General features: G+C 37.1%; 1 protein-coding gene across 1 annotated transcript; it reads right to left on the reverse strand.

Annotated features, from left to right (window-relative positions):
• Positions 1-39,099: 39,099 nt before the first annotated feature.
• On the reverse strand, positions 39,100-104,760 carry MCHR2 (melanin concentrating hormone receptor 2). The gene is made up of 6 exons (XM_050786254.1): positions 104,341-104,760; positions 68,111-68,318; positions 59,375-59,584; positions 54,920-55,114; positions 46,346-46,465; positions 39,100-39,583 (listed from the first exon to the last, which is right to left on the reverse strand). The coding sequence occupies exons 2-6, from the start codon at positions 68,290-68,292 to the stop codon at positions 39,268-39,270; spliced, it is 1,023 nt and encodes a 340-aa protein (XP_050642211.1). The 5' UTR covers positions 68,293-68,318; positions 104,341-104,760; the 3' UTR covers positions 39,100-39,267.
• Positions 104,761-144,179: the final 39,419 nt, after the last annotated feature.

The raw sequence follows: 144,179 nt of genomic DNA on the forward strand, positions 1-144,179 counted from the left end.
CCATCACACAAAAAAGGCAATTCTCAAAACAGTGGCATGTTTGGTATTCCCTTTTTCTTCTCCCTCTCTCTCCTTCTGTCTCTCTTCTTTCTTTCTACCAACAAAAATTTCTTTAGATAAGTGCTTCTAGGTGAGGCTACAAAGATGAATACATTGACACGGACACATGCTACTATAATGTGAGCCATGAAGTAATGACTGCTTTGAGAAGGTTACTATAATGTGCTTCTAGGATTCTCAGTATGCAAGGATTGTTCTAAAACTTTGGGGGTGGTGGTATCCTCTCATAGAGGGGACAACAGGCTGCTACTGGTGAGGGCCAGGCAGCTGGGGATGCTCAGCGCAACTATGATGTTATGAACTCCTTATCATGCACCAAAGGAGGCAGGATGCCGGAACATTCCTTAATCTCTCAGACCCTTATTTTCTTCATCTCTCAGCAAGTTACAGTTTTTCTTTCTAACAATTATCACAGCTGTACACTAAATTGTGTGATTGCATATGCTATTATTTGCCTTATGTATCTAGCTCCTAGCATAGAGTCTTACATGGAGTATGGGGTCAGTAAATATTAGCTGAGAGTATGAATATGTGAACAATGGAAAATTACTAACCTCAAAGTGTTTTCATGATAATTAAGAATAAATATTTTTTGATAAATGCATATGTGAATATAAAATGCCTAGGGTGCTTCCTGGCTCAGAGGAGGCACTTGATAAATAAGTGGTTATGAGTTTCAGGTTAAATCATGCATGAATTATTTAAGAAAAAATATATAAATTAACACTTTTAAAACTTCTGATTACTTTTTGTCTAATGTCATTGGTGGCATGTCAATGTCATAGAAGCCAAAGTTTTACCATGTGTTACTATTAGAGCAGGGTTTATCTTAAAAAAAATACGGAGACTTTTTAGGGATATTGGGTCTTTGACAGGTGCAGAAGTTATCTGGATTAAAAATAGAAATGCTTCTTTTATGAAGACATAGATTGACATCAAATATTCCATAAATGAATCACTTTACCTCTCTAGTTAAAAATTTACAGCAATGAAAGCTCACATTCCTGTTGTACAGCTTAGTACAAAACTAGAAAATACATGCTTTAATGTAACTTTGGAGCATCAACCTCTATTTACTAAATCTCATGCACTTTGATTAAAAAATCTACTTGTAGACAGAACCATCAATAAAAAGAAAATCGAAGCATTCTCTAACTGACCTAGCAATAGTTCAGTAATGATGACTGCCTGGAAAATTCTGTAGAGGACTGTCAACTGAGAACGTTCATCTGTCAGTAGCTGGGGAAAAAGCCCTTCAATCCAAAAGCAGAGTCAGGGCCACTATAGCATAGTGGACGGCAAGATGGAGGGTGGTTGGCCAGTGTGCTTGGGGGGGGGGGTGGTGGTGGTGGCTGATGATGGAGGGGTGCGCTCAGCCACTGAGTCTTCTCAGTGCGCTCAGCCACTGAGTCTTCTCAATGCTAACTTAAGGGGAAGAAGAGTAGGTTTGGTTTGGAAGGACGTAGATCCAAACATACAACCTCAAAATAGCCACCTTCATTTTCACTCACCTTCTCATGACTGTTATTATCACATATTTTTCAACGCTGGGCCAGGACGGGGACTGACTTATGTCTACATCATTTGATCTTTCATTTACTTTCTAGTTCTCTCTTTCAGCTGGCTCCTTTGTTGTGGCTTCTTTTTCCTCTTTTCTACAAAGGATTCCCAAGTGGTCTTATCTCTGGTGATTCTTCTTTTTCTGCATTCCCCACTTTTTTTGGGGAAAGTATGATTTAGCCTGAAGGATCAGGGCTGGGAGGGGTGACTGGAACCCAGAAGGAGAGAGGGGTGTGCATGGAGGCCTTCTGCAAGGGATGTGGCCAGCGTGAGACAATCTCACAGGAAGGGAACCTGGGGAATAAAGAGTGATCTCACTGTACCTCCCTGCCTCCAATCACCTGCTGGTAGAACCCAAAGGGAAGTCCAAGTCCATATTTGTTCAGATCAGTCTTCTGGAGTGGATAGCAGAGTGGAAAAGGTTGGAGAGTAGATCTGAAGAGGCAAACAAGGTATTTGGCAAAACTCCCATATCTGTAGTTCTATCCCTAACTTCTTTCTGGGGCTGGAAATCTAAGGTATCCAAAATATTTTCCATGGAAACTAACCCTGTTTACCATCATTTTGTTTCTGCTGATGGAGTCTTAATTTCCACAGTTCCTGAGGTTCATAACACCAAAGCCTTCTTTGAGGTCAACTCGTCACTTCCACTGACAGTGAAGTTGAGGGAACAAGATGTACTACTTTACCTGCTTTTATATCTTCCACAGCAACAAGTAATGTTTGCAGATAGTGAGCATCTAAGATATATTTGTGGAATTTTCTTGACTTCACTTGCTCAGGGCGTATTGCTAAGTAGAATAACTTTAACCTTGGAGATGTTTATTTTTCACTTGATTGTTGAAAGGTTGCAAAACTGGGCAGCTGCAGCCAAAGGTAACAGCCCTGAAAAAACATCAGAGGGTAGGACAGACAGTGCCTGCTCAATCAGGATGGAAAGGGGAGAAGACAGAGGGAGCTTGCCTGATGTACTCACTAAGTGGCTGTTGAGTGAAGGTTTCCGTCGGCCAGTTATGGAGGAGGGAGACTATTTGTTCTTTTAAAATGATTGCTTATGCATTTGCGTTAGCTTTTATTAATTATTTTAAGTATCTTTAACACCAGAGATATCTCACACTAGTTGCCCTAGGGCAGTTAAAAAGCATTTTTTAAATTGATAAAAGTTATATACATTTATGCTGTACAGCTTGATGTTTTGATATACACTGTATACACTGTGGGATAGCTAAACCAAGCTAATTAACATATGCATTACCTCACTGCTATAGTTTAGATGTTTGACCCCTGCAAATTGCATGTTGAAATGTGATCCCCAACATTGGAGGTGGGGCCTAATGTGAGGTGTTTGGGTAATGGGGGCAGATCCCTTGTGAATATCTTGGTGCCATCCTTGCAATAATGAGTGAGTTCTCCCTCTATGAGCTCCTGTGAGAGCTGGTTGTTAAATGGGGCCTGGCATCTCCCCACCCTTCCTGTTTCTTGTCTCACCATGTGATCTCTGCAAACACTGGCTCCTTTTCACCTTTCCCTGCGAGTGGCAACCTGAAGCCCTCACCAGAAACAGAGGCTGACACCATGCTTTCCTGTTCAGTCTGCACAACTGTAAATCAAAAACCTTTTCTTTATAAATTACCCAGCCTCAGGTATTCGTTTGTAGCAGCACAAATGGATTAAGACACTCACATACTTATCAACTTTTTTTGTGTGGTTAAGAACACTTAAAATACTCTTAGCAATTTTCAAGTATACAATATATTGTTATTAACTGTAGTCACAATGGTGTATAATAGATCTCTTGAACTTACTTCTCTATTCTAACTAAAATTATGTGTCTTGGACTAACATCTCCCTAAACCCCACATTCCTGTTGAGCCTCTGGCAACCACTATTTTACTTTCTGTTTCTATGAGTTTGGCTTTTTAAGATTCCACATATAAGTGAGATTATGTAGTATTTGTCTTTCTGTGCCTGGCATATTTCAGTGAACATAATATCCTTCAGGTTCATCCATGTTGTTACAAATGATAGGAGTCCCTTCTTTTTTAAGGCTAAATAGAATTCCATTTTTTTTATATATATATATAAAATATATAAAATATATATAATATATATTTTTCTATTTATTTATTTATTTATTGAGACAGGGTCCCACTCTGTCACCCAGGCTGGAGTGCAGTGGCAAGATCTTGGCTCACTACAACCTCCCGGGTTCAAGCGATTCTCTTTCCTCAGCCTCCAGAATAGCTGGGGGTACAGACGTGCACTGCCATGGCCAGCTAAGTTTTGTATTTTTAGTAGAGATGGGGTTTCGCCATGTTAGCCAGGCTGGTCTCAAACTCCTGGCCTCAAGCGATCCTCTTGTTTTGGCCTCCCAAAGATTACAGGCATGAGCCACCGTGCTTGGCCTGTGTGATTATTATTAACCTTAAAAATGTTGACACCGAACCTAATGGATTTGGGGAATATATTGGGCTGTGTTATCAAAGCAAAGTCCTAACAATCTGTTTCTGAATCAGCGTGAACTTGACAGAAGGGGTAGGTGGGGTGGGGGAACCATCACTATTGCTGATTCTCAACCTTGGCTACACATGATAATCACTCAAGGAGCTTTGAGAAATAGTGACGCCTGGGTCTACTCCTAGGGACCTTGAATTAGCTAGTCCTGAGATAGAACCTGATATTAGTGAATAAATACAGGTCCATTGTGTCCACATCCCTACCCAGGAGACTAGCTGCTGAAGGGACGGAGAAGCCTTTTGTTTAACACTTGGGATTTTTCCTTCCTTCTGTTTTCTCTTAGGACAGTAAAAATGCAACAGTCGATTTCTCTTAAGGCAATTACACAAGAAATTTATGGTAATATGCCAAAGTTGAAGTCAAGGTGACTGCTTGGCTTATCATAGATATGATTGTGAACATGATGGCTCACAACTAAATGTGTTATAAAAATGAGTAACATCATTAGGAAATGGCGTGTGAAGGACTGACTTATAATACAGATGTCCTGGATAAGGTATAGTCACTGCTTTCCATTGTTTATCATCAAGGTGGAAAGTGTGAAATCCAAAGCTCACAGATAGAAGCAGACAGCGTACGATAGTATATAAATCACTGTAAAGATGCAGAGTAAAGATAATACCCTATGTATAAAACTAATGATTCACCATCATGCATAGTCAATTCTTATCCTAGATAGATTTTTATGAAAACAAATATTTAATTCTTCAAAATGGCACTAGGTCTCAGAAGGAAAAGCCACATTCACCCTTGGACATAGGCGAGACCCTTAGGGGGCCTGACACCTTGGGACTGCATTGTTGCCCACATGAACAATTCAAAATAAAATATATTTTAAAATATGATGCAAAATTTATATACATGCTGAAATCAAAATGACTTCTTTCTAGGTTTTCTGAGCATAAAACTCTAGATAAAATTCATGGTTTTATTTTATTTTAGAGATAGGGTCTTGCTCTGTCACCCAGGCTGGAGTGCAGAGGCATGTCACGGCTCACTGCATCCTTGACCTCCTGGGCTCAAGCAATCCTCTCACCTCAGCCTTTCATGCAGTTAAGATTACAGGCATGTGCCATCATGCCCAGCTAATTTTTAACTTTTTTTTTTTGTAGAAAAGGAGTTTTGTCGTGTTTCCCAGGCTGGTCTTGAACTCCTGAGCTCAAGCAATCCACTTGCCTTGCCTCCCAAAGTGCTGGGATTACAGGTGTGAGCAACTCTTGCAGCCACGATTTTACTTTATTAGTGGCCCTTCTTTGTTGATGTGCTCAGTTTGGAACTAATCTGCCTACAGCGTAGCCTACACTGGGCCCACTTTCATGGTCCCCAAGGAGGACGGCATATCATTTCTAACCACCATGCTTGAGTTCCTGGAGAGCTGGGATTGTGTCTTGTTCATTTTTGAATGTCCCATAGTGCCTATTAAAAATATTTATTGATTGAATTATGTACATAGCACCATTGAGTCTGAGAGTCTGAGTAATTTGCTTCTGAGTTTCAACTAAAACTCTCCATCTTTCAACATACAAAAAGTGCCTTCCAGTAAATTTTTTGGAACCAGTTTTATTGTCACCATGTTTTATTGTTTTGCAGTGCTGATATTCTAGGGATGAGGCCTTAGTCTTAATGATACAACTGTGATTCATTGTTTACTACAGATTAGTTTCTTTTAGTAAACGATGGGTCAATGTTGATTGATGGGGAGAGGGGAGGAAGTGGGGTGCACCAGAGGAGAATATATTCATCAAGATAAATAAACATCAATTTGTGCAGCCTCTCAAAACATGTTTTCTGAAAAGGACCTTTCTGGCATTGCTCCTCTATTTGCTTTCTGCTTCTGTATTTTAATTTACTGAAAATTTTGCTAGCCCAAACCTGCTTCCACCCACTGGAAAAACATCGCCTTTGTAATGAAGAAAATTTATTGCCAACCGTGCCCTTGGAATTTCATGCATGCTGTTCATTTTGATGCCTGGCATTAAAATTAGCTTTTAGCTTTTATTTGAATTTGTACTATTGTACATATGTAATTTTCTTTAAAACAATTACAGTTTTGTTTTCCGAGAAAGCGACTGGTAGAAGAAAAGCTGCTTTGCAAATATTTGGTAGAATCCAGCCTTTGTAAATAACTTACCTGAGTAAAAATGCCTGTTATTAGTCCTGCTTTCTCATATGTTTAAATAACATTTGCATCCTATACTTATCTGTATCCCTGCAACCTACAGTTGAAGAGCAGTAGTTCCCAAATGCCAGACTGTAACAGTGTTTTCACTGGCTCTCAATCAAATTTGGCAAATAAAGACAACGTTGATTTTTTTAATAAGGCTATCTATTTTTCAGTTTAAAGAAAAAGTACCTGTCATTCTGTGATTTTTGTTAGATATCCTTTCTTTCTTTCTTTTGTTTATTTGGTTTGCTTTGTAGGGACAGGATCTTGTTCTGTTGCCCAGTCTGGAGTGCAGTGTCATGATCATGGTTGACTACGGTCTTGAATTCCTGGTTTAAGCAATACCCTTGCCTCAGCCTTACAAGTAGCTGGACTACAGGTTGGTGCCACCAGGCCTGGCTATTTAAAAAAAATTTTTTTTATAGAGACAGAGTGCCACTCTGTTGACCAGGCTGGTCTTGAACTCCTGGTCCCAGGTAATCCTCCTGTGTCGGCCTCCCAAAGTGCTCCCAAAGTGGAATTACAGGTGTGAGCCACTGCTCCCAGTCTAAGTGCGCTTTCTTTCATAATGTGATAGAAATAGGACAATGGTAGCTGGTTTTAAAAATGTTCTTGACAAAGTAAAAACATTGGGAAATGTTTCATTGTTTGTTTTATAAGCTACAGAAACTACTGTTATAAGAATGGCAAAGACTATTCCTGATTCAAAATCAGCAGTTACAAAAACAAAAACAAAAACTGATTATCCTCCAAAAGAAGTGGTTTGACCAACCAAATTGGGGGCAACTCGGTCCTTTCTACAGACTGGAAATACTTTCCAAAGACTAAGAATTAGATTCTTGTAAGCTAGAGGCAACAGATAACATCTTTTGGACATAAGCCATTGCCTAGGCTGATGGTAACCTCAGACCTAGCTGGGAACACACTCATGATTAACTGATGCTAGGGCAACAGAAAAATGGGCTCATATGTGCAACACAAGATCCCCTACTGGGGAAAGGTAAGAACTTTCTAGGGGAAAACCCAAGTTATTGGTGATGGAGTAATATCCTACAAGACAAACCACAGCTTTATAAGCTGAGTCCAGTTTCACATTGGCCCAGGATCTGGGCTAGATAAAGTCCTTCCATATGACACTTCTGTGGGTGGCCCACTGGCCTCAGCAGTAAACAGAGTATCCATGGAGGGCAGTCTCCTGCATCTGATCACTTTCCACTCAATAGAATTCCTCCTGGGAGATGGTAGGTGGGAGGATGAGTAGGAGAAGTGTGGAAACATTTTGATCAGTAAGAAATTTCTCAAGCTTTTAACACTGCTTTTTGAAGAGGACTCTATTAGCATTGTTCATCTATTCATTTTCTTTGTTTAATTTCATGACTAAATCTTAGCAAAAAGCCTGCTCCTACACAAAGGACAGGCATCTTTTCAAGCCCATGCCAAGATGGTCACTGTCATCAGGCATTCACTGTGAAGGAGCCTGCCAGTTATCACCTGGTTGGTGCTATGCTGGGATGGGACGGGCAGGGAACAGGAGGATATTTGTGGTTTCTTGTGGTTCCTTCCATCCCTTTTCAAATGTCCTCTCTTGTGGACCTACTGATGAAGTATCAGTTGTTCTACTGGCCTATGGTTGTCTAGGAAGATTTATATTATATTATATTATACTATTATATTATATTATATTATATTATAATATAATTTCACTTCCTTTCTGGCATTTTCTAAGTCAATTACTCTTTTATGATACAAATGGATATATTGATATACCATACATTTCTCTCTGTCTTCAGCTTTCTCATTTGCTTGTGCCAATCCCTTGTAAAATAAAATCCATCTGACTATGTCAAGAGAACAAAATCATGGCCATGAAGGCCTAGTGCTACTTTTTGAATGGACCTGACTTGAACTTTTCCGTGCTGATAGGAAAAATCTGCCCCGCTTCCGCCCCTCCGTCACAACAGTAAACAGAGGGTAGCCTTGTCTCAAAAAAAAAAAAAAAAAAAAAAAAAAAAGTGTCAGATAAATTTAAGAGGTATATTTCAGCCTGATCCATATTGAGATTAAGGGCTGCTTTCTTTTAAACAAAGGTATGTTTAGTATTTCTACAGTAGGATTCAATACAATAGAACTAAAAGTATGTGTGAGTTTAGCCCAAAGCTAAAGAGAAAGATACTATTCTCAAGCCAAATTACATACAGTATGTAGATGTACCTGTGTCTTGAAGGTGGTAGAAATATACTACTGGTCTGATTTCTTATAAAATATGCTGGGTCTTGTGTCCACATAGTAACAGGAGATAGGAGGAGGATTTGCTGTTAGCTTCAGGATGCCAACATAAGTTAGCCAAAGCATGTGACTGCCATCCAAATAATGAAGAGGCATTCTTTGAACATACCACACCACACCACACACACACACACACACACACACACACACACACACACAAAAAAAAAAATAAAAAATAAAAAATAAAAAATAAAAAATAAAAAACAGAGGGTAGCCATTTGAACTCCATTGCACTTGCTTCTCGTCGCCACAAGGAGCTTCCAGTACAGTGACATCTCTTTCCAGGCCTCTCCAGCTCCCTCACTTGCTCCTTATCTGATTGGTGAGTTTAGATGGAAGCAAAGGAAATTGCTCCATTCAAACTTCCCAAACTCCCTCTCAAAACTGCTGGCCTGCATAGCAGGTGTATTTGGGTCTGTCCTCAGTATATGGAAAGATTACTGGGTGAACTTTGCCCTTAAAGGGGTGTCCTCTGATTTCCAGTTCAACCTGTCATGGAGCAAGTAAGAATATTTCTGAAGTTGGTGTCAGGATGCCAATGGAGATCACTGATTTAAATCCATGTTCTCTAATCCGCTTTACCAAAAGTAAAGCTGACCTTTTGATCTCCATCTGTCTCTTGGTTCTTATTTCTCAATCAGTTCGAAACTTGACAATGGGGTGTTATTTAATCGAGCCCTTAAATTCCAATATATAACCCCCACAAGCAACTTAACTTGTGACAGGTGAATAAATCATAGTTATTCACATGGTTCAATTTTCATGTCATCCATCTTGGAAACCTCATTTAAAAACTTTTGGACATACAACCTTGCCTCTAACCAACCTACTGGGGCCCTGGGTGTGCTTTCTCCATGGGCATTTCTACATGACCTAGATTGGTATAAATTGTTGTTGACACTTTTAAGCTGAAGGCTTAGAGCTGTCATTAGGGGACCTTGTCTCAGGGCCCAACTGATCCTGGCAAATGTACTCATAAAAGACCCTGGGTCTGTGGCTACAGGTGACCCAGCAGCTCTCTTCCTCCGTGAAATATTCAGAATGTATGACCTCCCACATGAAGTAACATTGTAATTCAGATGGCTACAGGAGTCTGTTTCTGTAGAGTCCTCTCCAATATCTCTGATTTAAAATGCACTTGACCTTTGCTTGCCATCATAACTTCAGCAGCCAAGCCAGAAGACCCTAAATGTGAGTAGCTTTGTGAGACCACACAAAATTCTGCCTGTATCCCCAAATCCCATTTGATTGATGTAAGGATTGTTAATCTTTGCAATTTTTTCCCTTATCATCATTTTCCTATTTCTACCTACAGCCTCCTAGCAGAACTCCATACTAGTTCCAACTCCAGGCTATCCTTCACCAGGCAGTCTGTCTAATAACCTATCTTTAATGGACGTGTTATGTTAGAATGTGTTCAGAAATCTAATGTTGGCTTTAACAAACAGGAATTTGTGTCATATGATAGAAAGTTTGGAGGTAGTTGGCCGTGCCCATTGTCCACCTCTTTTTGCCTTGCTTTGTGCTCTGGGGAGTTGATCTCTAAGGAGTGTGTTACCTGTGCTCTCTAACTCCTGGACTTTGGATTGGGTTGGCCAGTAGATGGGTTGGCCAGCTTTGGATTGGGTTGGCCAACAGCAGGGAGGACAGAGAAGTTGGGATATTTCTTTCTCTGGCTTCCTCTATGTTGAGCCCAGTTGGATTGTGGCTGGAATCTTTTACCTAAAACAGTTCCTATGGGGAATCCCTTCTCTATTTTCTCCTGGTTCAGGTCTCTTGTATTAATATCTTCCTCTCCTTCCCTTCCAAGCTTGAAGTTGTAATGACTCCTCATTACTGATGGTTCCTGAGGTTTCATTATTCCTTATTGGTTCTCCTCGGTTTGCCCACACTTTGTAAAGAGAGGCCCTTTATGAACCTCTGTTTAGTCACTCTTTGAGTGTTCCACCTGTTTCCTGCTGGTACTCTGATTGATGTGGCATCTGGTGGCATTGATTCAATAGAGCAAAGCTATTATATCTGTGACATTTCTGTGATTCTCTTGGCCTTTCCTTGGTGGTTGCAATATAGATGCTACTGTACCTGTCGGTGTTATAGGCAGAAAGAAGGGGATGGGGGTACCAGCTGACTCCTATTACATTTAGCAGAAAAACAAAAGTCTTTTCTTCAGCCCTACGGAATCCTAGTGTGAGGGGCCACTCAGTGCCACACAGGGTGATAAGAAAAAGGGGAATAAACATTTACTGAGCACCTGCTATGGATCAGGCAATGTATTAGGTGCTTTACACACCTCACTGCCTCCAGTTGAAACAGGTACAGAGAGGTAAAGGGACTACCTTGAGGTTATTCAGCTCGAAACTGGCAGGTGGGGAATTTCAACATTGCTGTTCTTTCAGCAGCATTCAAATATTTATTCAAATGAGATCTTATGTGGAATAAAAATGAAAAAAGATGAAAGCTAAGTCCCTCTAGTTAAGCCAGGGAGGGTACCTGAAGATGTTGAAAAGAATGCCCTGCCCTTACCCCATCCCATGGGGTGGCCCTAAGACTCTTCTGCAGAAATCCAGGGTTTCTTGGAAGAGAGTTTGAAAACCCACACTTTCTACTCTGCTAGAAGCACACACAGAGCTCCCCAATAAAAAACCATTTGAACAAAGCAAATATTGGAAAAACCTTATTGACTCATCCAGTCCTTGACTCCATACTTCTTTTCTTTCAAGTCTATCTTTACTTTTAATATGAATATTTATTTTTATTAATGCAATACACGCACATTGTTTTAAAAAATCAAATAGTACTAAAATGCTTCTGGTAAAAAATATGCACCAAAAATCTGCTCCCTGAAGTAACCACTTTCTACAGTTTTAGCTTCATCTTGTGGCATTTATCTCCACATTTCTAAATATAATGTTTTTGTTGCTATTTCCTATTTCTTTTTTGATTATTGTCTACTGACTTTTTTTTTTTTTTTTGAAATGGAGTCTCACTCTGTCACCAGGCTGGAGTGCAGTGGCACAATCTCAGCTCACTGCAACCTCCGCCTCCCGGGTTCAAGTGATTCTCTTGCCTCAGCCTCCAGAGCAGTTGGGACTACAGGCGCCTGCCACCATGCCTGGCTAACTTTTTGTATTTTTAGTAGAGACGGGGTTTCACCGTGTTGGCCAGGATGGTCTCGATCTCTTGACCTCGTGATCCACCTGCCTTGGCCTCCCAAAGTGCTGGGATTACAGGTGTGAGCCACCGCACCCAGCTGTACTGACTTTTTATTGTGGCAGATTAAGTGTTTAGTTCTTTCATAATCCCCCTTTTTCCTGCTCCACCTATTTAAGGTAATTACAATTTTTATCAAAATCAGCTTTTACTTTATTATATTGAGTCAAACAATTCAGTATAATTATATTACTTTCCTCATACAACTTCTCCTCCCCACACTTCAAGTTTGTATTTGCATCATGTCTCCATTTCCTGAGTTTTCCTTATATGTATTGATTATTTCCTCTAAACATTCCAGTTTACTTGTAGCTGTTTTTCTATTCATTGTGTTTGTTATTTGTTTCTTTTTAAAAAAAATCTTCTTCCTTTTTGCTTTTATGTAGGCATTTTATGATTCAATTTTCTCTTCTCTCAGCATATCAATTATATTTCTTTAAATTTTTTTTTAGTGGTTGCCCTGGAGTTTGCAACATACATTTATAAGTAATCTAGATCCACTTTCAAATGACACTACACCACTTTGTGGGTGGTATATGCCCAGTTCCTCCCTCTTATTCCTTATAGTATTGCTGGCATTTATTTCATTTATTCAAATGCTATATCACCCAATACATTGTTATTATTATTACCTTGAACAAACAGTTATCTATAGATCAGGTAAAAATAGGAAAAATAAAGATTTTATTTTACTTTTTTTTCCTTCTCTGACACCATTCCTTTCTTTATGTAGAGCCATATTTCTAATCTATGTCACTTCCTCCTCTCCGAAGAAGTTTGCTGATTTTTTTCCCAAGACAAGTCTACTGGTAACAAATCGCCACAGTTGTATTTGTCTGAGAAAATCTGTTACTTCTTCACTTTTGAAGGATAATTTCACTGGATACAGAATTTAAGACTGGTGGCTTTTTACTTTTAACACTTTAAGTATTTCATTATACTTACTTTTGGTTTTTGTGGTTTCTAATGAGGAGCACAATGTAGTTTTTATCCTTGTTCTTCCATAGATAATGTTTTTTTCCCCCCTCTGGCTTCTGTCAAGGTTTTGTTGACTTTAGTTTTCTGCAGTTTGAATACAATACCTAGGCATAGATATTTTTCAGGGGTTGGAAATTTATTCTGCTTGGTGTTTTATAAGTTTTTGGAATTTGTGATTTGGTTTCTGTGATCAATTTTAGAAAATTCTCAGCTGTTATAACTTCGAATAATTCTTCAGCTCCTTTCTGCTTGTTTCTTTTTCTGGTATCCCATTATGCATAGGTTATACCTTTTGTAATGGTCCCAGAGTTCTTGAATATTATCTTTCATTTTTTCATTCTTTTTTCTCTTTGAATTTCAGTGTAGAAAGTTTCTATTAACATAGCTTCAGGCTCACTAATTCTTTTCTTGGCTGTGTCCAGTCTCCTGATGAGCGCATCAAAGGCATTCTTAATTTTTGTTACAGTTTTTTTTATTTCTAGCATTTTCTTTTGATCCTTTCTTAAAGGTTTCATCTCTCTGCTTATATTACCCATCTGTTCTTGCATATTGTCTATGTCTTCCATCAGAGACCATAGTATATTAATTTTAGTTATTTTAAATTCCTGGACTGATAATTCTAAATCCCTGCCCTATATCAGTCTGGTTTTGATGCTGTGCTGTCTTTTCAGATCCTGTTCCTCCTTGCATTTTACTATGACTTGTAAATTTTTGTTGAAGATTAGACATGATACTAGGAGTTGAGGTAGATCGGCCTTTAGTGTGAGAGTTTATGTTTATCTGGCTAGGAGTTAGGCTGTGTTTATTGTTTGCTGTAGCTATGTATAATAGAGGCTTCAGTTTCCTCTAGAGTCCTCTTTTGTCTTCAGGTTTTCCTAGATACTCCTTCTTAAGTAAAGTCTGAGCCTTGCAGTTCTTTCTGCCATAATCCGCTATTATATAAAGAGCCTGACTGATGTGATGGTAAGATGTGGGGAGAAGGAAAAACATTCTATATTTCTATAATTAGGTCTCAGGTTTTAGTGGACCTGTGCCCCTAGGCTTTGATCTTCATAAGTGCTTGTCACATTCCCCTGTCCCCCTTAGATGAGACAGAAAGGCTATATGGGATTTTTCTCTCCTCTTTCCATGATAAGCTAGTGGGGCTCCTTAGAGGTAATATTCATGTAAGTGTGGGCCCCCTCAGGAAAAACCCACCCCAAGAATTTTAAACTCTCATGCTAGCCCACACTCAACGCTTAGCAATTTTTTGGTTTTACTTTTCAAGTGTTCAAATGATTACAGATTCCAGTAGCTTCTGATTCAGGTAAACTGATCTGTATTCTTCTATTCACCTGTCTCTTCAGTTTTCAGGGTGGTAGTTTGCCAATTCTCTGACAGGTATAAGAAAGATGATTGATTTTCAGTCTGTTCAGGTTTTTTTCTTATTGTGAGGACAAGGATGATGACTTTCATGTTTCTTATATGTTGACATGAACATGGGCAGCCCGGTATATCTGTAAAATAGTGCTGCCTTGCAGTACTATTTTCGGTGTGTTCAGATATATCACGTAATCTACCAATTATGATTTTTTTTTTTTTCTGGAGACCTCCTTCCTGGAATTTCATACTCTCTGGACTGGAATGATTGCTCTCAGGCCTACTGCAAAATTGTAGTTCAGGGACTGCCTTCACTACCATTGTGAGAATTTTATTTGCCTGTCTTGAGCATAGGATTTTCTACTTTCTGGCTCTACTCTCTCATTTTAGGTGGAGTAAACTTTTCAGAATCTCCTTGGAAACGGGGTCATAGGAGATACATTTTTTTTTGGTCATTAACTATTGTAAATATGTTTTTTATTTTATTTTATTCTTCTGTCATACTGGATTGGTGATTAGGTACAGAATTATAGATTGGAAAATTTTTTTTCTTAGCATTTTCAAGACATTGCAGTATATTAATAAATAATTTTGCAAATTCTAATGCTAACATGATCCATGTTGCTTTTTATTATTTGCCCATTTGGAATCTACTAAGGTTTTTCTTCATTTCTGGTGATGTGAAAATTCAAGATGATGTGCTTCGGTGTAGATTTCTTAAAAATTATTCTACTGGGCACTTGGAGGTCCCTTCAGTCTGGAAATTCACATGCTTCAGTACTGAGAAATGTATTGTGTACATGTTTGAACATTTTCTTCTTTTTTCTTTTCTTTTTCCTGAAACTGTTATTTGTCAGATATTGAAACTTGTGAATTGATCCTCTGACACTTATTTTTCTTTCCATTTTTAAATTTTTTTAAGATTATTTTTTGGAGATTTCTTTGCTTAATTGTTCAACCCTGCTTTTACATTTTTAACTTGGGTATTAAATTCTAGCCTGGATACTGTTGTTTTAATTTCTAAGAATTCTTTCTTATTTGCTGATGTGTTTTTATTTTAATAGACTATTCTTCTTATTTTAAGTGATGCAATATTTTCACTTCTTCCTGAGGATATTATTTGTGATTTTTAAAAAGTTTTCTTCTTTTTTCTGTATCGTCATTATTTCTTTTTATTGTTTTCTTTTTTCCCATTTATTCATGTTGGTGTCTGTTTTCCATGTTGGAAGACTTTCTCAGACATCTTGTACTCTGGCACTAAACAGCTAAAGTGAATCTCATGTGCATGGGTTGAGTTATTAAATAGCATTCATCAAAGGATAATTATGGGATAATTGTTTTTTAGGAGAAAACAGTAAATGTTAGAGTTTGTAATCATTTCTTTGAGGTTGTATGACAGAGATTGTAAATGCTTACCCAATACTCATGTGCTTATCTAAATTTTCTATCCCCTTTTAGTTAGAGTGAGGCCATATGACTTGATTCTGGCCAATGAGATGTGGGTCAATTTGTGCACATTTTGCACAATCCTCAAACTCCCTCTTTTCCTCCTGTAACGTTATCCGATTCTACATGTTCTAGATGTTTAGCTATGCTATAGAGAAACACAGTCTGACCTGTTTCAGACTGATGAGAGTAAGAAATACACTTTTTAAAGGATTCATTAGTTGTTACATCAAGGCCTATTCTTTCTGATCAATACAGGCCAGTTTCTCTGGAAAATAACCTTCTAGTTCTCTGCTTGGGGAGAATATGCCAGATTGTCAGCGTTTGACAGCAAGAGTGGGGAAGAATAGATGGAAATCTTCTCTTGGCCATAAAAGTGGCGAAGCAAATTTAGGGGTGTGTAATTACTCAGCATAAAAACTTTCATCACTTCCTTTTTCAGTCTTGTGTCTTGCCCCTGCAGTACCAATTCCTACCTGGTCTTTCCTATGTCTTGCTGGGTTTGCTTCCCTTTGTCCTCTTTCTCTGTAGACACTTAGGGTTCAAGCTTTTTTGCATCAGTTACCACTTTTCTGTCTGTTTTCCATTTTTTATGTTTTAAAAAATATTGTTCACTTGCTATTCTCCTCTTTTAACTCTTCGTCCTTGTGTATGTACACACTTAAAAAAAATTCCTTCACTGAATTTTAATGGGGCTTCAGAAGAAAGAGGGCATAAAATGTGTGGTCAATTAGCCATGATTATCTGGATGTCTTCCCTTTACTTCAATACTTAGATTACTATTTTGGGGTTCGGGTGGAACTTCTTGCTCCAGATGTCATATTTCTGCTGTTCTCTTAAGTGGCTTCTTAAGGGCACATCTGTCATTAACCCTCCTGGTCCAGATCTTGGACAAATCCTGATGCCCAAATATTCATTTCTTTAACCAAGCACATGTGTCTGTGTGGGAGGCTGTCCTCTGAGGGTGATGGCTTAGCCAATGATCCCTTTATCACTTCATATCTGCCTATTGGTCCAACTACCTACTCAAATTGCCTCCTCCTCCCTGCTCCACCTCTCCTCGCACATGTTATACCTAAATCTGACCAGATTTTACTCTGCAAAACTTCCATGCATGTGCTATTCCCTCTGCCTACTATGTCCTGCCCCATTTTGTTTACCTGGTGAGCTTTTACTTAGCCATCAAGACTTAAGCCAAGAGATACAACTTCTTCTTAGTCTTTGTGGATAGCTTTCCTGCTCTTACCCTCAGGCAGAGGTAAAAGTTATCTTCTGTGCCCCAAATCATCTTTCATTTATCTTCAATATATAGCACTTACTTTGTTTTACTTTATAAATTGCTCTGTTTCAACTTTGAGGGCAGTGACTTATTTGTCTTTGGGTCCTAGTGCTTGAAACTGTCTTTGCCACAGAATAAGCACCTGATACATGTTTGTCGAAAGTACTCAGGACACGTTTCCTCCATTCTCCTGCTACTTGTGGGTAGATGGAAGTCTGAAACACCCACAACTCAGGGCTATTTACGCTTTTCTTGGGGAGTTCTGGGAAGGGAGAAATTACGACCTTCAGCAGAAGCCATTTACTCTCAGCTGACACCTTGTCCCTAATAACTAAAATCTTTCATGCTGCGTGTAAGCCTATTTCCTCTGATTCAGCAAATTCTCTCCTAAATATATTAGATTTAAACTGGGCGCAGTGGCTCACACCTGTAATTCCAGCATTTTGGGAAATTGAGGTGGGTGGATCACCTGAGGTTAGGAGTTTGAGACCAGCCTGGCCAATATGATGAAATTCTGTTCCTACTAAAAGTAAAAAATTAGCCAGCCTGTGGTGATGCACACCTGTAATCCCAGTTACTCAGGAGGCTGAGGTGGGAGAATAGCTTGAACCCAGGGGACAGAGCTTGCAGTGAGCCGAGATGGTGCCACTGCACTCCAATCTGAGCCACAAAGGGAGACCCTGTCTCAAAAGAAATTATACATACATATATATATATATATAATTGTTCAACCCCAGTAAGTTCCTCCTAGATCACAGTTTCCTTCTTGTTTTTTTGCCATTCTTTTCTAGATCCTATAAAATAGCATTGTTAAAGTGAAGAAAAATACAAGTAAGTGAACCTGATTCTCTAGCTCTTTTAGAGAAATAGCCATGTGTAACACTGGGTCAATCCTCCGAGCTTTATGCTGGGTAAAAGGATTACTCCGTCTTTCCGCTAGAGTAGAGAGTAATGAATGGCACTTTTTCCCGAGTAAGTGCTCCAGTTGAGCGCACAGTGGACATTGTCTTAGCAGGATGCTAACAGCTTCAGTGTACCTGCTATGTTATTGCTTTGCTTTCAGAGAGTGATGCCTAATAGGTCAAATCAGAGGGCCTTAATCTTGTAGATCGAAAACTCAGTTTGCTCCAGCCCTGAGTCATGGTGAAATTGGAGTTCCACGCCTGTTGGCCTACCATTCATGTATCCCAAAGGCTCATATAGTCTGTCAGAGAATACTTTAGTGAGGGCCACCATGTTAAGCAACAACAATGACAACAACAACAACAACAACAACACTACAACTGCCCAGAAAACAAAGGACAAGAAGGAAAAAGAGAAGAGCAAAAACTGTGCAAACAAACCTTTCTGAATGCTGGATGGATTTCAAGAAAAGAGAAGATTTTACTTTTTTTCTGTTTATTTTTAGGGAATTAAATTTATGTGCAAAAGGGAAAGCATGAAATGTAGGTAGTTACTAAAATAAAGCTCAAAAACTCAGATGCATTCAGATGACAGTCATATGACTTAAAAGGGGCAAGGTCTCAAAGAATGGCACTTGCAAGGAGTCGGTTCTGGGGAGACGGGTGTGTCTGTTTCTCACCTAGATGGATTCAAACTTTGAAAAACACCTACCAGCATCGGGAAGTTTGGAGTTTCCTAATTAAGATGATGCTATCAAATCAGGCATGCGATCATAAGCATTACCTGGAGTGTGGTTACAAGCAAGAATCCCAGGGATTTCCTATGAACTTCTAAACAAGAATCTTCAGGGAAAGGTCCTGGGAATTGAGCTATCTAGTATTTATTTATCTATTAGCTAGATGACACTTATGATTAGGAACTTTTGGGACACACCTAAATAAAATGTATGGTCTAGTGCTTTCCAACCAAGTGCAGAGCTATCTGACTGGGGAAGGGTGGAGGCCAAACAGTGGGCTCCCTTGGGATGAGTGTCATGAGATGATAGTGAGGGCAGAGAGAACATCCTGAGTGAGGAGATGTGGATGCTGTGAATGGCTTCAATGCAACTGAGGAAAGTGATTAGGGCTATGTTGAGGTCTTGCGTGTAAGACAGTGGATTTACTAAGATTTCCACAATCACAGGGATTGATTTGAGGTATTTGGAACTTGGTGAGTGGAACTGTCTTTAAAGTGCATTTTGTTCCTACAGGAAACATAAGCTTGAAATGTGAAAATGGAGTTTCTGCTGATAGGCCTACTGCTTTTTGAGTGCCTCGGTTGTCAAGGTATATTTGACATTTTTCTGGATCAAAAGATTCCAGAAATTGTCTAATTTTTATTTTTTCATTTGTAAAGGTCATTGGCAATAGATTACTTGATCTGCCAACTTTTGAAGACAAAATAAAATTCCATCATGAAAAATTGATGGTTTCTCTGTGCCTTATTGAAATGTCATATAGGTGTTAAGACAAAGATTAAAAATGCCCCTACTACAACTTGGCATATTAAAGGTAGAATAATTGTCAGGCTGTAGTTACATGCCACTATGCTGCAGGAAAATAAAATACGCTCATGATAAATGGAAAGAAGAATCAAACAAATATAGTATGGCAAAGAAATACATTGAAGATCCCTTTTCAAATAGATTAAATAGGCATAGTACATAAACACAGATATTGGCCAACCAAGCTTGAAAATTTACTATTTACGTATGCTGTTTAGTGGTTTAGGATAATACTCACTTATTTTCTCATAATATCTTTAGGCCTGCGCATGGCATAACTGGATTTTTTGCTTACAAGGCTGAAACCAAGGTATCAACTAGGGGGCATTCTCATCTGAAGCCTAGGTCCTCTTCCAAACACAATCAGTTTGTTGGCAGAATTTGGCTCCTTGTGGTTGTAAAATTGAAGTCCTCAGCTGTAGAGGCTGTCCCTTTCAATAGGCAGTTCATAGGATTAGATATTTGCTCCTTGAAGGCCAACAAGAGAGCATTGTATTGTTTGAAGCATCTAATTCAGGAACGCTCTGCATGTCCCTCTTTTTAAAAAATACATTTTACTGTATATACTTGAGGTACAAAACATGATGTTATGGGAGACATATAGACAGTTAAAAGGTTACTAGAGTGAAGCAAGTTAACATATCCATTATCTTACATAGTTACCAATTTTTTGTTTCTGTAGCAAGAGAAACTAAAATCTACTCATTTAGCATGAATTTCATATAAGTTCAATTTTATTACCTATAGTCCTCATGTTGTACAGTAGATCTCTAGACTTGTTCATCCTACGTATCTGCTAGTTGTATCCTCTGACCTACATCTCCATGTTTCCTTGCCCCTCCTTTTCCCACCAATACCCCACTCCCCTGCCCCGGTAACCACTGTTTGTTTTCTGTATCTTTATATTTGAATTTTTTAAAGGTTCACGTGAAAGTGAGGTCATGCTATATATATATATATATATGTGTGTGTGTGTGTGTGTGTGTGTGTGTGTATATATATATATATATTTTTCCTATGGGCCTGGACTCCAAGAGCTCAAGTCAGGTCCACTTGAAACTTGGTCCAGTTGAGCTCTTTAAAAGGGTCCTGGCCCATAGAAAAAAAAAAGAGCTTGTGAAAACATAAAATTATAAGCCTCATATATTTTACCTCAGCCTTGTCTAGAAAACATATTAGGGCAGAGACTACTAACTTTAATGACTGCAAATGAAGAAAGTTGGACAAATGGTGACTGTCGACACAAGTGCTTTGGGAGAACAAGCACGCAGCTAGCCATCACTTACTGTTAGGTGAGAACAACGTTAGTGAATACTTGCATAATTGTTACTACAAAGTTTAATTAACATTTATTTGTATTCCATCACTGTAAAGTTATCCCATTACTATAAAGTTTGCTAATTAGAGCAAAGAGCTTTGCTATAGCAGTGAAAGATTCTTTTTTGTTTAATAGTTCTGCAAATTGTTGACATATAACCTCTAGACTAGAATGTTTGCTATAAGAAACTACATTTACTAGAACACTGTTATATAAAATTACGTTCACTTAAGGTTGTAAGCTACATTTAGTTTTACTTATCAACTTTGGTATGTGTTAATTTACTATGGCATTACTAGCTTTGGTAAACTTAATCTGTATAAAAGCTCTGTGAAAATTTTCTTAAAAATAGGCAGATAGCTGAAGGCATATTTCCTCATTGAAAATGATTCACAAGTAAAGTACAAAAGTGTCTTGCACACTGATTTTAGGCAACAACTCAGAATTTGTTGTCAAGGTGAAATAGATTTTAAAGACCTAAGAAGGGTGAATGAATAGAGTGCATGATTAACTGACGGTCGCAGGACATGCTCTGAGATAGCTTCTTGCATGTGGTGACTCCTGTGCCCAGGACCCCCACTTATGTGCCTGAGGCAGAATGAACTGACTATTCAGTTCTTGTCCTCAGTGCCTAACTCATTGTTATGGGACTTCAGATAAATCTTTTAATATCTTGAAAGGATATCTCAGGTCTGGTGAAGTTCTAAAACACCATTCTTTGATCTCTATTTTCATGGGACCAGTAGAATATATTTGCGGGATAGCTGGGGTTTGAGATTAGCCACTGCCATGAAACAGTGGAACTAACTGGCACTTCCAGAGCATGAGATCACGATTCTGTTACTGATTACTTTCAAATATGTTTGACAGTTCAGAGAAAGGCAGTAATTGCTTCTCAAGACACTTAGCATAGTCTCTGATTTCTCAGGCAGCAATGCTGTTAGTTGCTAGTTATTTTAAACCAAGATGGACAAAAATATGTCTTTGGAAAATATTGCCATTTTATCAAACTTAAAATTTTTTTTGGCATTATATTTACCAAACCAAAACTTTCATGCCAAACTCCAAAAACATTTAGACTTGGTTTCAATAGTTTCAGGGTCCACATATGTCTCAGAGATAATTTAATACCATATTTCATTTAATGTTCACTTGCACGTTCTGCCTTTGCTGCACTTCCAAGTTAGCGATCTGAATTGATTCAGCTGAATTAATCTTCAAACACTCTTGCTTCCTTCTGCCAGCTGGTCCCTTTGTAAGTTCTTTAGAGGATATTGGACTGGTAAAAATAAAGGTCTTACTTTGTTAAGTGGTTATCCTATCATAAAAAGATAAAAATAGACACTAGTCGATTTTCAGACCAATCAATTGAATCCCCTTGGGTATCAGTGGGCAATATGAGCCATTTAATAGCTATTGGAGAGTTGTAAAACTAAGAAATAATTTGTTTGGGTAAAGTTTATCTCCTTGTAAAAGTGATTGTTTCTTATAGTATTTAAGAGGCTGGTTATATAATCAGGGAAATATTTTTAGATGTGTTTGTAAAGCTGAAGTTTTGCTCTGCTGGCAAAAGAATCCACCCAGGTCGTCATGAGCAGAAGATGCTCAGCAATAAGCATTCAGTGTAGGCACTCTTCTTTTCTCTTTTGGTGAGAACTACCATGATACGTCATGTGAAACAAACGCTTAAGATCTAATTGTGTTCTAAGTGGCCCCTTTGAAGTGACTCAAGTTACCTCCTTTTTAGAGGAAAAAAGCTCAGCATTAAGAATAATTCATTAACTTGCCTCCAACAAGTTTTTCTAATCATAGCAATACACATATAATAAAATAGGGATACTTTTGTATTCAGATGTCAAACCTTTCTTGGAGAAAAGGTTGGAAAACAGTATAATGAGGGCAGGGGAAAGGAAAGTATCTCTGATACTATAAATCTCATAGGAATCTATAATTTTGAACTAAACATTTAGCTCATAAATTAATAAAATACAAGGAACAAAATGGCAGAAGATGAGCAGTGATAATAAGTACTTTCTGTATTTGTTAGGGTCCAATATGGAAAATAGAAACCACTTCAGGTATCTCAAGCAGAGAGGAATTAATGCAGGGAACTGGCTGAATACTTGTTGGAAGGATGGAGGAACAACTCAGAAAAGGGCATGTTACTCAGGGATGAGCGGTCACCTCTGCTACTACCACTGCAGCCACTGCTGTTAGAGTCATGCTGCTGAACTCCTGCTTCTGCTGCTGCCAGAGGTACCACTAGGAGGTAAGAGAAGGTGAGGTATTTTAGCTGATTTGCCAAAGACTCTAGGTGAGATACATGCAGAGAGGGTTGGAAGAGTAATCTCAAGATGGACTGGAGGACAATGGCTCTGTATTTGCTGCAGACTAGGATTATGGAAGGAGGTACAGTCAGTAACAACTGAGACATTTTTACAGAAAATTGTTGAATTAAGGATGTTGTAGCCCACCTCAAGAGTTTGGGAAATTAATTCATTTTGAAAATATAATCAGAATATATTCCAGTTCACCAGCATAGGGTGGTTGTATTTCCTTTAGATACAAAATGCAAGCCCCCTCACATGTCTGAAGTCTACTGTTTTCTTTGAGTCTCTCATCGCATAATGCAAAGCTTAATTTTCTGGTCTATGAATTAGTTTTTGTTTTTCATCTGCTACAACCGTTTAGGAGAGAAGAAAGCACAACATATCCTAGACACTGACCTCGGTGACCCTGATCTGTCCTCTCTGCTTGTTTTTTTCTGCCTCCAGTATCTTTTTCTATGAAAATATCTCCTTCCTGCGCTATTCCATTCTCTTTTATAGCCAATATATTGGTACGGAAGCCTGGGGTGGACACCACATATCCCTGCTCACACTATGGTGGATCCGGACCAAATACATTGACAACAGAAAAAAATGCTACTAATTTGAATACTAGCTTTCTTGTTTTTTGAAGGTGGTTGAGAGGTGGCTTTATGTAGAACGAAGGAATCAGCCATTTAAACTGGGTTGACTAATCAGTTAAATCAAATAACTACTTCTTTTTCTCTTCACCACATTAACCAAGTGTTTGACAGAACAGAGTGGTTAATTAAATAAAACACACATTTCAGCACTTAACTTTATCCTACACATTTGTTACTTAAAAAGTATTTTTAAATTGTAATCAGTGAATTACTGAAAATCTGTTTGCAAACTATTGCTTTGAAGAGCTTAATATTTGTCTAGAGAGTCACCTAAGACTTAGAAACTGGCTCAAAACGCAGGTCGTTAGCACCCACATTTTCTTTATTTTCTTCATTTATCTATCAGCTTTTATCAACTCTTTAAAGTTCAATCATATCTTTTACCAGTATTTGGTCCTTCCTGTGTCTTCCTCCGGCTCCTATCCAGCTCCAAAGTTCTATTGGGTGATTGCAGTGCCTATCTATGAACTTCTAGATCTGTTCGGCATCACTTTGGTGGTGAGGGAATGAGACTTTTGGTCAACCATTATGGAAAATAGGAGCTATCACATTCTCATGTGCCTAATTAAGAGGCCTTTCCTTTGTGCAGTCTCTGGGGTTGACTGTGGCCTTGAGGGTCTATTACAATTGAGGAAATCTTAGAAAAGAGCCAAATATGTTTAATTCTGTTCCCTAAGCATACCTTCATGCCATCAAATGCTCATAGCACTTTTTTTCTCCCACTAAGTCTCTTAAGAATTTTGAGTACCTACACATACTGAAGGAAAATTTCAACTGTATTTGGACCAAGACGCAAAATGCAGTTTATTGTACTTTCATCTCACAGTCATTCCATGAAGTTTTTAATTTACCATGTGGCTCCAAAACCAAATGCATGGCACTGATGCATTGGGATTTATTGGTGAGACAGTGTAATATAAGCAAAGAGGATAGTCAGGAAAAGGGGGTATGCAGCGCTTGGCAGAAGCTATTTACTAAAGGTGAATAGGCACATGGTAGGGTCAATAGTGGGCTTGGCTAATATCAGAGGTTCAATTAGGCAAGTAAGCCATGGTGATCAAGAAGTTTGGATTCCCAGATGTGGTTCAGGCAAGCGTTTGGCACCTTGTGTCTGAGCCAAAGAGGCAGGAGGCAAAAGGAGTATGGTGATGGGAAATATGTGTATGTGCTTGGTGTGTGTGAGAGTTTTACATAAATAATTCATAATGCAGATAGTGTATTCCTAGATGACTGAGACTTAGGAGTAGAGAGAAGAAAGTTGAAAAGGCATGTTACATGGAGGGTGTTTTATGCTTTCTGAGTCTGTGCTTTGACCTGGTCTAAGTTGTTTTCATCAGAAATAAATCACTACTGACATTTCATTTTTAGTCACAACTCTAAACTCTTATTCTACGTTCTTGAAAAATCCTTGGTTTGGCAAATAAAAATTGGCAGCTACTATCTGTAGAAATCCATTCTCTTGAGGTAAAGTTGACAGAATCATTTAATACAAGCCCAATTCTCCCACACAGGAGAGTTGTGAAGATTAATGAAGCCATTTAAAAACATTCTTTGACAGCATATTGTAGAAAAGCCTTTTTAGAAAAATATTATTATATCTAGATTTTGGTGATAGGGACGTAATCTTTTCCTAAATAAATTAGAATCTGGCTGTCTATCTATTCATCTCTCTCTCTCTCTAATCTCTCTTCCCCAGAGGGATATCTTTCACATGTATTTGATTTTTAACCTGGAGTAAGAAATATATTTTATATCACATACTAGTGTGTGCATGTATGCACACCACACCTGGGAACGTATATTGTATACACAGCTCTGCTCTGTTCTATTGATTAAGGGGGGAAAAGGAGGTAAAACAACTGGTTGAGCCACTAAATTGGTTTCATGGCTTTCTGGTTGCAACTTGTAGCTTAAAAAACACTACTAGTACATATCCTAAGTAAGCAGATAAGCATTTAGAAATATCTATGCCAAAACCCTGTGTCGAAATTATTCAAAGCAGGAACTCAAAGCGCAGGAATCAGGTAATTGTTTAACTAGGCCAGAGTCGTTTTCTTCAGGGACCTGGCGGGGGCGGTAAAAGCCTTTAACAAGCTGCTTCTGAGTTCGCCCTAATTGAGCACTGACTCCCCCATGAGGTTTCTGATTGAATTTTTTTCTGTTTATTGCTGTGAGCAATACAGAAATTAATAGGCTAATTCCCATACCTGGTCCGTATGGTATCTTTTGACAAATAATAACATTATTATTTAAATGAGTGTTTAAAGAGACTAAAGTTATTTTACATGAGTTTTTGCAGTTACATGCATATTTATGCTAGACGATAACTACACACTTAGTTCTAGTCTTTCTTCCATTGTTCTACAGAAATCTAGATGACAGTCTGTTTTCTGTCACCATCCAGCATTGGGAATCCCCAGAGGCCACTCAGACATTTGTTTGTGTTGGCATTGGGACATTTCCTCAAGTCAAAATGGAGAATATTTCTGCCCATTTGCTTTCACTTTTTCAAAATGACTGGCCAGTTTTGTTGAAATAGCCTGACCTTATACTTTAATAATCACCTATACAGAAATTAACTACTGTCCCTGTTTCCTCAACTTAGGAGTTCTAAAAATCAGTATAGGCCAGGCATGGTGGCTCACGCCTATAGTCCCAGCACTTTGGGAGGCTGAGGTGGGTGGATCACTTGAGACCAGGAGTTCAAGACTAGTATGGCTAACATGGCAACCCCCCGTCTCTACTAAAAATACAAAAGTTAGCCGGGTGTGGTGGCACACGCCTGTAGTCCCAGCTACTTGGGAGGCTGAGGCATGAGAATCACTGGAATCTGGGAGGTAGAGGTTGTAGTGAGCTGAGATCATGCCACTGCACTTTGGCCTGGGTGACAAACTGAGACCCTGTTTCAAAAAACAAAATAAAATAAAATAAAATCCGTATAGCTCATACTGCACGATATGATTTTTATAACTTAAATTCTGGTTTCATTTTTTAAGAGCACTCGGTATTCAAAATCTCACACTGTTTCATAAACCTTTCAGCACAAATCTGTACAGGGCAGTGACATGCTGTTTTGATTATGTCTCAGCTCATTTATTTAAAAGGCCTGAAAGGTTGTTTCAGCAGATTTCCTGCAGGTGTGTCTGATTACCTGTGCTCCACTGATTCAGTAAGATAAATGGAAAACTTAGATCTTCATGAAATAGGGGCTTAAGGGAGAAATTCTGCAATGAATTGTCTTAAGAAGGAAAGGGTTCCCCATCTCTAGATGTATTTAATCATAGGCTTGCTTACTACTTGTTTGAGACACTTTGGGAAGGACAGTAATGTAGAATTAGATAGCTTGTGAGGTCTCAGCCAACTGAGAAATTCTATGAGATTAAATTATGTGAAAAGGTTGTCATATTTAGCTTTCAGATCTATTGAATTTTCAGTGACAGGCACATGGACTGGCACCCAATATTCTAAGTTATCATTTGCAAAGTCTGGGTTCAGTATGGTAGCAACTTCAGAAAAACTTGTGCTGAATTTGTTCTTCAGTTTAAAAACTTCAGTCACTATTCTTTAGCCGTTTTCTTCTTCCTTTTTCTGGGGTGTCAAGCTCTACATCTGCAGAAAAATTAACAACGTTTAAATATTAGGGAATCCAGATAACATCAGGCATGAACATTCTTTGAAGAATCTCTAATGGTTCTTAATCATTTTGGAATCACAGATGCTTTTGGACCCTGCCCAGAACAGTGCACACTGAATTTTACAGGCTTAGAGGATTCACCCCAAATTAAGAATCCTTGTAACGAGCAATAGAAACAATTCCTGAAAGTATCAAAGACCCCAAACCATAAAATTACTAGAATAAAATATTGAGGAAATGCTTTAGGACACTGGTCTGGGCAAATACTCTTTAAAATAAGAACTCAAAAGCACAGGCAACCTAAGCAAAAATAGAAAAATGGAATTTTGTCAGACCAAAAAACTGCTGCACAGCAAAGGAAACAATCAACAAAGTGAAGAGACAACCCGCAGAATGGGGGAGAAAATATGTGCAAACTACTTGAGGGGATGATAGATACCCCATTCTTCATGATGTGCTTATTTCACATTGCATGCCTGTATGAAAACATCTCATGTAACCTATATATATATATACACACACACACACACACACACATATATACACACACACATACACACACACCCCCCTACTATGTACACACAAAAATAAATAAAATAAAATAAAAGTCTAGCAAAAAAAAATTTACAAACTATTCACTTGACAAGGGATTAATAATCAGAATATATAAGGAGTTCAAACAACTCAAAAAAAGATCTGATTAAAAAATGGACAAAAGATCTGAATAGATATTTCTTGAAATAAGATAAACAAATGGCCAAAAGGCATATTTAAAAAACCCCAACATCACGAGTCATCAGAGAAATGCAAGCCAAAAGTACAGTGAGATATCATCTCGTCCCATCTCATCCCAGTTTAAATGGCTTTAATAAAAGAGACAGGCAATAATGAATGCTGGAAAAGATGTAGAGAAAGGTGAAACCTCACACATTGTGGTGAGAATATAAATTGGTACAGCCACTATGGAGAACAGTAGGTAGGTTCCTTAAAAAACTAAAAATAGAACTACCATATGATCCAGCAATTCACTATTGCATATATATCCAAAAGAAAGGAAATTAATGTATCAAAGAGATACCTGCACTCCCAAGTTTATTGCAGCACTATTCACAATAACCAAAATGTGGAGTCAACCCTAGTGGCCATCAATGGATGAAAGGGTAAAGAAAATACGGCATTTATACACAACGGAATGTTTTTCAGCCATAATAAATGAAATCCTGTCATTTGCTGCAACATGGATAAAACTAGAGGTCATGTTAAGTGAAATAAGCCAACCAGAGAAACAAAAATATAATATGTTCTCTCTTATATATGATGTAATGAAATGTTATTATTATCTCTGGTTTCTGAATTAGGGATGATTTTTCTTTCTTTCCTTTTTTTGAGTTGTCTTTTTAAAAAATTGACACATAGCAACTGTACATGTAAATGGGGTACATAGTGATCTTTTGGTACATATAATAGTGATCATCAGGGTAATTGGCATATCCATTATCTTAAACGCCTGTCATTTCTTTGTGTTGGAAACATTCAACACACTCCTTCTAGCTGTTGGAAACTATGTAATATACTATTGTTAACTATAGTCATCTTACAGTGATGTAGAACACTAGAACTTATTTCTCTTATCTAGATGTAGTTTTGTATCTTTTAACAAATATCTCCCTATCTCTCCCTTCCCCATGCCCTGTTCAACTTCTATATCCTTTGTTCTACTTTTTGCTTCTGTGAGATCAATTTCTTTTAGTTTCCACATATGCGTGAGAACATGCAGTGTTTAATTTTCTGTTGCTGGATTATTTCACCTAACATAATGTCCTCCAGTTTCATCCTTGTTGCTGAAAATGACAGTATTTCACTCTTTTTAATGGCTGAATAGTATTCCATTGCGTATATATGCCACATTTTCTTTATCCATTCTTCTTCTGCTGGACATGTAGGTTGATTGCACATGTTGGCTACTAAGCATAGTGCTGCAATAAACGTAAGAGTGCAGATGTCTCTTTGATATACTGATTTCTTTAGCTGTGGCCCAGTAGTGGGATTGCTGGATCATATGTAGTTCTATTTTTAGTTTTTGTGGAACCTGCAAACTGTTCTCCACAGTGGCTCTATTACTTGTTTTCCAAATTCTCTATAGTGAGCATATTCTTATACGTTTTATAAGTTCAGAGATAAAAAATAAATGTTATCTTTAAAACCCACATCTGGACTACAAGAATATATTTAAATTGTTTTTCAAATGATGCTGTTATATTATAATAATTATATGAAAGCAAGATAGAAAGTATTCATGTAGAGAAGACACCTGGTATTATAGAACCAGCTGTCTTTAGAATCTGTAGTTATTTAGCTTGATAACATTTACAGGAATTTGATTCATTGAAAAAGAAGACAGAACTGAGCATTTTCCACTTGATACCTAATCTAATTTTACAATTTTGAAAAGGTTATTCTTTGAACTTTCAGACATTCTTAAAATGTGCTAGGCATTTTTGAAGTTCAGAAATTGGTTTACAGAGGTGCAGGCTTTAAGTTAAGTGCTTGTATTATTTATTAAATACCTTTTTCATAGATTCACAGTAAGGCATTTGAAGCCATATTAAATCTTTTTATCTCATTTATTTATATTTTTTCATATGAAATCTTAAGGAATGCAAATTGGTCGTCTTTTAGAAAATCCTAAACTCAAATAAAGGCAAAATGTCTGCAAGGATTTTAATACATAAGTGATATGTCAGTGCTTTATCACTACATTTAGAATAAAGAAATAAAAAGAGGAGGTTTAAAGAAATTTGTAAGGTACCTGAATGATAAACGTGCTTTCTCAGTTTATTTGACACATCTTTCTACTTGTTAACATCTAGATAGATATCTTTCCACATCCATGTGTAACTATGAACATGCATATAAATATAAATATAAATATAAATATATGCACAACACATGCACGCAAACACTCCTCAATATTCCTGAGAGTATTCTTTCTCTGTCTTCCTTTCTCATTAATTCATTCCTTTGTTTATTTCATTACCTGTTTCCTGAATACTTATTATGTAACAGATACTGAGGTACCACAGATACTAAGATGAGTCAGATGCATCCTGGATTTGAGAAGCTTACAATGTAATGGATAAGATAATTATGCAAGTAATATCACTGATTATACTACAATAGAGGGAGTTATAAAGTATGTAAGCACTAACAAGAGGATGGCTAACTTGGCTTGCTTTTGGGGTAGGAATGGAAGGAAATAATATTTAAATTTGGTGTAATGAGTAGAGGTTTGTTAGGTGAAGGGGAAAAAGCCCCCTAGATTTGTGAATGTATACCCCACGTGTATGACTGACCAATCTACAGGGTGAGTAGAGGTGAATGGTCACCGTGGCTCAACTGTGAAAGGCTTTGTACATCAGACTACATTGAAGCCTCAATTCCATTGACCTGGAGCATGACTGTGATCAAGCCCCTAAGTGTGCTTTGTCTCAAGGCCAAGGATCATCTTGTTCTTCTTCTGTTCCAATTATCACAGAGTGCTCCTTGTAGATATATAATCAGTACCCCACTGTGCAGAAGGCAACCCTCCATTCTTGCTGAAAAAGTGCTTTAAGTAAGTCCATTTTTCTCTTCAGGTGTACCTTTTTCAGAATCAAATAGTAAACAGTACTCACAGTGCTTTCAGGAGACCTTCTCATTTGCAATGATCTGGGAATCCCAAACTCTGTTAAAAAGCAGCAAATACCTACTCAGGCTGGCAACTGGGTCAAAATGTTAATTACTCTCCAACAGCCACATTTTTTTTTCTCTCTTCATTTGCTCTTTCACCTCTTCAGAGACTGTAATCGAGTTTGAATTTTCCTTATTGCTGAGACTACTGTGGTGTTAAAAATAAGTTAGCCCTTTGCCTGTCTCCTGGGCACTTATGATGTCAGACGTCGTTGGTTTCTCTCCTTTTTCAAGTTAATTACATTCAGTGTGAGTTTGAATTTTCAAATCCATCTGTTTTCCCCATCTCTGTAGGCAGTTTATTTATATCTACCCTTTTAAATAGAAAAGGAATAGAACAACAGCTTCCTCATACTTCAAGCATTTTCTGTTCGATGCTATAGCTATTTCTTTTTTTTTTTTTTTTTTTGAGACGGAGTCTCGCTTTGTCGCCCAGGCTGGAGTGCAGTGGCCGGATCTCAGCTCACTGCAAGCTCCGCCTCCCGGGTTTACGCCATTCTCCTGCCTCAGCCTCCCGAGTAGCTGGGACTACAGGCGCCCACCACGTCGCCCGGCTAGTTTTTTGTATTTTTAGTAGAGACGGGGTTTCACCATATTAGCCAGGATGGTCTCGATCTCCTGACCTCGTGATCCGCCCGTCTCGGCCTCCCAAAGTGCTGGGATTACAGGCTTGAGCCACCGCGCCCGGCCAGCTATTTCTTTTAGAATAAAATTGCTGGAAGTGAATTTGTTTCACAGCTGCTAAGTACTGATGAAAAACTGCCCAGTGCAGCTTGGGTTACTCTTTGTTGTCCTCTCCTGTAGGCACCTATTATAATGTATAGACTTGTGTGTTAGCACTTTTAATGCTAACTGGACTATAAACTCCGTAAGGGCAGGAAAATGTTTTTTCGCCAAGCTGTATCTGAAACATATTTTATATTCATGCTATAGATATTTATGGAGCAGCTAGCATATTCAAATGGAATAAATGAATGAGTGAATGAATCAAGATTCATAATAACTGCATGCTTTAGAGGCTCACGATTTTTTTAATCACAGGGACTATTTTACTAATTTTTACTTACATGGATGCTATTTTGGTAACCTATACTATAATGCAAATCACCCCAAAACTTATGGCTTACAAAACAAGAACAATTTATTATTTCTTACTGTCTTGTGGATTGGTGGATGACTCATTTTTTGGTTACATCTGAGTCACTCTCATGGCTGTGAATGCTGGAGAGTCAGCGGGTCCAGAGGGTATCACCCACATGTCTGACAGTTGGTGCTGGCTACCATCTCGGGTACCTTGGTTCTCCTTCATGTGGCCTCTCAACCTCCAGTAGGCTCTGGCTTCATTATGTAATGTTTCAAGCAGGTTCAAGAGGGCAAAAGTAGAAGGTTCAAGGCCTTTGAGGCCTACCTAGGCTTTGGAATTTACATGGTATCACTACTGCCATATTCTATTGGTAAAAGGAAGTTTCAAGGCAGTCTAGATTGAAAATAGACTACTTCTCAGTGGGAGAAATTGCAAAATACTGTGACTGTTTTTCAATTAAGTGCTTTTAAGTGATGATGTTGATAATCATGATAATGAAGATGATGAGGGTAAGGATAAGGACACTAAACGTGTTGAGTATTTGCACTATCTAAGCAGTGTTTAAAGTACCTTAAGCATCCATGTCTCATAACAACAGTTTGAAATGGGTGATGTTATCATCTTCAATTTGCAGATAAGGAACTGAGAGTTAGAGTAGTTATTGAACTTGCTCAAGGTCTTGCAGGCACTAAGTAGCAACTTAGGGATGCAAACCTAGGTCTACTGACTTTATAACCTGTGGTTTTTCTCTCTTCTCCCATTTCTCCATATTCTTTATGCAATAATTAATCCCTGGTGTCTGTATTATACTTTTCCATGTCAACATCAATCTTGATTTTAAGGAATGATACAACTCTAAAGGATTAATAATGAGATTATAAAACTAGAAAAATTATTGTATGACTGGGTTGCTAATAAACAATATGGTTGAATGAGCATGTAGATATGTACACACTGTTAATTTCTACTGGTAGCCTGGTGTTGATAATTGCCAAAAAAGTATGTTACATTCTTTTTCTTTTTAAGATTGATCTAGAAACAGATGGGCAGAAACTCCATTTAATGAATACAGATTGCAGCTGGTCCTTCTCCTGGGTTCTTATGTTAATCAGTTTTCCCATTGGCTAGAAATCTCAAAATCATTTCGTCATCTTCTCTCTTCCTCATTCCACATAACCAAATTTATTTTTGAAGGTTTCTCCTATGTCTTTCCTCCCTTGCATTTCTATTGGACACAACTTTTTTCAGCTTAAAGTGTGTTCTATGGAACAGCAGTATCAGCATCACTTGGGAGCTTGTTAAAAATGCATAATCTCAGATTGCACCAAATCAGAATCTGCATTTTAACAATATCTCCAAGTGACATGCATCCATTGTGAAGGTTGAGAAGCATAGTGGATAAGAGCATCAGCCTGGGGTTGCTAGCCGAGTAACCTTAGGCCGGTTACTTAACCTTCCCAAGCCCTGGATTCTTCATGTATAAGATGTGGACAATATGGTATGTAGCTTTGAGGGCTGTGTGAGGATTATATGAGATTATGCACAATGCCTGGTACACTGTATGCACTCAGCAAACGGTAGGTATATGTACACACCTTTATTGTCATTGTGCTGGTTGAGACATTTCCTGGACCATTGTGATAACTTACTATGATTTTCAGCCTCAGGCTCTTCCTGTTCTTTTCATCACACACTCTAGTGCTAGCTATTTCTAAGAGCACAGATTTGATTGTGATCCTGCCCTCCTCAAAAAGTTTCAAGGCATCTCACTGCATTTATAAACCAACTTCTTGGCATGGAATCCACAGCCCCCTACATTCTGAGTACAGCCTGAGAAAGAAAGATATGGTGGAAACTAGGGAAGGCCTAAGAGTCAGGAGCTTCAAAATGTTGCTCTTGTTCTGGCAACAAAAAGTTTAGTGATTTTGAGTTATTACTTTACCCTCTTTGGGCTCCAGTTTCCAAATCTATAAATTAAGTAGTTTAGTCAACAGTTTTTTAAAAAAATATTTTCTTCTGTGCAGGATGTGCAGGTTTGTTACATAGGTAAATGTCTGCCATGGTGGTTTGCTGCACAGATCAACCCATCACCTAGGTATTAAGCCCAGCATCCATTAGCTATTCTTCCTGATGCCCTCACTTCCCTCAACCCGCTGACAGGCCTCAGTATGTTTTGTTCTTCCCAATGTGTCCATGTGTTCTTATTGTTCAGCTCCCACTTATAAGTGAGAACATGCAGTGTTTGGTTTTCTGTTCCTGCATTAGTTTGCTGAGGATAACAGTTTCTAGCTCCATCCATGTCCCTGCAAAGGATGGGATCTCATTATTTTTCATGGCTGCATAGTATTCCATGGTGTATATGTACCACATTTTCTTTATCCAGTCTATCATTGATGGGCATTTGGGTTGATTCCATGTCTCTGCTATTGTGAACAGTGCTGCAATGGACATACGCATGCATGTATCTTTATAATAGAATGATTTATATTCCTTTGGGTATATACCCAGTAATAGGATTGCTGGGTCAAATGGTATTTCTGCTTCTAGGTCTTTGAGGTATCACCACACTGTCTTCCACAATGGTTGAACTAATTTACCTTCCCACCAACAGTGTAAAAGTATTCCTTTTTCTCTGCAACCTCACTAGCATCTGTTGTTTCTTGACTTTTTAATATTTGCCATTCTGACTGGCATGAGATGGTATCTCATTATGGTTTTGATTTGCATTTCTTTAATGATCAGTTGAAATTTTTTTCATATGTTTGGCTTGCCTGAATGTCTTCTTTTGAGAAGTGTCTGTTCATGTCCTTTGCAAGGGTCTTACATCTAGTAATTGACCAGGGTGGAACTTAAACCAAGTCTACTGACACTAGGAATTCCAAAGCCCAGTCAACACAACATTGAAAATTGAGGAGAGGAAACTCATTCCTTATTTCTTATTCCTGGAAATAATTTTGTCAATTGCTTGGGAATAGACTTACATATTATATTTTAGATAGCTGTTATTAAAAAGTGTCTAGTATATTTGCCTTGAATGTGTTTCAGAGAAATAGCAAATGTATTCAGTTTTATAAATTAGGAAGAACAACACATTTAGTAAGCTACAGGAACCACCTGTAGTCTCAGTAAAAATCATACAGTGTTTTAGAAATGCTTTTTTCCCCTGCTTTTGATTAAAGGGCTACTTTATACTTTCAAATAGGTTTCTGACAGAAGAGAATACCCTTGAAGTAGCATCCCAGAATTACACTCCCAGTGATGGTGTGATGGGCCAGAGGTAGCTATTTATCCTCAAGAAGCTCAAAGCTCTATTTTCATAATGCAATGTTAAGTTTTACTGTCGTTAAGGTAACAAGTTCTTGTGGTTTTGCTGCTATTGCAATACATTTAATTCAAAATTATTCCCATTTTCTCAATTCTTACATGAAAAAGGTAAACTTTTTTTGTGAGATATTTAATCAATTTTGACCTTTTTATATGATTCACTTTTGTCTTTAAATTCAGACATTAGTAGCAATGAAATCACTTAATGAAGAATCCTTTCATAAACTGATGAGATGAGTACATTTAGTCTTAGAAGAAAATGTCAACACAGTTTTTTTCCTTAATTCTATGATGTGCGTTCCATGTGTGTTTCTGAGGGTATATCTATTAATGTGAATGTTGTGTTTTTACTCCCCAAAGCAGTCATTAAATTAATGGTATATTTTATGAATTGTATTTTAGAATCAAGAAACCACTGTAGATTGTTCTCTGGGACACCTAAGTGGGTACAGTTGATCTACAGGAATCATAGGAGACACTGGATTTTCAGTTCTTGAGATGAGGTAATGTCTTAGGCATTAAAAAAAATTATTCTCAGTGGAGCTCAGCACAGTGCCTTGGAGATAGAGTATTCTGTAAATATGTGTTAAATGATGAATTTACAAACACAAGAAATCAAGATACCAATTAAGTATAGTCTTTTGAGTGGACTATAGCTACATCTAAACTAATTGCTAAAATGGCAAATGGAAAAATCTGATGCTACCCCTGCTACGGTGATGTCATAAAGGAATTGTAACTGTACGGAGTGTAGCGCTGTTCCTAACTTTAGGTGAGATAGGAGGCGTTTTGTAGAATGAACTAAATTATTGGTGTAGAGAGCTGTCAACAAAAAATTGGGGGCAATAAGAAAATCTTGTTAATTTCTCTATTTTGCTTTGGGCTGATTCCATAGAGCTCTGTGAAGAGAATGGATAATTAATGTCTGCCATTCTGACAAGTAATCCAAGTAAATTCTGAATCAGATATTTCTTCAAAATTTGACAACTTTTAGAGCATAATTATAATAATTATACAATCTTGATTTACTCAGTAAACTTTTAAGTATTTGTTATAGCTATTATCAACTGTATCAGTGTTCCACAGGGACTATGGTTTGGTAGAAAGGACTCAGGGCTGGTTTGTAGCTGCTTTTTAGGTGTAGGTCTCTAGACACACAATGAACTGTGTTAAAAATAATTTGGTTTAATTGTGGCTCATTTTTCTCACCTTTAACACTTGATAGTCTCTAAAGTATCTTTCAGATTCAAGGTTCCATGAGCCTGTGACATTATAACCCACAAAAGCAGTAATTTCTGGGACATAATACAAGAGTCTAGGTTTCTGACAATTTGGTATGATAACGAGTGCCTTCAAACTACTGGCCATATTTAAGATACATTTTACTAATTCTGAAACATTTGGTCTTTGTTCAGGAGAAACTATTTCCATTAAGAGAATATAAAATCCCTTATAGAAAATCTTAAAAGTAGAAGCTACAAGCCAGAGGTAAATTAATATACAAGCAATTCTTACTCATTCATTTTTATTAATTGATGATCAAAGTTTAAACGAGGCACCTACAATTGAATAAGAATAGAATAAGGATACAATTATTATTTGACTGAGTGACAAATACCCAACTATCACTATTAACTTCATTTGAAAGTAAACCTGTATACATATCATGGCCAAACATATAAAACACATAAAGAGTCTCTATCAAACCACCTCTGTAAATCTGCATATAAATATGCTTATGCATAGAAAGGCTATATAAAGGGACAAAGATAAATTTATTAGTCACCCTTTTTATTTTCTACTTTGATTAAACTAAAGCTCCTTATGACTCTTAGTAAATATAATTTAAAATAATTCACTGACCAATTGTTTGAGGACTATTGGGAATGCTACTAGAAAAAGGTCTGTGGTTTAAAACTGAGTCTTTAAAATCATAATATTTTTCTGTATTAAAAAAGACAATGAAAGTAAACAATTGCTCTTCAATTATCACATAATAAGATATTTCTGACCCATTGTGCTGGGTTTTCAGAAGTCAGTATTATTCACTGAGTCTGAGCTGTTGCACCTTAGAAAAGTGAGAATGAAGACCCCTGAAATTGTGGCCATGACACAGCTTCTCATTGACGTTTTACAGGAGCATCCAGCTGCGTATGTAGGTCTCTAGACCTCAGCTATGGAAATAAAATGTTTCAGATGTGTAGTTCTCATGTTGTTTACGGAGCCATTCATCCAGATATGCATTTAGATACTATCCAGTTCTGAAATTGTGCCTAAAAATTCTAGAGTAAAATAAATAGGGTTAAAAATCACGTCTGGGTTGATTCAAATACAAGTTTATCCAAACACAATTGAGATATAAAAATGGAGATCAGATATAAAAATGGTTAAGTCTTTTTCTAAAAAGGGCTGATTGAAAATTGGTTTCAGATGTTTATGGAGTAAACAAATTTAATGTATTTAGATGAAGAAGGTGGGTTTACAGACTTTATCCACAAACAAAATAACGATATTTGTCTTAGTGTAGAACCCAGGCATTAAATGCATTGTTTGCTTGCCTAACTATATGTAAGTCTAAAGAGGAAAATATAGATATAATGAATACCTATGAAAATTTAAGGGCTAATTACTTTTTGTACCTTAGAACAAACATGTATACTGTAACCTAAAGGGAATGTTTCTTGGTTTTTGTTTGTTTGTTTGTTTTTTGAGATGAAGTCTCACTCTGTTGCCCAAGCTGGAGTGCAGTGGCGTGATCTTGGCTCACTGTAACCTCCACCTCCTGGATTCAAGCGATTCTCCTGCCTCAGCCTCCTGAGTAGCTGGGACTACAGGCACGCACCACCATGCTCGGTTAATTTTTTTGTATTTTTAGTAGATACAGGATCTCACTATGTTGGCCAGACTGGTCTTGAACTCCCGACCTTGTGATCCACCCGCCTCCACCTCCCGAAGTGCTAGGATTACAGGCATGAGCCACTGAGCCCAGCCAGGAATGTTTCTTAATGAAGCTTAAAGTCCAGAAGTAAGGTATTATTATTAAAGTGTAGATACCAGTTTCTACAGTTTGCAGGTGTGAGAACAAAGGTAATCCAAAAGGATGCTTAAACATCAACTCGTTTCTATCAGACTTTAGTTCTCCCCTTGCAGGGCTATAGGAGAAAGCAAAAGAAACTCCAAGTTACTGAGTTCTCCAGTATAATAAGTAAAGGTTGCCAAGGTGGTGCAGTAGAAAAGAAACAGGCAGAGCTGAACATTATTAGCCTGGCTCTTAGATAGCTGTTGCAGCATTAGGCCTAGCATATCTCCTTCCTGAGCCTTAGTAAACAAAGGTAATAATACTTATTTCATAGGTTTGTTACATGTAATCTTACACATTGCATGTGTGCAATAAATGGTAACTGTTATCTGAAAGGTAGGGCTTAGTTGTTGAAGGTATTAGATTGGACCATATAAAACCAACATATTTGTAGATTAAAAATAGCCAAATTTCAGACTTCACTGTGAGGTGATACCCTCCTAGGAACCTTGAGGAAACTGTTACAGTGAGGCCACAGTGTGGAGGGCAAGGTCAGGTTCCTCGGTGAGTTTTGAGTCAATGGTCATGGATGGCCATTTGCATTAGTGACTAGTTTATAACATGCTGGAATAATATATGCCATCATGAAGCTTGGGTATCTTAGACTATCCCATTCCCTACCCACAATATAGATTAATATTTTACATCTTGCTAAAGTTAGCATATTAAACTCATTGCATTTGCATGGTTACACTTCTGTTCCATGCTGCTAAGAGTCACAAGTACACAAGAAAAATGGGCATAAACATATCGGTACACCTGCCCTTTCTAATAATACCAGTAAGATAATCATGTCTAGACTCATGGTGATCCATGTACTTTCCTAAAAGTGTGATTTCAGAGTGTTTCCCATATTTTTGATTTCCTTGTCAGTCACTCTCCTTTGGATTTGAGGCAGACGTTTCTGGAAATTTCCACTCAGCAGGATGTAGAGAAAAGGGTTAATGCTGCTGCTGGCATAGCTGAGACAGATGGAGAGGTAATAACCCACATAGAAGGCCAGTGTGGGCTGTTCCATCTGTAAGTTCACCAGTTGTATCACATGATAAGGGGCAGCACTTAGGATAAAGACTGCCACCAGCACCAGCACCATCTTTGTCAACTTCATCACTCTCTGTTTTGGTACGCTGGGATTGCAACTGCAAAGGAAACATTCAGATAGACAGGGTATAAACAACCATAGAAATCATGGGGCAATGTGTTCCTAGAATCTTTTGGACAGTTCATAATGGCTTTGCAGTGAAATATGAACCTCATTATTATATTCCTACTTAGTGCATTATGATATATTCTTTTTTATTATTGTTGAAAACTTTCCAAAGTTTCCAAAGCTGGAACAATTTTTTGTTGTTATTTTTTTTTAATTTTTTTGTGGGTACATAGTAGGTGTATATATTTATGGAGTAAATCAGATGTTTTGATACAAGCATGCAATGTGTAATAATCACATCATGGAGAATCGGGTATCCATCCCTTCAAGCAATTATACTTTGTATTACAAACAATCCAATTACACTGTTTTAGTTATTTTTAAATGTGTAATTATTATTGACTATAGTCATCTTGTTGTGCTATTAAATGCTAGGCCTTATTCATTCTTTTGAACTATTTTTAAATACCCATTAACCTTCCTCACCTCACCCTCAGGCCCCTACTATCCTTTCAAGCCTCTGGTAACCATCTTTCTATGCTCTATGTACATGAGTACAATTGTTTTTATTTTTAGATCTCACAAATGTGTGAGAACATGTGATGCTTGTCTTTCTGGCCTGGTTTATTTCACATAACATAATGACTTTCAGTTCCATCCATGTTCTTGCAAATGACAGTATCTCTTTCTTTTTTATGGCTGAATAGCACTCCATTGTGTATACATACCACATTATCTTTATCTATTGATCTGTTGATGGACACTTAGGTTGATTCTAAATCTTGGTAATTTATATAGCCAAGCTTTTCAACTTGATGTGATCCCATTTGTCCATTTTTGCTTTGGTTGCCTGTGCCTGCGGAGTAAGAAATTTTTGCCCAGACCAATGTCCTGGAGATTTTCTCCAATATTTTCTGATAGTGGTTTCGTAGTTTGAGGTCTTAGATTTAAGTCTTTAATCCATTTTGATTTTTGTGTATAATGAGAAATAGGGCTCTAGTTTCATTCTTCTGCATATGGATATCCAATTTTACCAACACCATTTATTGAAGAGGCTGTCTTTTTCCCAGTGTATATTCTTGGAACCTTTGTTAAAAATGAGTTCATCGTAGGTGTGTGAATTTGTTTCTGGGTTTTCTATTCTGTTTCACTGGTCTACGTCTCTGTTTTTATGTCAGTACCAGGCTGTTTTGCTTACCATAGCTTTGTAGTATTATTCGAAGTAAGGTAGTGTGATTCCTCTAGTTTTATTCTTTATGCTTAGGATATATTTGGTCTGGGTCTTTTGTGGTTTCATATAAATTTTAAAATTGTTTTTTCTATTTCTGTGAAGAACATCATTGGTATTTTGATAGAGATTGCTTTGAATCTGTAGATTGCTTTGGGTAGTATGAACATTTCAACAGTACTGATTTTCCAAACACTGAATGTGGAATATCTTTCCATTTTTTGGTGTCCTCTTCAATTTCTTTCACCAATGTTTTATAGTTTTCATTACAGAGATCTTTCACTTCTTTGTTAAGTTTTTAGGTACCTAATTTTATTTGTGGCTATTATAAATGGGATTACATTTTTATTTCTTTTTCAGATTGTTGACTATTGGCATAAAGAAATGTTACTGATTTTTGTATGTTGATTTTGTATCCTGAAACTTTACTGAATTTGTTTATCAGTTCTAATCTTTTTTTTGTTTGTTTTTTGTGGAGTCTTTACAGTTTTCCAAATATAAAATCATGTCATCTGTAAACAAGGATAATTTGGTTTACTCCTTTCCAATTTGGATGTCCTTTATTTCTTTCTCTTGTCTGATTGCTTTAGCTAGGACCTCAGTACTATGTTGAGTAACAGTGGTGAAAGTAAGCATCTTTGTCATATTCCAAATCTTAGAGGAAAGTCTTACAGTTTTTTCCTCATTTAGTATGATACTAGCTGGGGGTCTGTCATATATGGCTTTTATTATGTTGAGGTATGTTCCTTCTATACCTAGTTTTTTGAAGGTTTTTATCATAAAGAGATGTTGAATTTTATCACATACATTTTCAGCATTTGATATTTCAATTTGATATATTGAATTTAAATGATCATATGATTTTTATCCTTCATTCTGTTGATATGATGTATTACATTGATTGATTTACATATGTTGAATCATCCTGGCACCCCTGGGATAAATTCCTCTTGGTCATGATGAATGAGATTTCTAATATACTGCTGAATTTGGTTTGCTAATATTTTGTTGTGAATTTTTGCATGAATATTTATCAGAGAGATTTGCCTGTAGTTTTCTTTTTTGTTGTGTCTGTCTGATTTTGGTATCACAGTAATACTGGTGTTGTAGAATGAGTTTGGAATTATTCCATGCTCTTCCATATTTCAGGATAATTTGAGTAGAATTTGTATCAGTTCTTTAAATGTTTGGTAGGATTCAGTGAAGCCATTGGGTCCTGGGTTTTTGTTTCTTGGGAGACTTTTTATTATGGCTTTGATCTCATTACTTGTCAGTGATCTGTTCAGATTTTGGATTTCTTCCTGGTTCAATCTTGGTAGGTTATATATGTATAGGAATTTGTCCATTTCTTCTGGATTTTCCAATTTAATGGCATATAGTTGCTCATGGTAGCCTCTAATTATCCTTTGAATTTCTGCAGTATCAGTTGTAATGTCTACTTTTCCATTTCTGAATTTATTTATTTAGACTTTCTCTCTTTTTTCTCAGTTAGTCAGACTATAAGGTTTGTCAATTTTGTTTAACTTTCAAAAAAAACCAGATTTTCGTTTCATTGATCTCTTGTATTGTTTTCTTCATTTTAATTTCATTCATTTTTGCTGTGATCTTTATTGTTTCTTTCCTTCTACCAATTTTGGGTTTGGTTTGCTCTTCCTTTTCTAGTTCTTTAAGGTACATTATTAGACTGTTTGACATTTTTCATCTTTTTTGATGTAGGCACTTAGAGCTATAAAATTCCCATTTAGTACTGCTTTGCTGTATCCCATAGGTTTTGGTATGTTGTGTTTCCATTATCATTTGTTTCAAGAAATTTTTCAACTGTCTTAATTTCTTCATTTACCCACTGGTCATTCAGGAGCATATTTTGTAATTTCCATGTGTTTTTATAGTTTCCAAAATTCCTCTTGTTATTGATTTACAGTTTTATTCCACTGTGGTCAGAGAAGATGTCTGGTATTATTTCAATTATTCGAATTTTTAAAGACTTGTTTTGTGACCTAACATATGCTTTATCCTTGAGAATGATCCACATGCTAAGGAAAATAATGTATATTCTGCTGTCATTGGATGAAATGTTCTGTAAATATATATTAGATCCATTTGGTCTACAGTGCACATTAAGTCCAATGTTTGTTGATTTTCTGGCTGGAAGATTTGTTCAATGCTGAAAGTAGGTTATTGAAGTCTCCAGCTACTATTATATTGGGGCCTATCTCTCTCTTTAATTCTAATAATATTCGCTTTATATATCTGGATGCTCCAGTGTTGGGTGCATATATATTTTAAATTATTATATCCTCTTGCTAAATTGACCCCTTTTTATCATTATATGGTGATCTTGTCTCTTGTTAAAGTTTTTGGATTGAAATCTATTTTGTCTGATAAGACTACTCCTGCTTTTTTTGGTTTCCATTGGTATGGTATATCTTTTTCCATTCCTTTTTTTTTCAGTCTATGTCTGTCTTTATAGTTGAAGTGTGTTTCTTGAAGGCAATAGATCAACAGGTCTTGTTTTTTCACTCAGTCAGCCAGTCTTTGTCTTTTGATTAAAGAGTTTAGTCCATTTACATTCAATGTTGTTATTGATGAGTAAGGACTTACTCCTGCCATTTAAAAATTTGTTTTCTGGTTGTTTTGTGGTGTTCCCTTCCTTTTTTCTTTCCTTCCTGTCTTCCTTTAGTGAAGATGATTTTCTTGGTAATACGATTTAGTTTCTTGCTTTTTATTTTTTGTTTATCCACTGTATGTTTTCTGAGTTGAGGTTGCCATAAATCTTACAAACACTATCTTATAAGCCATTATTTTAACCTGATAACAACTTAACACTGCATAAACAAGCAAAAAGAAAACTAGTAAAAATTCTACACCTTAACTTTGTCTCCCCAATTTTTAACTTTTTATTGTTTAAATTTATATCTTATTGCATTATCTATGTCTTAAAAAGTTGTTGTAGTTATTATTTTTGATTGGTTCATTGTTTAGTCTTTCAACTTACGGCAAGAGTGGTTTACATATCACAGTTACATTGTTATAATATTCTATGTTTTTCTTGGTACTTACTATTACCAGTGAGTTTTGTACCTTCAAGTGATTACTTATTGCTCATTAATGTCCTTTTCTTTCTGATTGGAGTACTCCCTTTAGAATTTATTGTAAAATAGGTCTCGTGTTCATGAAATTCCTCAGCTTTAGTTCATCTGGGAAAGTCTTTATTTCTCCTTCATGTTTGAAGGGTATTTTTGCTGGATATGCTACTCTAGGGTATACTTTTTTTTCCTTCAGTGTTTAAATACGTTATGCCACTCTCTCCTGGCATGTAAGGTCCAAAGTTGGAACATTTTGAAAGACCAAATAAATAACAAAGTATTAAATTATGACTCAATGTATGAAATAACTATATCAGTCTATAGTAATACAAATAATATTGAATAAAATGAGGAGAGAAGAGCCAGACCTTCTTTACAGAATAATTCCAAATAATATGGGGATTCTTATATAGATACTCCCCTTTCAGAAGATGGAGCTTAATTCCCACCTTCCTGCTTCCCCCTTGAAGGTAGGCTATGTTTAGTAACTCATTTCCAAAGAATAGAATAGTGAAAGGGATAAACAGTTTCATGGTGGAGAAACTTAGCAAACACCACCTTAACCAGGTAATCAAGGCTAGAATCAACAGTGATGTAATGTAGCCATCATGTGACCCCTGATATGCTGTGATGAGAAGAGTTGATTTTTTAAAATAAAAACATGTAAGTACAGTTGAGTAATGATACAATATCAGACAAACCCAGATTGGGAACATTCTACAGGATACCTGGCCAGTGCTCAAGACTACGAAGGTCATGAAAAATAAGGAAAGAGTGAGAAATTCACAAATCAGAGGATACTGGGAAGACGTGATAACTAAATGCAATGTGCTATTCTGGATTGAATCTGGAATAGATTTAGGACTTTAATGGAAAAACTAGTGAAGTCCAATAAAGAATGGAATTTAGTTAACAGTAATGTACAGAAATTTTCTTTGTTTTGACAAATGTCTTAGGTAATGTAAGATGTTAATTATGGGAAAACTGAGTGAGGGGTAGTTGGGAAACCTCTATACTATCTCTGTATTATCTATACTATATTTTTACTATCAACTTTTTAAGAAATACAAATTATTTTAAAATAAAACATATTTTAAAACTCATACATTTAATCATGTTATGTCATATTTAGGCATTTAATGAAAATTTCCCTGGGACATGAGGGTAACAGATGAACAAAACTTGGAAATAATTTTAAAAGCATGGGAGCTAAAAATCATTTGATTCTCCTGCAGTTTATCAGAGTAGGCCCTATCATTCCTCCAATTTCTTGCATTTTGACGTGTATGAGATTTGTTTCATAAGATCCTCTTTAGCATTTCTGAGAAAAATGTCAGGAGCAAAATGATCTGATTTGGAGAACTGTTTTAAAAAGGCTCAAGCATTCTCTCCAGCTGTTGGTATCTTTAATATTCCATATGATTTCACTTTAACCTTCTCACCAACTCAGCTCCCTGGGATACATTTATAAGCTATGTTTTTTTTCTGTAACTGTGGCTACTTCCTTTTTCTTCCCAAATGGACCATACTTTACAAGTGTAAGACTTTCAAAGAATTCCAAGTAACTAGGTGGTAAAAAAAAAAGTTGTGAGCCAACAGTCTACTTACAAACCTTTGGTTCAAGGGTTTGCCACAATTTTTGAGGAATGGTGGTTAAATTGTTCACATTTTTTTAAACAAAAAATTTGTAAAATTTGTAAATTTGTAGTGTGCAGGGAAACCCAGCAAACTTGCCTTTCCAAGAGAAACACAAAAATATATTTACAATATAATGTTTAATGAATGTAAGTGTGTTTTTACCCAACAGGTTATATAATTACTGACTTATTTATTTGAACAAGTAGATTGTGGAATACACAATTGCAAGGTGAAAATAATTTAGATTTATTTATGCAGTTTTAGAGACAAGTATCTTCACAGGTTCTTCTCAAGTTTATTGACTTTAGGTTAAGTCTTTGGTTTTATTTGCTCCTAAATAATCTTTTAATATTAACAAAACCCATCTTTTAAAATTCAAATATTAATGAGACTTTTCTCCTCTAAATTAAAAAATTGAAACACAAAAATTAAAAGGTTGCACATAACATTTAAGATATTTACATACGCATGCAACTCTGCAAAATGTGCAATGAAAACAGTTAAATAACTGTTAATAACAAAAATAAAATTATTCTTTAAATAGAATCTTGAGTTCTGTATGCATTTTAATGAAACCATTACATCAGTGATTTTTAACATTTGTCACTGAGAGATTCTTAAGCAGTTCATTTAGTACATGCCTTATTTTCCGAAAGTTCTTTCTATAGACATATATCAATGTCGACATGTTTAAGTGTGGTATGTTTCAAGTCACTGTTGCCTAAGTTTCTATTGTAGATGTCTTAGACTATATAAACTGTTCTTTTAACAAATAAAGCAAAATATGGCAAACACTTACCATCTGGCATCCTTATTCTGTTGATACATCTCCCAAGTATAGCATAAAATTAAAATATAGCACACCAAAATCAAGGGTAGAGGGAAAAAGAAAGTTGTTATTGTCAAATAAAGTGTATACCTGTAAAATGAGAGAGAGGGGAGAGAGAAGAGAGAGAACAACACCATTACATTAATTGGATTAGGAATTGGCTTTTGCAGTTTCCGAGGCATGACTCTTTCATTTTTCAGGGTCCAGGATAAAAGTCCTTGTGGATCTCTGGTTGCTTTATTGTAGAGAAGCCCTGATCTTCATTGTTCACCAATAACAATGCTTGTCTTTTCTCTAGCCAAACCCAGCTGTACTGAGTGCAGTATAGGTGAGGCTACCTATCACCAATCTTCAGTGTTTAACAATGACAGGCAACAGTACGTAACGTTTATTATATAGTAGGCACTGTTCTAAGCATTTTTTATATCTTTATCCACTGAATCTGTGAAACCCCATGAGTATGATGCCATTAGTGCCCTTACATTGTAGAAGAAGAAACTGAGGCACAGAGGGGTTAAGTGGCTTGCCCAAGACTACCCAAGCAGTAACTGAAAGAGGTAAAATTTGAACCCAGGATAGCCAATGCTGGTGGGAGAAGTAATGAATAAACAATCTTATCTATGTTTCTTTTAAACAATTTTCGCTGATGCATAATAGATGTACATTGTTTCAGGGTATATGTGATAGTTTAATACATTCATATAATTTGTAAAAATCAAATCAGAGTACTCGGGATTTATCTATCATCTTAACTATTTGACTTTTTAAAAATGCTAGAAACATTAAAATTATTCTCTTCTAGCTATTTTGAAATGTACAATAGGATATTTTAAACTATAGTCATCCTACTGATTCATCAAACACTAGGTCTTAATTCTTCTAGTAAAGTGTATCTTTGTATCCACTTAATCAACTTCTCTTCCTTACCCACATCCTCTACCTTTCCTGGGATAACCACCAATCTACTATCTTTATGAGATTCACTGTTTTAGCTCCCACATATAAGTGAGAACATGTGATATTTGTCTTTCTGTACTTGGCTCGTTTCACTTAACATAATAGCCTTCAGTTCTATTCATGCTGCTAAAAATGACAGGATTTCATTGTTTTTTATGGATGAACGCTATTCTATTGTGTATATATACCACATTTTCTTTATCCATTCACCTATTGATAGGCATTTAGATTACTTACATATTTTGGTTATTATGAACAGTACAGCAATAAACATGGTAGTACAGATATATCTTTGATATATTAATATAGTTTCTTTTGGATATAAACCCAGAACTGGAATTGTTGGATCATATGGTAGCTCTACTTTTAGTTTTTCAAGGAGCCTTTATAGTGGCTCTAATAATATATATTCCCATCAACAATGTACGAATGTTCCCCTTTGTTCACATCCTTGTCAGCATCCGTTATTGCCTGCCTTTTTGGTAAAAGCCACTTTAATTGGGGTGAGATGATACCTCCTTGTGGTTTTGATTTGCATTTCTCTGATGATTAGTGATAGCACTTTTTGTTTACCCATTGGCCATTTGTATGTCTTATTTTGAGAAATATCTGTTTGGATTTGTGCCCATTTTTTACATTGGATTATTTGGGGTTTTTTGCTATTGATTTGTTTGAGCTCCTTATATATTCTGGCTATTAATCGCTTGTCAGATGCATGGTTTGCAAATATTTTCTTCCATTCTATGGGTTGTCTCTTCACTTTGTTGTTTTCTTTGCTGTGCAGGCTTTTTAGTTTGAGGTAATCCTATTTGCCCACTTTTGCTTAGGTTACCTGTGCTTTTGAGGTCTTACACAAAAAGTCTTTGCCCAGACCAATGTCCTGGAGCATTTCCTATGTTTTCTTCTTATAGTTTTCATAGGTTCAAGTCTTAGATTTAAGTATTTAATTCATTTTGATTTGATTTTTGTGTATGGTGAGAGGTAGGGGTCTATTTTCATTCTTCTGCATATAGTGTTCCAGTTTTCCCAGCACCATTTATTGAAGAGACTGTCCTTTCTCCATTGTATATTCTTGGCTCTTTTGTTGAAGATGAGTTGGCTATAAATGTGTGGATTTGTATCTGGGTACTCCACTCTGTTCCATTGGTCAATGTGTCTTTTTATGCCAGTACCAGGCTGCTTTAGTTACTATAGCTTTCTAGTAAATTTTGAAGTCAGGTAGCATGATGCCTCTAGCTTTGTTCTTTTACCTCAGGATTGCTTTAGCTATTCAGGGTCTTTTGCGGTTCCACATAAATTTTAGAATTTTTTTTCTGTTTCTGTGAAAACTGTTATTGGTATTTTGAGAGAGATTGCATTGAATCCTGTACATTGCTTTGGCTAGTAGTGTCATTTTAACAATATTAATTTTTCCAATTAATGAGCAGGGAATATCCTTTTTTTGCATCCTATTTCTTTCATCAGGTATCTAGGTATGTGCGTATTTTTTTTTTATCAGGGTTTTATAGCTTTCCTTGTATAGATATATTACTTCTTTTGTTGAATTGAATACTAGGTATTTTATATTCTTGGTAGCTATTTTGAAGGCAATTGCATTTTTGATTTCTTTGTCAGATTGTTCATTACTGCATATATAAATGCTATTGATTTTTATACATCCATTTTGTATCCTGCAACTTTACTGAATTCATTTATCAGCTCTAATAGTTTTTTGGTGGAGTCTTTAGGTTTTTCTAAACATAATATCATGCCATCTGTGAACAAGGCTATTTGACTTTTTCCTTTCCAATTTGAATGCCCTTCATTTCTTTCTCTTGCCTAATTGCTCTGGCTAGGATTTCTGATATTATGTTGAATAAAAGTGGTGAAGGTGGGTATCCTTGTCTTGTTCCAGATCTTAGAGAAAAGGCCTTCAATTCTTCCCCATTCAGTGCAAAATTAGCTGTAGGTATGTCATGTATGCCTTTTGTTATTTTGAGGTATATTCCTTTTATAACCAGTTTGATGAGGGTTTTATCAGAAAGGGATGCTGAATTTTATTGAATGATTTTTTGGCATTTATTGAAATAGTCATATGGTTTTTGTTCTTGGTGCTGTAAATGTGATGTATCAACTTTATTGATTTGCGTATGTTGAACCATCCTCACATTCCTTGGATGAGTCCTACTTGCTCATGATATATGATCTTTTTAAAGTGTTGTTGTATTCTGTTTGCTAATATTTTATTGAGGATTTTTGCATCTATGTTCATCAGTAATATTGGTCTGTAGTTTTCTTTTTGTGTGTGTCTCTGGTTGGTTTTGGTATCAGGGTAATGCTGGCTTTGTAGAATGAGTTTGGAAGTATTCCTTCCTCTTCATTTTTTTTTTTTGAAGTTTGAAGAGAATTGATATTAATTATTTAAATGTTTGGTAGAATTCAGCAGTGAAGCCATCAGGTCCTGGACTTTTCCTTGGTGAAAGACTCTTTTTCAGCATCAGTCTCCTTATTCGCTGTTGGTTTGTTGAGGTTGTTTATTTCTTCATAGTTCAATCTTGGCAGGCTGTATGTGTCCAGGAATTTATTTATTTCCTCTATATTTCCCAGTTTGTTGGCATTTAGTGATGCATTACAGTTTCTAATGACTCTTTGTATTTCTGAGGTTTCAGTTGTTATGTTTCCATTTTTGTTTCTGGTTTTGTTTATTTGGATCTTCTCTCTGTTTTTCTCAGTCTAGCTAAAGGTTTGTTGGTTTTGCATATCTTTTTGAAAAGCCAACTTTTCATTTCGTTGATCATCTGTAGTTTTTTAAGTCTAATTTTATTTATTTCTGCTCTAATCTTCATTACCTCTTTCCTGCTACTAATTTTGGGTTTGGTTTGTTCTTGCCTTTCTAATTCTTTGAGGTACGTTCGTGGGTTGTTTATTTTTAAAGTCTTTCTACTTTTTTGATATCGGCATTTATTGCTATAAAATTCCTTGTTAGTATTGCTTCTGCTATATCCCATAGATTTTGGTATGCTGTAGTTCAACTTTCATTTGTTTCAAAAATGTTTAAATTTCCTTCTTGATATCTTCATTGACTGATAATTCAGGAGCATGTTGTTTAATTTACATATATTCGTGTAGTTTCCAAGGTTTCTCTTGTTATTGAGTTCTAGTTTTAGTTCACTGTGGTCAAAGACACTTGCTATAACTTCTACTTTTTTGAATTTGATCAGGTGTGTCTTGTGGCCTGATAGGATTATTCTGGGGAATGTTCTATATGCTGTTGAAAAGAATTTGCATTCTGCAACAGTTGGGTGAAATGTTCTGTAAATGTCAGGCCTATTAGGTCTAGCGTGTAGTTTAACTCTGCCGTTTCTTTGTTGATTTTCTGTCTGGATGATCTGTCAATTACAGAGATTGGTGTGTTAAAGTCTCTTACTATTATTGCATTGCAGCCCCTCCCTCCCCTCAGATCTATTAGTGTTTGCTCTATATATTTGGGAGCCCCAATGTTGGGTGCAGAGATACTTAAAATTGTTATATCCTTTTGCTGAATTGACCCCTTTATCATTATATAGTGACCTTCTTTGTCTTCTTTTACAGTCATTGATTTGTAGTGTATTTTATCTAAATATAGCTACTCTTGATATTTTTGATCTCCAGTTGTATGGAATGCCTTTTCCCATCCCTCCACTCTCAGGCTATGTGTGTCTTTAGAGGTGAAGTGGGTTTCTTGCAGGCTGCATAGAGTTGAGTCTTGTTTCTTTATCAAGCCACTCACTGCATTTTAATTGGAAAATTGAGACTATTTACATTCAGTATTATTATTGATAAGTAAAGACTTACTACTGCCATCTTGTTGCTTGTTTTCTGGTTCTGCAACTTTTCTCTTCCTTTCTTCTTTTCTTACCATCGTCCTTTGTGGAAAAGTGATTTTCTTCGATGGAATGTCTTAGTTCATTACTTTTTATTTTTAAAATCTGTTATGGATTTTTGCAATGTGGTTACAATGATGTTGACAAAAAACATATATCTTACAAGTTATTCCAAAGAGATGATTATTTATCTTACATCACAAAGAAAATAATAGAAACAAAGAAACAAGTGGAAAAAACTACACTTTAACTCCATTCCCCTACATTTTAACTTTTAGTTGTCTCAATTTACATATTTTCATATTATCTGTCTCTTAACAGGTTGCTACAGCTGTTATCGTTTTTGATAGATTTGTCTTTGGGCTTCATGCTATAATTATGAGTGGATTATGTACCAAAATTACAGTATTAGAGCATTCTGGGCTTGTTAATGTATTTAATTTTATCCAGGGGTTTCATACCTTCAAATGTTTTCTTTTTGCACATTAGTGTTTTTTTTTCCTTCCAACAGAAGAACTCCCTTTAGCATTTCTTGTAAGACAGATCTGACAGTGGTAAATTCCTTCAGCTTCTGCCTGTCTGGGAAACACTTTGTCTTCTTCACAGTCAAAGGATAGATGCAATATCTTGGATGGCAGGTTTTTTTTGTTTTTGTTTTAGTTTTTTTTCTTTAGCAGTTTGAAAATGTCATTTTACTCCCTCTTGGCCTATATGGTTTTTAGTAAGAAGTCCCTATCCAGATGAATTAGAGCTCCTTTACACGTTATTTGCTTCTTTTCTTTTACTGATTTTAGAGTTCTATCTTTGTCTTTGACTTTTGAAAGTTTATTATCTGCCTTGGGGTAGAGTCTTATTTGGGTTGATTTTGTTTGATGTTCTCTGATCTTCCCATATCTGGATATTTACATCTTTCTCAATTTTTGGGAAATTTTCTGTTATTATTTCTTTGAATAAGCTTTCTACTTCTTGCTCTTGCTCAACTCCCTCTTGAACACTGATAAGTCTTAGATTTTGTCTTTTGAAGTAATTTTTTCTATATCTTGTATACAGTCTTCATTTCTTTTCATTCCTTTTTTTTTCTGATTATGTATTTTCAAATAACCTGTCTTTGAGCTCACTAATTCTTTCCTTTGTTTGACCCATTCTGCTGTTGAGAATTTTTAGTAACTTTTTCAGTTCAGCAAACGTATTTCTCAATTCCAAGATTTCTTTTTTAATTTTTAAATTATTTTCATCTCCTTGTTAAATTTCTCTGATATATTTCTGAATTGCTTTTCTGTGTTATCTTGGAGATCACTGAGTTTCCTAAAAACTATTATTTTGAATTATCGGCCAGAGAGCTCACATATTGCTGTCTCATTAGGGTCAGTTACTGGTTCCCTGCTTTGTCTATTTGGAGAGATCATGGTTTGCTGTTTGCTGTTGCTTCTTGTGGATGTACAACTATGTCTTTGCATTGAGGATTTGCTATTTATTCCAGTCTTCTCTGTCTGACTTGTTTTGGTTTTTATTGCATATATTTTCTTAGAGAGTCTTTATCGCTAGGTTGTTGTCTCCTTTTGGCTCTAGGTTGCGCCTTAAGCCCAGATTTGCTTTCGCTCTAGTAACCCATCAGTCACTGGCTGTCCTGAATGGGGGAGGTCCCAAAGGAGATATCCCAGATGTGTGGGAAGCCTGGCTAGGGGTTTGTCCAGGGGACCTGCTGAATGTACCTCCTGCAGTGTAGTGGTATTGAATAGCCACTCTGATTTAGTGTCTCCTTTGGCTGAGCTACAGAGTAACTGTCCCACCTCCCTACTTTGTCTCTGCCTGTTCTCAGGGATATTTCTCCCTTCCAGCACTTGTGATACTTCCCATAGGTTAAGGCAGAGACAGATATTTTGTCAGGGAACCCAAGGTGGTGGGAAAGCTGGTTGTCTACCTTGATCGTGTTTTCTTCAGTGTAGAAACTGTGAGTTGGGGGGAAATTTTTCATGTGTTTGGTGTCAAGCAGAATGGGGGAGAAGGGTGTCATGGATGTGGAAATCTGATTCTATTACAGTCGGCTTGGAGGCTTTTTCATATTTTTTTTCACTTCTCTGAAGCCTGAGGAACCGTCTCATCCTCATATTTGAGTTCTGGAGTTCTGGGATATTGCTAATGCTAACCTTGGTGCTGTATATTTGTTTTTGATTTTCTGAGGGCTCAGGGGGGCATTCAGTCAGCTTGCTTCTATGCTGCCATTTTGGAACTGGAAGTCCAGTCCTATCTATGTTGCACTATTATGTTCTAGATGTTTGTGTTCCCTCAAAATTGCTATGTTGAAAACCTAACCCCCGATATAATGGTATGAGGAAGTGGGGTCCTTGGGAAGTAATTAAGTCATGAGAGTGGAGCCTTCATGAATGGGAATAGTGTCCTTATAAGAAGAGAGACAAGAGAGCTTGCTTCCTGTCTCTCTCTTTTGCCACATAAGGATAGAATGAAAAGTTGGCAGACTGCAACCTGGAAGAGGGCTGTCATCAGAACTTGATCATGCTGGCACTTTCATCTTGGATTTCCAGCTTCTAGAACTGTGAAAAATAAATTTCTATTGTTTACAAGCCACCTAGTCTATAGTACTTTTTTATACTAAACTGAACAAAACATGCATGTATATGAATTTTATTTTTTACTGGATTAGTGGATTTGCAGGTCCTTTACTGCCATCCTTCTTTAGCTGCGTCCACATAATGCAGAAATGACTCATCTGTTTGACAAGTTATAGAGTCGGAGAAAGGGATCTGCCGGACTGACTTGAGATAGCATATGTAAAAATATCTAACACAGTTATTGGCCATTGGTAGTTGCTCAAAGAATTTAATCATGAACTCCAATTCTATGTTCAAATTTCACATTGAAGACTTTTAATTTCCTTTTAAATTAAAATGCATAAAATGGCTATGGTAGTTGCATTAGTTTCCTAGGACTGCTGTAAGAAATTAGCACAAACTGGATAGCTTAAAACAATAGAAATTTATTCGCTCACAGCTCTGAAATCTAGGCATCTGAAATCAAGGTGCTGGCAAGTTTGGTTCTTTAGAAACTCTGAAGGAGAATCTGCTCTATGCCCCCTCCTACCCTCTCTGCTGGTTTCTGGCAATCCTTGGTGTTCCTTAGCTTACAGATACATCACTCCAATCTCTGCCTCTGTCTTCACATGTCTCTTTTCTGTGTGTCTCTGTATTTCTTAAAATCTGCTTCTCCTTATCAGGACAATAGTCATTGGGCCCACCTTAATCCAGCAAGACCTTAACTTAGCTTGATTACATCTGAAAAAACCCTATTTCCAAATAAGGTCACATTCACAGGTATGGCAGGGGGGAGCTGGTGTAGGACTTGAACATATCTTTATAGGGGACACAATTTAAGCAAACTGCAATTGCATACTGATGAGGTTTGAGTTTGAGTGACTCTGGAAATTCCTTACCTCCCTTGATTGCTGCATTCCCACTGCATCTGGCTGCTATGAATCTTTAAAATCCTATTTAAATATATTTGTGTCCACTGAGGTTACATGATTGAATTCAAAATCTTTTCTAAAGGTTATCCTCTCCTTAAAAATCAAACTATCACCTTGATTGCATGTGTGGAGAGACCTAAGTGGAGATACTGGTGAGAAGAGGATCCACAAGGATACTCTTTGAGGCTGCTCACATGTTGACAAGGAGAATGAAGTAATTCACAACTTAATTCAACTCATTTTTCTTAAGTTTTAACAACTTACCAGAGTACATCGTCAGGGGATGTCAAATCAAAAGCACAACTCTCGACACCGTCTTTAAATTTGATGACCTTCGAGTAGATCCAGACAGGCAATGCCAGGATAAAGGAAGCTGCCCAAAGGCCCAAATTGATCCGGATGGTCTTGTACCTTGTTCTCCAACTTGTCAGTCGAAATGGTTGGACGAGGGCAAAGTACCTGCAAAAGCAGTCAGGAAGAGTTTTGGAACAATCAATAAAAACACTGAGCTCCAAGGATGAAAGGTTCATGACGAGCGTAAATTATTAGCATTATTGTCCTCTCTGAAGCACACCTCTATCAGGGTAAAAGAAAGTTATATTTTTTAAGAGCTGCCTGGTATCTGTAGAGAAAACAATTCTTGGCCCTGCAAGTCTGAATAAACCACTCACTGAAATAGTTGTTCCTTCTATGAACACACTGATAATGGCAAAATTCTGCAGTGCACTCTTTACAAAGGTGCTTTTCCTGTAAATGAGACTCTGGAAAACTTTGTCTCTGAATACGGATTTCCTCCAGGAGGAAATGACCCTTTTCCCAGCAAGATTTACTGACACAGAGGCAGGAAGGAGGAAAATGTGGGGCTAAGAGAATCTCTCAGCAGAAAGGGATTCAGGAACATAGAACAAACATTTTGCCCCGATGGCTTTATACTAAAGTCACCACGCTCATGGAGTTTCAGCTCACAGAAGTCACAGTGAGGATGAACAAGTGTGACTAGTATAGACAATGCAAATTCCTTAAGGAACTTAGGCTAGGAGCCAGAGGGAAGAAATGGGCTAATTTCATGGGGAGGCATTTTTCTTTATTTTTTTTTCTTTTCATTTTACAGCCAGGAAAAAAGTGGTAATCATTAATCAAACTTGAAATTCTGACATATCTAATATATTTAGTCCTCCAGCAAATCCAAAGAATTTTTCAGAGCAAAATGAAAACTGAAGAATGAGAAACAAGAGCTCAGATTCAGAAGGAAGGCCTATTTGAAAAAGCACAGCTTTGCTGGGGGCTGGGGGGTGGTGGAGGATAGTATCAGCAGAAATTAAACAAATGTAAAAATGGTTTTTATGGTCACTTAAATTTCTCCAAGTTTTTGTAAAGCTACTTAATGAAGACTCACAAAAATAAAAAAATTTCCTCTTCTTTTGCCCTTTCAATTTTGCACCAGAAGCAGGACATTTGTATTCAGTTAAGGGGCCTTTGGTTGCAGAGAGTGGTCTGGCCAGGGTTCCTCGGCTACCCATCCTCTGCACACTGCACGTGCATTCCCTGTGGCTAAGGAGAGAAGGGCCTCTTTTCTCCCTGCTGGGGAAGTGGATACCGTAGTGACTGCATAGCAGCCCAGCCATCAGTTTTACTGGAATTATAGGATGATGAAGTCATGGGATCAAGCAATTAAGGAATCTTCTCTGATAGCATCCCTCCCCAACTGAAAATCTTTCAATGGTTTTCTATAAATTCTCAGAATTCCTCCCATGTTCCACAGGTCTTTTTTTCCCACCTGGTTCTGCCTGCTGCTCAAGCTGGAGCCTGTGCCAGTCTCTCCCTTGACTTCCTCAAGCTCTTCCCCTTTCAAGGTCAGGTATATGCTGTGCTACCTGCCTGGCGGGATCTGCTTCTGCTTCTTCCTGCTCTTCCTTCAAGACCCTATTTAACCGTCTCCCTCTTAGGGAAGACTTGTTTGACCACCCATTCTATACAAGGGACCACGACTGTAAAAGAATATTATAGGGAGACTCTATTTTTCCTTCCTAGTGTGTTATCACTATGTGGAAATAAACATTTACTTGTGGGACTCTTCACTTAATGTCTGTCTATGTCACTAGAATGAAAGCCCCATGAGGGCAGGAGCCTTGACTATTAGTTTAAGGCCACTGTATCCCCTGTGTCCAACAATCTCTGGCATATGGTTCATGCTCAATAAATATTTTTTGAATAAATGAATGAATAAATTGCAAATTTTGGCTCCTACTTACTGACTCCTGATGTTTTAGAGAATTTATTTATAAAAGTAGCCACTAATGAAAGTCTAGGTAGCTTTCATTTGAAAGCAAACATTTTTGACATTTTGGGTGTTTATATATTGTTTTTGTATGGCTATGGAGGTAGGAGCCGACTACTAGATATTCTACACACTTGCAGTTATCACTAATTAGGGAAAGCAAAATGAGTTATTGGAAACACTTGAAATGTATGATCCATTAAATTGGCAATTAAAATGATTTAAATATGTAAACACTAAGGCATACTGATGGCACCGACATTTAGTTATGATCTTACAAAGCAAGCCTCATTTCTCTCTTACAAAATTGCAGATTTTGTTAAACTTTAATGATTTTAGTAGAGTTAGAACTACAAGAACTGTGAGGAAGGTAATGGTTCAGTTTTATAGCCTCTTCATTTGTTTCTTACCACCTGATTTTCCAGAGCGAGGGGAAGGAAAGGGCAGATGTCTTAAATGTGAAATGAAATTTTAGCATACTATGTCAATTGGATTAAAACCAAACAAAACAAAAGACTACGAGTAAGATACACACACATGCATGTGTGTACATGTATACATACAGAGAAAAATCTGTCAATATTAAAAAATATACACAGTTTGTCTGTTCCAAGGCAGAAAATGCCCATTCACTTCATTTACAGTAAAAGATTTACAGGAGTATACCCCTCTTTTTTTTTTTTTTTTCTCAAAAAAAAGGCAATATTCTCCTGCATCCAAGGCACAGTGTATAAAGAAGCTCATATTATCCCCAAGAATGGGATTACTAGTGGTATGGTCTATACCTTAGGTTGCTTTTCCATAGTGAGCCTGGCCTGTTCAAGGCCCTCTTCCTGGTATTGGAACCCTGACATGTTTATGGGGCTTTTCTCATGACACAGTCACAGTGGCTGGCATCAGCTGAGCTAACTAGACCTATGCAGTATATTGATTTAAAAATATGCGAATTATAAGTTGAGAAGGAAACTTTATATTTTGAAAATTCTCTTGCAAAAAAATAAAAGTATATTTAAAATTTTACCATTATTATTCATTTTTGTCAGAGTGGATGATTTATATGAACCTTGTCATTCTTTTTTTGTTCATCTAAAGAATGGTTCATCACTTCCCCACCCAAGAGTCCCATTTGGAAGGGTGAAAGAGGCAGGGTTCAGGAAGATTTCTGGATGGACCCGGGGAAATTTAACATACCCTTCAAGACATTCATTCATTCATTCATCAATATTTTTTTAGCACCTGAGTGCCAGGCAGTGTTACACACACATTTATGATATATTGATGGACAAAGACCTGCCTTTGGAGAATTTACATTTGAGGTGCAAGGGAACTAGACAATAAATCACACACACACACACACACACACACACACACACACACACGTGATTTATGTAATATATTTGAATCAAAGGAAAAAGACAGTAGATCAGAGAAAGGAGGATTAAATGTGTTGGGCTGGGGTTGGGTTGGGAAGAAGGCAGATGGAGATTTTAAGTGGGTTTTTCTGAAAGACAGAGTAACACTGTTGGAAGTACTATGGTTGTCTTTAGGCCCTGTTTCTGTTTGAGGTGAGCTGTTAGGACCTGGGGTGGACATTCTGGCATCTGGATAATGCAGGGCACATCCTAGCTTGCATGCTTCCTAGACAGGCCAGAGATTGAAGCAGTTACAACTACCTGCCATCTCTAGAGTCAGATGATTTGGGTCTGAACTGGATTCTACCACTTATCGGCTCAATAAGTACTCACTATCACCATCATCTCCTCAAATAACATTAGCTTACATGGATGGTGAAAGGGGCTATGGCACATTCCAGGACATAGTGGTATACATTTCTAATAATATAAAATGACAGCATTTGTATTAACCAATCACAATAATGTTTGTGAAAGATGATCTTCTTGGCACTGGGAAATTGCTTCATGGTCATATAAGAACCTCTATTTACTCTACTGATTCCTTAGAGCTATGAGGCAATAACAAGTGTATGAGACAGTGGACATATCAGAAATAGCCTTGGACAGAGACTAAGGAAACCTACTTTAATTCTTGGCTCTGCTGCTAATTCTCTATGTGCTTCTAGCAGATCTCCTCACCTCTTTGGGCCTCAGCTTCCTTACTGTGAAATTCATGGGGGGAATTCATTCTGGTTTCTAATATTTCACGGTTTTGTGATTTTTTTTCATGCAGTGAATTGCAAATAAAACTGAGTTGAAAAGAATGATTAGAAAAAAGGAGATTTTTGTGTTTTATGTTTTCCATTAAAAATAGACCTCTGTGAAAGTTGAACAAAATATTCTTAAGTAATCAATCCTACAATGAAACAAGCGAAGGAAGAAAAGCTTTGCTGTTATAAACCAAAACTGATGTTGGAATTGGAATGAGCTTGGGGAAGCGCAGGCACCTCTGAATTATATTAAGATATTTCAAAGTCCTTCACTTACCTGTCCACACTCATTACAGTCATGATGGCACTACAGGCAAATTGGTTACAAGTATCCAGGGATGTGATGATGGTGCAGAGAGGCCCCCCAAATACCCACTCTCCCCCTCGGGCCCACTGGTGAATAAGAAAAGGCATTCCAACGATGTGGACCAAATCAGCCACAGCCAGGTTGCAGATATAGATGTCAGGGACTGTTTTTTTTCTGGACCTGAAAGAGATAGAGGAAACTGAGGTTTGACATTGAATGTATACAGACTATTCAATATATGCTACCTGATACAATTTTTAATTGCCATAATGCATTTTAAAATGTTAAAGGAAACCTACACAAATGCATAGAGGAAATGCCTAGTCTTGTGTATATTTAAGCATTTTGAACTATTTATTTGATAACTTACTGTGGTGGTTTAAAAATATGTCCACAAAATCTTTGATATTCCTTTCAATAGGTGTAGCCTAATTCCCTCTCTCTCTTTTTTTTTTCAATTCCCTCTCTTTGAGTGTTGACCTTATTAACTTGCTTCTAACAATGAGAATATGGCAGAAGTCACAGTGTATGCCTTTGAAATTGGGTCACAAAGTTATTGTAGGGTTTTCTCTTTGCTCTCTATTGGATTGCTCTCCCTGGTGGAAGCCTGTTGCCATCTTGTGAGGATACTCAAGCAACACTATGGAGAGGTCCACGTTGAGAGGAGCTGAAGCTCCAGTCAACAACCAGTCAGTACCAGCTTTCGAGGTATGGGAATGAGCTACCTTGGAAGTAGATCCTCCAGCTGCAGCCAAGCCTTCAGATGACTGTAACCCTGGAAGACAGCTTGATGGCAACTTTATGACAGTTCATGAGCCAGAACCAACCAGCTAAGCTGCTGCTGAATCCATGACCACTGGACACACATGAGACAGTAAACGTTTATTGTTTCAATCCGGTATGTTTGGGGTAATTTTTTAATGCAGCAACAAGTTATACCAACTTTAAATACACTCAGACAAAAGATTTAGTCTTTACTCATTCCTAGTATTTAAAACAGCTGAAGACTGAAAATAAATGATTTCTGTTGTCTAATGCTTTTTTTTTTCCTGTTGTAGCTTAGGCCATTGTTAAGATTTCAACAATGACTTAGAAATATTCCAGAAAAATCTAACAAATAGCAAAGACTATTAATAAAGACCCTGAGATCCAGACAGAGAGAGTCATCTGAAAAGAGGGAGCTGGTAGATGGCACTGAGAATGATGTCATGTCTCCTGTGGGGAGCTGGGGGTGGGAGAAGTGAATTCAGTGCTATCTAGAAGTGGCCTTCTCATCAGCAGGTGAAATACATTTCTGAGAGCAGAAATTTAAAATTCAGTTGGTTCCTCTTTCAAGGAGCTGGCACATTCAATAATAAACAGGTATCATCTTTATCTGGGAGATGCTGTTTATTAATTCAACAAACATTTTGTTGAGCACCAATTACATGGCAGGCATAATACTGTGCTCTAAGGCTGTAAAGCTAAACCATGTATAAACCTTGTCATCAAGGAGCTTATAGTCTAGACTTGCATAAATAAATGATCACATTACAATTTGATGAGAGAAAACTAGAGACAAGTACAAGGTCAAGAAGCACAAAGAAGGGGCCCTCTCCTTTTTCTTGGGCACAGTCAAGACAGGTTTCTTGGCAGATGTGGACAAATAAGAATTTAAAGAGCATATAAGAACCAGTCCTAAGATTATGCCACAATTGCTAGTTTTCTCCTATTTCTTTTTTTTTTAAAATTTATTTTTTATTATTATTATACTTTAAGTTCTAGGGTACATGTGCATATCGTGCAGGTGTGTTACATATGTATACTTGTGTCATGTTGCTGTGCTGCACCCATCAACTCGTCAGCACCCATCAACTCGTCATTTACATCAGGTATAACTCCCAATGCAATCCCTCCCCCCTCCCCCCTCCCCATGATAGGCCACGGTGTGTGATGTTCCCCTTCCCGAGTCCAAGTGATCTCACTGTTCAGTTCCCACCTATGAGTGAGAACATGTGGTGTTTGGTTTTCTGTTCTTGTGATAGTTTGCTAAGAATGATGGTTTCCAGCTGCATCCATGTCCCTACAAAGGACACAAACTCATCCTTTTTTATGGCTGCATAGTATTCCATGGTGTATATGCTCCTATTTCAGGGCTAATGCTCTGCTGTTTGGAAGCTCGTGTGTGTCTTTATTATTCATTGGCTACAACTTCTATAACCTGTGAGCTTCATTTCTCAGCTGTCAGATTCTCATGTGAAACATCAGATTGGGTGAGGCCGTCTCTTCTCCAGGCCTTGGCAGCACCCACTATGTGGGGCAGTTACTGCCATGGAGTCCTCATTCAGCAACCATACTGTATGCATTGTTGCTGCCACTAAAAAAACAGGTTGGTTCCTTGCTCTCAGGAACTTAGTGCCTCACACTAGAATGACCAAGAGGGAGAGATGACATGAAGAAAAGATCATGTCAAACAAAAGACCAGCCAGCTGACTGTCCTTGGTCTCTCATCCCCTGTCCTCTCCAGGCCATTAGAGTGGGAAATGGAGAGGGGACAGAGAAGAGGGACAGATATTAGCAGTCAGATAGAAAGAGCTCCAAACTAAAAAAAAAAAAACAGACAAAAAAAAATCATAAATCTTGGTCTATAAATAGACATTATTTGCATGTGAATTGGGATATAAACCATAAGCAGTTGCTTAGGTCTCAATTGCAGCAATTAGATCCATGGTCCTTGTTTTTCTCTAGAGGGGTACCCATCATTTACTGATAATGAATTATGGTAATTATATTGTGGAGACAGTGCAGGCCATTAACTGCCAATTAAAAAGAATTAAATAAAAGTGTGTCTCGATATTCTGTACAGTACAAAGAGAATTCTGAAGCAATTGATAAATTTATCTGGACATAAGTTACTAGGGCAATATAAATAACACATTATATTTATTATTGTCTTCTTTACTGAAAGCAACAGCATCGAAATTAAAAACAAATAGAAATTGTAAAATTTCTAACTATATAAATTATATCCCATTTTAGGTCTAATTTATCTTCAGATTTCCTGATGTCAGACTTCATGAGATTTATGTTTCTTATGATGCAAACATTTAAAATAAAATACAAAGACTTGTGATAATTTTGGCTAACATGTGTTCCATATGGTTAAAGTGGTCATATCTAATGCTCATTAATTTGAGGAATGACAAAATAAATTACGGTATTCTACACTACCACACTCAATAGGATATAGCTGTTATAAGTCATAGTTTGAAAGAATATTTAATCACATTGGAAAAAAAAGAAAGAATACTCGTGTAGAGCATGACTCTAAATTTATTTAAACATTTGTTAAAAAATTTGCAGGAACAATATGTCAAGTGATCACAGTGATCATCTATTTGGTAGTAGTATGACTGATTTTTTTACTTTACTGTTTGCATTTTCTGACAATTTTTCAAAATTTCTATTAAAACCATGCTTACCTTTTGCAATCAGAAATAACAACATATGATATGGATTCAGTAAAACTAACAAAACACAACACTACGCATGTAGGCTGCTGTGCTTGTCATTCGCTAGCCTGTCCTCAGGCCCCTTTGCCAACTGGCTTCTGATTAGGTTTGGCCAATCAGAAGCACTGGTGGGAACTGGAGAGTAAGGGGGAGAAGAGAAGCCAGAATGTAGCCCTCACTCCATGATCCAAGATACCAGTGGGGCTCCAGCTCCCACCAGGCAGCCCAGACTGCAGAGGGCTGTAAAACCTCTTTCTCCCTTTCTCCCTCCAGCTTGGGGCAGGGAGAGGAAGGTGGTGTTGGGGTGAGGGATGGGGTAGGGTGTAGAACTGGCTTCCTGCTCTTGTTAATCTCTGGGTTGCCTCACCATCCTGTCTGGCATTTAACTCTAGTTGAATTAAATTGCTATCATGAGCCAATGCCAATGGATTAGTAGTCATTTCCTGAAGCACTTTGCTGAGAAGAATTCTGAGTCCTCACACAGGACAGACCTATACAAAACAGATGCTACACAGGACAGACCTGTGTGATTAGAGATGACTGCTAAGGGTGAGAGAGTTTACAGTAGAGTCACATATTTGCCAACCCTTCCCTACATAGATAGAGTGATATAGTGGAAAGATAACTTAATTGGGAATTTTATTTTCATTTCTATGCCCTCACTCATTGTGTTGTTAGGCAAGCCACTCAACTTCTTTAGATTCCCAAGCCGGCTTAGCATATTGGCCAACTGGACCATAGATCTGAACAAATGTGGTTGCAAGGTACTCTGGCATCTAAAACATATCTGTGCAGCCAAGGGTATGGGTCAATTCCAACAAAAGTCTGTGTATGGCTGACATTTGGAATGGTAGAGGGCTGGGTCAGAGGGAGCTGTTAGTTATTATTTAATCTGGGTTGGGAAAAAAGAGACCTGTGTTCTAAAACGTTTCCCATCCCTGTCAGCAACTGGAATTCTGCCATTAGACAGTATTCCTCTAGGTTAATACATTTATTAACCTCTGTTTGTAACCTCTGTTTCATGATTTCATGACTTAGTATTAATTAGTTGACCTGACAGGGAGATGAAGGCAGGAAGTGACAAAATGGGAACTCTTTATTTTTGGAGGATAGGGCACCTTTTATAGAGACTCTGCCCACTTGAAGGGAATCTATCAGTAAACAGAAGGAAGATGTGTTCAGAAGGTGGATGTGGGGGTCTGATAAAAAAAAAGTCAGTGCCTTTATTAAAGGACAGGTGATTCCCAGGGCCTGCTGTGCCTGTGGAGAATAGTTGAGTAATGGGGTTGAGTTCATTGATCGGTCTCCTGGGAACACAAGAGGAAAATATTATAATTGGCTCAATTTTCTGCCTACCTTTTCTAAACTGGCTTCTTTTGACCTGCTACAAATTTAATGTACAACAGACTAGTGATGATCTGGCCTCATTATTTTAAAGTCACCCTCCTAATACACAAGTTGCTTCTTGTTTTTACAAAAGGCACCTAGAACATCTTATTATTGAAGCTCCACCTTCCTTAAACATATTTATTTTATATATGTTTCTAGTCTTCATTTGGCAAAGTCAGAAATTGGTTCATTGCTTGCTTATGACTCTTAGTTCTATTGATGAACACTGGTTTTGATACAATTACTACCATAAAAGGAAAAGTCATTAAATCTTGTTTAAATGTTATTTATTTCTCCTTATTGTTACTGTAGTCTTAATATTTTATTTAATTCACCTGTCTGTTCAGAAAGTAACAAAAGATCATGGCAAAGCAGGATGAAAACATTAATACAAATTGCCTTAAAATATTTAGAGAGCAATTTGCAAAATGTTGATACATTCCTAGCCAACTAACTAAATAAATAAATGTAAGTTGCTTTTAAATGACTTTTGAAAGATTAATAAATTTTTGGCGAGCAATTTGCAAGGAAAAGTGTTAAAATCTTAGCAAAAAAATTAAAACTGTTGTTTTAATTAAAAGTTGTTCCCTATACTTTTTGAAAGATTAAAATACTTATTTTAAAAGCTCAATTAGCATTTCTTTATCTAATGTATATTCTCACATTATGTATAAAATGATAATATGAAGAAATGATAGATTTTTCACAATAATGCAAACAAATTGGTCCATATAATGGCTCAAGTGTTTTTTTCCCCAGTTAAATGATGGTTGACTTCATGTTGAAAATTTGTTTCCATAAATCATAGCTCAGAATTTACTTTTAGAAGAGTTCACATTGCACATGTCTTCCTTTTTTTTCAACTTTGTCTCTGTATAAGTAGACAGGATTAGCCTGTTATCTATTGGTGTAAATTGAGGGGTCCAAGAAATTTCTCTGGCTCCAAACATCTCTTCAAAAGCTTGTCACAAGGCCTGGAATCCCACATTGCAAAGGTTTTGCATATAAAAGCCACCTGTGAAAATGCAAACATTTCAGAAGGGCTAAGACCTAATAAGGACTTGGGTTTTTCAATGGTGGTACCAAGGCTTTTGGGTGTAGGACACACTATATGTATCTGTAGAAGAGCAGGGCAGAAATACTGGAGGCCATGAGGGAGAGATGGAAGGAGAACTGGGCAGATCCAACAGGCCAACAGGAGGGAGCTAGAAATATTCTCAAGTATCTGGCTATTAACTCTCTACTCAGCACTATTGCCTCTTTGAGGCTCCCTAAGAATATTTGATTACTTCCATTTTCTTTCCTGGAACTCATCTGAGCCATCTTTTTCCCCCCGCAATTGATTGTTTTTATTGTCTTTCTTGTATTATTTTTCAAATTATTCCATGAATTTAAATCTCATCTTCTCCACTAGAATATGAACTTTTAAAACAGATGCTGCTTTGTTTTTTTTTTGGGTATTTTCATACACCCTAGGGCAATGCAGGGCATGCAATAGGTATTTACTAATATATATTGAATGGACATTCTTCTAGCACTTAAAGAAAAGTTTAAAATGCTTGATATTCACAAATGGCTTTACAGGACACAATAAGGAATGCCTGAATTTATTAAGAGTAGAATCCCTATGTACTAAATAAATCTTCAGCTGTGACTGGTATAAAAAATACCATTGATCCTCTAGTTCTAACTGCAGAGAGAGCGAAAATGAAAGTTTGAGAGAGGGCTGGCTGATGAGACGCCACCCGGGGAAGTGACAAGTTATGAGTCTTCTCGGGGTGATGAGCACCATCTGCATGACCATCCTGAGGGCTCCTCTTGCTCTCAATTAAGGCTGTGAGGATTCTTTTATCTTTATGGCAAATCCAACAACTGTCTCTATAATTTTGATGACCTCTTTGTTTTCATTAGCTGTGGAGGAAATAGCCTAGAATTTGGAATTAGATCTGAGTTCAATTGCCAGGATTGCTACTTACTAGCTCTGTGATGCTGGACCAGTTATTTACTCATCTGAGCCTCTTTTCTTAAATATATAGTACTGTATATATAATAGTACTGCTACATATATAGTACTATATAATGTACTATATATAGTGTATATATATACTATATATATAAGTACTATATAATGCTATATAGTACTAGTGTAATAATAGTACTGCTGTGCTTTTTAGTGTAGTATGTTCCACAAAAGTTTTTTGCGGTTATGTGTTAATATGATGCTGAAAACACCTATTGGGTAGTACAGGTTGGGCATCCCTAACTTGGAAATCCAAAATCTGAAGTGCTCTAAAATCTGAAAGTTTTTGAGGAATAACATGACCCTTCAAGTGGAACATTCCACACCTGACCTCATGTGATGGGTTGCAGTCAAAATGCTGCTGCACAACACACAGCATTTCCAAGGGAAAAATGACCCTCCCAGCCCCCTTCAGCTGCTGTTGTTTCGCAGCTGGTGCCGGTGTTCTGGTGATGTTACTGGGCTGCTTAGTTGCCCTGAACACATTATTTTTCACTGTATTAGTGGTATTAATGGCCATATTTTTTTACTGCTAAGTACCGTTGTGTGAATAAGTTTAAGAAAGTGATTGTTCATTGGTTAGATGTAAATCTGGAGTCAGGAATGATGGTGATGCCAGACAACCACGGATGTCCACATGGGTGGCAGAGAGAGTGACGACTTTACTATCTGATGGTTTGGTTTACAAAAATTTGTCTCATGCATAAAATTATTTAAATTATTACATAAAGTTACTTTCAGGCTTTGTGTATAAGGTGTAAATGAGACATAATGAATTTTGTGTTTAGACTTGGTCCCTTCTCCAGGATATCTCATTATGCATATACAAACTGTGCAAAATCCAGAAAAATCTGAAATCTGAACCACTTCTGGTCCCAAGCATTTTGGATAAGGGATATTAAACCTGCAGTCTAGAATACCTTTTATAACATATGAATATTCACAAACATTTTAAAAATGGCAATTTTAAGTATAATCAGAAACTAGGAAAAAAAGTTAACATCCTATAGTTATTAAAACTAGCAAAACTTACATGTGAAAATCAAGATAGCAAATATACCAAGTAGTTATAGGGCTTGTGTGCACTAATTCTGAATCCATTTTATCAAGTCCCTAGAAAACAAATAATCAGTTCTTATTCTCCAGGTAAAACTTTAGTCTCTACTTGAGAGGAGGGAATTACCTGAATTAGGTGAGATACGTGGTGCCAAGGCAGGAGGTACTGGGGGGCAAATGTCTCTCAGTTTGGTCTATATAGGCTGGTCTACACAAAAGGGAACAGCCCACTGCCTATGACTCCCTGCATCTTCTGGTGATCAGATAAAGTCTCTCTTTTGCCCAAGTGAGTAAAAGAATCTCTTTCACCTGCCTAAACAGGTCAGCTTTTTAGGATAATTCTTATTGCTGGAAAATAAAACGTTGCATTGCAGTTTCAAATCTTACCCAGACCCTACCCTTAGAGATTCTGAGTTAATGGGTCTGGGGTGAAACTGCATATCAGGAGTTTTTAAAACTCCCCAGGTGATTCTAATATGCAGCTAAGACTGAGAGTCATTGCCCTAAAAATTCACTGACCCAGCAGTAAGCATTGGCCTAGGTCTTAGCATGTTGAGATTTCCAACTGAGATGTTACCTAATGCATGATGAAAGTATCTGTAGAATCTTCATTAATTATCTTAATTATCTTAAGCAAATATTTAAGAAATTGCATTTCATTAAGCAAAATGCTACAGGGGAAAGGATTGATTTAGGGAGCTTTGACTGTAGTTTCCTAAAGTACAGAAGGAAAAAAAAAGGAGCACTTACCTTATTATAGTGAATACAATGAGGATGTTGCCAACCAGCCCTGTTGAACAGATAATCCCAATCATGGAAGGGAGGATGACTGTATCTACAACACTGGCAGTTTGATAAGCAAACTCTTTATTCCAGGATTTGTTTGAAAGTTCGGCAGAGGTGTTCCAACAAGATGAGTGAAATGGATTCATTGTTCATGGACTTCCAGGGATTAAAGCTGTGAAGTAATAGGAAGTGATTTATTTAGTGAACATTCTCTCAATATAACTTCCTTTACCTAATTCAAATAATATTTTTTGGGACCTATTTTTTTTAAACCAAGATTCCATGGAACACAGGATTCCAGGTTGAGTATGATTTGTCCCTGTTCATAGTAATCTCACAGATTACCATAAGAGACAGGTAAACAGCAAGTTACAGAACAACATGAGAAGCACCAGGATAATCTTTGTATCTTACCACATCTTACTGTACTATATGCTTTGAGCATAGGTGATATTTACCTAGTATATACTGGTCCTGGTTGTTTACAGATCGCTGGTATTCTTATTGGCCTGTAGGTCTGTTCATATTGGCTAGTATTCTTGTAACACTTATGTTGTTAAATATATCCTCTCTGCTATAAAATGCATGGGATCTACTGAACTCAGATTGTGTAGAAATGGAATGGATAAGACTTCCTGATGTGATTATTGGACTATCCTGAAGCATGAGGAAGAGTTAGCTGAGCAAAGTAGAGTTGTGGGAAGGGAAAAGTGTTGTAGCCAGCGGAGGCACCATGTGCAAAGAAGTATTCAAGGAGAAACGCTCACTGCCAAAAAATAAACAAGTAAATAAAGCCAAATAGAACTAGAAAATTATTTGCTTGATCATCTGTTTTGATAAAAGACATTTTAAAAATGCCATCTAAGTCTGGTGTTTGGTAATGATAAATTGTATTACTCAGATTAATCTTCCCACTGAAAATAAAATATGCTGGACAAAATATGTGTGTGTGTATTTATATTTATGTATGTCCATGTGTGTGTATACAGCAACTTAAAAATATTCAAGGTCTGAAAAATCAGTAGGCCTTCCCTGGCTGGGTTTTGAATGAGATCTTGAAAGGTAAGTGGAATATTGAAGCACCAATGCTATCTTGATTTAGAAGACATTTAGGGATGACATAGCATTTGAAGTTTGGTTCCATGTCTACAAGAAGTCCAGAGAAAAATTAGGGTCCAGGGCCTACTGAGGCTGGGGAATCTTACAGGAGATACCCTCCTCTGAGCTGGAGCCTCAGGGGCTTCATGATTAAGTGTATTATATTTGGTCAGATTAAGAAAGTTCCCTTCTATTCCCAGTTCATCAGCAGGTTATTAGTTTAATATTAAAGATGGTTTTTCCATCAATTGAGAGAGTGATGTGATTTTAAAAAAATGTTCTTCATTTTCATTTGGTTCTTTTTCATGTCTGTCACGTTACTTTGATAATTGAATCTCCCCTGAAGAAAACTTTAATTATGAAATGCTGAACATTTCCCTTTCAAAACATGAAAGAACGTCCACTATTACCACTTGTCTTCAATATTGGACTTCTCTAGCACAATGAGGGAAAAAAATAGGATGTATGAGACTTGGAGAGTAAGAAAGTCTCAGTGTTATTATTGTGCAGCTATAAGAGAATTTAGTAAGTTTGCTGGATATGAAAACAAGCCAAAAAATTGCATTTCCATATATTTTCTACAAACCATTAGAAAAAGAAGGTTTAAAAGAGTTAACATTTAACTGTTAAAAATATATATACCTAATGCTAAAAATATGTAAGAACTCTACTGGAAAAGTTATAACATTTAACTGATGTTAAAGAACACTTGTAAATGGAGAAAAATACCAAGTTAATGAATTTGAAGACTCATTATTCTATAGATGTCAATTTCCCCCAGATTGACTTATAGATTCAATGCAATTCCAATAAAATTCAAAGTTTTATTATCTGTGAAAGATGATAACATACTACTTCTGACATAAAAGACTAAGAATAGTAAGTAAACTCTTGAAAAAAGAGAACCAGATAGAAGGACTTAATTTATTTGATACTAAGACAAATTATAAAGATACAGTAATCTACATAGTGTGATATTTGAATAGGGATAGACAAATAGATCAAGGGAACATTAAAGAGAACATTAAAGAGAGCCCCCACACATATACATTACACTTGATACATGAAAAGATGTCACTTTAGAGAAGTGAGGAAAGAATGGACTCTTCCATAAATGATGCTGGGACAACTGCCTATCTAAATAGAAAAAAAAAACAATCTCACCTATATAAATATATATTATACACACATATACATGAATTCATATATGCTTACTTACACTTATATGCGCATTGATTTAAAATCTATACATAAATAAAAATAAACTCCATGTGGCTTAAAAACAAATGTAAAAGGCTTTTAGAAGTGAATATAGAATATCTTTATGTCCTTGGAGTAAAAAATTTCATAAACAAGACACAGAAAACACAGATGTTTAATAAAAACCTGAAAAATTTGATTACAATGAAAAAAAATCTGTTCATTAAAAGACACCATTAAGACAGTAAAATAGGAAATTTCAGACCCTCTTTCTCCCATGGCAACACTGATTCAACAGCCATACATGGAACAATTCCTTTTGTGAGAAACCCAGAAACCAGTTAAGAAACTTTTGCATCCTAGGCAAAGGGGAAGCCAGCTACATCAAAGCCAGTAGAAGAACCTGTGGCACCCTCTTGCCATAGTATCTCTCTCTGGCACAGTGCCATGTGATTGCGGGGAAACTTCCAGCTCCTGGCTTCTCCCTGGGGAGAGAGAGGAAACTGGAGCATATGTCCATTTTTCTGACTTTCAAGGGGCTTCTTTGGGGACAGGCTTTTGTCTTATCTATCTCAGCGTATTGGCAGGAAATGGCATATTCTGGATAGCTGGGGGCTCCTCAGAAAAAAAGAGCTGGGCAGTGTGCTGTTGCTCCAGAGGACCTGTGGTATAGCTGACAGAGGTCAATGCTGCTTGGCAGTCTCTTCCTTCAAGGAGAGAAGAGTGGAGCATATATGCAGTGTTCTGGCTTTTGGGGGGTTTCCAGAGGTACTGGTTTCTATGTAGTCCAAATTGGGGCACTGATGAGACCTCATGTACTCTGGATGCCTGGAAGGCCACTGGGAACACAAAAAGAGTCGGGTGGCATGCTGCTATTTTGGAGAACCTGTGGTACAAAAGATAGATACCAATGGAGAAAGAAATTACGAGTTCCAGGAAAAAAAATTGGTAAATCTCTCTAATTAGGAACCTAGACACAGACATCCAGAGGAGACACATCCACAGAAAATGTTTGCGATGTCCCCTGAATCTGTAGCTATGCTGCTTGGTGAAGATGTTTCCCTGTTTGGAGCCAGTCTACAAAGACTGGGAGAGGTAGCTATATTGTTAAAATGTGTAGATACTAATGCAAAATTACAAGGAACACAAAGAAGCAGAGAAAATTGGCCCAATCAAATAAGCCAAGCAAGTTTTCAGAAATTGATACTAAAGAAATAGTTAGATACTAATTGCCTGACAAATAGTTCAAAATAACCACCATAAAGGTGATTGATAAACTCATCAAAACAATACAGGAACAAAATGAGAATTTCAGCAAAGGGATAGAAAATATAAAAAAGAACCAAACAGATTTTGGAGCTGAGAAATTCAAAAATTGAAATGAGGAATTCACTATAAAGTTTCAACAGCAGATTTGATCAAGCAAGAGAGAGAATCAGAAAATTTGAAGACAAGTGATTTGAAATAAAATAGGCAGAGGAGCAAAAAGACACAATAATAATAAAAATGAAGGGTAAAAATGGCCTAAAAGGCTACTGGACACCATTGAAAGGATCCATATACATGTTATGGGAATCTCAGAAAAAGAAGAGAAAGAAAGGGACAGAAAGCTTATTTAAAGAAATAATGGTTGAAATCTTCCTAAATATGGGAAGGGAAATGAACACCCAGATTCAAGAAGACCAGCCTACCTCAAATAGGCTACATCCAAAGAAGTCCACAAAGGCAAGAGAAAATTTCAAAAGCAGCAAGAGAAAAATGATTCACTGTGTACAAGGGACTTCCAATACATCTGTTAGGGGACTTCTCAGCAGAAATCTTGAAAGCCAGGAGAGAGTGGGATGATATAGTCACAGTGCCGAAAGAAAAAACTGGCAACCAAGACTACTACGTCCAGCAAAAACATTCTTTGAAAATTGAAGAGAGATAAAGACTTTTTCAGAAAACAAAAGCTCTTCAAGGAGAACTACAAACCACTGCTCAACAAAATAAAAGAGGGCACAAACAAATGGAAGAACATTCCATGCTCATGGATAGGAAGAATCAATATCGTGAAAATGGCCATACTGCCCAAGGTAATTTATAGATTCAATGCCATCCCCATCAAGCTACCAATGACTATCTTCACAGAATTGGAAAAAACTACTTTAAAGTTCATATGGAACCAAAAAAGAGCCTGCATTACCAAGACAATCCTAAACCAAAAGAACAAAGCTGGAGGCATCATGCTACCTGACTTCAAATTATACTACAAGGCTACAGTAACCAAAACATGGTACTGGTACCAAAACAGATATATAGACCAATGGAACACAACAGAGGCCTCAAAAATAATGTCACACCTCTACAACCATCTGATCTATAACAAACCCGACAAAAACAAGCAATGGGGAAAGGATCCTCTATTTAATAAATGGTGTTGGGAAAACTGGCCATATGCAGAAAACTGAAACTGGACCCCTTCCTTACACCTTATACAAAAATTAACTCAAGATGGATTAAAGACTTAAATATAAGCCCTAAAACCATAAAACCCTGGAAGAAAACCTAGGCGATATCATTCAGGACACAGACATGGGCAAAAACTTCGTGACTAAAACACCAAAAGCAATGGCAACAAAAGCTAAAATTGACAAATGGGATCTAATTAAACTAACGAGCTTCTGCACAGCAAAAGAAACTATCATCAGTGTGAACAGGCAACCTACAGAATGGGAGAAAATTTTTGCAATCTACCCATCTGACAAAGGGCTAATATACAGAATCTACAAAGAACTTAAACAATTTTACAAGAAAAAACGACAACCCCATCAAAAAGTGGGCAAAGGATATGAACATACAATTCTCAAAAGAAGAAAATAAAAGTGTTTTAGGAATGCTTTTTTTTTTTTTTCCAAAAAAGTGTTTTAGGAATGCTCTTCCACTTTTTGCGGGAATGTTAATTAGTTCAACCACAGTGGAAGACAGTGTGGTGATTCTTCAAGGATCTAGAACTAGAAATACCATTTTACCCAGTGATCCCATTACTGGGTATACACCTAAAGGATTATAAATCATTCTACTATGAAGACACATGCACATGTATGTTTACTGCGGCACTATTCACAATAGCAAAGACTTGGAACTAACCCAAATGTCCATCAAGGATAGACTGGATTAAGAAATGTGGCACATATATACCATAGAATACTATGCAGCCATAAAAAAGGATAAGTTTATGTCCTTTGTGGGGACATGGATGAAGCTGGAAATCATCATTCTCAGCAAACCATCACAAGGACAGAAAACTAAACACTGCATGTTCTCATTCATAGGTGGGAGTTGAACAGTGAGAACACAAGGACACAGGGTGGGGGACATCACACACCAGGGCCTGTTGGGGGCTGGGGGCTGGGGGCTGGGGGAGGGATAGCATGAGGAGAAATACCTAATGTAAATGTCGAGTTGATGGGTGCAGCAAACCAACATGGCATATGCATAACTATGTAACAAACATGCACATTGTACACATGTACCCTAGAACTTAAAGTGTAATAACAAAAAAATTAGGAAAATCATGTCAAGTATCTTTTCCAACCACAATGGAATGAAATCTATGACAGGAAAACTAGCATGAATTTATTTTTTCTTCCTCACAATTTCACAGAGAGATTTTTTTCTCATGGTATATCATATCAAACTCAGCATATGATTTTTAAAATTTCTTTATTAAGTAAAAATCTTTTACCTTTTCACTTAAAGCACTTTATAGCTTTGCTTTGGCATATCCAAATTGCCAGCATTACTAGTCTTGTGCTTTGGGTCTGTTGTTAAGTAAAATAAGGATTGCTTGAACACAAGGACTGCTATACTGTGACAGTCAGTCTGATAACTGAGACAGCTACTAAGTGACTAGCAGGCAGGTAGCATATGCAGCGAGGTTATGGTAGACAAAGGGATTAATCATGTCTTGGGAGAAATGAAGTTAGATAGTATGAGATTTCACCGTGTTCCAGTAATGATGCACAATTTAAAACTTACATATTGTTTATTTTGGAAATTTCTATTTATTAGTTTCTAACTGTGGTTGACCACAGGTAACTAAAATCTTGAAAAGTGAAACCACAGATAAGGAAGGGCTAGTGTGTGGTCAACTGATCTTCAACAAGGGTACCAAAGTATACAATGGGAAGAGGATAGACTTTTCAACAAATGATGTTGAAAAATCTGGGTATCTACATGCAAAGGAATGAAATTGGACCCTTATCTTTCACTACACACAAAAATTAACTCAAAATAGTTTAAAGACTTAAATGTATGACCAGAAATGGTAAAACTCCTAGAAGAAAACATAGGGGAAATCTTCATGCTATTGGTTTTGACAATAATTTCTTGGATGTGATATCAAAAACACAGGTAAGAAAAGCAAAAATAGATAACGAGTCTACCTTGAACTAAAAAGCTTCTGAACAGCAAAGGAAACAACAGAGTCTAACTACATCTGACAGACTGGGAGAAAAATTTGCAAACCACAATTCTGATAAATGGTTAATATCCAAAATATAGAAGGAACTCCTATAACTTAATATGGATAGCAAATAAGCAAATAACTCGATTTAAAAAATGGGCAAGTAACCTGAACAGACATTTATCCAAAGAAGACATAGAAATGGCCAACAGATACAGGAAAAGATGCTCAATGTCACTAATCAGGGAAATACAAATAAAAACCACAATGAGCTATCACCTCATCCCTGTTAGGATGACCATTACTAACAAACAATAAAAACATACAAATGACAATTTAAAAAAGTGACAAAACAAAAACCCCAGAAAATAAGTATTGAGGATGTGGAAAAATTGGAACTCTTGTGTACTGTTGGTAGGAATGTAAAATAGTGTAGCCACTATGGAAAACAGTGTGGAGGTTCCTCAAGTCAACAGATAGAAATCACCTTAATGAACACTGATAGATAAATGTATAAACAAAGTTTACACATACAATGGAATATTATTCAGCCATAAAATTAAGGGAATTCTGTCATATGCCACAATATGAATGAACCTTGAGGCCACGATAATGAGTGAAGTCAGTCAGTCACAGAAGGAAAGATACTATATGATTTCACTTGCATGAAGTATCTAAATTAATCAAACTTATTCAAGCCAAAAGTAGAATGGTGGTTGCCAGGGGCTGGAGGATGAGGAAATGGAGAATTGTTGAATAAGTATAAAGTTTCAATCATGCAAAGTGAAAACAGTTTAGGTCTTTGCTGTAAAATACTGTGTTTATTGTTCCTAATACTGTACTGTTCATTTATCAGTTTGTTTGGGGGTGGTTATCATGTTATAGTTTTCTTTTTAATCATAATAAGAAATGCATGTAGAGGACAAAAATGAATGTTTGAGAAATGATGCAGCGTTTAGTGGTTCATGTTCTAGGTGGAATATTCCATTCAATGTCCTATTGGTAAACTATGTTTGCAAAAAATAAAAAATAACATGGGAATTAAAAAAAAAGACACCATTAAGAAAGCCAAAAGTCAAGTCTCAGAGTGAAGATATTTCTAAGGCATATAACCAACAAAAGGCTCTTGATCAAAATATATAAACTATCTATATGAATCTATAAAAAAAGATAGAGAAGCCTATAGAAAAATGGCAAGTGACTTCAATAGGCATTTATAAAATAGGTATCCGCTGGTGAATAAACATATTTAAAAGGTATTTAATTTCACTGAAGATAAGGAAAAGGCAAATTAAAAGCACAAGTGGATACCTTTGCTTAACTATCAGATTGGTAAAAATATTCATGTCTAACAGTTCTAAGTGTTGGAGCCACAGAAACTCCCACCACTGGTGGCAGTATAAATAGATATATAACTCTGGAAAACAAGGAGGCATTATTGAAGTTGAGTAGCTACATATTGCTGCATGACCCAGAATCTTCCCCTTAGGTGGGATATACCTAAAGATACACAAGTTTATATGTACCAGGATATGTGCTCCAGAATGTTTACAGAAATATTCATTTAAAATGCCTTAAACTGAATGTATTAGTCTGTTATCACAATGCTATGAAGAAATGCCCCAAACTGGGTAATTTATAAAGGAAAGAGGTTTAGTTGACTCACAATTCTGCATTGCTGAGGAAGCCTCAGGAAACTTACAGTCATAGCAGAAGGCAAAGGAGAAGCAGGCACCTTCTTCACAGGGTAGCAGGACGGAGTGAGAACAAGCAGGAGAAATGCCATATGCTTATAAAACCATCAGACCTCCTGAGACTCACTCACTATCATGAGAACAGCATGGGGAAAACTGCCCCTATGATTCAATTACTTCCACCCTTGTTCTGGCCCTTGGCACATGGGGATTATGGAGATTACAACTCAAGACGAGATTTTGGGTGGGATACAGCCAAATTATATAACTGAAATTAACCAAATGTCCATTTACAATGGAATAGATTGTGATATATTCACACAATGAAATACTATATAGCACCGATGGGAACAGATTCTAGGTACACACAGCAACATGGATGGATCTAAAATCATAAGGAAGGGCAAAAAGCAGAAATTCATATGTATGATTCCATTTTTATAGAATAAAAAACAAGGCAAAATGAATCTATATTATAGGGATACATATAATGATGGTAAAAATATAAAGAAAAGCAAAGAAGTGATAACTGCAAATGTCAGATTGTTGGCCACCTCTGAAGAGAGAGCAACTTGTGATTGGTAAGTGGTTCAGAGGGACCCTGATGAGCCGAAAACGTTCTGGCTTTCTTGTCCTTGATAGCCAGTGTTTTCTGTATGGTTCTGCAGGTTATAATAACAGTAAAAGTATTGTTAAAAAACCAGTCTAACATCTGACCATACGGTTCCAAGGCAATAATCTAACTCTCTGTTCTCTCCTTTATTAATGCTTAGTCTTAATTTTCTGCCACTGCTCTCTTTTACTTTCCAAATTGATTATTTCAAATTTTAAAAATCATCTAATATGATGTTAACTTTGATTGTGGTTCTGTTATACGAAAATTTAATGTCAAAGTGTTTACAAAAATGTAGCAAAACAGCTATTTTCAGGGAACACCAATAAATATGACTGACTGGCTGAATTCATTGAAGAAATTTGTATGGAGAAACATATTCAGTTAGTTACCTCATATTGTTTTAAAAATAACTGATGTGGCTCTTTTAAAAAGCCAAAATGATTAATTTATTTTAATTTTCATTTCATTTTTAGATAATGAAATATTAGTGTTAAGAGAGATTTAGGATACACAAAAATCTAGTGTTTTGTAATTATAAAATGTAAGATAAATAGAGAAAGTTAACTTTTATGACACTTGCCTTTTAAGCACTTCTATAAGTTTAAAAAAGAAAATATAGATTATATATGCAAATGAATAGGTTTGGGAGCCATATGCATTTTTGAAAATGATTACTTAAGTTTAAGCCATAGGCAAACTTTTTCCAATGAATTATGGATAGCAATTTTTTATGATCTCACAAATCATTTATGAATTTCAATATCTCTTCTCCAAATATAATCTACAGGAAGATAGCTCCCCACATGTGTTTCTAAGACTAATGGCTTCACGTCATAAGATTTGGGAGTATAATCTATTTGGCTACATATTAATTTCTTTTAATGCTTAACCAAAAAGAAGTGCAGTCAGAAGACTTACTTGTTATTGACAACTCCCAGGTTAATGAAATCTCAGCCCAAAGCTTTGTAGCCTCACCCTTCCACCTCTCTATACAACTTGCTTTATTTATTTTCCAGCTCTCAAGTCCTTTGAGGAAGATGGGAGCTTCAAAGAGTAGAAAAGAAAGAAATATGCTAAATAATACTGTGTGTGGAAAGGACTTTGAAAGTAAACTGTAACCTTTTTATCCTTAAATACCTGAAAAAGTAGAGCTCATTTACCTTAGCTGTCACTGTTTTTCTTCAGTGTCAATTAAAACTTCATGTTTACCATCTCCTGTAAATGCTGGAGTTTAAAGTAAAGGCAAATTAGTGTACCAATGGAAATTCGTCATAAGTAGAATTTTGTGAATCCTTGTCATATTTGTAAGAAATTCGTTGCTTTCTTAACTTAATATAATTTCAAACTGGGAAACTCACCAAATCAAATAATAAATCCGTGTCAAGAACAATAACCTACTTGTCTTTCATCTTGTTTTGTGAACTGTGGCAGGTAGCAGGCTGCCTTCCCTCCAGGTGCATGGCTGCTAAACTTGAAGAGTGAATGCCCAACAATATTTGGTACTTCACAGGTTCAGCAAGTACCATATTCTTATCTTTGTGTTTTTAATAGACTGTTTCATTAGTTAAATATACAGAAACAAAATATTAATTCACTGATGGTTATTAAATATTAGCTGTTGAAAAAGTTTAAGAATTAGTATTTAAATTATGTTCATAATTTTAATTATTGTTAATATTTAATCAAAAGGTTATTTTAAAGAATCTTTTGTATAAAGAATCTCTCAATTCTTCAGTATGATTTCATTATATCTAGGGGCCAATTTCATCCAGGAAAACTCTCCCTAATTTTATAATGAAAGCCAATGCTAAATAAGATTAACTGCATAAAAACCCCTTTGCAAAAACCCCCTTGCACTGTCTCTTCATCTGTGCTCATGTGGTACCTTTGGGTTGAACCCAACCACCCTGAATATTAAAGAAAAAAGTACTTTTTTTCTTGATACTTTTCAAAGTATGAACCTTTTTCTCATTCCTTAAATTGCAAGTTTTGACACTTACTTGAAATATGACCCCAGAAAACAGGTCTTAAACAGTTGAGCCTTTTGGTAGCAAGATTGTTTTTCTTAAAGGAAAAAAAAAAAGAGAAATGTATGCTTGTGAGGTTGGTGTTGAAAGAAGACTGACAGTGTCAGTTTAATATATTCTGATTCACATCGTTCATCTATATACACTGACATCTTCATACATACACAATTTATTCATGATGACTAGGACAAGCAAAAGGGGAAATGCATTTAAAGAACATTAGGCTTTTTAAAGCAAAAAGCCAGTGTTAAGAAGTCTGAAAAGTGATAATAAAAAATACATGGCAAAGAGGAACATGATGCAGAGATTAAATCAAGAGAACTAACAGATGATAAGCTTATTTACACTGTAGTGATAATTTCATAGTTTTGGTTATTTTTTAAACATAAACCCTAAAATAATTATCTTCAACTTATTTCAGTAAACAGTCATGATGATGAGATTAAGTGAACTGGTGAGCCAGCTTTTGGCCACTTGTTTTGTTACTATTTTCAAGTTAAATATCAGGGGAAAAAATCATATGGGGAAAAATACCTACTGCGAATAACTAGGAAAACCACCGAAGACATGTCAATAGCCACAATGTACACAATTACATTTACCTGTCAACAATCCCCCCTCCATACACACCTATGGATCCAAGTTTTATACATTTGCTCTCTAAGTTATGTCCCAACTAACTGGAGGATCTCATTTTTCACCTGATCCACCCGTCTCCTTACATTCTATTCAGACTTTATTTGTGAAATCTCTATTTCAATGATCTGCAGGCATACTCTATTTTATGTCATTCATTCACTTAACACACATTATAGTGCCTATAGCAAAGAATTTGGTTTAGTAATCTCTCTCAGTCTCAGGTTCCCCGCTGGTAAAAAAATAGTACCTATCTCATAGTGAGGTTGTGATGATTAATGTGATAATCCAAAAAAGGTATTGAGAATAATGTGTTCTAGTAAGTGTTCATGTAATATCAGTTATTACAATAATCATCATGATCATCATTATGCACTCGATTTTGTTTACTAGGGGTATGGAACCCTGGGATGGAGAGGAGGTGGTAAGAACTGTAGGAATGAGTTGTGAACCAACACAGGGCTGAGGTTAAGGCTCTCAGGTTTTAGTCCTTAATCTACAGGGAATAGGTTTAAAAACATAGCACCAGCTTTTAGTTCAAAACACTTCAAACAGTGAAGAGAACCACAGGAAAGTGGATCATTCCCATGATCCCATTTCTATATATTGATATTGTTTAGACAGCAGCTAGAGTGACTGGATTTAGATATGGGGAAATTAGGCTTGGTCACCTCTCATAGCTAGAAAGCAAGCTAGGGGTCATTCCACCTCTCACTTCTCAGTTGCCCACATATCTCTAAGTGACAAGGAGAAGCTAGACAGAAAAGACTAATGGAGTTTATCTTAATGAGGAATACACCATGAGTTGGTGATCATGATGTAATATTACAGTCTTATTGGCTGGGAGTGTATTTTAAACATACTACTTCATTTCTGCCTCTTACCCACCTCCCTAGGATAAGTAGTGGCTAAACACTTAAATCAATATAGCTGAAACAACTGAACTTTATAATAATTCTTGACTGACAGAAAGGCATTTCACTTTTCAATTGCAAACATTAGTAGCATCCTTCATTTGAATTCTTTTACTAAGTGACCAGAGAGAAATTTCTGTTCACTGGAATGATGCAGGAATTAAAATCACGGTTTGGGGCCGGGCGCGGTGGCTCAAGCCTGTAATCCCAGCACTTTGGGAGGCCGAGACGGGCGGATCACGAGGTCAGGAGATCGAGACCATCTCGGCTAACACAGTGAAACCCCGTCTCTACTAAAAAAAAAATACAAAAAACTAGCCGGGCGAGGTGGCGGGCCCCTGTAGTCCTAGCTACTTGGGAGGCTGAGGCAGGATAATGGCATGAACCCGGGAGGCGGAGCTTGCAATGAGCTGAGATCCGGCCACTGCACTCCAGCCTGGGTGACAGAGCAAGACTCCATCTCAAAAAAAAAAAAAAAAAAAAAATAAATAAATAAATAAAAATAAAATAAAATAAAATCACGGTTTGAGGGTGGGTATGCAGACAGTCAGGAGCAGGTGCAGGATTTGTGGATCTTTCAGCTTATACAACTAGGGGAAGGTCTTTAGGAAAAACACAAATTTACAAACACAAATTTAAGGGCAAGAAAGATATGACAGCACATTACAAATTTTAAAAAGTTAAAAATATCCCAAACATAAAATCCAGGAAAATAATATAATATTTTGATTAACTGCCTAACAAACCTCTATCTTTCTTCTACAAATTTGGGTTGCATAATCTTTAGTTATCTCTTCAAATGACAATGATGATATAACATCCATTTCACAGTTCAGAATCTATAGCCTTAGGAAACTATGTGATTTTTGCATAAGTCTCAACCTTTTTATGTCTGAGCATTTTCAGCCTATATGAAAACCAGCCATAATCTGGTGGGTACCAATTATGTGCAGGTTTGGAGCATCTCCAGATGGCATTAGTGTCCTAGCAGATGAAGCCATGGATGGTTACTGATGGTGTGAAGGAGCAGGACTGCTGTAGGCTCTGGTTGTGTAGCCACAGTTGTGCCACAGCTCGTCTTTCAATCCACCATCTATATATGCCTTTTGGTCAAGCTACTCCAGGTGTGGCTGCTGCAAGTTAGCTGCATCTGTCTACTTTGACGGAGCACCACCTGGGGCTTTTTTATAGCACTCTCCAGCTACCTCATCTTTACCAATGCACCCACCTGACCTCCAGGCATCTTCAAAACCCTGTTTCCTACTTCAGTTCACCTTCTGAGACCTGCTTTTGTACCGGCCCCATCCAGCCCTGCATAGGGACTGCCTAAGGCTAAGGTCAGGCCTGCTGACTAGGAACCAGGGCCTACTGCTCAAATTCCAATTTTTCCTTTAAGAAATTGGCGTCCTTTGCTGCCATTCTTGCCTCACACACTTGCTGGCTCCTTGCCACAGATATTTCTTTGTCAGCAACTCATACATTCCAGAGCATCCAAAGCTACCTTAGGCATATGGAGGCCAGAATGCCAATATTTACCTGATCTGTTGATTTTCTTTTGACTTCATTTTTATAACAAAGTTATATTTTAGTGAATTTGGTTTGGTGTAAGTTAATACTTAGCTTTTGATAAGCAACTGGGGTCTGAGATGTAGTCTGACATGTTATCCTACTCATTCATGAATCACTCTCAAAATGTGTGCATAACAGTTAATTTTCTTCTGTTCAAGCAATATCTAACATTTTAATTAGCATGTTCAAAATCTCCTTTGACCTTGAACTGTATTAGCTGGAAGGGAATGTTCTTTGAGGATTTGAAAAGAAGTTAGGGAGCTCAGACTCAAGTTTTATGCCTTCTAAAACCTATTAGATTCTTAGGAAAACTCCAGTTCATCATTTTGCTAGATAAGTTTTTACATTTAGTGGGAGACAAATTTTGAAGAAAATTTACTCTGCTTAGGAAGAACAGAAGAAAATGTACCCTGCTCCTGAGACTGTTCACAGGAGTTGTGATACCATACAGAGTAGGGCTGCTTCATTACTTTCATGGGCTCTAGACACTTTTGTCTTTGTGAGTCCCTTCCTCTACAAAGAAAAAAAAATCATATTTACCATTGCATCGGTATAAAGGCAAATGTACTCCAGTTTGCAGTACATTTATTTTTTTCCCTTCTGAATATAAAAGAAATGTAAACATTTCCATTGGCCCCTAGAGGTCCTATGGGTCCTGGGCATAATGGCTACTATGCCTAGTGGATAAGTCAGTTCCTCTTATTCTTATCCTTTAAGAAAATGTAGCAAAGTTTTAAATTAAAAACTTGAAATGTCATGCTATTTCCTCAGCTTCAGAATTAAGAAGACTCATCTACTTGAAAACAAGGTGGACAGTCGTCTGGGGGCACGCCCAAGATGGCCAAATGGGAACAGCTCCAGCCTCCAGCTCCCAGAGCGAGCGACACAGAAGACAGGTGATTTCTGCATTTTCAACTGAGGTACCGGGTTCATCTCACTGGGGTGTGCTGGACAGTTGGCGTTGGTCCGCGGGTGCAGCCCAACCAGCCAGAGCTGAAGCAGGGCGAGGCATTGCCTCACCTGGGAAGTGCAAAGGGGAAGGGAATTCCTTTTCCTAGCCAAAGGAAAGTGAGACACACAACAGCTGGAAAATCGGGTAACTCCCACCCTAATACTGCACTTTACCAAGAGTCTTACCAAATGGTGCACCAGGAGATTACATCCCACACCTGGCCCAGAGGGTCCCACACCCATGGAGCCTCACTCATTGCTAGCACAGCAGTCTGAGCTCTAACTGCAAGGTGGCAGCGAGGCTGGGGGAGGGGCGCCCGCCATTGCTGAGGCTTAAGTAGGTATAAACAGCCGCTGGGAAGCTTGAATTGGGTGGAGCCCACCACAGCTCAAGGAGGCTGGCCTGCCTCTGTAGACTCCTCCTCTGGGGACAGGACATAGCTAAACAAAAAGCAGCAGAAACCTCCACAGAGGTAAATGCCCCTATCTGACAGCTTTGAAGAGAGCAGTGGATCTCCCAGCATGGAGGTTGAGATCTGAGAATGGACAGACTGTCTGCTCAAGTGGGTCCCTGACCCCTGAGTAGCCTAACTGGGAGACATCTCCCACTAGGTGCAGACCGACACCTCACACCTCACATGGTGGGGTACACCCCTGAGACGAAGCTTCCAGAGCAAGAATCAGACAACAACACTCGCTGTTCAGCAATATTCTATCTTCTGCAGCCTCCGCTGCTGATACCCAGGCAAACAGGGTCTGGAGTGGACCTCAAGCAAACTCCAACAGACCTACAGCTGAGGGTCCTGACTGTTAGAAGAAAAACTAACAAACAGAAAGGACACCCACACCAAAACCCCATCAGTATTCACCATCATCAAAGACCAAAGGCAGATAAAACCACAAAGATGAGGAAAAAGCAGTGCAGAAAAGTTGGAAATTCAAAAAATCAGAGTGCATCTCCCCCTCCAAAGGAATGCAGCTCATTGCCAGAAACGGAACAAAGCTGGATGAATGACTTTGACGAGTTGAGAGAAGAAGGCTTCAGTCAATCAAACTTCTCAGAGCTAAAGGAGGAACTACGTAACCAGAGCAAAGAAACTCAAAACCTTGAAAAAAGAATGGATGAATGGATAACTAGAATAATTAATGCAGAGAAGACCTTAAAAGAACTGATAGAGATGAAAACCATAGCACGAGAACTACGTGACAAATGCACAAGCTTCAGTAACCAACTCGATCATCTGGAAGAAAGAGTATCATCAATTGAAGATCAAATGAAAGAAATGAAGTGAGAAGAGAAGTATAGAGAAAAAAGAGTAAAAAGAAATGAACAAAGCCTCCAAGAAATATGGGATTATGTGAAAAGACCAAATCTACGTCTGATTGGGGTGCCTGAAAGTGACGGGGAAAATGGAACCAAGTTGGAAAACACTCTGCAGGATATCATCCAGGAGAACTTCCCCAACCTGGTAAGGCAGGGCAACATTCAAATTCAGGAAATACAGAGAGTGCCACAAAGATACTCCTTGAGAAGAGCAACTCCAAGACACGTAATTGTTAGATTCACCAAAGTTGAAATGAAGGAAAAAATGTTAAGGGCAGCCAGAGAGAAAGGTCGAGTTACACACAAAGGGAAGCCCATCAGACTAACAGCAGATCTCTCCGTAGAAACTCTCCAAGCCAGAAGAGAGTGGGGGCCAATATTCAACATTCTTAAAGAATGTTCAACCCAGAATTTCATATCCAGTCAAAATAAGTTTCATAAGTGAAGGATAAATAAAATCCTTTACAGACAAGCAAATGCTTAGAGATTTTGTCATGACCAGGCCTGCCTACAAGAGATCCTGAAGGAAGCACTAAACATGGAAAGGAACAGGTACCAGCCATTGCAAAAACATGTCAAAATGTAAAGTCCATCGATGCTAGGAAGAAACTGCATCAATTAGCAAGCAAAATAACCAGCTAATGTCATGATGACAGGATCAAGTTCACACATAACAATATTAACCTTAAATGTAAATGGACTAAATGCTCCAATTAAAAGACACAGACTGGCAAATTAGATAAAGAGTCAAGACCCATCATTTGCTGTATTCAGGAGACCCATCTCACATGCAGAGACACACATAGGCTCAAAATAAAGGGATGGAGGAAGGTCTACCAAGGAAATGGAGAACAAAAAAAAGCAGGAGTTGCAATGCTAGTCTCTGACAAAACAGACTTTACACCATCAAAGATCAAAAGAGACCAAGAAGGCCATTACATAATGGTAAAGGGATCAATTCAACAGGAAGAGCTAACTGTCCTAAATATATATGCACCCAATACAGGAGCACCCAGATTCATAAAGCAAGTCCTTAGAGACTTACAAAGAGACTTAGACTCCCATACAATAATAATGGGAGACTTTAACACCCCACTGTCAACATTAGACAGATCAACAAGACAGAAAGTTAACAAGGATATCCAGGAATTGAACTCAGCTCTGCACCAACCAGACCTAATAGACATCTACAGAACTTTCTACCCCAAATCAACAGAATATACAATCTTCTCAGCACCACATCACACTTATTCCAAAATTGATCACATAGTTGGAAGTAAAGCACTCCTCCAAAATGTAAAAGAACAGAAATTATAACAAACTGTCTCTCAGATCACAGTGCAATCAAACTAGAACTTAGGATTAAGAAACTCAATCAAAACCACTCAACGACATGGAAACTGAAGAACCTGCTCCTGAATGACTACTGGGTACATAACGAAATGAAGGCAGAAATAAAGATGTTCTTTGAAACCAATGAGAACAAAGATACAACATACCAGAATCTCTGGGACACATTTAAAGCAGTGTGTAGAGGGAAATTTATAGCACTAAATGCCCACAAGAGAAAGCAGGAAAGATCTAAAATTGACACCCTAACATCACAATGAAAAGAACTAGAGAAGCAAGAGCAAACACATTCAAAAGCTAGCAGAAGGCAAGAAATAACTAAGATCAGAGCAGACCTGAAGAAGATAGAGACACAAAAAACCCTCCAAAAAATCAATGAATCCAGGAGCTGGTATTTTGAAAAGATCAACAAAATTGATAGACCACTAGCAAGACTAATAAAGAAGAAAAGAGAGAAGAATCAAATAGAGGCAATAAAAAATGATAAAGGGAATATCACCACTGAACCCACAGAAATACAAACTACTATCAGAGAATACTATAAACACCTCTATGCAAATAAACTAGAAAACCTAGAAGAAATGGATAATTTCCTGGACACTTACACTCTCCCAAGACTAAACCAGGGAGAAGTTGAATCCCTGAATAGACCAATAGCAGGCTCTGAAATTGAGGCAATAATTAATAGCCTACCAACCAAAAAAAGGAAAGGACCAGATGTATTCACAGCCGAGTTCTACCAGAAGTACAAGGAGGAGTTGGTACCATTCCTTCTGAAACTATTCCAATCAATAGAAAAAGAGGGAATCCTCCCTAACTCATTTTGTGAGGCCATTATCATCCTGATATCAAAGTCTGAGAGAGATACAACAAAAAAAGAGAAATTTAGACGAATATCCCTGATGAACATCGATGCGAAAATCCTCAATAAAATACTGGCAAACTGAATCCAGCAGCATATCAAAAAGCTTATCCACCATGATCAAGTGGGCTTCATCCCTGGGATGCAAGGCTGGTTCAACATACACAAATCAATAAACGTAATCCAGCACATATACAGAACCAAAGACAAAAACTACATGATTATCTCAACAGATGCAGAAAAGGCCTTTGACAAAATTCAACAGCCCTTCATGCTAAAAACTCTCAATAAATTCGGTATTGATGGAACATATCTCAAAATAATAAGAGCTCTTTATGACAAATCCACAGCCAATATCATACTGAATGGGCAAAAACTGGAAGCATTCCCTTTGAAAAGTGGCACAAGACAGGAATGCCCTCTCTCACCACTCCTATTCAACACCGTGTTGGAAGTTCTGGCTAGGGCAATCAGGCAAGAGAAAGAAATAAAGGGTATTCAGTTAGGAAAAGAAGAAGTCAAATTGTCCCTGTTTGCAGATGACATGATTGTATATTTAGAAAACCCCGTTGTCTCAGCCCAAAATCTCCTTAAGCTGATAAGCAACTTCAGCAAAGTCTCAGGATACAAAATCAATGTGCAAAAATCACAAGCATTCTTATACACCAGTAACAGACAAACAGAGAGCCAAATCATGAATGAACATCCATGCACAATAGCTTCAAAGAGAATAAAATACCTAGGAATCCAACTTACACGGGATATAAAGGACCTCTTCAAGGAGAACTAGAAACCACTGCTCAGTGAAATAAAAGAGGACACAAACAAATGGAAGAACATACCATGCTCATGGATAGGAATAATCAATATTGTGAAAATGGCCATACTGCCCAAGGTAATTTATAGATTCAATGCCATCCCCATTAAGCTATCAATGATTTTCTTCACAGAATTGGAAAAAACTGCTTTAAAGTTCATATGAAACCAAAAAAGACCCCGCAATGCCAAGAAAATCCTAAGCCAAAAGAACAAAGCTGGAGGCATCACGCTACCTGACTTCAAACTATACTACAAGGCTACAGTAAACAAAACAGCATGGTACTGGTACCAAAACAGAGATATAGACCAATGGAACAGAACAGAGCCCTCAGAAATAACACCACACATCTATAGCCCTCTGATCTTTGACAAACCTGACAAAAACAAGAAATGGGGAAAGGATTCCCTATTTAATAAATGGTGCTGGGAAAATTGGCTAGCCATAAGTGGAAAGCTGAAACTGGATCCTTTCCTTACTCCTTATATGAAAATTAATTCAAGATGGATTAGAGACTTAAATGTTAGATCTAAAACCATAAAAACCCTAGAAGAAAGCCTAGGTAATACCCATCAGGACATAGGCATGGCAAGGACTTCATGTCTAAAACACCAAAAGCAATGACAACAAAAGCCAAAATTGACAAATGGGATCTAATTAAACTAAAGAGCTTCTGCACAGCAAAAGAAACTACATCAGAGTGAACAGGCAACCTACAGAATGGGAGAAAATTTTTGCAACCTACTCATCTGACTAAGGGCTAATATCCAGAACCTATAAAAAACTCAATCAAATTTACAAGAAAAAAACAAACAACCCCATCAAAAAGTGGGCAAAGGATATGAACAGACACTTTCCAAAAGAAGACATTCATACAGCCAACAGACACATGAAAAAATGCTCATCATCACTTGCCATCAGAGAAGTGCAAATCAAAACCACAATGAGATACCATCTCACACCAGTTAGAATGACAATCATTAAAAAATCAGGAAACAACAGGTGCTGGAGAGGATGTGGAGAAATAGGAACACTTTTACACTGTTGGTGGGATTGTAAACTAGTTCAGCCATCGTGGAAATTAGTGTGGTGATTCCTCAAGGATCTAGAACTAGAAATACCATTTGACCCAGCCATCCCATTACTAGGGATATACCCAAAGGATTACAAGTCATGCTGCTATAAAGACGCATGCACATGTATGTTTATTGCGACACTATTCACGATAGCAAAGACTTGGAATCAACCCAAATGTCCATCAGTGACAGACTGGATTAAGAAAATGTGGCACATATACACCAGGAATACTATGCAGCCATCAAAAAGGATGAGTTTGTGTCCTTTGTAGGCACATGGATGCAGCTGGAAACCATCATTCTTAGCAAACTATCACAAGAACAGAAAACCAAATACCGCATGTTCTCACTCATTGGTGGGAATTGAACAATGAGATCACTTGGACACAGGAAGGGGATCATCACACACCGGGTCCTATTGTGGGGATGGGGGAGGGATAGCATTAGGATATATACCTAATGTAAATGATGAGTTAATGGGTGCAGCACACCAACATGGCCCATGTATATATATGTAACAAACCTGCACGTTATGCACATGTACCCTAAAACTTAAAAAAAAAAAGGCTACTGCTAGCTAATTCAACCATAATAAAGTTTGCTAGATAATAAGTGTAATTTATGATGCTAATATTCAATCTTTGACCATATCACTGCTTTTCTGGAAACTAGTACAAACAACATAAATACTTCGAATATGAGGTAAACTCAAAAATTATACCCACGAACTGCGCAGGCAAGGGGAAAAAACACTTTAAGAATCAATATAAACAGGGATCCCAACATCATGTGGCAAAGGTATAGAGGAACGCAAAGGAAGAAAGTGCAGCTGATGGGCCTCTTTGGCAGGGCCACAATCAGAGGCAAGGTAAGTTTCCACTTGATTAGCAGCATTTCAGCAGCTCCAGGGAGATGCCCCACCTCTTACTTATCTGACATTAATTTAACTGAGAATGTAGACTTTCATCTCCATAGTACAAATGGTGCTTATAATGTGAAAACCCCTGAGAATGATTAAGTATTATATTCAATGCATGATATAGAATTAAGGACTGCCATCTGACTCTCCTCTGAAAGCAGATTGTGTTAAGAGGACATTTCCTAGACTTGCCCATCTTATAGAGTCTGGAAGAGGCTATGGGAGGTCAAGACAGTTCTTTAGGAGAACAGCTCATCCGTTGGCCCTCCCTGAAAGAGGATGATAGCACATTGGGGATGGCTACAAAAGGCTAGGACACCAAAAAAATGTACCCTGCTTCACAGTTTGTGCCGCAGTCAGTGTGAGATCGTTAGTGGGCTTTTAATTAGACAGCCCTGTTCTGATGTTGGTTGGAGTACAGGCAGGGGAAGAACTGGGGAAATGAAAAGGTGCCATGGCCAGTACTAGGCAAAGGGAATAAGCAGGTCTTCTGGTATGGCGATGCAGGTTGTGCACTGCTCAAAGGTGCCACATCCAAGTGGTGGGAGGTGGGACGGAGGGAGGTGGGTTGGATGGGGAATATAATTTACTTCACAGACATTATAGTTGGTGTATTTATTAAAACAGTTTTTCAGTTGATAGTGGTAGAGCGTCTTGTTTTAATAAAATCAGCACATTATGCCCATTTTCTGACATTATGGGAGTCCGGTGACTTGGGAACACAGAGAGTCTCTAATTGGCAGAAAGGTCCATAGACGCAGCACTGTACACCCAAGGAAAGAAACTGTCCCAGCCTGAAAGAATCCCTGTACTTTGCCCTCACTGAGGGCAGGAGTCATGTTTTATTCATCTTTCTTTTTTCCTATCACCTAAGATAGCAGCACAGTATGCATGTTCCATTGAACTTCGCTACAACCACAGTAGCCACTAGCCACATGTGGCTATTGAGCTTTTGCAGTGTGGCTTGTCTGAATTGAGGTGTGCAGTAAGTATAAAATATGCACTTGATTTTGAAGACTAAGTGTAAAAGATGTAAAATAAATCCTTAATAATTACTTTATATTGATTACACATGGAAATAAAATTTTTACTAGAATAGGGTAAATTAAATGTATTATTAAAATTAATTTCACCTGTTTCTTTTTACTTTTAAATGTGGCTACTAAAAAATTTAAGATTACATATGTGATTTGTATTTGTGCCTCCTACTTGTCTTGGGCAAAGCTGCCTGGGAAAGCTGACTACAGAGAATATCCTTGACAACAATTCATACAGTGATTATTTACGTTGTTGCTAATTTAATATCCTTTAATTAATCTAATTCTGATTTACCTTATATCCCTTTTAAGAATTCCATGAGGAGGGATCTTTTAGTAGGTTTAAAGAAGAAAATTGTTGAAAAATGTATGCTCCTTTGCAGAGACAGTTAAATTAAGAAGAAAAAAAATTTTTCAATGACTTAGCACTTTGCTCAACTGATCTACAAGCCTTTATTTTGTGAAGTGAGTTGTTTGTTGTTGAAATTTGCTAGCATTAAAGTACTCTCATATGAACTTGGTGACACATTCTTGTTAAAGATCTTTGTTTAATTTGATCATTTCAACTTACAAGATGATTATTCTGTTTTGTATTTTTTCTATAAATTAATGAGAAAGTAAACATTCTAAAAGCACACTAGCACATTTTACTCGACCCGCTATGGGCCCTTGTTAAACACTAATTCTCAGGTACACATATAAATTTTCCCAGCATCACAGTCTTACCTATGGGGATAAGTGAGATGTTTTAAAAGAAGGCAATGTGCTCCACTGAATCTGGACTAAGCTCACTTTAAGGAAAAATAATTTTACTTGGGACCATCTGGTTGCCAAGTCAGGGCAAGCTGAGACCGAAGTTGTTTCTGCTAATGTCCTGGTCGGATCCAGTTCTGAGAGCCTGGGGGAAGCTTTCGGAGGTCAAGATAGTTCTATAGAACTATGGTTCATCCACTAGCCTTCTGAGAGGCAGGGAAGAGCTGCCCACATAGTCAATGGGATGGACTTGAAAAACTTCAATGTGAAAGCATGTGTGTGTGTGTGTGTGTGTGTGCACGCGCGCTCACGCACATGCACGCAAGTGCGCGAGAGTGAGTGAAAGAGAGGAGAGTGACAGAGACAGAGAAACGTAATTTTCGAGATATAACCTTTCCAAGGACTAGATCTACCATCGACATAAAATACCCTCTGTATTGGGATCTTCACTGCTGAATCAAATTATGGATGACTTAAAACTGGGAGTGAGGTATTTAATAGCAATGAGAAAGTGGAATAATTTTTTATTCTGCCAATATTCAGTGCTCCACTGACAGGTACTGATTACATGAAACCAGCTCCAAAAACATCAAAGAAAAGATATATCCATTCAGACACTGCAATCCCAGAAGGATTGCATGAAAATATTAGCATTCATTTCTGCTGCAGGTTTTATGATAAAAAGTTATTACATATTTGAGTGCATGTCAAAGCAGGGTTGCAAATTTAACAAAAGAAAAATCCTTAGATAATCTTCATATCTTTCAAATAGGTCAAATGCTTATAAAATAAGAGACATTTTACTTTGACAATCAGAAATCAACCATAGTAAAAATAAGCACCTAGAGGTTTTTCTAGCTGTCAGTCCTTTTGCTTATTAATTTATTATTATTATTGTTACTATTTTTACTTTAAAAGTACAGATTGTCCAACGCTGTGGTCCAAACATTAACTTAGCAATCCTATGTCTATCATGTAACATTCTAGATTGAAGGCAAAAACCAAAAATGTCTTATTAGAGTTGAGATAAAACTGACTGGTACTTTTCTGCTAAACACTTCCCTGTGGGGTAAGAGTTTCAGGCACAAAGAAGAGGGTGGCCATAAGAAAAAACATGTTTCACTACTGGACATTGGCTTGTGACTGGAGCTGTTTTCCTGAAAACTGGAGTCTGCCCTCTGGGAAAATCTTCTTTCTCTGTGGGGATCTGGCAAGTGGTATGTGTGGTTAAACATGGAGATGTTGGGGATGAATCCAGGTTCTACCCTACAAGGATTGAGAACAGTGTCAAATTCATTAACCTATTTTGTGAACTCAGTTTCCTATCTGTTTAATGGGAATAATATAATTCATTGCATAAGGCTGTTGCGAGGAAATGAGATGTAAGGCACTTGGCACACGACAACTAGGAAATGTGTTGGTTATCACTGCTGTTACTATTCATTTCATAGCTGTGCTTTCTCTCAAGTTCTCTCTGCATGAAAGTCTCTTTCCTTCCTTGTTGATGTGGAAAGCTCTTCTTTTCAGAAATGGCTCACCTCTAAGAAACAGTCGGTGATTAATTCCAGCTCTGTGAGTCTCCCCTTTCTATATACTCTCAGGTTTTACACATACCTCATAATTATTAGTTGTGTGTTTACATGCACTTCCCCAAAACTGCTAGCTACTGTAAACACATGGTGTAATCTCAACATAATGCTTGTCGACTTTATCCCTCCCGACAACTTCCCATATATCTTGTATCTAATTCCATATTCTAGATTCTGATTTCACATCTCCCTAAACCCTCTGCTCCCTACCTGTCTCTGTTCTATTCAGACGGAATTTCAGGTTTTCCTCCTCACAGCTTCACTGCTTCCTTCATTAGTTCTCACTGCAGTTATGGCAGCCTTGTCTCCCACTTTGACAAAGTTCCTTTTCAGTCTTTCGTGGTCCATTTCAAATCTGCCTCCTAAATTAAGCCTCAGTTAATGACTCACATCAACCCACCTTCCCCAACCCTACTCAGGATGGCTGTTCAGAAATCTAACATTGATGTAGAAAACAATTTTAACTGGGGCCGGGCACAGTGGCTCATGCCTATAATCTCAGTCCTCTGGGAGGCTGAGGCAGCCAGAACACTTGAGGTCAGGAGTTCGAGACCAGCCTGGGCAATATGGCAAAACCCTGTCTCTACAAAAAAAAAAAAAAAAAATTAGCCAGGTGTGGTGGTGCCCATCTGTAGTCTCAGCTACTCAGGAGGCTGAGACAGGAGGATCGTTTGAGCCCGGGAGGTGGAGGTTGCAGTGAGCTGAGATTGTATCACTGCACTCCAGCCTCGGCAACAGATTGAGACCTACTCTCCAGGAAAAAAAAAAAAAACACCTAATTTTAATTGGGGTGCTATTATGGGTGCCATGATTTGGACAATGAACTTTTGATGGGGAAGTGGCTTTTTCCTTTCTCCTTAAACCTCTGACGCAGGCTGATCAAACTGAGCACTCAAACATTAGATGTTAGGGAAAGAAGTTACTTATTAGATGCTGAGACAAATGGAAAGTGACACTAGATGCTCCCTTTCTCCCTTTCGGACTCAAGACAGAGCACTGTCTTGGTGAGACTGGTCTTTCTTAAGGTATATGTGGCTGGTGCCAGCCATGATGTTTTTGGTTTTTTTGTTTTGTTTTGTTTTATCTTATTATTATTAGAGACAGGGTCTTGCTCTGCTGCCCTGGCTGGAGTGCAGTGGTGCGATCATGGCTTACTGAGGCCTCAACTTCCCAGGCTCAAGTAATCCTCTCACCTCAGACTCCTGAGGAGCTGGGACTACAGGAGTGCACCACCATGCCCAGCTAATTTTTTTTTTTTTTTGGTATTTTTATAGAGACAGGGTTTTACCATGTTGTCCAGGTTGGTCTCAAACTCCTGGGCTCAAGTGATCCTCCATCATTGGCCTCCCAAAGTGCTGGGATTACAGGTGCGAGTCACCGTAACCCTTTCCAAGGGTTAGCAACAACTCTTGGAAAAGAACTGTTTTCACTCCTGAGTCCTCATACTTAGATGTTTGTCTACAGAGGATGTCACAAGTAGAATTAGGTCTCAAAAAGCCATCTGAGCTAGCAGAATATGCATGTCAATTATCTTTCCTTTACTAGGCCCTATACATACTATTTCATTAAATGGAGCTGCCCACTACTCTGAACTTTCTGAAGCAAGCCTGATCCTAATTGTTCCCCCAAAAAGAATTTGAAATCATCACATTCAAGCTTTTGTCTCACCACTCTAATAAAACCATTGTTTTCAAGGTTACTCAATCTTACTGTTGGCTAAATCCAAGTAATTCTTCTTTGTCCTTATTTTAGTTGGTTTCCTGGCAACATCCAACATCATTGCAAATTTCTTCCTTGAAACACTCTCTTCTCTTGACTTCCTTGACATGATGCTCATCTGTTATTTAAAAAGTGTGCCTACGTTTGCATTTATCTGATACACCTTTGCCTATATTTTTATTTTTCAACCTTTCTGAACTGCTTTATTTAAGGGATGTTTCTTATCTACAGCATAGGGTTGGATATTCCATTATAAACCAATTTGAAGTTCTTTTTCCAATAATAGAGATAGAATTTAACTCCTTTGCATCTATCATAATAACAGATATGTTTGTTTTTAGCTCTGGAAGGAAGGATTGGACTCTTTACAAGGGGCTTCTGATTAGGTATCCTTTAGCTGGCAGGTGAATCATTTGGGATGTCTTTGCTAGTTTCAAAAAACTCTATACAAATGGCTTAAACATAAAGGGTATTCATTATCTTGCCATAATAAAGACGTCCAGAAGTATTTCATATTTTGTCTTGTTATACACACATGCATGCACATACACATGTATACATATACATATATATACACATTTATACATGAAAGAGAAACATTCATTTCTCTACATTTTTCATGGTGTCTTTTTGTTTTTTAACAATGTTTAGGAAAATGTATATTTTTGTTTTATAGGTTACCGTTGTTTAATTTTACATGCTACTTTTAGACTTTAATTCTTTAGATATTATCTTTTAGTTCTTTCATATGTAACTCACCACATACACAGAATTTTTAAAAACCCCGTGATCACCTCAATAGATGCAGAAAAAGCATTCAGTAAAATCTAGCATCACTTCATGATAAAAACCCTCAAAAAACTAGACTTAGAAGGAACTTACCTCAAAATAATAAAAGTTACATATGGCAACCCATAGCTAACATCATAGTGAATGTGGAAAGGTTAAAAGCATTCCCCCTTAGAACTGGGACAATACAAGGATGCCCACTTTAACCACTACTATTCAAACTTAGTACTGAAAGTCCTAGCTGGGGCAAGCGGTCAAGAGAAAGAAAGAAAAGTCATCCAATCAGAAAAAAATAAGTTGAATTATTTCTGTTTGTTGATGATATGATCTTATGCCTAGAAAACCCTAAGGACTCCTTGAAGAGACTCCTAGATCTGATAAATGACTTCAGTAAAGTTTCAGAATACATAATCAATGTGCAAAAATTAGTAGCATTTCTATACCAATAATGATCAAGTTGGGAACCAAATCAAGAACTCAATCCCATTTACAATAGCTACCAAAATAAAATAAAATACCTAGGAATAGATTTCACCAAGGAGTTAAAAGATCTCTACAAAAATAACTACAAAACACTGATGAAAGAAATTAGAGATAATACAAACAAATGGAAAAGCATCCTATGCTCATGAATTGGAAGAACCAGTATCATTAAAATGACCAAACTGCCCAAAGCAATCTACAGATTAAATGAAATTCCTGTCAAATTACCAGTATCATTCTTCAGAGAATTAGAGAAAGCAATGCTAACATTCATAAGAAACCAAAAAAGAGTCTGAATAGCCAAAGTAATACTAAACAAAAAAGAATAAATCTAGAGATATCACGTTACTTGACTTCAAATTATACTGTGGCTATAGTAACCAAAACAGCATGATATGGGCATAAAAACAGACACACAGATCAATGGAACAGAACAGAGAACCCAGAAGAAAAACTACACACCTCTACAACCAATAATCTTTGACAAAGCTGACAGAAACATACACTAGGGAAGTACACTCTATTAAATAAGTGGTACCGGGAAAATTGAATAGTCATATGCAGAAGAATGGAATTGGACCCATATCTCTCAGCATATACAAAAGTTAATGCAAAATTGGTTAGACTTAAGTGTAAGACCTGAAACTACAAAAATCCTAGAAGAAAATCTAGGTAAAACTATCCTGGACTATCCCAGGCAAAGAATTTATGACTAAGTCCTCAAAAAGAAATGCAACAAAAACAATAGGCAAATGGGATTTAATCAAACTAAAAAGCTTTTGTACATCAAAAGAAATAATCAACAGAGTAAACAGACAACCTACAGAATAGGAGAAAATATTTGCAAACATTGCATCTGGCAAAGGGTTAATATTCAGAATCTACAAGGAACTGAAACAAATCAACAGGAAAAAAAAACAAAAAATAAAAATAACCCTATTAAAAAGCAAGCAATGGACATGAACAGACATTTTTAAAGGAAGACATACAAATGGCAAAAAAACATATGAAAAAAATGCTCAATATCACTAATCATCAGAAAAATGCAAATTAAAACCATAATGAGATACCATCTTACACCAGCCAGAATGAATATTGTTAAAAAGTCAAAAACCAACAGATATTCAGAAGGATGCAGAGAAAAGAAATACTTACACATTGTTAGTGGAAATGTAAATTAGTACAACTTTGCAGAAAACAGTATGAAGATTTCTCAAGGAGTTAAAAAAAGAACTACCCTTTGATATAGCAATCCCGCCACTGGGTATGTACCCCTCGCCCCAAAATAAATCAAGTATCAAAAAGACACCTACACTTGCATGTTTATCTAATGCTATTTACATTAGCAAAGTCATGCAGTCAACCTAAGTGTCCATCAACTGATGGGCAGATAAAGAAAATGTGGTATATATGTATACTATGGAATCCTACTCAGTCACAAAAGATAATGAAATAATGTCTTTTATGGCAACATAGACGGAACTGGAATCCATTATTCTAATTGAAATGACTTGAAACAGAAAGTCAAAAACCACACAGTCTCACTTATAAGTGGGAGCTAAACAATGGGTACACCTGGACATACAGAGAAGAATAATAGACATGGAGATTCTAATAGGTGGGAAGGTGGGAGATAGGTGAGGGATGAAATAATTCCTATTGGGTACAATATATCCTATTTGGGTGATGGGTACACTAATAGCCCCAGACTTCACCACTATGAAATATATCCACGTAACATAACTGCACGTGGACCCCTAAATATATAAAAATAAAAAAAGGAAATGATAACATTGGAATATTTCCCCTTCCTCGCTTTTTTCCTCTGGCCCTCCACTGCTGAATTTTGGTCAACATAATATATTTTTAGTTTTAGCTTTGTACATCTTATACTGTATTGTGTTGCATTGCATTGCATTGCATTGCATTGCATTGCATTGCATTGCATTGCATTGTATTGTATTGATTTATTTTTTGAGAGGGAGTCTTGCTCTGTTGCCCAGGCTGGAGTGCAGTGGCGTGATCTCAGCTCACCACAGCCTCCACCTCCTGGGTTCAAGCGATTCTCCTACCTCAGCCTCCTGAGTAGCTTGGATTACAGGCACATGCCACTGCACCCGGCTAATCCTTATACTTTAAATGCTTTTTTTGTCAGTATATCCTTTGACTCAGACATATTACACAAGGCCATAAGTGAATTTACTCTACCTTCCACCTTCTTTCCCTCTTCCTCTTCCAGTTTTGGTTAGGTATTTAAACCAATTTATTTGGTTAGGTAATTAAAATTTTTCACAGCATATAATATGCCATCCAAATCCCCACACTTGCTTTAGGATTAGTTCTACAATTAAATACATTCCATGTTTGCCACCATTCTTTTTACTTTGGGTTAAGGAATTTGTCAAAAACTATACAAAAATTAGGTAACAGAGCCAGGATTTAAACCAAAGTTTGACACAACATTCCATGCTTTTTCCACTACATTATGCTTCTTCCAAAAGTCTACATACACACACATACACACATACACACATACACTTAAAACTACACTGAAAGCAAAAGAGATCAAGACAGTACACAGAAAAAGTAAGCAAAATATAAGAAATTAAGAGTTAAAAAGAAACAATAAAAATTGAAATAAATGGATAAACACATAAAAGAGACTGAATTCACTTCATTAGCACCCCAAAATAAACACTGTTTTAAAATTTTTTCATGTGGGCACAAAAGGTTATTTTTTTTTATTGATAAGATTGGCAGGCCAATATTGAAAGAAAAGAAAAGGAAACAAGAGACCAACAAGTCTATAGAGGGTTAATCATTTCTTCAAAAAGGCATTAAAACAGGAGGCTAAGTTAAAAATCATTAGGGATTATTTGCATCTCTGGAACTAAGGCAGCCATAGACTTCAGCAGAATATTTAACTCATTTGATGTCCCAAGGGATGGATTCATTGCAAGAGTTTTCTGATTTGGTTCTCTGTGGATGGCGTGTAAATCATTTGGGTTGTCTTCAACTGTCAGTTACAGAAGACCAGCCCTAAATAGCTTAAACATAACAGTGAAGTCCATAGAGTAGACTTTCGCAGGGGAAGATAGGGTGGTACTTTCAAGATTGCTTATTTCAGTGGCCTAATAGTGACATCAGAGTCCAGGTCTTTTCCTTCTTTTCCACTGCAGCTATCCTCAGCACACAAATATTTTCCAAGGATGGTCCCCACAGGGATACCAGATGATTACAGCAGCTCATGCTCATCGTCATGTAAGCACAATAAAAGCCAGAAAGGACCATCCCTTCCTTGTGGACATTTTAAAGAAAGTGCAATCCTTTCCCAGCAGCTGTTTTGCACACTGGCCCACAAGTATCATGGCTGGAATTGTGTCACATGCTCTCTGCCACACCAATCATTGCATTGGTAGGAGGACTGCAATTACAGTAATTGGTCTAAAGTAATCTCAATTCATCCTCCCCCATGGGGCTAGAAATGGACACAGACTTGCCTGAAGCTCAGAGCCACCCAAATTCAAGGCAAGGAAAAATGAGATTATCAACCAACAACATTTGTCATAGGTAGAAATAGAACAGAAAGACCTTCCTTTTACCCTCTACCTCTCACTTTTGAACATTCTTAAATACTATGGAGGATGAGAAGACACATCAGTCCATCTTTTTTACATGCATCTTCTAACAGTTGATTGTTATTGGGCATATGTTGCTACCAGCAGGCATATACCTTTTTCCATATAATGAATGGCACACTAGGTTTCTCTTCCAGAATGGCCATCAGGTAGTATTTATTTATGACTAATGTTAGCTTCTCAAGGCCTTTATGAGTCAATTAAGAGACCAGCCTGAATGTCTCCATGAGCTAAATGGACGTTTACCCACATGCATGTACATAGTCATATTCATGAAAACACCTATGACTCCTACGAGAAAAATAAATATTAAACACAGGTTAAAAACAAGCATTTCAAATGGCTGAAAGAGGGTCTAAGATCATATGAAATACACCACAGGTTTAAAATTACTACCCACCAGGAGGATCACTTGAGCCTCAGATTAAAAAAAAATATTAAATTAAAAAAATAAATTAAAAAATTATTAATCAAATCAAATTTTAAAAATATTAAATTAAAATCAAATTAAAATCAAATTAAAATCAAATCAAAATCAAATTAAAAAAATATCAAATTAAAAAAATATTGCCTGGATTTTCATGAAGGAAGACATAAAAACCAAGATAAAGAGGTAAAGTGCCAATTTTAAGCAAGATTTATAGAATGGTTGTAATGTGCCAGATACTGTATTAAGTACCTTATGTACATTACCTCACTCAAAATTCACAGTCAGATCAAAGGCAAATACTAGTATTATCTTCATTTTGCCAAAGAAAATACTGAGGCTAAGAGGGTAAGGATATTGCTCAGGTTCCTCTGTAAGTGAGTGGTAGGGCCAAAAATTAAACCCAGTTGTGTCAGGCTCTAAAATTATGTTTTGACCTTTGACCTCTACCCTGAGAAGACAATGGGAACAATGGTCCCCCTGAAATGTTTCCTCTCTCTTTAGGGTCCCAAATTGCTCCTGTAGAGCTACATAGACCTTGTTTAATAAGTCATCACTGCTGCTTGAAAGAATCAAGAAATATTTCGAGAACATTACATATGTCTCTGATATAGAGGCTCTCTATAAAGAACAAACTGTACTCCCCTTCCACTTTTGGAAATATAAAATATTTTAGGCAGAATTTATGGAATAAATGCCTTAATAGTACACAATTTTATAACATTTTTATTTAAAAAATGTTTTTATATGTGTTCTGTGAAATAATCTCCCTCAAAGACAGCAGCTTCTTTTAAATTTCTGAAGAATTTTAGTTGGAGAAAAAAATTCACCTAGATTTTTTAAGTAGCAATACATAATCTTTTTTTTCATTTCTAAGATTAAAAGGCATTTTCAACCAAGTACATTTGCAAGTTCATTGGCTTTAAACAACAAAACAAAAACTAAATTCCATCTTACTGAAATTGAGCAGAGCATTGCAAATGAATTAGCTCAATTATTTAGAAGGTGTGGGATGTCAGGTATATTTAGAACAAGGTAGGACCCAGGTTATGAGACTTCAGTGTTCTGCAACCCTACATTAAAATTGGAGTAATGAGCTACTAAATGTATCAGACTTGAGTTCAGCACAGTAAAAACTTTGCCAATATTTTACATGCTTAATACAAATCCCAAAGATAAAACTTTTTCTCATAAAGCGTGATTTCCATCTATGTCTCTCTGAATGTTAGAGTCATAGGATAAACACATTATTTACCCTGTATGTGTGTGCGTGTATTTATTTACCTCAATGATGATCTGATAATCATGCCAGAAGCTAGTATTCAAGAGAAACTTTATTAGTCCTGAGAGTATAGAAAGATTTAAAAGTGTATGTTAATTAAGTAAAATGTACGGTGAACTTATTTGGAACTGTATTTAATGAAATACACAATTGTTACTGAGCTGCATGGCAATTAGCTGTAAGTCATACAGAATTTACAAAAGACTGTCATTTCATCAGCATTAATTTTACACAATCAATCTAATTTTTAAAAACTTTTCTATAATCATAAACTTTTCCCTGGATAAAAGCCATTTACATAATTCTGTCTCCTCTTCTCTCTCTCTACATTTTTTTCCTTATCTTCCTGCCCTTCACCAAGATAGAGGAGGACCCAATACTGGGCCCTGCCCAAGGCCTCAGCATCCACCTCTCCTCCTTCCCACCTGATCAGGGCATCAGTGGCTTGGAAGCTCCAGGCCCTCGGTTCTTCACACCTTGGAGCCACATGTAGCATGTCCTTAGATATGCATCTCCTGGTTTATTTGGAGGCGTCTTTATGACATTCCCAATAATGTTGGGATGGGACAGAAAGGAGAAACCCAGGCATGTGGTGAAAGGGTGGTAACCCTAGGGAGAGAAAGGGCATATGCCAATGATTCTGGAATTGTAGCATCAAACAGTTTGGGGTCAGAGGAGTGAGAAGGTGCAGGCATGGAGATAAAGAGTGGGGAAAAGAGGGGAGCAGAGCAACCTGTGGGGCCCAGGATCTCCGTAGGAGACCTTAGCGGTGAACACATGCTCTCCAGGCACAGCTTCTGGCAGATTCAGCCTCAGCTCATCCTCCTCAGGGAAGCTGGAAGACAGATGGAGCTGGAGGACAGAGCTACTTGGGCTTTCCCTGACAGCCCTCACCAGCAAAGCATACTTGCCTTCCTAGAAGAATTTGACAAATTTGGGCCTAATCTTAGCTCTGTCATTTTTAGCAGTGTGACTTTAGGTAGTCACCAACCTGTCTGAGCCTCAGTCTCCCCATAGGTGAGGTGAGAATAATACTCTCTACACAGTTAATGTGAGGATTTAATGAAATGAAGCATCCGAACATTGCCTAAAACAGAGCAGGCTCTTGACAAAAGTGTTTTTCTTTTCTTCAGCCCTGAGGCATGAAGAAGGTTCTTCTTCTCATTTCCAACTTTGCTCTATTTTCCCCACCGGTATTTATTTCATTTCAGGTTTTAGAATCAGAATGTTAAAAATAAATACATAAGGGATTGGAGGTGAGTAAATTGGAGACTGAATAAGTGATGGCTTGGGTTTCTTCCGGCTGGGTTGAAGGAAGAGGAGTCATGCTGGGTGAGGGGGTGTCACTGCGGAAGGCAGAGGCATCCCGGCATCTTGAGGGCACAGGGGCATTTTCCATCCCTGTGGAGTGGAAGCTGTGACTGTCCCTTGCAGGGCATCTAGGACCTCTGACTGGACAGTCCTGGACCATAGGTCTAATGGGCATTCAAAGGTCCTGTGAAGGAGGAGGCTCCCCACCCTGCCCACCCAACTCTAGGACTAAAGTGCTAGGCTGGGGAGTTTGGGTGTCTGGTAGGATAATTGCTGCCTCTTGTGCATTTAGCCCACGACTTGGGTTAAATCTACAGGCTCGCCTCTCAAAATAGACACTGGACTTAGCAGTATACATAACAGACCTCCCCTCAAAATCTATTTCTAGTTTTTGAGGACAGCCAGGCTGACACTAAAAATGAAACTGGTTCTCTCATAGCATCTTGGACCTGTAGGATTGTTCCTGGCTCCTCTTTAAAGTGCCTGGTGGCTTTTCCTTCCCTATTCAATCTCTGTCTAACTATCTACATTAATATTTCAGAAACATTCAGTGGCCTGTACATTGGTGGTACTTTATTCCCCAGGCTTGAAAAACTTTTTTCTTGGAATTGGAATGCTTTGTGCAGTCTAATAGTCTGTGTTAGGCTAAGAGTCGAATAACATTGCCCTTGTAATTATCTTGTCACAGCCATAAGACAATAAGTGAGGGCATGTCTGCTCTGCAAAAGGCCAATTCAATTGTGACCTTAAACAGATGTTGTGATCCAAATGAAACACATATAATGGGTTACCAACCAAATTCAGTCATTTCCAGCCAGTCAGTATTCCCCCCTCATCTCTACCCACTAAGTTATACTAACAAACAGGTTATTATTTAAGTAGAAAAATGCAATATTAAGAAGTTAGAAAACATTCATTGAAAACAGACTGCCTCCGCATTTGCGCTGAGCTAAGTTCTATGAAATACCTGCGCATTTCTCAAATCCAGACGATTTTATGTTCATGCCTGATTCTTTAGTGGTAGCTTCAGGACCATTTTAATAAGAAGATTCCACCTCAAACAAAGATATTAGGCTTTGGGGCAAAGCCTCATTAAAAAAATACAAGAAGCACATTTTTAGAAAGAGTTTTTCAAAGGCTGTCAGAAACCCCAGCTGAGTTGCAAGGGCCTAGGCTACCTCCTGCCCCCCTCCCCAGTTCTCTGACAGCTAACTTCCCTAGGGCCATTGAGGAGTGCAGATGACCTGACCATGCAGGAGTCCTGTGACAGAGGAGTAATATTAACTAAGTTAACTAAGTGGGAAGGGGGGCTTCACAGAAGTCCGTCCGGAGGCGCGTACAGGAGACACGGGGATCTACCTGGAGGAAGAACTAAATTTGTCTTTTCTAGTTCAAAAAAGCCTTCCTGAACTCTTAGCAAACAAGCCAGTGATCGCCTCCTCGCCTTCGCCACTTTAGTTCAGCCTCTTTAGTCCCCATGGAGAGCCGGGATGAACTAGCCCCGCGCGCTCCAGCGGTCTCGGTCCGGGCCGCTGCTTCCCGGAAAGCCACTCCCTCTTTCTTTTCCCACCTGTGTTTCCATTTTCTTTGTCGAGTACGAAACTAGCCGGCCACCCACCCGCCCCTCTCCGTGGCGGAGGTGCCTCCACAGAGCCAAACTTTGTACCTTCTAGGATGGAGAGGGATCCCCCAATAATCAGACACTACCGGCGAGCCAGCCCCAGGGAGGGGCGACTGGTGGAGCTGGCTCCAGGCCGTTCCCGCCGCGCAGCCTACGGGCCCTGGGGCGCGCCCACGCCCGAGCCCGGCCCCCCTCGCGGCGGCCCGCGGGACGTCACCTGGGTGCTGGCGTCCTCCCCGCGCGGCGGCGGCCCGGGCGCCCTTCCTCTCTGCGGGACTGCAGGTCTATCCGATAAGCGCGCGTGGCCAAAAACAGCTCGAAGCGGTTCCCAGCTGCGGGAAGGTGGGGGAGGAGTGGGAGGGTCTCTGGGACCGATTGGGAGCCAGCCCTACCTCTATTTCCAAAGCGGGAGTCAAGACACAGGAACAGCCAAACGCCCGAACCAGCGGGGCTACCTTTGTCACTTCATCCAATCCGAGCATCGGGTGCATCATGCTCTTTTCTAGGAGCGTGGGGTGCCTTCGCGAATAAAATCTGAAGGCATCTCTGCTCTCGCGGAGCTTGTTTTTTTTTTCTTATTTTCAAGTGCTTTTCTTGACTTCGGTAGTCTCTAAAGTTCCTGTGAACATTTGTAGGTGTTTTCAGCTAAGCAGTAATAGAAACCCGACCTTCTTTTTATATGATCAAATGTTTATTGATGTACCAAAGGTTTAAAGGAAGGGCAGGGGGAAAGGAAAGAGGAAAGAAGAAACCTATAATACCACCAAGGAACTTGTTTTGTTTTCACGAACTTTTAATCCACCCAGTACAACTGCTATAATGATCTTGAGCTTCATGCTTGCACCCTGATCAAATCTGCTGTCCTTAGTGGCTACTTAGCAAATAAGGTGACAAGGACGAAGCTGGAGTTGGATCACTTCCCACCCAAGGGAGTCTCATACGATTTTGGAGACAGGCAGCCCGCCCCGCATTCCATCCCAGCTTTATCCTTTACTGTTAGGCATATGACCTTGGGCAGATTCTTTAATGTTTCTAATCCTCAGTTGCTCATTTGGTACTACCAGAATTGTAAAACTTCCCTCCCAGGGATGCTAAGAGGCTTCACTGGCTTGACATATGCAAAAGCCCTCAAATCAGGCCTGGCATGTAGTTAGTGCTCAATATGTGGTCCTATGATAATTATAGTCATTATAGCACCTTTCAGAATCCTTCCTTCATCTATAGTGTGAGAAGTCAGAGTGGCATGGCAAAATGTCCTGTGTTTCACATTAAGTTAGGAAAACGAGAAAAACTTGAAAGGTTAGTGACATTGGTTAAAATTTCAAAATTTTTAAAGCAAGTGTAGAGTTAATGATTATACATTTCAGAACTGGAAGTCGCCTTAGAGTTAGCGTTTGTGCAAAAAGACATCATCTCTAAAATATCTCAGAAAAACCAAGGAGATATGAGTATGGGAGATTAAATTTAAAGAGAATTTGGATTTCAAAGTGGGAGATTTCAAACCATCTCTTCGGAAAGAAAAACAAGAAGAAACACCTGACCCATTTATCAGTCTGATTATCTAAACCCCCTCTACAATACCCTTGTGGAAAAGCCTTTTTCAAGTTCTCCGATAATATAAAAATTCAGCCCACTATGAGTTTATACACCTCATGTTTTTTCCAAGTTAAAATCTTGAAGTATATTTTCCTGTTCAACTTTTCTATCCGTGACCAAATGTTAAGTCATTTCAAAGAAAACTCAGAGTGGCTTGTCTTGAAGTTCTCACTTGTAGGCAATCTATTTTAAAAAAAGACAGGGATATTGGTAATGCCAATTTTTGCTACTTCAATTCTTTGTTCCAGTGATTGATAATGATGAGGATGATGATGTTGACAAATTCTATCTAATTATGTACTCTCAATGAAGGATGAATAAATATCGTTTTGTTGTTGTTGCCAAATTGAAAAGTGAAGAATACTTTTTTTTTCCTAGCCCAATATATTGTATTGTGTTTTATAGGGCACTGGTGGCTAGAAAGCCTGTGCTAGAGATCACTATTTAGGAAAACATTAGCATATGAGGCCTAATTGCATCCTTGCTTATGTTTGTCAATTTCCATTGATGTCAATGGAGGATATGTGGCCTCATCTTACATTTTAGCGCCACTTTTTATGTATACTTTAAAAAGTATCATTACATTCTTTATTTTTATAATAATTGGCAGGTACACAAGATGGGTGTTATCCCATTTTACTAATAAAGAAACTGAGGTTAAAAGTTACAGTAAACCATAGACAGTGAAACAGAGGCTGAACCGGAAATAGAATCCCACCCAATTCTCACGCAGGACCTTGAGCTTTCTGATGAGGTCACATGGTTTAGATAATGGTAGGGGAGCCAGAATGCCCAGTTAAAATCCCACCCCTCTAAAGTCCCTGCCTTTTTTTCTCAGCTGGAAACTGGGAAGTTTGTCAGACAAAGCACTTCAGTTTACTGGCAATTTATGTGTTGGGAGGTGGCTTTGTGGGCAGAGCTCCTGCTGACCTGGTTTTTTCCTACTATGGCTACAGACTTCTGACTATGCTTATCAGAAAAACTTTCATTTGGTTCAAGGATTTTTGGTGAGTCTCATTAATTATGGTTTTATAACAATAAAAGAGATTGGTCCAATGACTGACCCCACATGCTGATGAGAATGAGGCTTATTGTGTTCCACGCGTATATATACCATAGACTGCAGAGTGCCCGCAGTGCGTTCTGATCTCTATTCCTTCTCATTAAGGGATTGTTCAGGAACATCTCTGTGCTGACTTGGCATGGCTTTCTTCTGAGGACCCAGGCTGTTCCTGAGCTCCTCACTAGCCTGGGCTGGGATATTACTTGTCTCTGCAATCATCTGCTACCCAGCTTGGTCTTTGGCTCTGCACTTCCTCAAAGTACAGTCTCTGAGAACTTAGTCTTAATCATCCACTCCTATCAAAGGATCTGATTCCCTCCAAAATCCTTTATAGAATCCTGACTGAGGTTCTCTAGGAAAATGATTTCTCTCTAAACTGAACCCACTGTGTCCATATTGATTCTATGAACTGAATTTTCATTGAGCTTTGACAACAGAAGGGATTTTAAAGACCAATTAACATGAAGAATTTCTGCTAGGAATCTAGTAGTGGGTTCCATTTAGATTATAATGTTTTAAAATGTCTCTCAGGCTGCAGCACCTCAGGAAATCAGCCTGAATTAGGAAATTCTCAGGAAGTTAGTCAGATGTCATTTTGTGCCCACTAACATAAGCATTGCATAAAAAACAGTGAGATATTGCAGTGTTTCTGAAAGCATGTCCTGTGGAGCACTCGTTCCATGAGATGATCCATAAACAAAGGGTTTTGTTGTGAGAGAATTGTTGGTCCTAGCTCTTTAACCCCTCCTTGGATCCACTCCTTGCAATAGCCTCATCACAGATGGAGCATATTTCATCACTCCTTGACTTTGGGCTTGGCTATGTGACTTGCTTTGTCTAGCTGAATAGAGATTACAGAAACAGTATGACAATTTTAGCAGTAGGACTTAAGAAACTTACTGCCTTTTCACTGCCTCTTTTGTACCTCTGGCATTGTCCAAGAAGAACATGTCCTGGTTAGCCTGCTAAGCCAGGGAGGATAAGAGAAGCATAGAAAACACAAATTCCCAGGCCTGCTGCTTGAACCAGAAGTGTTCCAGTCAAACTTCAGCTCTATAAGAATAAATGATGATTGTTCTGAGACACAGTTTTGGTGTGGTTTACCATCTGGAATTATTGTGGCAGTAGATAACTAGTAAAATAGTCAAAAGAGTTTGGGCCACATATAACTCCCTCTTCTCAGAGTCATAGCCCACATTAATATATTAAAGGCTCTGAGAAGGACTGCATTAATTCATTACTTCCCAAACTCATTTCATTTTTTACCTTTATATTATAATAATATCATATAAAATATACACTTTGGATTAAAAAACAAAAAAGAAGAGCAGTTTGCCTAAGTGCTAAACTTGTTATTAAGAAACCTGGATGAACTCTTAGAACAACTGACAATGATTTTCAAGCCTTACCAATCCATCAGATTTAAAAAGTTTGCTTATTAGTAAATTCCCATTTACCTTCTCATGGCTGCTAAATTTCACATCAGTGACTTGTCTGGTACAGCTCTAAATTTCTAAATGATTAAAAATTATTTTCCACTTCTGGTGCTAGCCAAATTTCAGAATGATTTTATAATTGGTATAAAGAACATTCATTTTTTAATAAATGACCAATGAATTATATTGATCAATTTTAATTAAATTCATTTTTTCAAATAACAAATCTAATATTTGCCATTAAAGTTGCTTAGCAGCTATGTTGGTGTTAAAAATGAGAATGAATAACCTAAAATACTGCCTGATCTCTTTTTCTCTTAGTTATTGAGAAATGGGGAGCACTTTTAGGAGAACTCTTTTTTAAGCTTAGTCACAATGCCAAGGCTTGGAACTGCTTTCAAGCACAAAAGAAAACACAGGGGTTGCAGGAAACATATAGAAAACACCTCCTTTTTCATTTAATTTGGTAACTATGAATCATTGTTGATATCTGTTTATATTCCCTAAGGGGCCTTGGCCTATGCTTTCATTTCAAATACATGTGCTCATGTTGAACAACTACCATTGGGAGTGATATTTGTACAAGAATTTATTTCTTTCCAACTTCCTGAGGAATGGTCACAGCTTATCATGTAAGCTGTCTCAGTAAGCATAAAACATTATGACCTGGAATGTCTCAAAACAAAGTGAAAAATCAGTTGACCTTTTATACTTTTTCCTTATTCTAGGTGGACTTCTTTCTTTCCACTATATTAGCCCCTGACTGGCTGGTCTATGGTACGGTGCTATCTATTAACTAATGTGTTAGTAAAATTATTTCATTTTAAAAATCTTTTATTTTAAAAGTGGTACTTTTAAAAGACATTTATTCCCAATAATAAAATGCTTGGAGTATTATTCCAGATACTAGGGGTACAAAGATGATATCATCCCCGCCAATGAGGACCTTGCAATCTTGTGGTGAAAATAAACACATGAATAGATACAGTGCAAATGAAATGAAAGTATGATATCCATTCCTAAGATAGAAGTAAGACATGTTAATTGAGTATTCTTAAAGGAAGTCATTTTTATGAGTTTGCTCATGTTGGGTAGCAGAATTTTGATGGGTTAGTGAGTTGAGGTATACAGCCTAGTTTTTATTCTTTGAAAAAACATGAAGGGTGCTTTACCTTGGGTTCTAAGACAGACAATCGCCAAGATTCACTGTGAACTACCATCTTTAATATTTGGAATGAGAACTACGTACTCTACTAAACAGTTGCCCTAAGGCTAGTTATAGATAATAAGCTATATATAATATAAAAAGAGAAAGTGGATGTTAATATCCAACTCCATCCTTAGGAATTATGAGAAACTTTGAGGAAACAAATTTCAATGAACTGTCTTTGGCTTAATCCACTCTGTATTTCTCCTGCTGCATCAGGTTCCGTAACCCTCTGCTATGTCTCCAGTGCTTTTTGGGCTAAAGTAGAAATGCCAGGGCTGGTTTTCAGTCTCAATTAATTTGCACAAGTTTCACTTTGGCTTCAGAGTTTGTAGGGATAATTGCCTCCCCAAATGCTCTGGGAAATGCATGCTCTTATTACAAGGGTTACCATATATCTCAGTTTATCTGAGACAATCCCAATTAATGCCTACTGTTCTGATGTGACTATTAGTTGCATCTTATGCCAGTGTAATGGATTAATGGGGCAGCCACCTATTTGTCCTGCTCACCCTGTGGGAAAGGGATGGGAGTGTTATAGTCTGCTCCCTTTGTCTTTGAGATAAGAGCTGAAAACAGAGCAGAAATGTGGGTGCCATGAAACTTCCTGTGTGCACATTAATATCTTTCTTGGGGGGCAGTAGCTCAGAATTCTAAGGTTTTAACATTTCATGTCCCCATCGAATTAGCGTCATATCCTTCACCTCCCATGCATTCATTCTTTGAGAGTGAAATGTTTAAATGCCTACATTTAATATTTACATTTATGCTTTTTGAATAATTTTTGAATTATATGATTTATAAATAATTTATAAATGTCCTTCATTTTACTGTAATAGCTATTCAGAAAAATGATCTAATTTACTCAATTTTAGTGTAGCACCGCCATAAATTCAATGGGAAATTGAAAAGAACTCACTGGTTTGCTGTTTCTCAATGTTGGTGAATTTCATCTCTTTATTTCAGATACATTGTGTCCTTGTGTATTGAGTAAAAATAGCTCCACTATCTAATAACAAAGACGTACTGTGTTTGACAAATTCCAGATTATAAAACATGTTTATAGTGGAATTGATAAAATTCATAGTAGCAGCACTGTAGGGAAGACAGATCTATGTAATGGGTCTAGGTATGGATTGGAATCAAGTCTAAAGGCCCCTTGTGTAAGTTGTGTGCTTTGAGGGAAGTAATTTATTGTTTGGGAGCCTCAACTTCATTATGGATAAAATGAGGAAAGTAAAACTTGCCCCACCCACTTCATAAGGCAAACAAATGTGATGAGTGTAAAATAACTTACCAAATGTAAAGTACTATGTGATCATAAGTGGTAGCAGAGAGCACTGTCCTTCAGGCTGTTTAGAGGTATTATACTCACAGAAGAAAATATATCCACTTAAAAGGTGAGATTTCTTAGTCTATCTCTCTTTCCATTGGCAATTCCATTCCCCCTATACAGACTAAAGCTCAAACAAGTTCAAGCCAACAAGAATTTGTCAAGAATTACTCTGCACCACTGGGTTTTGACTCCTGCCAGTGCCTGAACTTGATTTGGTTATAAAGATAAATAAGATATGATTCTGCTCTAGGGAGCCCACAATCCAATGAGAGAGATAGACATACACAAGTTAATTTCAATATAATGTAATAAACAGTGTAATTTTTAAAAAAGTCACAGAAGAATGTGGAGACACTTAGTAAACCTGATTCTCATAAGGTAAGTTTAAAGAAAGATTTCAGGTGTCAATGATATTGTGTATGTCAGAAAGCCTTCTGTAATAATCATTATGGCACAGTTCTCAGGTGTAACAAAGGGTCAGAGATTACACCTCCTTGCTCCTATAAAAATAACAAGCACAGATTTTGTTGTAGAACAGACCAGTGCCTAATACCTCATTCGGTCAATTACTCGCTACATTTCTGAGCTTCAGCTTCTTTATCTGTGGTGCAGGGGCAATAATATCTACCTCAGTCTGCTGGAATGTCAGCTTTACAAGGGCCTTTGGCCTCTTTTGTTTATTACTGTGTCTCCGTCACTTAGAACATGGTAAGCACTATGGACGTTACCTTACATAGATGGTAAGTACTCAATAAATATTAATAGTTGTGGAATTTGTTTAGTAAATGAAGGTAGCTATTCATCTCCCAATCACCATTTTTTTTTTCTTAATTTTAATCAAGAGCCACCATAAAGTCAAGGAGATATTGGACAGGGTCCACTGGTTTACTCTTTGCTTCTCAATTCTGATCAATTTCACCTTTTTGTCTTTCAAATATGTATTTCCAAGGTACACAGTGTCCTCGTATATATAGTAAAAAAGGCACTGTTACACAAGACAAAGGCAAAAGGCAATGGACAGGCCATGCTCATGATGCTTCCCTGTGTATATTCACGTGGTCTGCCATGCTGCAATGTCCTTCCCTATTGAGAAATTTGCAAGGATCTGAAGCCTCAAGTCTGTATATAGAAATGATATCATCAAATATGCATACTTTTTCTGTTTCTCAATGTTTGGAGTCTCTGTTTTTATAAGTGTTCAGTTATTCTGAAAACAACCTTTTCCCAAATTGTCAAAGAAAAAACTGTGACTATGCTAGAGTAGCTCATCCATCAAGCTACATCCTTTAAGTACTTTCTCATCTAAAGGATTGACAGATTGCACATTTCACTGGAAAGCTGTCACACAAATATTCCCCTGGAGAGTTGGTAGCTCCAGAGCTTGAAGAGTTGGATCTCAGAACGGCAAATACCTCATTGAGAACCAGCGCTAGCATCAAATGCAGTTCTCCCTACTGGCCACTTGGTGGCAGTGCCAACTAAGTGCCAGCTCAAGCCATTAGCGTGCACACAAGCATGTGATTCCCAACTTCTATTCAAATTTTAGGACATACAGGGGGTTTCTGGTAAATCACATGGGCTAAGGTAAACTTTGCTTACTGACAAAGAGGCTATATAAGAATTTTAAAATAAATTTCTTACCCTGATTTATGACATTAGGTTAGGCCCCCAGTTAGGTTACACCTAAAAAGGTGAATAATGGCAATTTCCTCAGTGTCTTTTAATAATCTCTACCTTGACATCACACATAGGTCAAACATAATCCAGGTCCTATCTCAGAACTGGTTATTATCCTGAACTGCTCCACCTCATAAATCTTAAACTCTGTTCTCTGACCACAAGCATCTATCTCTCCCTCTTTGCTGTTATCACAAAGATGTGATTTCTCAGAGATCACAGTCTCTTGAGCCCTTCTCTTTCTTCCTGTTTTCCAGATTCAATAGCCCATCCTGCAACCCTTCTGTATTAGGGTTCTCCTGAGAAACAGAATGAATAGAATGTAGACGGTAGATATATAGATTAGATAGATTAGAGATAGATAGATATAGAGATAAAGACTTATAATAGAAATTGGCTTATATGATGACTGTGGAGACCGAAAAGTCCCACAGTCTGGCATCTGCAAGCTGGGAACCAGGAGAACTGGTGGTGTAACTCCTGTTCTAATTCCTAAGGCCAGAGAACCAGGAGCTCCAATGTCCAGGGGCAGGAGAAGACAAATGCCCCAACTCAAATTGGGAGAGTGAATTCACCATTAGTCCACTTATTTGTTCTGTGCAAACCCTCAATGAATGGGATAATGTCCACCTGCATTGGTGAGGGCATAGGCTCGTTGCTGCACCTCTTTTGCTGTAAAGTGAGTTTCTTGATCAGAAACAATGCTGTGTGGAAAACCATGATGGTGGATAAGGCATTCTGTAAATCCACAGATGACAGTTTTGGCAGAGAAGCATTGCGTGCAAGAAAGGCAAGTTTGTATCCAAAGTAAGTTTCTATTTTAGTATGGACAAAACACTGCCCCTTCCATGATGGAAGTAGTTCAGTGTAATCAACTTGCCACCAGGTAGCTAGATGATAACCATGGGGAATGGTGTCATGTTGGTGTTCAGTGTTGGTTTCTGCTGCTGGCAGATTGGGCACTCAACTGTGGCCATATCCAAGTTGACTTTGGTGAGTAGAAGTCCATGTTGCTGAGCTCATGCATAACCACCATCTCTGTCATCAGGACCACTTTGTTAATGACACCATTGGCCAATGACAAAAGTGGCAGGAAAGAAAGAAACTCTGGTATCCACAGGACAGCTCATTCTATCTACTTGATTATTAAAATTCTCCTCTGCAGAGGTTACCCTTTGGCAGGCATTCAGATGGGACACAAATACCTTCTTTTTTTTTTCTCATTCAGAGATGTTTCCTCTCTGTGTGTTGGCCCATTCTTTCCCAGGCTCCTTTAACAACCCTTTAAGTGTTGCTGGAATTCTTCCTTAGATTTCTTTTCTCTCTATACAACCCCATGTGACCTCTTTTATGGCTTCAATTATCAATTATATACTAAAGAATATACTCCCAAAACAATATCTTCAGACAGCTTGTCTAAACCTGAACTCCTCATTCCTTCATGTCTTCTACCAAGTTTTTTATTTTATTTTATTTTTTTTACTCACTCTGTTGCCCAGGCTGGAGTGCAGTGGCATGATCTCAGCTCACTGCAACCTCTGCCTCCTGGGTTCAAGTGATCCTCGTGCCTCAGCCTCCCGAGTAGCTGGGATTACAGGAGTGCCCCACTACACCCTGCTAACTTTTGTATTTTTTTGTAGAGATGGGGTTTTGTCATGTTGGCCAGGCTGGTCTCGAACTCCTGGCCTCAAGTGATCTGCCCACCTCGGCCTCCCAAAGTGCTGAGATTATAGTCTTTTACCAAGTCTTCTCATCCTTTATTCTTCATCTCATTAATGGTTCTGTTAACCACCTAGTTATCAAATTGGAAACCTAGAAGTCATGCTTTACTCCTTCCTCTCTCTCACTTCACAAATCTGTGTAGGCACCAAATTCAGTTAAATGTAGTACCTTTACATCTACTGAGATAGCTCACTTCTCCATCTCCATAACCACTGCCTTAGCTTAGGCTGTCTTCATTTTCCCCCATAAATTACTGAATAAGTTGCTCATTCCTTCTCCCAACAAACCAATTCTCCAAACTCCTGCAAGAGGGAATTTCAAACAGGAAGATCTGATTTGCTTAAATTCATTTTTGGTTTTTCATATTATTCAGCATAAACTCCTAAGCATAAAGTTTTGGAAATGCATTCTGAAAAAGTGAAACAAATGACAACTTTCTGAAGCTACTGGAAACTTAGATAAAATGTTTAACATTAAAGAGAAACTATCTGTTTTGTGGTAATGATGTGAATTTAAATTTTGGTGGAGCAAGGCTTTGTGGTAAATATAACATTTGTATTAACATAAACATCTATGGAGAAGAAATAAATTCGAAGCTGTTTGTCATGTACAGATAAACCATAATTGTATTCAAACAAACTATGATATTATATCTGTTAAAATACAGTCTGTAGTTGTTGCAGTTTAAAGAATTTAACATATCTCACATGGTTAATGTCATAAAATATTTGCGATGAAGTTGATATTGAATCATAAAACAAGCTTTGACGTGGCAAATTGCATTTTATCTCTTTTCTTCCCATCATCAATTGAATTTTACAAGTGTTTTAGCCTTTGAAGAACTACTTTGCAAGTAGATGTTAATGCTCTACAACAGCGTTCAACTTTTTGTAAATGAGCTTTTTAACCTTTTAGTATATTAAAAAGTCACCTGTAAATCTATCAATCATTAAACTGTTCTGTGAATGTAATGTCAAAAAGTCAGCTTTGGCAGCATTTACTGAGTTGAAATTATTATAAAGAAAGCCTGCACCCAGATCCCAGATGTTGCTTTTCTAAATATCATTCTCCAATAAAAGCAACCAGGGATCCTTTGAGAATGGTTGATGTCAGCAACTCTCAGTTTCAGTTAGGACTGGAACACGGAAAATATAAGATGAGCTTGAAGCATTTGTAGCCCCAGGAAGCAAGGAAGAACCCCTTAAACAAAGGATAAAGGCATGCCGAAGGGACAAAAGAGCCAACCTGAAAGAGCTCCCAGTGGCCACATTGGAATAATTTGAAAAACAAAATAATAATAATGTTGGATTATAACTGAAAGCATAGTATGATTATACATGAATCTGCACTGAATATATATATACAATTCCCCTGGAATGGAAGTATAATTCCCTCCTCCTTGAGTATGGACTGGGCTTCGTGATTTTCTTCTAAAAATAGAGCATGAAAAGGAAGAAAAATAATATCTTTATTGTAGAGAAACCTGGCAAACCCTACCTTAAGCAAGTGATCGTGGTTAACATCACTAGTGCTACGGTATGTTGACATCCTGTGATGAGAAAGGCATTTCACCTTTGTGGTATTCTCCCAAACCCATAACTCCAGTGCATCATAGGAAAAACATCAAACAAAAACTGAAGAACATTTTATAACATATCTGACCAGTACTCTTCAAAACTATCAAGGTCGTCAAAAACAAAAACAAAGACACAGACTAAGATGAGACTAAGGAGATATGACGACTAAATGTAATGAGGTATCCTGGATGAGATCCTGGAACAGAAAAATGACATTAAGGAAAAACTAATGAAATTAGAATAAAGGGTGGAGTTTAGTTAATAGCAACATACCAAAGTCGATTTCTTAGTTATGAAAAGTGTACCATGGTTAAAGCATGATGTTAACAAAAGGAGAAACAGGGTCAAGGATATACAGGAATTCTCTGCACTACTTTTAAAGTTTTTTTGTAACTCTAAAATTATTCTAAAAGAAAAAGTTGGTTTAAAAAAGAAAGCCTATAATATGGAAAATGTTAAATGTATTAATCCCAGAATTTTGGGAGGCCAAGGTGGAAGCATCACTTGAGCCCAGGAGTTGGAGACCAACCTGAGCAACATAGGGAGATGCCATCTCTACCAAAAAATTTTAAAAATTACCCAGGCGTGGTGGTGCACACCTGTGGTCCCAGCTATTCAGGCAGCTAAGGTGGGAGGATCACTTGAGCCTGGGAGGTCAAGGCTGCAGCGAGCCTACGTCACATCACTGCATTCCAGGCTGGGTGACAGAGTGAGACCCTGTCTCAAAAACAAAAACCAAAAAACTTCTTATTTCTACAAAACCAAGGAGAAACTGAAGAAATTATGGAGAACTCAAACAGTGTGTACAGGAATCAATTTTGAGTATCTTGGCTTGTAGAAAGAATATTTTGATGGAGTGCCAATTTTTAATTGGATAATTTATATTGACATCTGGAATTGAAAGATATTGAGAACGCTTAGATTTTGCAGGATTTATATTTGGCAAAAACTTCAAAAGTATATAAATTCAGGCTATGTTTTTTCACAAGTTCTTTTTTCATACGAAATAATTTGTCAAAGAAATTGTACTCTGAAGGAAAGCAAAAAGCATTGCTTGTGACAGTATTGGGGTAAAACATTCATACATCTCAATTAAAATAAATTAGAATTGAGACTATTCTTCATAACTGGCTCTGAGTTTGCCAGGAACCTCAGTGCCTGTGGGGAGAACATATTATCCAATAAAAAAAAGTAGAGAAGTGTCAATTTCGGGTGTCAAAAATTTCAAATATATTAACCACCAAAATAACACTTTGCACATTACAATTTGATGAACAAAAATAATAAGATGCTTATTGGAAAAAATGCACTCTTCAAGAAAATACTAGTAACATAGACAGATGCAGCTAAGCAACCGAATATGCACTACAGTCATTGTTTTGTTTATTTCATTTTTAAAGCATTCAGGTAGTCAATATAACAAAATAATTCTAAAAATTATTTAAGGTGCAAGAATGTATGTTATTTTCAATTTTTAGAAGTAATTTTATTTTTTAAAAGTTTTTAATAGGACTACCAATGTAATACAATAGGACCAATATAGTAAAACCACAATTTGTTGCTCAATAAATATTTTAATTATATGTGTTTTCATGATTGTGTTAGCATATTCTCTTTCACTCTCAAACATGCTTTCACGTGGATAAATTCTGTGGTCACTTAACATATAGATATCCTTGAGCAGCCTGCAGACAGGCAACAGTTTCTTATTCATTGTGGTACCTTCATTATCTAGCATGGGGATATTTAATACAGGTTTATTGAAGGGATGAATAAATGAATGTACGTTTTGTCCTGCAGAGTGTTCAATGGTGCTGCTGCTAATGAAAGGTAAGCAGTAGCAAAGCTTGACATGAATGCTTTTCCTGTCAGCAGCATGTGGGCCTTTAACACCTGGGTGAACCCTAAACAGGTGCTGCATCGTGGAAACCCAGGTGCAGAGCGGAGCGCCTCATCCATCTCTCACAGCTGCTCCCTCCTTTTGGGGTTCCTATAGCCTCAATATTGTTCTTTTGAAGCTTTTAAAATCTAACAAAAAATTGAAAGAAGAATATAGGTAACAACCATGTTTCTTTCACTTCAGAAAATTAATAATTTTATACTGTCAAACATGCACTTAAATTTTCCTGATTGTCCCCCAGATATTATTTTAGCTGCTTTAAACCTGTATCCAATGAAGTTTCAGGCATTGCATTTGTCTGTGTCTCTTTTATCTCTTTTAATCTAGAACAGTCCCTGCCTTCTATTGTTCATTTTTCACATCCCTGGCTTTTTCGACAAATCTTGCAGACTGGCCTTTTGTCTACTCTTTAGTTTTTAAAATGTTATAAAGTGAATTAAGAACATATGGCCAAGTTCTCTTTTACTAGACAAGGATGATTTAGGGAGATGGGCTTTTAGGCAAAAATGCTAGTCAGAGAATGAGGAGAGATTTCATTTAACATACAAGACTTAGGGGCTCCTTTCCATATAGTCAAGGAAAAAATCCAGCCATTTCACTGAAGAAGTAATCATTTAGAATTCATTGATAATTACTACTTCTCAAAAATATTAGGTAAAATTTCCATCAAGCAATTTCTGAAGCACAATAACTACATTTGAAAAGAAATATTTTACACATTTAAGGCATGATTTTAATTTAGGTTTTCCACATACGTTATATGTGAGTACATTTAAAGTTAAATGACCTGCTACCACATGTTAATTATCATTTGTGCTAATAAACAACAAAATAGGGTGATAAAGAGGTATTTTAAATTTTATTCCATTTTTCCATACACTCTTGCTAGCAAATTAACTCTGCATTTTTTTGTGGGGGGGGGGCAGGGAATAAAGCAGGCATAGGCACCAATCCAAATCGATTCTCCTTTCATTAAAACAGACTGATTTGTTGCATTGAATCAATGAATAGCAGTTACTAGGTGCTGAGAATAGATAAAGAAAAGATAGCAAATATGGCTCCTGCTTTGGAAGATGTTTTGTAATAGTATAAATAAGAGAAACATGCTAATACATGTTCTTTCACTTTCCATCTTTTGGTATATATTAAATATTATATATATATGTTATATACATATATATATGATACTATTATAAATGATTCATTATCCATGGCCTTAAGTCTTCTTTCAGAATTTGTACAGAAAATGGTAGGCACTCAATAAATGCCTTTCGCACAACTGAACTCAAATTTGTTCCATGCATATTGCTATTTTCAGATTGATGTCACACATGGTCTGAGTGAATTTCATCTGCATTGAAATGTGGAGGAAGCTCTTGACAGATGACAGTGTGGGGCCCTGCAGGGTGAGAAGAAAAGCCGTGCCAGCCTGAGGGAGAATACTGTGACCTTAAGGCTGCCCTTGAAAGACAGCGGGAGTGTGCGGCTCACACAGCACCCCCAGCACATCCGTGCTGGGCTGGTGGGTCCCAGGATGTACACAGGAGTAGAAAACAATAACTACATTAGCATTCAGAGCCATCCACACCAAATCGCTGCCTCCTCCAATGTCATCTGCAGACGGGAAATCTGGGGATTTTTAGATGGTTTTTATGATAATTATAATGCCACTTACATGTGCATCTTTCTCTAAAGCACTGCTCATGAAGTAACTACCTAACCTATTATGCTGTTGTTAGAGGAGGAAAAAAATTAAAATTACTCAATTTATTTGTTTACGTGGAAGTCTTACTGTAGCATATGTTTTCATACATTTAGATAAAATGTATCCCTTCTGGCACCAAACAGTGTTGAATCAGTCCCTTCACCTCTATGAGATTTAGTTTCCTCATAAGTAGAGAATGAGTAAAAATATTCACTATGTTTATCCCTCAGAGTTGCTGAAAAATCAAATGAGAAAATGAATGTGTATGAAAGTAAAAAAAAAATGTGTTTTTACTACTATTACCTGCCTCTTCAGCTCATATGTTTGTATATGACTCACATCCCTGGATGGAGAAAGGATAAAAGTTTATTCTCTAGGGTCAGAACATCTCCCAGGAGTGGCCTGGAACACTTTGAAGTCAGGAAAGAGGGCTGCTCTATTGGCTACTTAAAGGAGTTTTCTCACTCTCTCTACATCCACCAAAGCCCAGTTCAGTATTTTCCTGTCCAACTTAGTGGTGTGCATCCCCACCCAGAAAACATTATGAGGTGGTGGAAAGACTCCAAAAACAAATAAAACAGCAGGGCTGGAATTTTGACTCCACTTTTGTGTTAGTCCGTTCTCATGCTGCTATAAAGACATACCTGAGACTGGGTAATTTATAAAGAAAAGAAGTTTAATTGGCTCACAGTTTCACCAGCTGTATAGGAGGCATGGCCAGGGAGGCCCCAGGAAACACAATCATGGCAGAAAGCGAAGAGGAAGGAAGCACGTTCTACATGGCTTGAGCAGGAGGAAGAAAGAGAGTGAAGGGGGAGGTGCTACACACATTCAAACAATCAGATCTCTTGAGAACTCACTGGCTAGCACGAGAACAGCAACAAGGAAATCTACCCTCATGATCCAGTCACCTCCCACCGGGTCCCTCTCCTAACATTGGAGACTACAGTTCAATATGAGATTTGGGTGAGGACACAGAGCCAAACCATATCAATATTTAATTTGGTGTGTGGTACACAATACTGAATCTTTTCAAGTCTTATTTTTCTTATTTGTGTAACAACCTTAGTATTGTTAGTCAGTTGTGTAACATAGAATGTGTGAAGCAATACACAGGGGGCTTTTAGAAAATAGTTTACTTTGCTCAAAATGGACAGCCCACACACCTTGAATTTCCTCATTTTTGGAAAGGAGATAACACTTATATAGGCAATATTCAAATTAATGAGACAATGTATGAAAACTCCAGCAAGGAGCTTGGCATGTGGAATGTAATTAATTCATTCAGGCTTCAGTCTTGTAATGGTAACATAGTGAGATGGGGCTGGAGGAGGAAAATCAAAGGAGTCTGTGGCTCAGACAGAGACCTAGGTCATGAGGAAAATAACCTGTGGTGTGTGTAATAGGGCTGAATTGAGGCTGCTTGATCAAGAATATCTGAGTAAAACCCACATTCTATTTTGCCTTTGTTTTAAAGATACAAGTGCCAATTGTTAAGTTTTTCATGCCTGACTTGTCTGTTTACACTGCTGCCTAGAAGGGACTTAGGCTGGCAAGTGCAGACGCTTGTTCTCTGGTGTCAGTAGACTGGAACCTAGGCTTGCCATTCATTGCTCTCCTGATCTTTATTTGCTCTGAAAGAGGAACTGGAGTAGATGTGGGAGAGATACAGTGTTTTCTAACCTGTTTTATCATACTTAAAAAGGTAGCATAAACTCCCAAGTCCCAATCTAGCAGTAAGTCTTCTTGTCTGTGCCTTCAAAATATATTGTCTATTCACTTCTTCCACCTCCACTGCCACCATCCCAGGTCAAGTCATTTTTTTTTTACTTTTTTTTTTTTTTTTTTTTTTGATACAGAGTCTTGCTCTGTCACCCAGGCTAGAGTGCAACGGTGTGATCTCTGCTCACTGCAACCTCTAGCTCCCAGGTTCAAGCAATTCTCCTGCCTCAGCTCCCCAAGTAGCTGGGATTACAGGTGCCTGCCACCATGCCTGGCTAATTTTTTGTGTTTTTAGTAGAGATGGGTTTTTGCTATGTTGGCCAGGCTGGTCTTGAACTCCTGACCTCAGGTGATCCACCTGCCTCGGCCTCCCAAAGTGCTGGGAATACAGGTATGAGCCACCGTGCCTGGCCCACTCTTATCTTGTAAATGGACAACTGTGTCAAAAGTATTCTATCTGATTCTGCCTTTTTTTTTTTTTTTTTTTTTTTGCCATTTCTCCCTGTACACATGGTGATTGTGTTGACAGCCTCCAGTCAACTCTTTGTATTGTGGCAGCTGTGTGGGTTGTGTGGGATTGACCCCACTACCATCTCTAGGGAGTACCCTGATGACTTAAAGCCTATCAGGAAAATCCATGTGCTGTTGTTGTAGCACTCGGTTCAGACGGCCCAGGACTAACCCAAGCAGCTCCTGATATTTATCTGGCCAAAGGATTGGTTCAAGGTAGTTCAATTGTGCAAATCTTAGGGCATTTGTCAAATGAACAGAGGGAGCCGTCTTGTTCTCTCCTTCTGGATGTGAAGGAGAAAGCATGATGTGGTATGCAGACTGGTAGCCATTTTGCCCAGATAGCCTGAGAAAGAAGCCACCAAGTAGGAGGCAAAGCCATTGGAATCTCAGAGAAGTGGAGTAAAATCCCCAACTAAACCATGCCTAAAGCCCTTTCTTCCTTTGAACTTTCAGTAACATGGACTAATAAATCCCTTCTAAGTCATTTTTGGATTCTTATAATGGTTCCTAATGACTTTATTATCAATTTGCTTAAAATTTTCTGCTAAGAATTTAGGATAAATTATAACTTCTTAATTAAATTGGACATGAAGCTATATAATGAGATGTTAACTTCTCTGACCTCTGTGGCTGCCACCTACCCTTTCTCTGACTACACTACAGATACCCCTGAATTCTTTCTATGCCTCAAATTCAGCAGGTTTACTCTAATCTCAGATTTATACTTGCTGTTTTCTCTGCCTAGAATGCTCTTCCTTCAGATCTTAAATTGCTGATATCCTCTTCTCATTCAGGTCTCAACTCAAATGTTGCTTCCTCGAATAACTTTCCCCTAACTACTCAATTTCATTTTTCTTCTGATCAATGCCACTCTCTATACTACTAATCTGTTTAGTTTTGTTCATAGCATTTGGTATCTAAAATTATCTTATTTCCTTTTATTTTGGTGTCTCCCCACTAAAATAGAAGCTTCTGGTGGGAGAAGATCTTATCTTTCTTCTTCATCCTGTATCTTATTGTCTAGGACAGTTCTTGGAACCATAGTAAATGGTAAATAAATGTGTGTTGAATTAATGAAAGTCACTAATGAAATATAAGATGATATATTTTTAATACTCTATTATATGAATGTCCTACTTATTTTTTATTAACTTTGATAAGTCCTTATATTGAATTCAATTTTCTAGATCAACAAAGGACCCAGTAGTCTCCAAAAATAGTCTTAAGTCTGGTATCCTGTATGTCTGAATAAGAGAATACCAAGAACCCAACTCTCCTATGCTTTCCAGTCCTTTGGTCTGCTCTTCTTCATTAGGTTCAATCTCTGTTTGGCTGATGTGAGCTCATTTGCAAAGAGTATAATTTGGATAGTGCTCCTGGAGTTTTTCAAGGCCTAGGTTCAGATCTGATCTTGCCTACTAATTGGTTGGTTCCCTCTCCGGGCTGGATTTGTTTTCTTCATGCTAGTCACTGTGTGGCCCGAATGTGGGTCCAAACTACCAAATCACTGAACCATCATGAATCATGAGATTGCTTGTTTTTCACACAGCTAGGGGCGAGAGGAACCTGCTGCTTTGTCTAACTCAGTAGGTGGGCACCTCTTGGACTGTGTTGCCTACCTACAGAAAGTTAGAATGTGCCAGCTATTCAGCCCATCACAACCAATACACACAAGAGCTTCCTCCACTCCTCTGCCATCCTCTACCCATGAATCTTTTTTTTTTTTGAGATGGAGTCTTGCTCTGTTGCCCAGGCTGGAGTGCAGTGGTGTGATCTCAGCTCACTGCAACATCTACCTCCTAGGTTCAAGCGATTCTCCTACCTCAGCCTCCTGTGTAGCTGGGATTACAGGTGCGCACCACCACGCTCAGCTAATTTTTGTATTTTTTGTACAGCATGGGGTTTCACCATGTTGGCCAGGCTGGTCTTGAACTCCTGACCTCAGGTGATCCGCCCACCTCAGCCTCCCAAAGTACACCTGTGAATCTTATTGGGTAGTTTCTCTTTTTCACCTTCAGCCAGTTGTGGAGGAGCCAGTATTACTTGTAGCTGATCCTACTTCCACCTTAGAAAGATCTCAACCATTTTCCTCCAGGGTATTCTTGACTGTTTTCCTTCAGAGCACTCTTGACCATTCTCCTCTGAGCTGCGTTGTCATCGAAGGGGACAGAAGGATAAATAAGTCAGTGTAGGAAAGTGGATTATGGAGTGAAGGAGCACTTCAGTTGTGAAAAGAGTTAAATCCAAGACATAGGACAGCTACATTTTCTGTTAACCCTGGACATAAAGTGAAGATGAATAACATAACTATTTAGCTGTACTTCCCATTCAATCCCCTGGCTTGCCTTTGTCTTTCCTGTCATTCACATGTGGAGCTGAGGCAGACCAGAGATTACTGGGAGCAGGCAAAGTGACAAAGTGGAGTATCTCTCAGTTCAGAATGTACTGTCTCTTACACCACAGAGGATTTATATTGTAATGAGCAATTGAGAGACCTAAGGGTGTCTTACAGATGAAATGTTGTCATTTAGGAAAAGAAGTAATGCTGTGCAAAAGAAAGTGGGCTGACTTGTAATCTACAATTTCAAACACTCAGATCTTTTCTTTCTTTTTTTGATAATGGAACTGATAAATGTTTTGTCTGCACCTTTCCTTTTAGATATCTCCATCATTTATTCTGATTTTTAATAACAAAGGCCAAATCCTTTAGTTGTAAGACTGTAGTGACTACCATGTTTTAGATTAATTAAATGTTTGGGGACCAAGTTGGCAAGAAGTGCTATCACCTTAAATCTCCTGGCTCCCCTGAAGGGTCCTGCTCCACTTACTTCCAGGATGACTCTGGCACCAAAATTCTTGTGACTCTGAGCCTTACCTTATACACATGTGAAACAAAAAGTCACTAAAAACCTTTTTAGCTGTTCTAACTCTATTGGTGGCTTTGTTTGGGAATAACTCAGAAAGAAGGTGGAAGTGTTAATAAATGCCTGTCTGTTCTAAACCAAAAAGTATCTGAGACAGGTCTCAATCAATTTAGAAGTTTATTTTGCCAAGGTTAAGGACATGCCTGGAAGAAAAGAACATGACATCACAGAAACAGTCTGTGGTTTGTGCCTTTCTCCAAAGATGATTCTGAGGGCTTCAGTATTTAAAGAGGAAAAGCAGGCTGGAGAGAAAAGAGGAGTGGTACAGGAATCCACATGTTGTAAGAGAAAAGAAGCAGACAGGGGAATTGTGAATTATGTGATAGTCTCAAGCTCAGTAAATCAGCACTTTACAAAAGATAAGGTGAACATAGAATGGCTGCTGGTGGAGATATTTAACCTTTTATCTGTAGCTCTCTGCTTAGGAACAATAGGAAAGGCAGTTTTTTTGTGTGACAGCTTTTGGCTTAATTCTTTCCTTTTGGCATAGTGAATTGGGGTCCCAAGTTTTTTTCCTTTCACACTACTTATACTCTACCAAAAAGTCCAAAAGTATATGGACATTTCATCTGAAACTCTGTCTTTATGGGAGTACCCAGTAAGTCACTACCAGAGTTTTAGAATCAGGTAAGTCCTAAGAATACCGCTGATTGAATTTCTCTCACGAGCTTGCGGTTTGGCCATTCTGATAGGTAAGAGAAAATATTTTCTTTTTACTAAGAAATCTTCTAGACCTATACAGTTCTAATTTATGAACTGTTACAGTATAGGACAAAGATTGGGGTTTAAGAGAATAATGAAAAGTATAAACAAGTCATGGGGGGTTTATAAATCTTGTAAAGAGAATTTTGTGTGTAATTGGGTTGGCTGGGATTAGAAGGGAATTGATTATACGTTTTTCTAAGAACTGAGCATTAATGTCAGGGGTGCACTGATACAGGACCAGAATCTGATTCTCTGTGTTTGAAGCAACAAGGTTTTCCTAGAATGTTGATCTACTCTTAGTAAAAAATAAATTGCAAGAGGTTTGGATTTTAATTCTCAAATCCATTTCTTTAAATTTTCAACAATCTTCTGACCTACAGCTTTTCTTGTTTTACAGCTTCTACCTAATTTCAAGTTGGAAGTGCTGTTCTCACTTAAAATGATAATTACATTTTTTGAGTAGAGTTTTCCTCTTAAAGCCCTTCAGATTCACATGCCTAGGGTTTGGCTTTTTACTGCATCTCACTACATGTGATTCACAGGTCATGCATCATTGCTTTCTGCTTTTCTTCCTTATCTCCTTGAAAAGGTACATAGTTTGCTTAACTAGAGTGGTTACTCTCTTCCTTAGCTTTTTCATCCATTTCTGTAGCCTTTGTGCTATTGTGGCCTAACACTGAGAAAGTTTATCTTAAAGGACTAAGAAAACAATATTTTTTCCGTTATAACTTGATTCTACACTCTTTGCTTTTCTTGATGCCTCTAAATTGTTCTGTGTAACCAGACAATTTTACCTGCTTTTACTTTTTCTGAAAGCTATAGATTCCCCTGCTCAAGGTAATGGTTCTCTTGTTTACATTGTTATTTTATAATATGGTGTACACTCATAATCATGGACATATACTCTTTCAGTGTCCAATTTAATTGAAGTACCTTTTCAACAGCCTTCCACTTCAAGGTTATGTAAATGGGCTTCCAATAAAGAGAAGCACTAATACTGCAGGAGATCTGTGTGTGTGTGTGTGTGTGTGTGTGTGTGTGTGGTTGCTTTTTAATGTTTTAAGTAATAAGCCTAAGAAACAGGATTTTTTTTTTGTTTTATTCATATAGTTGCTTGTGCTTTTCTTGTGCTTTCTGCTGTCCTTATTAGGTTTTTGATTACTTAGAAAAATTGAATCATCTCTAATTAGTGATGCTAAATCTTTCTTAAAATTTATTTATGCAGACATGTTGATGTTTTAAAAATTATTTAATATTTATAAAGGTCTGATAGTCCTTCTGTGACACTGTCAGTCATAATTCTGGCCATCTTAGAATACGGTAGAAGTGACTCAATTTCTTTGTGTTAGCTACAAAGAATTCTCATCAGATTTTTAACTGTGGCTATTTTAAGTTTTTGTCATTTACAGTTTTGATTTTTCTGTAAAGACATCTCCAATCAGATTCATAGGAAATACTCTAACAAGTACTTTTGAATACAGTTTCTGATGACTTTAAAATCAATGCATGAAGTAAAAATGTCCAAAATTTTCCAAAAAGTAAAAATGTCCAATGCTTATTAAAAAAGATTGAGGAATTCATGAAACTGCTAACCAAGATCAGACAAAGCAAGAATTTATTACATGGACTAAACTGATAAAGTAATATGATTTTTATAATGTTCATTTAAAATATTTATGGTTCTTTAATGAATTATGGTTCTTTATTTTTTAGATTTGAGGAAACTCATAAGGTTCCTCCAGTGTACAACAATTTGGTAACATATACTGTGAACAGAATTAAAATATTTGCTTTTTCTCTCTATCTGGTCCCTTCAAAATTCAAAAACTATTTGTGGCTATATTTATTTTATAACCATATATTTATTTACATAAGTTCAATATAAATATTTTCTTTATAACAATATATAATTTAAAATAGTGGCAAGATTTAACTAGGTTGTTGTATTTAAAGTTGTTTGTAGATATTGTGCTATGGAATTGTATATTTGAAACCAGTTAATTTTATGGTATGTAAATTATAATCACAAAAAAGATTTTTAAAAAACAAAAAACAGTTTATAGGTACTACAGATAAAACCTAAAGCCCAGCTTGATTTGTCTTCCTAGCTTTGAAAATTTTTCTAAGTCCAATATGAAATCTAATCACTATTATTATTATACTTATGTAAACTATAAGACCAAATCTAGTAAAATTAAATTTATTTAGAGCAAATTAGTCTTAATCTGATTACATTTGGCAAAAATTGAGATGAATACAATATACTGATTATTGGCTTATAGTCTGAAACATGTTATGTTTTCAAGTTTTATTATCTACCTGTAGACTGAACTGGATCTTACATTTTTTCTAGGTTTCTTCGAATCCAATTTTCTCCCATGGAATTACTAAACAAAAACTTCTTTTCCCTGAAGTCCTTTAATAATATAACTTTCCAATGAATCTTTGATGCTCAGACACTGATAAACATTCACAAGCATGGAGACCATCCAGGAAACCATGACCTCACCACATGAACTCAATAAAGCACCAGTAACTGATCCTGGAGAGACAGATATGTGACCTTTCAGACAGATGACTCAAAAGCTGTTTGAGGATGCTCAATGAAATTCAAGATAACATAGAGAAGGAATTCAGAATCCTATTAGTTAAATTTAACAAAGATATTGAAATAATTAAAAAGAATCAAGCAGAAATTCTGGAACTGAAAATTACACTAGGCATACTGAAGAATGCATCAGAGTACCTTAACAGCAGAACTGATCAAGCAGAAGAAAGAATTAGTGAACTTGAAGACAGGCTATTTCAAAACACACATTTGGAGGGGACAAAAGAAAAAAGAATAAAAACTATGAAGCATGCCTACAAGAACTAGAAAATAGCCTCAAAAGGGCAAACCTATGAGTTGTTGGCCTTAAAAATGAAGTAAAGAAAGACAGAGAGGTAAGAAGTTTATTCAAAGGGATAATAATGAATAACTTCCCAAAGCTAGAGAAAGATACTGATATTCGAGTAGAAGAATGTTATAGGACACCAAGCAGATTTAACCCAAATAAGACTACCTCAAGGCATTTAATAATCAAACTTCTAAATGTCAAGGATAAAGAAAGATCCTAAAAGCAGCAAAAGAAAAGAAACAAATAACATACAATGGAACTCTAATATGTCTGGCAGCAGGCTTTTCAGTGGAAACTTTACAGGCCAGGAGAGAGTGGCATGACGTATTTAAAGTGCTGAAGGAAAATTTTTTTACACAAGAATAATATATCTGGAAAAAATATCCCTCAATCATGAAGGAGAAACACCTTGGAATCTATACAAACACATGGAAATTAAACAATATGCTCCTGAATGACCAGTGGGTCAATGAAGAAATTAAGAAGGAAACTTAAAAATTTCTTGAAAAAAGTGATAATGGAAAAACAACACACCAAAACCTATTGTATACAGCAAATGCAATACTAAGGAAAGTTTATAGCAATAAGCACCTACATTAAGAAAGTAGAAGAACTTCAAATAAACAACCTGATGATGCATCTAAAGAACTGAAAAAGCAACAGCAAATCAAACCTAAAATTAGTAAAAGAAAGAATAAAGATCAAAGCATAAATAAATGATATTGAAACAAAGAAAACAATAAAAAAATCAATAAAATGGAAAGTTGTTTTTTTTTGAAAAGATAAACACAATTGACCAAACTTTAGCCAGACTAAGAAAAAAAGAGAGAAGGCCCAAACAAAACCAGAGATGAAAAAGTACAGATTACCGTTGATACCACAGAAGTTTAAAGAATCATTAGAAGCTAATATGAGCAACCATATGCCAACAAATTGGAAAATCTAGAAGAAATAGATAAATTCTTAGACACATAAAACTACCAAAATTGAACCCTGAAGAAATCCAAAACCTGAACAAAGAGCATGTAATGAGATAGAAGCCATAATAAGAAGTCTCCCAGCAAAGAAAAGCCTGGGGCCTACTGAATTCTACTCAACATTTAAAGAAGAACTAATATCAATCCTACTCAAACTATTCTGAAAAATAGTGGAGGAGGGTATACTTCCAAACTCATTTTACAAGGCCAATTTTACTCTGATACCCAAACCATACAAAGATACATCAATGACCTCCTTCGTAGAAATAGAAAAAATAATCCTAAAATTTATATGGAATCACAAAAGACTCAGAATAGTCAAAGATAGCCTAAGCAAAAGGAACAAAACTGGAGGAATCACATTATCTGACTTCAAATTATACTACAGAGCTATAGTAACCAAAACAGCATGGGACTGGCATAAACACAAACACCTAGACCAATGGAACAGAATAGAGAACTCAGATATAAATTCATATATCTACAGGGAACTCATTTTCGACAAAGGTGCCAAGAACATACACTGGGGAAAAGACAATCAATCCCTTCAATAAATGGTTCTGGAAAAACTGGATATCCATATGCAGAAGAATGGAGCTAGACCCCTATCTCTCACCGTATAAAAAAAATCAAAATGGACTAAATACTTAAATCTAAGACCTCAAACTATGAAACTACTACAGGAAACTTTGGGGAAACTCTCCAGAACATTGGTCTAGGCAAAGAATTCTTGAGTAAATACCCTATAAGCACAGGCAACCAAAGCAAAAATAGACAAATGGGATCACATCATGTTAAAAATCTTCTGTGCAGCTAAAGAAACAGTCAACAAAGTGAAGAGACAACTTACGTAATGGGAGAAAATATTTGCAAACTACCCATCTGACAAAGGAACAATAACTAGAATATATAAGGAGCTCAAAAAAACTCTATAGGAAAAAAACCTAATAATCTGATTTTAAAATGGGCAAAAGATCTGAATAGACATTTCTCAAAAGAAGACATAGAAATGGCAAACAGGTATATGAAAAGGTGCTCAACATCATTGATCTTCAGAGAAATGCAAATCAAAACTACAATGAGATATCACCTTACCCCAGTTAAAATGGCTTTTATTCAAAAAAGAGGAATAATGAATGCTGGTGAGGATATGGAGAAAAGGGAATTGGAGGTAGGAATGTAAATTAGTAAAGCCACTATGGAGAACAGTTTGGAGGTTCCTCAAAAAGCTACTGTATGATCCAGCAATCCCCTGCTAGCTATATCCCAAAAGAAACGAAATGAGAATGTAGAAGATATGTCTGCCCTTACATGTTTATTGCAGCACTATTAACAGCAGCCAATATTTTGAAACAATCTAAATGTCCATCAATAGATAAATGAATAAAGAAGATGTGTTACATAAACACAATGGAGTACCATTCTGCCATAAAAAACAATAAGATAGTGTCATTTGCAACAATATGAATGGAACTGGGACATATTATGTTAAGTGAAATAAGACAGGCACAGAAAGGCAAACTAACTTCACATGTTCTTACTTATTTGTGAGAACTAAAAATTAAAAACATAGACCTCATGGAGATAGAGAGTAAAACGATGGTTACCAGAGGGTGGGAAGGGTAGTGGATGGTGGGGAAATGGTGCTCATTAGAGGGTAGAAAAATATAGTTAGATAGAATGAATAAGATCTAGTATTTGATAGCACAACAGGATGACTACTGTCAACAATAATTTATTATGAATTTAAAAATAACTAAAATGGTACATTTGGATTTTTGTAAAGAAAAGATGCTTCAGGTGATGGATACCCCACCTACCCTGATGTGATTATTACACATCATATGCCTGTATCAAAAAATATATATAGTACGTAGGATATTTATATGTATGTGTTATATATATAAAATGTACCCACAAAAATTAAAAATTAAAAAATAAAAATAAATAAATTAGAAACTCTTGAGATGAGAAAAATCTCAAACGTCAGCTGTGGAGATTGAAGGCATATCTCCTGCCTGCCTGTGGTCTGGAGGGGCTGTGCTGGAGTTACAGGCCACCTACTCTGCTCTCGGTAGTTTGGGCAGTTTTACTAGAATAACCCATAATAATAAAATCTGTGGTTTTAACTTTAGTAATATAAGCTAATGATTTATAGCAGACTATTACTATTAATTACAATGTCAACAGTTTATTTTTACTAATGACTTTTTTTGAGATCTGAACATTTATAATAGAAATCATTTAGGCAGAGCAACATGTATATAAAAAACATTATTGCACATAAACCATTAAGCAGTGTTGGGTACATTTGAAAACTCTTCATATATCCCAAGTTATACATTCACAGAACAATGCTTTATAGATACGTCACACCTCCAGGAAAGTACATAGTCAAAAGCTCGACATTGATACACTTACTTTTCATATTTTTTCAGAAAGTATCTTGAATTTAAACATCAACATAATAAAAATTACATTTTCAAAGTTTTCCACTCTCCTTAATTAACTAGTAAGGCAGTATTCTTTAATGCCCTAAGAAACAAGCACATTTTACACTACACATTTTTGCATATGGCTTTGATAAATTTCTGCATATTGCCTAATTCTGCATATTGCTTTATGAGAGAAATTCTTGTATTTCCCTTTAATTCAGTTAGCAGACATTGATTGAAAAGTATAGAAAATGCACAGCACTGGGTTGGTTACAGATAAATAATTTGATATGGAAACCCCGAGTCCAGGCTGACCTGCAGCAATCCTAGCACCGCTTAGGAATCATTTATAAGCTAGGATGCAACTAAGGCTGGAGTGAGGTGTGTACTATGTCATAGGTGCTTTTGAGAACCAAGACACATGGAAGGTTATTGCTACTTTTATGAAAAGTTTAATAGGAAGTTAACAGCTAACATAGTATATAGAAGCCATATAGGATAAATTTAAAAGAGAAATTATCTTAGCTAGATTGAAAAAATAGAATACTAATTCTAATGATGTAAAAAATAGTACTATGAAAAACAAAATGAATAGATGACACTCTACAGAGTGTAATAATTTATTGAATATAGACACTAGAGCCTGGAAATGCCAGGTAATGAAGAGGTCAAAGAACTGAGGTAGAGGAGATTAATCCAAAAAAAATGTTCTCTATGTTACTTGGGAAAAATGCTATATTTAATAAGTACAAATTAATCTTTGTCTTAACTACAGACTGACTTATACATAGCATTGTTCCAGTCTCCAGTTATTTCCTACAGTGCACAAATGTCTTTAGAGATTTTGAAATGTATTGTTTTAATTAGCTTAAGCTATTTTAGATGTTAGACTTTAACTAGAGTTTTATGACATTTTATTACATCAATCTAATTCAGTGTTTACATGATGTCAGTAACCAGATGAAAAATTAAAGTATTAAATTATTGGCTTTAATTGCATAATTCAACAGCTGTCATTGGACACTGACTTAAGTCCTCAAGAGGCCTATAGTCTGACAACCTTTGAGTTGCATAAATTGGGACATCCCTGACTCTTGCATTCTGGTCTCACTTGTATATTTCTGAATTTATTACAACTGCAACGGTGGAATTTGGGTGAGATTTTTATGAAGGGAAAAATCTACATATACCCTGGGAAACTGAACAATGAGAAAAGTTCTGAAGGCATTAATTGCCAACGGACAATAGGTGACAGACTAGTGAGTGATGTACTGGTGGAATAGTTGAGGGGGTGAGGTGGTGGGCCAGGATTATGAAAATTCTACATTTGACTACTGCACTGAAGGGAGGAAAAAGGGAGAATGAATCAAGCAAATTGGGAATACTAGCCCATTCAGCCAGGAAGAGGGGTGGAGGCTGTGTCAGTTCAGACTTCTTGAGACTAGGAAGCTCCCTGGGAGGCTGAGTGCAGAGGGAGGGAAGGGAATGTGATGTAGGGGTCAGAACACACATCACGTGGCAGGAAGGCCTGGTCTGTCCCAGCAGGAAGGAAGGAACCTCTGATAGAAATTTCCCGGATGAAAAGCCATGATTGATAGATTCCGATACCATTTTCTCCCTTTTTCAGAGAAATAATCATTTTTCCATCTGTCTTATTTTAAAGCATTTAGCAAACATTATTTATTGGAATTTCAAAACATACATTAATGATTATCTTGTGTCCTCACTTGTTTTCTTATTTTGCAGGATAGTTACCTACTCCATGCAAATGTAAAATACAGATTTTATTACATGTAAAAAATTCTGTTTAGAGTATAAGCAAATAAGGAAATTAAACAGGCCCCATTTTAAAGAATTGGACAATTTGGATTCTCCTGTTTATTTTTTCAATAGTTACCAAAGAAGAGATCCAGTCACCCCTTGTCTATTGCTTATTGCAAAACTGAATATTTTTTCATTTCTTATGATTCCATCAATATAGAAAGGAGAAATTTAACAGAATAATGTATACATTTTAGTACAAAAATGTATTGTTTTATTTTCCAATCATCTTCAATAGTTTAATCCTAATTAATGCCATGTGTTGGTTAAAATAAGTAGATTTTCCTGACGAATCCCTGATAATCTCAGAATTGTAGAGTAAAAGGCAAAATCTTTAATACTATAGTAGACATAACTAAAGAATTTTGATTATGGATGTGATTCTAATATATATACAGCACATCCTGTGTTTATTGACCACAGCAGGTACTTAAGCATCATTTAGAATCAGTGTTCACGTAAAGATTGCTTATTCTTGAATAATGTATATCATTATATACATCTGGCATTTTCCAGGGACAGACGACATCTATACTTTCTAAGTCCCAGTACACATTGGAATGTTAGAGAAGAAGGGATGCATGGAATGTTTGAATGCTGGCTAGCCCATGATGTAATTAGTTGGCATTACTTTGAAGCGTTAAACTGTCCTTTGGTTACAGTTGTAGCTAGTGTCATCTGATAGCCTTGGAAAAGACTGTGAGAGCTCTAATTTTTACTTATAGTGGAAGCAGGCATCACAAACCAGAAGACAATTTATCTTTAAGATAAATAAAAGTGATGTTGGCGAAGCTGAAGGCTGTGGTCAAGGCACAAGGATGAAAGGCACCTATTTCAAAATTTCTCCTTTGGGTTCAAAAATACTGCTTGAATGAAATGTTCTAAAATATTGGAAATGGAAGCAGCACAATTTTCTTGTACTTATCAGAAAAAAGTTAATGTCCTCAGATTGACGTTTATATAAAAAAGACTTGAAATCCAATAATAATGGCTACTAGTACTTATTTTCTGTAGTTTCAAAGTCATCCATGGGAAAAGTAATTTGTATTATATTTTACAAATATGAAGCCTAAAGAAATATTGATAATTACATTAAAAATCCTCTTTTAACTCAAAATAAAAGCAGTGCGTAGCAGTAGCAAGAAATTCCACCTTTAGCTAACATGAAGTAGCAGGGACTAAATTTATTCTTACACCTAAAATAACTAGAAAATTGGGAAAAATGTGAAACAATTATTTTTCAAGAATTTAGACATCTGGCAATGAAGAACAGTAATCACAAAGAGATAGAAAAGTAATGAGGCATGATTGCCCCAGCTTACTACCCCTCTGCAGGAGAGTTTCCAGGCCATGGTTCAGGGACGGGGGACCCACGTGGAGCCCAACAGTATCCCTGGGACTAGAAGATGGAGCTGGGACTGCAGGCAGGCCAAGGTAGTCAGAGTTTGCAGAGTAGTTGAAAGGAGAGAGCTGCACAGCAGAGCACGCTGGAGAGCTGCAGAGGGTCTCTGAATCTTCATCTGAAGACTGATTATCACACACTTGTGAGGAAAACACCAAGGCTGGGACATAAACCACTGGAAAGAACTACAAGTAATTATCTTTAGAGATTTCACAGGACCAGGAATAATTCCTGTTTTCCCACCAGCCAGAGTAGAAAACCTCATAAATCAAACATTGTGTAGGATACTCAGAAGAGTTTTTCCTCGGTAGTGGGGCAAAATTAGATCAAAATTAAAAACTGTTCTGTTCCCACCTAATAAAGCTGAAAAGCAAGATCTGAATGTATCAAACTGTTGCCAAGTAAATTAATTATATCCTACATCAAAACTCAAGAATATTTGTAGGAGTATAAGAATATTCAGCACCCCAAATGTACAATCCACAAATTCTGGCATCCAATAAAAAATTATTAGCATGCAAAAAAGTTGTGGTATACATATTTGAATATAAAACCCATACTGAGAATAACCAATCAATTTGAAACCAAATCAGACCTGACACAGATGTTAGAATTAGCCAACAAGTACATTGAAAGCTATTATAATTGTATTCTATGTGTTTAAAAATTTAAGTGGAGACAGAAGATACAGAGAAGAGACCAATTAAACATCTAGAGATGCAAGCCACAATGTCCAGGTGAAACTTTATTATAGGCTAAGAATGAAGAAATACTGTTGTTGGCCTATCAAAATGGAGTTACTGTTAACATTTATGAAAAATATTCACCTTATTACATCAAAGGTGCTAAAATAATGTACCTACATTTATCAGAAATAAGTAGAAGGACCATCCAATTGTTTTTAGATCAGCCCAACCAGAACTGGATTTCAGTAGATGAGTGTCTCAGGCAGAATGATAACTGGGACTTTTTCTAATTCCCATTCTTAGATATTGGTTTTACATTTGTTTACCAGTGGGAGAAAAAATATATTTTTTATGTGATAGAAGTTACATATCTCTTTGTATTGAACATTAAAAATGTATAGTAGCCATGGAATATAAAATATATTTTAACTTATTTTGATAATCTTTTTTCTCAGTAGTTATTTCTCAATTATTACTTATAACTGAATAGTGTTAATTACACACAATCTCTAAAAACAGAGGCAGCTCTGCTGGATACACTCACCACCATTCTACCCCTTGCTCTTTGCTACAGGAGGCTAATGGACTACATCCATGGGCTACTTTGTCCTCTGGCTTCCAATTAGATTCAGACAACAAGAAGCATCAACAGCTAATGGGAGACCAAGAGGAAAAATTGGGGTACCTGTTCCCTTAGATTACTCCCTGCTGATTGCTGCAGAGGGGCTTCATCCTTGTCCTGGTTTTTGGAAAACACTCTTTCATTGCCCATGCAGGCCAGGAGTGATGATGCCTCACTGGATGGCAAAGTCTCTTATTGGCTTCCCTAAATCTTACTCAAAACTTGTAGATATTCCCTCTATTAAATCCTTTTCAGTTATGCAGTTTGAGTGGGCAGTCTCTTTCCTGATGGTCTTTAACTGATATAGTGTCTTTCATGACCTTAGTTACAAAGTCATTTTCAAATCAAGTTCACGTCTAAATCATATTTTCTCTGGCTTCCATGTGTGCAAAACATTTTGTATATTTTGTGTCTCTTAATCTCTCCAGTTTCTTTTGTGAAACCAGGAAACTTCTAAGGAAGGGTAATAAAGGGTTTTAAATTTTAATTTATATAACAAATAACCCACTGAATCACCAGTAAGCAGGTTTATGTCATGCATTATTTGGTTTCAGAATTTCAATTGACTGCAGCTATTGACTTTAGCAAGTATCAAGTTGAGTATTCAGCAGAGAGAGTTTAGAGCCATTTCTTCCCTCCCCAACTCAAGAGCGCCACATACTTTGGTAGGAAAGGAACCAATTTACAATTTGTCAGCTTTATATAAGAAAGTGAATGAAGAAACTATGTGATGTGAGAGCATAATTTTAATTTATTTAGGTGATGTTTTAGTTCACCTTAAAGGCCTATTCCTTAACTCAGCTTTGACAGGCATTCTTTCTCTAGTTAAAAAACAATTTGGGCTTAAGGTGGAAATAAGGCAAAGTCTGGCCAATTTTGAGACTTGGTCTTTGGAAAGAGTTTGAGAAAAGAATATAAAATAAATAATGATAGCAAGAGTGGAAATGTCTTAATAAATATACTCACTAGGATTAAAGTGGGAATACTCTCATGTCACAGAAAGGAAACATTAGGATTTAATTGGCTTCATTTTACCCTGAGTATATTTTGCCTATTGAATTAAATTAACAAAGCAAGAATTCTGGCACTGATGCCTCAGTAACCTTGCTATCTGAAAAACGTAAGTAATTATTTTTGTCTGCTTAGTCTTCAGCAATGTCGTTGGTAGATCTGGAATAGCAGTGTGCTGGAGTATATGTGATTCAATGTTGAGCAAATTTCAATTACAGTTAATAATACAATTCCATAAATCAAAAAAATTTTGTCAGCTATTTTGGTAGAATTTTTGATTACATGTAAACTCATTGAATAGATATATTAATGACTACTAATGGCATTTGAAATATAAGACTAACCACTTCATACCCATTAGGATGACTGTTAAGGAAAATAACCAGAAAATGGCAAATATTTGTGAGAATGTAGAAAAACTGAAACCCTTGTGAATTGCTAGTGGGAATATAAAGTGGTGCAGCTGCATGGAAAACAGTATGATGATTCCTCAGAAAAGTTAAACAGAAGTATTACACAATTAAGCAATTCCACTTCTGGGTATATGCTCAAAGGAATCGAAAGCAAGGGCTCAAACAGATATCTGCATATCCGTGTACATAGTATTATTACTCACAATAGCTAAATGGCAGAACCAACCCACGTGTCCATCAGTTGATGAATGGACAAATATAATGTGATATACACATACAATGAAAGGTTATTCAGCCTTTAAAAAGAAGGAAATTCTGACATATGCTATAACATTGATGAACCTTGAAGTCATAATGCTAAGTTAATAAACCAGTCACAGAAAGACAAATACTGTATGATATCACTTTTATGAGATACCTAGAGTAGTCAAATTCATAGACAGGATGGAATGGTGGTTGCCAGGCACTGGAGGAGGGGAGAATGAGAAGTTAGTGTTTAATTGGTACAGAGCTTCAGTTGGGGAAGATGAAAAGTTCTGGAGATGAATGGCAGTGATGACCATGAAACAATGCGAATTTACTTGATGCCAGTGAACTGTACACTTAAAAATGGTTAAAATGGTATATTTTATGTAATGTATATTTTACCACAATAAAAAAGACTAAGCATAGTTTACTGGGGAGAGTTACATATTTTAAGTAAATATTTGGCGTTGGCAATGGTAGGAAAAGAACCTAATAAATACAGCAACAAACCTAAAGCACTTAAAAATGCAGAAAAATCCACTATTTATCTTAAAGGTATCAATTATCTCACTAGATTTTTTAAAAAGGCACCACAAATTAGATATTATACCCAAGAATTTCTTTGAACTTGAAAAAATGTTTAAAAATTATGTGCCGTAAACTTTATTAAACAAGACATTAGAGGATTTTCTATCTTGGTCTTTATGATGGTTTTTACTTTTTCAAATACATACGAGTTTTCTAAATTTGGTGTTAAAAAATAAGATGTGATAAACCCAATTATGCTAAGTAGGCAGGACTTTGTGGTTTTGGAAAGAAAATGTTAAGTCTGAATAAAAAAATAGCATTTTTTTCTCTTTTCTAATGACAGGAACTTCCATTTTCTCAGTAATTGCTCTTCCAAGATGCTGCCTCATTTCAGAGCCATGTTTCACTCATGGACTGGTCTTGTCCAGAAAACAGTCAATGCTCATTCCCAACACTTTCTTGTCACTGCTCTTTTCTATGAATGAATTTTGTGATTTTCTCCTTAAAGATCTGAAGTTACAAACTGATCTTTGTTTCCATTTTATGAAAGAGAAAAGTGGCCAGGCACAGTGGCTCATGCCAGTAATACCAGCTCTTTGGGAGGCTAAGGCAGGTGGATCACTTTAGTCCAGGAGTTCAAGGCCAACCTGGGCAATATGGTAAAACCCCATCTCTACAAACAAAACAAAACAAAACAAAACAAAAAAACTTAGCTGGGCATGGTGGCATGTGCCTGGGCTCCTAGCTACTTGGTAGGCTGATGTGGGAGGATTGCTTGAGCCCTAGAGGTCGAGGCTGCAGTGAGCCAAGATGGCATCACTTCACTACAGCCTGGGTGACAGAGTGGGACCTGTTTTGAAACAAAACAAAACAAGGCCCAGTATCAGGGAAAATTGACCTGCAGAGATCAGCACTGAGACATATTCTAATATAATTATTAGATTTTAAAAATGTCCTGAGCATCTCCAGGCCAAAAAAATAAATAAATAAATAAGTAATTTATAAGGGCAAGATACTATACTGTATTTGACCTCTCAAAATCAAAATAAGGCAACAAACAATGAAGCAGCCTTTTCAAAACACTCAAGAAAAGTATGAATGAGATTATATATTCAGCCAAGCTCAAGTATCAAGCTTCAAGTATCAAGACTACAGAAAACATTTCCAAGAGCCTAAGGGCCAGGATAAACTGCAGCCAGCTAACCTATACAGGCATCATTGATAATTGAGTCTACATAAAGTATATTTTGAATATTCTAATTTATCTAATTTAAATGGTCAGCTTTTCCACAAAATAATTAATCAATATAATCTGATAGTATCACTGTTATGTGGACTATAATTAAGAGAAAGTTCATCTACATCAGTGTATGATATAGACTACATTACAGTTAGCAGTTCTTGCCTCCTGCTAATCCTTCCTACCACATGCAGGATGAAAATTTGGGGTAGCATAGAAGGAGTATTGATTGAAAACACACTTCAAGCCTACTATGTACGATACCTTGTGATGGGCACTGGAGATACAAGTATGAATAGACTAGAAATGATGCTTTTGGCACGATCTTGAAAATAGGTTCAGAATATATTCACTTCTTACTCTTCCTCTTGTATCACTCTTGGTCCAAGCTAATCTCATCCACCTCTACCCTTAGCTTCCTAGTTTGTCAGAGAATCTTTTTAAAACTGAGTGAGAGCATGCTATTCCTTTGCCCAAAGCCCTCCAATGGTTTCTTGTCTCATTCAACATGAAAAACAAAATTCTTACAATAATCTACAAGGACCACACAGATGATATTTGTGTAATGTTAAAATATAAAAATCAGTCCTATGTATAATTTGTGAATTCATATAGTTATAGGACATTATAAAACATGGATACATATCAACTTTAGGATAGTTGTTATTTCTGAGGAGGAAGGAAATAAGCTTGGGAAGCTTTAATAGTACACATAAAGCTCTGCTTCTTAAAGAAAAGTATTTGTGCAAGTATAGCAAAATGTTTGCTTTTGCTAAATCTGCATAGTGGGTACTAGGGTATTCACTATAATAATTTTATTTTTTTGTACACTTGAAATATTGTATTTAAAACATTTAAGTAATACATGTATCTAAATATGGGTCTATTCTCAATAATGTTTCAAGAAATAAGATAAATGATTTAAATTGACACATTTAGACAATGCTTTTTCAGTTTTAGGGATTCCCTCCTCATTAATATCTTGATTTCTCCCTTGAGAATACCTATCACTTGAGGACTAAATCTCTATTGTCTCCGCTTCTTAGCATCATCTTCTTTCTCATTTTGCATTTTTAATTCCTTTTAATCCTTATTTCACTCAAATCAGACAATATATCTCAGCATATTGTCTTTATAACTTATTGTGTTGTCTTCAATCGACATGTTCTTTCTTCATGATTTTCTTTCATAAATGAAATTGTAAAATCTTATAGCCTCTTTTGATAATACTATTCTTTTAAAAAATGTTCTCTGGTTATGGTAGTAAATTATTTTGAAAAGTATCTTTTACTCTAAATTTTCAGCATGACCTTCCCATTCTTCTGTTGCTCCATATTTTCAGAATTCCATGTTATTTTCATTTACTCATGCTGAAATGGCATGAGTTGTCTCCAATCCTGATATTTACCAATAAACAGAGTAAGTGGTTTCTTCCCCATCTGGCTTCCTGGCTACTTGTACCTTCTCAGATCTTCAACTGGAAGACTGGTTGATATTTTACAGTTTCTCTTCAAATTCCATGCTCCAACAGGCATCACTTTAGAATAGCTCTGAATTTAGTGGTATTTTCTCCTGAGAGGGACCGTGTACATATAAATATACATTGTTTCCAGAGTCTGTTTCTACCGTGTGTTGTTATGACTCAAAGAAGTAAAATGCTAGATCTCTAATGTGGCGTAAATCATTGTTAGCTCTCTTTATTTCATATTTCCTGTTGTGTTGGTTTCCAGGTTAGTCTCTGAAGAGAAGTAGAAAAAGAGGCACTAGGGAAGTGGGTTGCTTCCAAAAGTATCCTGTTCTGAAGAATAGCTGCTGAATTTCCTGTTGCAATATCCTCTGAGTCTCTGTAAAGGATTTTGGGAGTTACGAGGGTACAACATTTCCCTTTGTTTGTCTTTAACCTGGTAGACATGTTCCACTTATGGCAGCAAAATATGCATAAGCAACCATGTGGGATTCTGAAGTCAGCTCCATTGATCATGCATTTAGTAGAAAATCCTCTCATTTCCTGGCAATAAGATGGCTTTGAGTCATGATTTTCTGTTATGACTTGCAATCCTTTTTTGTGTTTTTATGAATCTATTAGTGAGAAATTGGAAGAGAACAAATCTGAAATGGAAAGCCATGTCCTATACTTTGAGTCATGAAATTGCTATGAATATTTTAGTTGACTGATCTGAATAGATGAAAAATCTGTAATTTGGAAGTACTCAATGACTTATTCGGTCACAGAGTCAGAAATAGGAAGAGTGCAATATTCAACCCCAACTTAGGGGATAATTTGTAAAGGAAATATCTAAAATAAACTTAATTATGAAGGAGAGCTGACAGTCATATAGGTCACCCAGGACTTTGCTTTCCTCTTCCTAATGTCCTGTTAAACCCTTGTCATATTCATTCTTATTAACACTTGTATCAGAGGGCAGAAAGGGGTGACATTTCAATCTGTCAACTTCACTGCTCATTAGCAACTCATGTAAAGGGCAGTAAGGGGGAGGATCAAAGGCTAAATTGAGGTTACAAGTTTTCTGTGGCTGTCACTTACCCTGCTGTGCCATTAGCACAGATAATAGAGAGAGAGCTGTATTAAGGTATTAAGAGTTCAGTGGAAGGGATGCATGGTGAAAAGCTAAAGAAGTGTTGAGACCCTAGATGTGGTAATTCTATCCGAGAGCCATCAGAGCTACAGACATGCATGGGAGTTAATATGACACTGTGCAATGTTGCACACAGATGAGCATAATTAGTGGTCTTTGTGTGGCTGAGGAAAAAAAGGATATACTAGTAAATTACATTTAAAACCAACACCAAATGGTGAGATCCTGAAGAAGGACAGATAGGACATCTTTAAGGATGTGCTTAATTCACCTGTGAGAAGCAATGTGTGCAGACCTTTACATGGAACATATCTGAAAAAAGTAAAAATACTTATAGTAGAACTAACACTACTTTCAGGTCAGCAGAATGCACTCTTGCTTAATTGTGTTTTCTGCTTTTCACTAGTTCATATAAAATATAAATCCTAAAGGTACAGTGCATGAAATTTAAATACATGGATCGATTTTTCCCTCGATATGTTATGCATCTTTCATCAGATAATTTTGATCTTTTCAAAAAAAAAATATGAGAATAAAATCATGGGGAGTTGATAAAATTAAATAAATTGAGTAAAAGGACTAAGTAAACAACAATGTGCTATATAAATATGAAGAATTTTGCTTTTATAATAAATTCTTTTTTAAAAAATCATGTTATTTCCTCTTCCTATTGTTCTGCATGTATTTACACATATAGCACAAATATTTTGTTTTCTTCTTTTCTTTCTACATCAGAATTTAAAAATAACTTTACATCTGCATTATTTGTAAGCCACTTTCTAGGTGAGATTCCAGTGAAAATCAGCCAATCAGACAATCTTTAAAAATTTCAGTACATCTATTTTACTTTAGGGCATCTATATATTTCAGGCAATGTTGGGAATAAATGCAATCTTGCTTTCTGCCTTAAAGGGTTCATAATACAGTTGAGGAATTATAAAACTTACACAAAGATGTGAAAGAGACCATGCAGTATTAAATATAATGTAACAGGATTTCAAGTTAGAGCCAGAATAACTCTTCAAACTTGGTAAAGGCTTTGAAGGGTGGGAAGGACTTAAAATTTGGCTATGAAAGTAGTTTTTCCTTTAACAATCTGAAGCTTCACTTCATGAAATGGTCAGCCATTTTAAAGGCAGTTTATACCTACTTCCTTAGATATTTTTTGAGCTTAAAGTGGTCTCAGTGGGAGGCAGCAGACAGTGGTTAAGAGCTCAGATTCTAAATTAAGCCTGGAAGGCAAGTCATTTCTGCTCTCTTCATCTTGTAAAACCTCCCTGCTGCACCTTTGTGCTACACCATCATCTTTTCCTGGAGTTTTCCAATAGATTCCTCACCGACTGATATGGCTGGCTGTGTCCCCACCCAAATCTCATCTTAAATTACAGCTCCCATAATCCTCATGTGTCATGGGAGGGACCTGATGGAGATAACTGAATCATGGGGGCAGTTTCCCTGATCCTGGCATCATGATAGTGAGTGAGTTCTCATGAAATCTGATGATTTTATAAGGGGCTTCCCACCCTTCACTCAGCACTTCTACTTGCTGCCACCATGTGAAGAAGGACGTGTTTGCTTTCCCTTTGGCCATGATTATAAGTTTCCTGAGGGCACCCCCCAGTCATGTGGAACTGTTAATCAATTAAACGTCTTTTCTTTATAAATTATCCAGTCTCGGGTATGTCTTCATTAGCAGCATGAGATGGAACCAATACAGTAAATTGGTACCAGGAGTGGGGTGCGGGTATAAGGATACCCAAAAATGTGGGAACAACTTTGGAACTGGGTAACGGGCAGAGGATGGAACAGTTTGGAGGGCTCAGAAGAAGATGGAAAGAATGTGGGAAACTTTGGAACTTCCTAGAGACTTGGATGGCACAGAAGACACAAAGATGTGGGAAACTTTGGAACTTCCTAGAGACTTGG

The sequence above is a fragment of the Macaca thibetana genome, chromosome 4 (genome assembly GCF_024542745.1).
Source record: "Macaca thibetana thibetana isolate TM-01 chromosome 4, ASM2454274v1, whole genome shotgun sequence".
NCBI classification, from domain to species: domain Eukaryota; kingdom Metazoa; phylum Chordata; class Mammalia; order Primates; family Cercopithecidae; genus Macaca; species Macaca thibetana.

Bases quoted from the DNA above. Each gene is read 5' to 3' on its own strand.
- MCHR2 (XM_050786254.1), bottom strand. From the start codon at position 68,292: ATGAATCCATTTCACTCATCTTGTTGGAACACCTCTGCCGAACTTTCA. The intron at 59,585-68,110 runs GTAAGTGCTCCT...TATCTCTTTCAG, and splicing joins ATTGTATTCACTATAATAAG to GTCCAGAAAAAAAACAGTCC. The intron at 46,466-54,919 runs GTAAGTTGTTAA...CTCATTTTACAG, and splicing joins TCCCCTGACGATGTACTCTG to GTATACACTTTATTTGACAA.